At 41.3% G+C, this 121,896-nt stretch overlaps 1 protein-coding gene across 1 annotated transcript; it reads left to right on the plus strand.

The window, feature by feature from the left end:
* Positions 1-21,961: 21,961 nt before the first annotated feature.
* LOC145355353 (cAMP-dependent protein kinase type II-beta regulatory subunit-like) lies at positions 21,962-111,496 on the plus strand. The gene is made up of 11 exons (XM_080207331.1): positions 21,962-22,630; positions 49,601-49,636; positions 75,208-75,260; positions 77,852-77,935; positions 82,069-82,175; positions 89,996-90,149; positions 94,504-94,605; positions 95,673-95,747; positions 103,690-103,755; positions 106,836-106,968; positions 109,929-111,496. The coding sequence occupies exons 1-11, from the start codon at positions 22,348-22,350 to the stop codon at positions 110,060-110,062; spliced, it is 1,227 nt and encodes a 408-aa protein (XP_080063457.1). The 5' UTR covers positions 21,962-22,347; the 3' UTR covers positions 110,063-111,496.
* Positions 111,497-121,896: the final 10,400 nt, after the last annotated feature.

A 121,896-nucleotide genomic window follows, 5' to 3' on the forward strand; every position in this document is an offset into this window, starting at 1 on the left:
GTCCATTATGACTCTCACCAACTTCTACAGACGCACCATAGAAAGCAATCTTTCGGGATGCATCACAGCTTGGTATGACTCCTGCTTTGTCCAAGATAGCAAGAAACTACAAAGGGTCGCAAACATAGCCCAATCTATCATGCAAACCAGCTTCCCATCCATTAATTTGGGCTACACTTTCTGCTGCCTTGGAAAAGCGGCCAACATGATCAAGGACCCCACGCTCCCCAGACACACTCTCTTCCATTGGGAAAAGGATACAAAGGTCTGAGGTCAACCAACTCAAGAACAGTTTCTTCCTTGCTGCCATCAGACTTTTGAATTAATCTACCTCGTATTAAGTTGATCTCTCTCTACACCCTAGCTATGACAGTAACACTAAATTCTGCACCCTCTCTTTTCTTCCCTACGTCTGTAAAGCGCAAGAAACAATACCTTTTACTTCTACTAATACATGTGTTAATAATAAATCAAATCAATTCACTTGTTATTTGATGGTGCAGGTCATTATTAACGTAGAATCCTGTAGTCATCATCACTGCTACGAACAATGCTGTGCCAGCTAACGACCATGATTAGGAATCCTCTCGAGACTAATTACTGATATCTGTGATATCCTATTGTATGAGAACCAGCTGAGGAACACTTACCAAGAGAGCAAGTCAGCTAATTAAAGCAATTCAAATAAATATGGGGGGGATTATTATTTTTATCGTTTAACTGTTAAAAAATAATTCATAAGTTCAAATGGAATATAAATTTATGACATTCTAAGTCCATAAGATCCACATAAGCATGTAGGTCTGCCTATCATTGAAAGCTTGAATATGCACAATGGATCATTTCTCTGGTTGGAGAAAGGAGCTGTATTCAGTGCTCTTGTGGGTGTTTTACAATAAAACAGGGCAAGTAAACAAATCCAACAGCCAGGTACTGAATTTAATTGAGAAAATAATCAAGATTAATTTAAATTTAAAAATCAAGATTTTGTTTTGATCTTTTTCAGTTTTCATAGTTAAAATATAATTTTAATAATTCTGAATTTTGCAACAGCATAAAAATGTTGCTTACAATCACCAAAACATCTGTGAAACTAAATGAAAAATTATTAAGTGCGCACAAGTATTTATTCAAATGGTTGCCCCGCCTGTCTTGGAACAATGAAATCTGCTAGAATTACAGCTGCCTCTGCCTTTGCTGCCAACTGCTTTTGTTTGTGTGCCTGCTTCTGAATGCTTTGTTCCAGAGCCTTCATAGTTAAAATCAGGTGGAGTCAAATCTTCATTATCCCAGAAAGTACGACTAAATTTATTCAGACTTTGCTTTAATACGTGCAACGTGATGTTGGCAAGTGTTTTTGAGTGCAGTCAGCAACAAAACAATGTTAAGAACTGATTTGACATTAACATTTGATTTTAGGAGTATGTATAATTAATGGGAAGATAAGTGACAGAAGGTATACTACTGTCTCTTACTTCTGTTGCACTGGAATCAAAGGAAGAATGTATCAATTTATCTGCCTAAGACTGTACAAAAGCACAGGCTTGAATTTTAGTTATTTTGCAAATTTCCTTCCTAAAATACTTCTAAACTTTATGTCCCTGTTTCTGTTGATGCAAGTCAGACTGCTGTGGATGTTTACACAATAACCTGGAAATTTCTGTGAGTAATTTTTTTTGCGCACTTGTTGACTGTATTCTTATCAAATTCATCTGTCTGCAATTTTATAAAGCTTTAACCCATTAAAAATAAACCTACTGTGAGAGAAGAAGACCGAGCAGTGCAATATGAGGATGGTAAGATTAATAAGGTATTTTAGCTGACAGTAATCTTAAGGTTGGCTGGGTTAAAATTGATTCTATGGTACCTTCTTTATGTTAATCCATTCGCGTGCAATCATTGCATGCGGCACAGTGGTTAGCACTGCTACCTCACAGCACCAGGGACCTGGGTTTAATTCCAGCCTTGGGTGACTGTGTGGAGTTTGCATGTTCTCTCAGTGTCTGCATGGGTTTCCTCTGAGTGCTCCAGTTGCCTTCTACAGTCCAAACATATGCAGGTTAGGGTGATTGGTCTAATTTCCCCTTAGTGTCCCAAGATCTGTACATTAGGGGATTAGCAGGGTAAATGTGCAGGGTTACGGAGATCAGGCAGGGAATGGGCCTTGGTAGGATTCTCTGTCAGAGAGCTGGTGCAGATGCAGTAGGCAGAATGGCCTCCTTCTGCACTGTAGAGATTCTATGATTCTATGATTTGCATGGCTGCACCTTAACTAGAGCAGATTAATCTTACTTCCCCCCTTTCACTCCAAGCTTTCAGTGGAATTTAGGGCAGAATTAAAAGATAGGGCAAAAACAGTATATCCTGTCTAATTCCCAAATGCTCAAGTTCCAATTTCATCTGCTGTGTTTACACTCTCCCACACGTTAGCCTTTAAAAACAAAAGCTTAATTTCAATGCTGTCAAACATTTTGCAGGTTCGGACTGACCCAGTTTTGCCATACAGCTTCTCTGTTAGCTGAACAGCTAATGTAACAAACAGGCCACCTTGCCATTAGCAGCAGAATGCCTAGAAACTGAGTGCCCGCAAACATAAAATCAAACCCATTGCATGAACATATTCCAAACCAAAAGGAAATGAAGAATTATATCTCTTGTATAGTTTATCAATTATATTTGATCACCCAAATATTTCCAATTAAGTATGGAAACACCAGGTTAAAGTCTAGCAAGTTTATTTGGTAGCATAAGCCACTAGCTTTCGGAGTGCTGCCCCTTCATCAGGTGAGTGGGATTTTTTTCACAAACAGGGCGTATAAACTCAATTTACAAAATAATGGTTAAAATGCGAGTCTTTACAGGTAATCGAGTCTTAAATGTACAGACAATGAGTGGAGAGAGAGTTAAGCATGGTTTAAAGAGATATGTATTGTCTCCAGACAGGACAGTTAGTCAGATTTTGCAAGCCCAGGCAAGTCATAGGGGTTACAGATAGTGTGACATGAACCCAAAATCCCAGTTGAGGCTGTCCTCATGTGTGCGGAACTTGGCTATCAGTCTCTGCACAGCGACTCTGCGTTGTCATATATCATGAATGCCACCTTGGAGAACGCACACCCGAAGATCAGAAGCCGAATGCCCATAACCACTGAAGTGTTCCCCAACAAGTAGAGAACACTCTTGCCTGGTGATTGTCGAGCGGTGTTCATTCATCCATTGTTGTAGTGTCTGCATGGCCTCCCCAATGTATCATGCCTCGGGACATCCTTTCCTGCAGCGTATCAGATAGACAATGTTGGCCGAGTTGCAAGTGTATGCATCGTGTACCTGGTGGATGGTGTTCTCACGTGAGATGAAGGCATCCATGTCAATGATCCAGCACTTCTTGCAGAGTTTGCTGTGGCAGTGTTGTGTGGTGTCGTAGTCACTGTTCTCTTGAAGGCTGGGTAGTTTGCTGTGGACAATGGTCTGTTTGACATTGTGCAGTTGTTTGAAGGCAAGAAGTGGGGGTGTGTGGATGGCCTTGGTGAGATGTTCGTCTTCATCAATGACGTGCTGAAGACTCTGGAGATGATGTTGTAGCTTCCCCGCTCCGGAGAAGTACTGGACGATGCAGGGTGCTCTGTCCACCATGTCCCTTGTCTTCTGAGGATGTTGGTGCGGTTTTTTGCTGTAGCACGTCAGCACTGTTGATCGATGAGCCGAGTGCCATATCCTGTTCTTTCAGCAGTAGGAAGTATCTGTTGCGATCATCCTCATCTGAGTAGATCCTGTGTATACGGAGGCTTGTCCATAGGGGATGGCTTCTTTAACGTGTTTAGAGTGGAAGCTGGAGAAGTGGAGCATCATGAGGTTATCTGTGGGCTTGTGGTACAATGAAGTGTAAGGTGACTGTCCTTGATGGAAATGTGTGTGTTGAAGAATGCAACCGATTCCGGAGAGTAGTCCATGGTGAGTCTGATGGTGGGTTTGAACTTGTTGATGTCATCATATAGTTGTTTCAGTGATTGTTCACCATGAGTCCAAAGGAAGAAAATGTCATTGATTTATCCAGTGTATAGCATTGGTTGAAGGTCCTGTGCGGTGAAGAGGTCTTGTTCGAAACTGTGCTTGAAGATGTTGGCATATTGAGGTGCAAATTTGGTCCCCGTGGCTCTCCGTGTGTCTGGATGAAGAACTGATTGTTAAAGGTGAAGACGTTGTGGTCCAGGATGAAGCAGATGAGTTGTAAAATTGCAGCTGTCAGTTTTGAGTACTGAGGCTGTTGCAGCAATGCCATCATCGTGGGGGATGCTGGTATAGAGTGCCAAGACATCCATTGTGATGGGGAGTGCTCCTGGTTCAACTGCTCCAAGTGTGCTGAGTTTCTGTAGGAAGTCTGTAGTGTTGCAACAAAAGCTGGGGATTCTTTGTACAATGGGTTTCAGGATGCCCTCGACGTAGCCAGAGAGGTTCTCACACAGTGTCCCATATGATAGGACGGCCGGGTGTGTTTGCCTTGTGTATCTTTGGGAGGCAGTAGAGATCTCCAGTTGGGGTAGTATGTGGGATAAGTGCATGGAGGGTGCTCTGAAGGTCCAGATCAAAGGTCTTGATCAATCTGTTAAGTTGACTGGTGTGTTCTTTGGTTGGATCTGCAGGTAACTGTCCGTAGTGTTCCTCGTTGTTCAGTTGTCGGTATTCTACTTTGCAGTAACCCATTCTGTTCAGTATGATGATGGTCCCTCCTTTGATAACAATGTTGCGGTTGATCTTGAGAGTGCGATGGCGTTGCGTTGTGCTTGGGTGATGTTCAGGGCTGTCCTGTGAGTGCGGCTGATGAATCCGGCATTGACACACCTCCTGACGGTTTGGGCATACATGTCAAGTCGAGGGCAGTGGCCTTCTGGAGAAGTCCAATTCGACTCTTTTCTCTTCGGTTGCTGCACCTTGGATCTTTCTGTTGACTGTTGTGGTTCATTGGCTGTCTCATTGTGTTTGCTGTTGGCCTCTTGGGGTTTGTGGAAGAACTCTCACAGCCTCATTCACCTGATGAATTCCTATGTATCTACTGCAAGACTGATGGGGTCTATTTTAATGGTGGGGCAGAAATTGAGCCCTCGGATGAAACTTCAGTTTCATCTGGTTGAAGTAATTGAAGGGGTTGAAGAAACCCCAAGACGCCAATGGCGAACACAATGAGACATCTCAGCAGGTCTGGCGGCATCTGTAAGGAGAGAAAAGAGCTGACATTTCAAGTCCAGATGACCCTTTGTCAAAGCTACATACGATTTAAGCTGGCAAGATAAGGCATTTGCACCCCATCTTGGGCTTGACCTGACACTTGATCTTAGTCAAAAGACTGAAAATAATTAACAGTTAAGGAGTGTTTAAATCAGCAGTTGTAGGTTAATTGGTTAAGTACATCACTGCGTGTATATAAAAGGGAAATGGGCATGAAGGTGACAGAGTTTTACATCATTGGGAATAAAGCTGCAGCTGGAAGAAGTCATAACTTGGTTTCATCGTTACCAACAGGCCTTCAGAGTTTATTGTTCCTGCTGGCTTAAGTTTTCTCACCAAGAGCTGTTGTTCCAATCAAAGCCCTGACCACATTCCTTTATCTACTTTGAGTCACCAAAGTGCCTGATTTTTGTTCTTCAAAACATTTGTTCTGTTACTTTGTTTTTACACTTATTGTACAATAATTGGAATGTATTGGGCAGCAGCTGGTTAAGGGGCAAGTAGAGAAGCAATTGGGAGGTTAGAGAGAAAAAGGAGAATTTGGGGTGAGAGGGCAGAGACGCTTGTGGTGTAAGAAAAGAGGGGTACTGTATTTCAGGTCATAGGGTTTTATTTGTAGTTCACAGGTTAGGGAAGAAAATAGGTTAAGTGGAGATAAGAAATCCTGCATGAATAGGGGGAGGACTGGTGAAATAAAAACAAATGAAAAAAGAGATACAAACAGTATTGAAAGATAATTGTGGATTTGGGAAGGGGAAGGCTAACTGAGATAAATGCGTTGATCTGTTGTGTGGGGAGTAAGAAAGGCAGCAGAAGGGATAAGGTGAGTGCCAGGGGAACAGGCAGAACAATGGAGAGTGGGAAAAGGAAAAGAGAGTGAGAGAATCCTAGGATTTGAAAATCTAAAAGAGAGAGTAGCTGCTGACATGCAAATGACAGGAAGTGCCAGAATGGGGCCATTGGATATTATCTGCTCATCCTGTAATTTAGGTTAGGTTAATTGGCCATGTTAAAATTGCCCTCAGTTTCCTGAGATGTATAGGTTAGAGGGATGAGTGGGTAAATATGGAGGGATAAGCAGGTAGGGCCTGGGTGGGATTATGGTGAGTGCAGACTCGATGGGCCAAATGGCCCTGTCTGTGCTGTAGGGTTTCTAATGCTTTCTTTGATTCTATGTAATGTCATTATCCATCACCCCATGGCCAACTTACACTACTGGCTACCACTATCAGCCAACCCAATCTTCAGCGGAAACCTATCTAAACCTCTCACCAGATTCATTCCCCAGTGACTGCTTGTATTTCTCATTAACAGTCTCTGTATCTTTCAATAGAAAAAAAACAAAAGAATAAGGAGAACAAAGCAATGAAAGAAAGAATAAGACACCCATTCCAAAAGAAGGCAAAGAAAGTGGGACAAAAGAGGACACACATCCAAGCAGAGAGAACAGCAAGCAGAAAGTGGAAGACAGAACCACCAAACAAAAGAGAATCACAAGGAAACATGAAAGATGGATTCTGATTTGTTGTATGCAATGTTAAAGCAAGGCCACTGTATCTGGGGAAAAATATAACCTGATCCATTGTGTCTATTGATTAATCTTCTTAAAACAGTCTCTGTTCATTACAACTTTTTTCTTTTCTCCCTGAAAACTCAAATCCTTCCCTTATGAACATGTTCAAACTTGATGAGCAGGAATTTCCAACCGCGCTCATCCCAAAATCAGGAAGTCCCACCTGAAGTCAACAGATGTTTTGCATGGTCTGTCCCCACCTGCTACAATTCCCATGGCTGGTGAGATGGGAAAATTCCTCCTGATATCTTTCCCATTCCCTGTTTACCCCCACAACCTGTCTTCCAATTTACCCGAAGTGACACAATAGTTGATATGCCAGTGAAAATTGGTTTGGAAACTGTTCTATGCCTGAATTTGATCATGAACACAATGGCAAATAGGAGCCTCCACACCAAAACTGATCGCACTGGATCAGAAGGTTTACGAAGGGAAAGACCTTGTGTGCTGCCCTTGGACACCAACCACTATCAAGTATGAACCTGAAACAAATGTTAAGACCCTGATTTATGTTGGCAATGGGTGTAATACCTATTTCTGATGGCATCATTATCAACATGGCATGCAATGCACATCTGGTATAGAATGAACATGCCAAATCACATACTATATAGGGCGTAGAGGTGGTGACACTGGACTAGCAGTCCAGAGGCCCAAGCTGGTGTTTTGGGAACTAGGATTCAAATCCTATCATGGATTCATATCCTAGTGGAATTTAAATACAATTAACAGTCTGAAATTGAAAAGCTAGTCTCACTAATGGTAACCATGAAGCCATTGTTGATTGTTGTAAAAATCAATCTGGCTTACTAATGTACTTTAAGTAGGGAATCTACCATCCTTACCTGATCTACTTGTGAATTTTATTGCCATTATGTGTGGGATATACAATCTGAAAAAAGCATAATGGCGTTGCTTGCAAGTAGTTTCACTGGATGTTGGAGCCATGTGATACATTCCCGATGTAGGCTCTTAACTACCCAATGTTGTGGCATGCCACTCAGTTCAATGGCAATTTGGAAAGGCAACAAATGCTGACCTTGCCAGTGATGCCCACATCCCACGAATTTCAAAGCCATTTTTTTCACTCACAATTATTCAATGTTTTTTAACATTCATTTGACCAATGGCACATTCTTCATAACTACATTTAAATACTACCCAACTAGCTGGGTGCCAGATGTCTGCTTCCAATCCGAATCATTAATTAACTGAACAGATCTATGTGGGATTCCTTGAGTTACTGCAGCTAAGTTTGTGTAAGTATTATATAATCATCCCCTTTTCTTTTATCATGCCAATTTTGTGTTTAACTTTTAGCTTCTTCCTTGACCTCTTCCACTTTCATTCAAGCAATAAGTCTTTTGAAAGTAATCTTGCCAAATCTTTCTTCCAAACTTTTAATTCTTCAAAATTGCAACAAATTTAGACTTGACCTCTCTTTCATTTGTGTCAGTGATCCTAAGTAACCTCTTTTATAATAGTTTCCAGTACTTTTCCTGTTATCTAATCTAAAGCCCACAGTGATGTTTCTATCCTCCCTTGAATACTGGAAATATTTTGGCGTTTTCACAAACTTTCAACTTTGTTTCGTAAACTTTTTTGTTTGGAAAATGCAAAGCACCTTCTGTGGCATTGCTAAGATGTTAAGTTTTTGCAATGGGGTAATGCTGGCTTTGGGAGCAGAAGAGGTGAACATTTTCTTACTTAAAGGAACTGAAGAGAAACAACTGAGTGTTTTGTTCCTGAAAACAAAAAATGGAGATTGCAAACTTGCAGCTAAGGAGGAGCAGAGCAATATTTGAGATGGAGACCCTGTTTATCTCCTGGCATAAATTCCTGGGGTTGTGGTGCTCCAGTTCACTCAGTGAGTCCATGTTGCTTTACATGCAAATTGTCACCTGGAGCTTTATAATTATGATCTTGGAAGTACTAATGTTCTTTCTATCACATTGCTGATCAGGAATGTTCTGCTCTTACCTCCTGCCCTTGGCATTTGTAGGAAGAATTTGAAAATTGATAACCTGTTTGGCCACATTACCTTCCTTGTAAACCTTTAAACAGAACCTCTGGCTCAGAGGCAAAGATGCTATGCACTGCACTAGAAGACCTCCATAAATCCATAAAGATGAGTCTTTCACCTGTGTCACTATCAAATCTACCATGTCTTAGGATACGTTTTGGAAAATTGAATAAATATACCCTATTCAACCCAACAGAATTCTCAGCTGAGAGTTGATGAGTTCTGCTAAAATCATCATAAAGGCTGCAAAACATTCTGCAGGAAAAGGGAATCAGTTCCAGGGAGGATCGCATCAGCTTTGCAAACCATTGGATCCATGATCCTCTTAAGATCATTTGACTATTTTCACAGTCTTTCCTCTTTGATTTGGCTTGACATACTTGGTTAGACTGAACCTATGGCAGGTAGTGAGAGGACCAACAAAACATACTTCACCTGATCCTCACCAACCTGCCTACCACAGATGCATTTGTCCATAAAACGACCATCCTACACACAGTCCTTGTAGAGACAATTCCCACCTTCACATTGAGGACACTGTCCATCGTGTTGTTACATTACAATCGTGCTAATTGGGATAGATTTAGAACAGTTCAAACAACTCCAAGACTGCACAAATATGAGGTACTGTGGGCCAACTGCAATAGCAGAAATGTATTCAATCAGAATCTGTAATCTTATCGCCTAGTATATTACCACCAAGCCAGAGGACTAACCCTGGTCCAATGAAGTGAAGAGGAGTGCATACCAGGAGCAATGTCAGATGTCAACCTGGTGAAGCTACAATGCAGAACTATTTGCTAAACAGCATAAACAGCATTAATAGACAGAGCTAAGCAATTCTACAATCAATGAATCAGATCTAAGCTCTCAGATCTGCCACATCCAGCCATGAACGGTGGTGGATAATTAAACAGTTCACTGAAGGAGGATGCTCTATAAATATCCCCATTTAAATGATGGGGGAGCCCAACACATTTTGTAAAAATAAGGCAGAAGCATTAGCTATAATCTTCAGCCAGAAGTGCAGAGTTGGTGATCCGTCTGGGCCTCCTTCGGAGGTTCCCAACATCATAGATGTCAACCTTCAGCCCATTCAATTCACACCACATGATATAAGGAAACAGCTGAAGACACTGAATACTGCAAAGGCAATAGGCCCTAACAATATTCTACCAACAGTACTGAAGACTTGTGCTCTAAAAGTTGCCATGCCCCTAGATAAGATATTCCTGAACAGCCACAACACTGGCATTTACCCAGCTAGGTGGAAAATTGCCGAGGTATGTCCTGTACACAATACCCAGGCTTGGACTGATGAATGATAAGTAACATTTGTGCCACAGAAATTCCAGGCAATGACCATTTGCAGGAAGAGAGAGTTTAATCATTGCCCTTTAACATTCAGTGGTATTGCTGTTACTCAATCCCCTACCGTCAACATTCTGGGGGTTACCATTCACCAGAAACATAACTGGACTAGCCATATTGTGGCTACAAGAACAGGCCAGAGTTTAGGAATCTTGTGGCGAGTAACTCACCTCCTGACTCTTCAAAGCTTGTCCACAATCACACAATTCACACAAATACACAATTCAGGAACTCTGGATCAAAAGTCGTGGGGGCGATCTTATCTTCTTGTCCTGCCAGTTGATGGGCAGGGCGAGCTGATAACATTGCAAGAGAGACAAAAAATTGGGTTTGTGCTCGATTTTTCACGTATCACGATCTAAACAACCCTGGATATTTTGCAAGATCAATCTCACACCTGGGATGGAAGACTGATTATAATATTTAAATCAATGATAATATTGATTTAAATGTTATTAATAAGTCCAGGACAGACTCGTCTGGGCTCACTTGCCTTAGTAGCCTCACCGGTGAATGTCCTCACCAGCAAGAATCACGTATGGTCCCCATCAGCAGGGACCTGTCATGATGGCCTCGCCAGTAGGATGGGAGGACATTGAAACCCCCTGGGCAGTCAGGGACAGGGAGGAAGTGCCCTTTGAAATTTTTCTTAGAACCTCTTCTGCTTTCCAAAGATGTAGCTCAAATCAAAGTAGATAAGACCTAGGAGCAGGAGTAGACAATTTTGGTCCTTGAACCTCCTCTGCCATTTAATACGATCTCATCTGGTCCTCAACTCCAATTACTTGCCCATTCATCATAGCCCTTCAAATCCTTACTAATTAAAAGTCTGTCCACCTCTTCCTTCAATTTACTCAATGTCCCGACATCCACCACAACTGGCAAACAATCTCTGGGTATAAATTGAGATATAACATCAGAGAAAAAAATAATTAAACTGAGTGCTGAAATATTCTGTGATGCAAGAATGAAACTACCCAACTGGATGGAGAATGTGTTGAACAATGGTAAATACCCAACACACATTATCAGCAAATATCCATGTAAGGCACAGGAACCTTTGACAGGACTTAGGGACTGTAACCACTAGATGACACTATAAGATTCAGTATAACATAAATGCATGTCTTCAGGTTGAATAAAAATCACTTAATTTAAAATGAGACTTTTAAAAATCATGGTAATTGAGAACAAATATATTGAAGAATTTGATAAAAGTTTAAATCTAAATCTTTACCTGGAAACCTTTAAGAATATATTTTCTGCATCCTAATTCTGAAATACAATGACTAGCATTTCTGTCAATCATGAAAATCTGTCAATCATCGACACTTTCCTCGAATAAATGTTCCCCTCAGATAACACCCGATAGCTCATTGTTCAGATTATCATCAAGTATGATTGAAGAATTTGAAAGTTTGTAGTTCAAAAGTGAAACTTTACCATCTTCCATTTGATTATAAATAATTTAGGAGTGATAACCTCCAGGATTTACATAGGGAATCACTGATTGTCCTCCCTGTAGGACTCATAGAATATGAGTTCTTGGGTGCTTGGTAATTATCTGACTTGTATCCCAAACTCTTAATAAAGCAGGCCCCTGAATGGGTCCATTATTGTAATGTCCCATTTGGGACCTGTACGTTCACCACATGTTTGTGCTTTTGCTTTATTTTTACTTTGTGCAATGAAGCACAGTTCCTTTACAGCTGTCTCCTGAGTTTTCACATTAGGAAAGCGAACGGAACTTGAAAAACCTTATACAGCATTGGAAGAGAGAACTAAAGTTAAATATATGGATCAATTTTGCACTCTGCACTGTTCAGACTGTAGCAATGAGGTGAAGATGCCAGAGTTGGAGTGGGGTAAACACAGTAAGAAGTCTCACAACACCAGGTTAAAGTCCAACCAATTTATTTGATAGTAAACCCACAAGCTTTCAGGGTTTGCCCCTTCGTCAGGTGAGTGGAGAGTTCACCTGACAAAGGGGCAAACCGCAAAAGCTTGTGGGTTTACTATCAAATAAATTGGTTGGACTTTAACCTGGTGTTGTGAGACTTCAGACTGCAGCATCCAGGGTATCATGGTCTTTATGGGAAAATATCACAAGCACGTTTAGGCTTTTGCAAGAACTCCAAAATCCTGAAGCTCAGAGAGATAGATGTGGTCATGTTATAGTGAAATAGGAAACATTTCGATGCAGCTTTCAAATTCAACAATGCAACATTTCAATTTCAGCTTTGGCATATTCCAAAGTTGGTGGGAGGGCTGCAGGGGGAGGGGGTGGGGTCTAGGGGATGGCAAAGAAAGGGAAATGGTATATAGAATAAAATCTCAAAACCGACCTTGCATCGTTTGCAAATGAACAAAACAAATCAAGGTGCAATAACCTGGAACTGAGACCGAATTAACTTGGTAAATGCATCACAAGAAATTGCACAGTATAGTTGTGACATTGACATGAGATACTTGAAGTTCTTAAATCGTAATAGTGATCACATTTCAAAAGGTATTTCGCTGGCTTTGAAGTGCTTAGGAATGTCTGCTAGTAATGAAGATACTATGTAAATACAAATCTCTCTTTTGTATTTAGTGTACGTCAGGTACAATGTTTTTAAAGTGTTATAGTTACACAAATTTAAAGTGAAAAGATTTGTATGAAAATTTATTGCAAGTGAATGATTCAAAGACAATTGTGAACATGGGAACGTCACCACTTGGAAGTTCCCGTCCAAGCCACACACCATCCTGACTTGGAAATACATCACTGTTCCTTCACTGTTGCTGGGTCAAAATCCTGAACTCTCTTCCTAACAACAGTGTGGGTGTATCTAAACCACAGGGACTGCAGAAGGCAGCTTACCACCACTTTCTCAAGGGTAATTTGGAATGGGTAATGAATGCTGGCCAAGCCAGCAGTGTCCACATCCTGTAAATCAATTTAAACAAGTTTCTGTGAGATCTGATGAGTATTTGCAACTCTTTCTATTTCTAGTTCAGATTTCCAGCAAATGCTTTTGTACATGCTGTGGAGCTGAGAGTCTAGTGTTTATTTTCTACTGCTTATCAATTGCAGAGTTGTTTGCAACAGGCAGTTCCAATATGGTTTAAAAAAAAGTAATTTTATATCTTGCAATCCTACCTTCTTACCCAACACTAATGGAGCAGTAATGTACTGCTCAGAAGTTCATTGCTCCAATGTTCATTGCCCCATTGCCCCAGATAAACTAATTTGTGGTGCAAAAATGGTTTGCTGAAATTTCTGCACTCTCGCTCCACTGGTGGGTGTGCTATGGGGCTGGATTTTCAACCAACAGTTTGCCCCACCCATTATCCCACCTCAACCCCATTTCAATTCCTAGTAATGAGGTCATTCCATTAAGAGAACATGTGCCTGTATCAATGACCAATACTTTGGTCCTCTGGTTATTTGCATTGTTTTTTCTTTTTCTGTTTTTTCATTAAAGGTTTGGGTTGTTGAAGAGTGAATATGCATGTGAAGAGGGAATAGTCCCTCTGAAAAGCAGAGGGGTAAAAGAGAAGATTTTATCAATGGTAACATCAGGCAGAAATACTCAAAAAGGATTTTGCAGACATGGAAACTGATGGAAAGAGATGGTGAAAGGTGGGGATAGGATTAGTTGGGGACAGTCCTATCGTAGCTGTGAGTAGGGGGAAAAGTGAGGACAGAGGCAGGGGTACACTATTATTTGCATCTTGAGGCATTAAGGAGGCAGAAATAGAGTGTGTGAAGGTTTAGTTGTGTGCTTATTTTGTGTAAGAGAGGGAGGAAGAGGTCTGCAGAAAAGATAAAATTGGTAGCCATCTGTGAAATGGTGATTTGATGTTTAGTAACAGGGTTACTGGAGAGCCTCCAGACATGTGGTTCCTGGCTATTAAGATATCCTTGCACTGTGCCGGACAATAACATTTTACATAAGCAGATTTAAGGGTGATGTGAGGGTTTGATCTGAGAAAACAACACATTACCAGCTCAGTGGCAGATAGAATAGAGAAACTGAGATGACTGATATATTTATTGAGCCATAAGATTGCAATTTTCCAATTAGTACAACTGGATTTTCATCACCAGGGTGCAATATATGAATTAGCACATCTGGATTACCATCACAATGGTGCAATACATTAGCACATCTGGATTACCATCACTATGGTACAATACAGGAATGAATACATCTGGATTACCATCACCATGGCGCAATATAAGAATTGGTCCATCTGGATTACTATCAACATAGTGCAATACAAGAATTGGCACCTCTGGATTATAATCACCATGGTGCAATATAGGAATTAGCACATCTGGATTATCATCACCATGGTGCAATATAAAAATTAGCACATCTGGATTCCAATATTAATATTACAATACAAGAATGAAGAGCCTCATTTTCTGCTAGTTAAATGCTAAGTTGTGGTGTTCACTGTTGAATCCTGATTGGATACCTTGAATTTTCAGCAAGCCAGATTCATGCTGCTTCTGATTGGGACATCCAATACATTCCAGTGTGGGGGAGGGACGGTTGTCTGTTTGCCAACTAACTGCATGAGGAAGGGTTCTAGTGCCTGAATTTGGAAAATCATCTGTTGCACTCTATTACCGTCCCAATTAGCACCAGAATGCCATGTCAATTGTCATAAAATGTTAACTATGCCCATGAAAATTGTACTGCTGTTATGGTGCTTACATGGCAGATGTATTCATGAACGATTTTTGATTAGTTCTATTCTGCCAAGTTTACCTTTTTTATCTTTATTTAGTTCTTTGGTGGAAAATCAAAATAAACTTACAAGACATCACATCTTGCTGCTAAACTAAATCTGGTGCAATTGGAATGTTTCCTAAATGGGGTGAGTAGCTTCTGTGTTTATACTAATGACATGTGCATGAAAACCATCTTAAATGCTATCTTTCTTTCGAGTGAACCAAGCAGTGATATGAGCGGGGCCTAAAAAGGGGATCTCTCAGGGAGGTTAGGGACTTGATACCATGGAAAGCATTAAACAAATGTGATGCTGATGTATATATTATTTATTTCAGGCAGATACTTAATGAGTACTGCTTGGGGAAGAGGGATTGAGGGGCTCTTATTTGATGTAAAGGCTCAAAGTTATTTCTTAAGTACTTGTTCAATTTTACAGAGAGGTATAATTATTATAGCATTTAGATGGACATAAAATGCTAAGATTCTGATTAAAGAGCTACACAAATTGCTCCCACACTGTTTGATATCATTTTTTGACAGTGTTGTATTTTGGAAAAATTTTGAATATTCCAACATTAGGACAGCATACATTTTTTACTGTATTTTAATAACTAAATGCTGTATGACTTAATTCAAGGGAATAAAGAGAATAAAACATAAATTGGCAAGACACAATATACTGTGACAAATCTCAATAATTTCTACACTTATGTCATGTGCAATTCATTGCCTGAGTAACAAAAGTTTGGATAAAAAGTGATAGAGACTGGAAAATGATGCAGCTAATTTTAATTTTCGGGGCTTAAGTGTTGGATGTGGTTACCGGGTCAAGTAGGAACCTTGCATGATCCTGGCAGCGTATGGCCCAGCACACCTAAACTGTGACCCTGCAAATTTCGCAATGAGGTGAATAAGAGTGGACACAAGCCACCCAACTGCTAAACTGGTGTCTGCTTGGCCCATAAAGGCGGGCACAAACATTTGCTACCCTGTAGAGTATGGAATCGGCCATTTGACAGGGTCCTACTGTAGCCTAAATGCAGCAACCTTTGCACCCTTATATATAGCATGAGAAAATGTGTTGGACCAACATACCACAGGGCAATGTCAAAGTAAAGCTATTAGTTTTCTTACATTGAAACATACAAAGAAAATAGAATCAGGAGTAGGTCACTCTGTTGTTCAAGCCTGCTCCGCCATTCATTATGATCATGGCTGATCATAAGATTCAATATCCTGATCCTCATGTCCATTGATCCCTTTTGCCAAAGAGCTATACCTAATTCTTACAGACATCAAAGGGCTTCACAAGTATGTTTGTAATATTACTTATCTCACACTTTCTAAAATTTGCTTAAGATGCCATTTAACTTTGTTCACTCCTCCTAAAAATTATTTTTTATCCTATATCCTGGTCAATTAGCAATATTTGTCTGTACAATTTATTTATTGTTTTATTCCTCTTTTCTTGAAAACTCATTTTTCCTCAGTCATTTAGAAAAGACTTTTATCAGCTTTATTTTCCCAACTGGATTTCTGCTTCTTGCTGACTCTGTTAGCTTAGTTGGCTGGATGGTTGGTTTGTGTTGCAGAATCAATGCCAACAGTATGGGTTCAATTCCTGTACCTGCTTAGATTATTCATAAAGCTCCTGTCCTCTAAACCTTGCCTGAGGTGTGGTGATCCTCAGGTTAAGTCACCACCACAAAGGGAAGAGCAGCCTATGGTCATCTGGGACTATGATGACTATACTTTTTTTTGTGGAATTGTATTGGCCAGTTTTCTGGTAATTCTTTGTTTTTGAAAGATAGCTTTGAAAAAAAAGGAAAAATTTGATTTCTCAGTTTTCTGCAAGTATTTCCAATACTTTAGCTGCCTCTTTGAAAGAGCCAACTCTATAGCTCTTCAAACGCCCAGCACAGGCATGTCGGGCTGAATGGCCTCTTTGTGTCTCAGGTCATTCTATGATTTGAGTGACGGTGCCAACAGGGAAGAATTTAACTGCGGTTGGTGGGAAGTCAGGGCAGGAAAAACTTGATGCAGTGCAAAGGGATTTCAGCACTTAATGATAAAACTTAGCACACACACAACACTTCACCCTCTCATGTCTTCCTTGCACTTTGCAGTTTGTGTTTTATTGTAAGTGTACAAGAACAACAGTTCACACAGGAGAAATATTGATCGAAAAATATACACATGAAGAAGACTGCAGCTTCTTATTTTTCTCCCTCCCAGGAATTATCATTGGTTCACATGGCTTCAGCAATCTGGCTAAGGTCAGTATATTAATTGAACACCCTGCAGCAAGGTTAGCCAAAGCTGGAGCATGTCTCAGATATACTAAAGCAGAGAAAAGGGAGAACTATGCAAATTGATAGTAACCAACTATAAAATGTTATTTAGTTTTTAAAAAATCAGTGCAATTGCTTATTTTTAACCCACAATTTTCAAGAACTTGCCTTTAGCAGAAACATTGAAAGGGTAGAATTGTAAAGTTCAATCTCCCTCCAGTCCTCTACAGACCAGACGAGACTCAATTTTTCTTTCTCTGGTTTATTTCATCATAAGCAAGGGAGACTGCACTACAGACCATCTGATGTTTATACCCTGTGGCTATTTGCATTGTTTTTTCTTCTAGCTAAGAGGCATTGATGTCTCTATTCATTGTGGGTCTTTATTGTCTTTAGATATTATGATGCATTAACATTAAGATGGTTGTTTCAAATTAGATTTCATTTGGGAGGGGAAGGGTGGAAATTTCTTCAGGACTGTGTTGTGCACCACATTCTGAGCGCATGTCCCAACCGAGAGATTCAAAGCCATCCAGATCCTGAGCCTCAGACCTCTTTAATGTTACTTAGGAAGCGTTTGTGGTGCCTGTCTCAACTCCACATGCACCTCACCAATTTTTACAAAGATGAATATTGGTCCACATGCTTTGCTGGGGAGATGGTAGCGTAGTGACATTATCACTGGATTAGCAATCCATAAAACCAAGGTAAGGGTCTGGAGACCTGGGTTCAAATCCCACCATGGCTGATGATGAAATTTGAATTCAATAAAAATCTGGAATCAAGCATCTAATGATGACCATGAAACCATTGTCGATTATCATAAACACCCATCCGGTTTACTCATGTCCTTCAGGGAATGAAATCTGCCATCCTTACCTGGACTGGCTTACATGTGACTCCAGACCCACAGCAATGTGGTTGGCTCTGAAATGGATGATAGGTAGGGATAGACAATAAATGCTGGACCAGCCAGTAACTTCCACATCCTGTAAAAATAAATTTTAAAAAGTCCAAAAGTAGGTCTCAGGATGGGGGCTGGAGTGACAACAAGAGTGCCCATTCAGAAGTACTCTCCTAGCTCAGCAGGAATGACTTTTGAAAATATTAGAAAAAGAATAACAGTTGTCTTTTTTGATGGAGACTGTTGTTTAGGCCTTGGCAGCAACTGGAGAGTTTTGAGTGGAACTGGCCCAGATCATCGGTGTTCAATATCCCAGAGGAACCTAAAACATGTTGCCCAAAATGATTCTTGGAAAACAGGCGCAATGAAGGCCAATGCGCTTTCTATGGAATTGAAGTAAATTAAAATACAAAATAAGAACTTGGCCTTTCTAAAGAGAGGCTGCCTTTGCATCTCATTGGAATTTATTTTTCTGAAAAAGCTCAGAAATTAGTACACTGAAATATATCACAGGATAAGTATAATCGAGGAGACCATCTGACACCTTTTATTTCACCATCTTGGAGATCCTCAAATTCCTCTCCTTTGTCATCCAACTTATGTTTGAATGGTTTCAGAGTTTTTCGCTTTGCTATTCCATTTGAGAGTCCATAATATGCATTGATCATTCGATAATTTGAGAAAACTTGCAGATGTCAGTCTTACATTGTCCCTCTACCAGTTGGAAGCTAAAGACCTTTATTCTAACCTTGCATTTTAATTTTATGGATTTATCATTTCTCAGGCATTTGCAAACTTATACCTCAAAAAGATCAACCATCGGACCTTCTGAGGACACAGACTTCAGAAATTGGGGATCAGCTTTGTGCGGCTTCTTTACACTGTCTACAACACCTGAATGTTTTTGTTGTGACTCCATGCCCAGATTTCAATACCAAACTGAAGGTGTAGCCTGACCAAGTAATCTCCAGTTTTATAACTCCATTCTCTGACTGTCTTGACTATGTTGTAGTTTGATATTTTATTGTTTTTGTTGGTTCCAGTCCTGCATTGATTGACATGTAAGCACAAAGTCTACAAATATTTCAAATGATCGCTTCATCCTTTGCTATTTCAGTGCTATTAATAATGCATATGTTTTACTTTTTTTTACGTGCAGTACTTTAATTTTGTTCATATTAAACCATCATCTTCTTCTTTTCTTAGTTGCATATTTTGTCTATGTTCTGTAATTTCATGAGTTGCCTCTTCCAATTCAACTGTTCCTCAAGGTCTGGGTAGCATATGCAGATTTGGCCATTATGTATTGGGTATCTGAGTCATTGACCCATTCATTGACTAAAGACTCTCATCCTTACCTTCCATAGCTCTTTCTCCCTATCTCTGTAATCTCCTCTTGTATTACAACTAACAACAACAACTTGTATTCACATAGCACCAGTAAAGTAATAAAATGTCCTAAGTTGTTTTACAGGAAGATTATGGAAAATGTTTTGACATTAAGCCACATGAGGAGGTGTTAGGTCAAATGACCCAAAGCTTGGTACGAGAGGTAAGTTTTAAGGCTTATCTTAAAGGAAGAAAGACAGGCGAGAGACCGAGAAGTTTAGGAAGGGAATTGCAGATGTTTAGTGCCTTGATAGCTGAAAGTATGGCCATCAGTGGTGGACTGATTAAAATGGAGAATGTTCAAGAGGCCAGATGAGCGCAGATATCTTAGGGACGAAGGTGTGGGGGATTTGAAACAAAGACAAGAATTTTAAAGTCAAGTGTTGCTTCACTGGAAGCCAGTATGTTAGTGAACACAGGACTGGTAGGTGAACAGGATGAGTAAAGACTTGTACAGCAGAGTTTTAAATTACCTCAAGTTTATGGAGGAAAGGACATGGGAGGCCTGTCAGGAGTGTGTTAGAATAGTCAAATCCAGAGTTAATAAATGAATGGATTTCAGCAGCAGATGACTTGAGGCAGAGGCAGAGTTGAGCAATATTAATTAAGTGACAATAGATGGCCTTACTGATGGGGTGATAGTGGTTGGAAGCTCATATCGGGTCAGATGATACCAAGGTAGCGAACAGACTGGTTTAGCCTTGGGAAGAGGAATGGAATTGGTGGCTAGAGAAGAAAACTTGTGGTGGGGACCAAAGACAATGGGTGCAACCTTACCAGCTGTTCACACCCTGCTGCTAGTGAAAGTGGAGAATTTGGCACTCTGCCAAATCTCCGTTAACTGCAGTGGGATCAGAAAATCCTGCTGCACGAACAGCCATATAATTCCCACAGTCCCCCATGTCTTTGCCTTCCCAGTATTTAGCTGGAAGAAATTTCTGCACAGCCAAAATGGAAATCACACAAATATATCTGTGCTATTCCAATTCATGTCCCTTGTGTATACTCACCAGCCAAAGCCCTAAACTCTGTCATTTCCTCCAGGAGTTTTAAGATGTTCCTTAAAACTCAGTTCTTTGACCGAGTCTTTTGTCATATGATCCATAGCCCATGTGAAGTGCTTTGGGGCATTTAAGTATGTGAAAGCAGCTACATAAATAAAATCTGTTGCCATAAACATATCAACTCTCGTGGATTGATCATAAGAGATATAATTTCTCAGCAAAGCCTCAGAGGCTCTGAAATCTTGGGATTTTGTATCACGCAGGGTTCCAAGCTAGCGTCTGTGTCTTGGCCTGAAGTAGTGAGATATTAGTAAATTTTTTTAGTGGCCCAAGACAGGATGACATTGGACTCAATTCCTGACCTATGCTTAGTTTGTCGGGTCTAGCCTAGCAGTGCAAAGGGTTCCAGTTGGTCTTATTGCTCTTTGAGCATTGGAGAGGAAAGGTAGGACAGAGTTTTTGCTCCTGAATTGCTGTCTAGTGATCTTTTCTCGAAAGTGTACACAGGTATGGGTTTTTTTTGTGCTTGCATAACTGTATGTTACGTGCAGATATTGGGTACAAACAAAATTTTACTCATCTCTGATGCTCTTCTGGGCTGAACAGCTGATTGAAGGTCTACTTTGATGGGATATCAGTTGAACTATTAGCGAACAAGAGCTGGTGCCTAAAAGTGGAGGGTGTGGGGAAAAGGGAATTGGATAAGTAGAATCATTGAATCCCAACAGTGCAAAGGAGGCCATTCAGCCCATCAAGCCTGCAACAATAACAATTCCACCTAGGCCCTATCCTCATAATTCTACATATTTACCTGACACAAAGGGGCAATTTAGTATGGCCAGTCCACCTAAGCTGCATATTTTTGGAGTGTGGGAGGAAACTGGACCACCCAAAGGAAACCCATGCAGGCACAAGGAGAATGTGCAAACTCCACGTGGAAAGTGACCTGAGGCCAGAATTGAAATTGGATCCCTGGCACTGAGGTAGCAGTGCCACCATGCCATCCATAAATACTTGAGAAGGTTAAAAAAAAGAATTTCAGTATCTCTGAGGATAGATGGATTCAATAGCTCTGACATGAGCTGGCATAAGCACAATGGGCCGAATGGCCTTCCACTGTGGTGGTGGGAAGGGGGGAGGGAGCAAATCCTTTTTCTTATGTGCTGGGGTTACAAGTAGATTTAGAAAATGGAAAACACTTACGAATACAATGACATCGTTTTTGTAAAGTGCTCTGACAATGGTTGGGATTAAATACGCCACCAGCAAGGTTCAGAAAGCAGCTGTCAATCCATATTAGATTATGTTTCGGGGGAAAAAATAGCAATTCATGATTTTTATGCTAAGTGGCTTGAGTCGGTAGATGATGCGGGGGTTGGTATTATTGCTGCTGTTTCTCTTTTAACCACTCACACAGGAGCTGCATTGATTGACCAGCTCTCTTTACAGCAGACAGCTTTTACATAGAAACTGTTCTCTCTGCACTGTCCATTTTTTTTTGTTCTGAACCGACGTAAATTCCCGACCCTGGCAGTTTCCATGGTTTCTGGGATCACGTGTAAACTGGGAGTTCTCTTGCGAAAGATGCTGCGAATGTTATCCATTGGGAAGTGGCAGGGGATGGGAATGGGAAGTGCAGTGTGACACTTTCGCTCAGCCAAGCGGCGTCCCCTCCCAACTTCCCAATGCAGAGTATTAGGGTCAATTCCAGCTTTCACTGCGGTTTCCAGTTTGAGACTTAGTAAGTTACAATCACTGCCCCCCCCCCCCCCCCCAAACTCCATACATCCATTTGTATCCATTCTGCGAGAGCTCATTCCCTGAGCATCGCAGCATTTAGGAATGAGTATTAAAATCCCCGCTGGTCTGACTGACTTGCTGCAGAGCTTCACGGTGGAAGTGCTGAGGAAACAGCCGGCTGACCTGGTGGAGTTCGCCGTGCAGTACTTCAGCAAGCTGCAGGCGAGCCACAAGCTGCCGTTCAGCAATGAGAAGAGCGGCGGCGGTAGCAGCAGCGCCTTGCGGGCCGGTAAGGCGGTCAACTTCGCCGATGAACCCATGCAAACCGACTCGGAGAACGGCGGAGAAGAGGAGGAGGAAGAGGAGGAGGACGAAGAGTTTGAAGGTACAGATTTCCCTCTTTCTCTTTGTAAAGAAACTTTTATGCGCCCTCGGTTTTGAATAAATGAGATTTACTTTTAATTATGCGGGATTTTTTTTTCACAGAAACATCATAGTGTTGTCATTTAATGGTAAACTTGCTCAGTGCAAGAGGGAGAAAGGGCTGGGAAGTCTACAATATGGCACTTCAGGAGACCATTCGGCCCAGCTGGTCCTTTTTTTTAAAAGTTTATTTATTATTGTTAGCAGGTCAATTTAGTTACTGTGAAAATCCCCTAGTCGCCACACTCCGGCGCCTGTTTGGGTACACCGAGGGAGAATTTAATATGGCCATTTCACCTAACCAGCAAGTCTTTCGGACTGTGTGAGGAAACCAGAGCACCCGGAGGAAACCTATGCCAACCTCGTGCGAGCCTCCTCCAGTGATTAACCCTCTCAAATGTACAAGATGACCCGAATGGCCTCCTCCTGTGGTATGCCAGATTGGGTGATTAGTGGAAGGAAGCTCATATGCAGCTGCCAGTCGCTTGTTGGGCCGAATGGTCTGTTTTTCTGTGATGTGTGTAATTGGCTGTGTGGGCAGTCGGCCTCATTAATTGCAGCCCCACAGGACACGTCGTCTGATCTACACTTTAATCAAAATCCCCTGTAGCTTGTGTTTCTTTTTGTTGGAGTAAAAATATTAGTGTTGGATGTGGCAAGTGATGGTTACTGTTTTATCATTTTCGAATTGTTTCCAGTGTTAGTTGGACGCAGCGTTGGTTAATGCACAACTCACTGATAACACCCCAATGAGCCTGTGAGCAGAAATGCTGCCAACTTGACATGGTGCTTTTCTAGATGTGTAATATTTTTCAGAAAGGAATTTCTTTAATTTGGTTTCAGTATGAGAAACTAAACAGGAAGGCTGAAAAGCAATTGATTGCCATGCGACAACCGTGAGCGCAAAGTTTAATAACGTGTGCAGAGATCAGAGTTAACCCAGTCATTATACAGAGCTATTAGTTAACCTTACTTTGCTCTTACATGAAGTATTATTATAATTTGTAATGCTACAGTTTGTAATCCTATACATTATAACCAGTATCTCAGCACCTTGTTTGACATCATTAAAGTTTATTGCTCCTTTCTCTGCCCCTTCCCTCCATAAATCCATCTTGAATAACTCCATTCCTAAATCCCGAGGAGGGACCAGATTATGTCCCTTGTTACATTGAACTGTTTGCTGCTCTGCATAATTTAAAGTTGTAAATTTATTTATTGGTGTCACAAGCAGGCTGCAATTAACATTGCAATTAAGTTACTGTGAAAATTCCCTAATCGTCAGACTCTGGCTCCTGTTTGGGAACACCAAGGAGAATCTAGCATGGCCAATGAATCTAACCTGCACGTCTTTTGGAATGTGGGAGGAAACTGGAGCACCCAGAGGAATCCCATGCAAATGGAGGTAGAATGGGACAGTTACCCAAACCAGGAATTGAAGTTGTGACCCTGGCGCTGCGAGGCAACAGTCCTAACCGCTGTGCCAGTGTGTCACACCAGTATTGGCAGGTGTTGTGAAAATTGCATTATGACTTGTATCTGACAATATCTTCAGGCAAAGCATAAATAAAGACAGCTTTAATGCTGTGTCCAAGGTTTCTCAGTTGTCAATTGGAGAAATTGCAGAGGCAGCATAATCTTTAGTCGATGGAAGTTTCCATGAATTAAATGCTCACTGTTAGCAGTGATCCAGCATTTCAGGAGGGAAATCTGCTGCTTGTAAATGGAGTTTTGTGCCTCCTAAATTTAACCAGTAATCATAACTTGTGACTGATATGCAATTAGGGTTGAGTAAGGAACCTCAAACTATTCTGATCTCAAACTATGTTACAGCAAGTTAGCATTCCAATCAGTGGTGTGCAACAGGAAGCAAACACTGTGTCAGAACTGATCTGCCATAGCATTGCACAAGCAAAGTTGAGCCAAAGTGTTGTCTTTACATGGCCGGTTGTAATTTAAACTCATGAATCCTGGATGTTTTAATATCTCTCATAAGTTCTTACTAAATGTTGTCTCAGCAATGTTAGTCTTCTGCCATTGGAGAGTTTCTACTGGTGGAGAACTGTTTACAAAGGATGTTTTCATCTTCAATGTGGTTAGAAGAATTTATATAAGAAATTGACAGGTGTATTCACTTATGTACGCGTATGCTTGTTTCATGTGCAAAAGTTTCAAAAAGCTCACAGAAACATCCGGGGATTTTGTTGAATTGAATCGGAGAAGGAGCTAGCTGGAGAGATCATCAAAAAGTTTTTGCAAAGACAAGTTTTTTAAGGCAGATAATGAGGTGGAGGTGGAGGGGCTTTATCAGTGTTATAACATTATACCTCGGATCAGTAGAGCATTAGATGTACATTGTTTGTGTAATTTTAATGCTGTTTTTGGATATCTGACTGAGCTTGATTAAAAATAACAAAGCAGATGTCCGTAAAGTTCTCTGTAGTCAGTCGGATCAGCCTTTACCACACGTTGCACTCTTGTAATTCCAAATGTCATTTTGCCATCTGCTTCTCTTAGCATAATTTTCGGACACGTCCGTCTAGCTCTTCTAATTTTGGTTTCAGTATTTTACAGCTGATAACCATTATTCTGCTATTAGATTACCAAGATAATGAAGCTTTTCATTCTTGTTTTAAAATACAACTGAAATCATGGCAGTTAACCATAATACAAAATATTTCAATAATCTGGAAATGTAAAAACAACACTTTCACTACAGCTTTTGTAAATCACTTATTATAACATTTCTCTTGAACTTTGTGACCAATTTTTTTGTTCCTTAGCACATTTGATTTATTATTGTCACATGTATTACTATACAGTGAAAAGTATTGTTTCTTGCATGCTGTACAGACAAAGCATACCATACATAGAGAAGGAAAGGAGAAAGTACAGGATGTAGTGCTACAGTCATAGCTGAGGTGTAGAGAAAAATTGACTCAATGTGAGATAAGTCCATTCAAAAACCTGATGGCATCTTTCCCAGTACATCCAAAATCTAGAACTCTTCTTTAATTTTCCTGTAATCTAAACCATATTTTTGTTTTAGCATCTCTACTTGTTTTTTCCAGCCTTGATTGTGTCTTGATATACCAGCTTCTGACACTTGCCTGAATTTCTCCGTTTAGCTTAATAAAAAGGTTTTGTCATGTTAGCTGAACTAAGAGAATGAAGAGTGCAGGAGGGTACATTAGCGGCAGCACCAGTCATACCTAAAAATGAGGTGTCAACCTGGTGAAGCTACAACACTAGACTACCTGCATGTCAAACAGCATGAGCAGCAAGCGAAAGACAGAGCTAAGCCCTGCAATCCTGCCACATCCTGTCATGAATGATGGTGGACAATTAAACAACTGGAGGAGGAGAGTCCATAAATATCCCCATCCTCAAATGATGGTGGAGCTCAACACATCAGTGCAAATACGAGACTGAAGAATTCGCAACTATCCTCTGCCAAAAGTGCTGAGTGGATGATCCAACTCAGCCTCCATTGGAGGTCCCCAGCTTCACACGTCAGCCTGCAGCCAATTCTATTCACTAAGTAATATAAAGAAAGGGTTGAAGGTATTGCATAATAACAAAGACCATGGGCCCTGATAATATTCCAACAGTAGTTCTGAAGACTTGTGGTCCAGAACTTGCCATGCCCCTCACCAAACTGTTCAAATATGGTTACAACACTGGCATCTACCTGGCAATGTGGAAAACTGCCGAGGTTTGCCCTGAACACACAATAAGAAGTCTCACAACACCAGGTTAAAGTCCGACAGGTTTATTTGGTAGCAAAAGCCACTAGCTTTCGGACCTCTTGCTGCTCCTTCGTCAGGTGAGAGGGAACTCTGTTCACAAACAGGGCATATAAAGACACAAACTCAATTGACGAAATAATGGTGGAATTCCCCATGGATCCCCAGATGCTACGACAGTGGATAAATGAACAGTGCTCGACAATCACCAGGCAAGCGCATTCTATTCCTGTTGGGAAACACTCCAGCAATCACGGGTATTCGGCCTCTGATTTTTGGGTAAGCGTTCTCCAAGGCAGTCTTCATGACACACGACAGCGCAGAGTCGCTGAGCAGAGGCTGATAGCCAAGTTTCGCACACATGAGGACGGCCTCAACCGGGCTCTTGGGTTCATGTCACACTATCTGTAATCCCCACGACTTGCCTGGGCTTCCAAAATCTCACTAACTGTCCTGTCTGGAGACAATACACATCTCCTTAACCTGTACTTAATGCTTTCTTCGCTCACATTGTCTATACCTCTGAGACTTGATTACTTGTAAAAACTCAGATTCCACCATTATTTTGTAAATTGAGTTTGTGTCTTTATATGCTCTGTTTGTGAACAGAACTCCCCTTCACCTGACGAAGAAGCAGCAAGCATTCCGAAAGCCAGCGGCTTTTGCTACCAAATAAATCTGTTGGACTTTAACCTGGTGTTTTGAGGCTTTTTACTGTGTTTACCCCAGTCCAACGCCGGCATCTCCACATCCTGAATACACAAAACAGGACAAATCCAACCCTGTGAATTAGTGCTCTATCAGTCCATTCTCAATCATCAGTAAATGTTGGAAGAGGTTTTCAACAGTGCTGTCAAGTGGCACTAGCTTAGCAAAACCTCAGTGACATTCAGTTTGGGTTCTGCCGGGGCCACTCAGCTCCTGACCTCGTTACAGACCTGGTTCAAGCATGAAAAAAAGAGCTGAATGCCAGATGAGGTGAGAGTGACAACCCTTGACATCAGAGCAACATTTGACCAAATGTGGCATCAAGGAGCCTTTGCAAAACTAGTCAGTGTACAGTCTATTATCTCACTTCCCAGACATTACCCTGAAGAACTCCTGCAGGCCCAAACATCTTCAGTTGCTTGATCAAAGGCCTTCCTTTCATCGTAAGGACAGAAGTGAAGATGTTTTTTAATGATGTTCTCAATGAACCATTTCACAGCTCCTCATACTCAAACAGTCCATGTCCAAATGCAAGACCTGGATAATGTCCAGCTGACAAGTGGCAAGAACATTCACACCACACACAAGTGCCAGACATTCACCATCTGCAATAGGAGAGAATCTCACCATCAGCTCTTGATAGTCAGTGCCATTACCAGGCAAGCTCAACAGATTTCCATCCCTTAAGGATTGCTTTTTATGATCATTGACAATAGTTTCGTGGTTATCGTTAGACTTCTAATTCCAGATTTTTATTGAATATAAATTTCGCCATCTGCAGTGGTGGGATTTGAACTCTGTGTGCATTACCCTGGGTCTCTGGATTACAAGTCCAGCAACAAACTACTATGTCACCTCCTTCCCTGTGGCAAAGTCTCTCCACCATCTACAAGGCACAAGTCAGGAGTGTGATGGCATATTTTCCCCTTGCCTGGATGAGTGCAGCTCCAACAACACTCAGAAGCTTGACACCATCCAGGACAAAGCAGCCCACTTGATTGGCACCACATCCACAAACATTCACTCCCTCCACCATCCAGCACAGTAGCAACATTGTGTCCCATCACGAAGATGCTCTGTAAGAACTCTCCAAGATTCCTTAGACTGCACCTTTCAAACCAGTGATGGCTACCATCTTGAAGGACACAGACAACGGACATATGAAAACACCATCACTGGAGGTTCCCCTCCAAGCCAGTCATCATCCTGAGTTGGAAATTATCCTTCCACTGTGACTGGGTCAAAATGCATGAACTCCCTTCCTAACAACACTGTGTATACCTACACCATATTAACCGCATCTATTCAAGAAGGCAGCTCACCACAGTCTTCCCAAGGGCAATTGGGGATGAGTAATAAATGCTGGCCTTGGCTTTGATATCCACATCCCATGAATGAATTTTTAAAAACTGATTCATTGCCACAGAGACTTATTACCACTCCCTTTATTCCAGATCAGAATGCTGTTCAATCTTGTAGTTTCGTTTACCTAGAAACAACAAAGACTTCTTTGGGAAGTACTCTTAATATAATTTGTGGGGAATGGTTGCCTGATGGCAATGTAGCTGGATTAAGGTTCACGCTAATGCTCTGGGGTAGGTTCAAATTCCACCTTGGCAGCTGGTGGAATTTAAATTTAATTAATAAATCTGAAATATAAAGCTAGTCTCTGCATTGGTGACCATGACAATGATCATGGAATGTTGTGAAACCCATCTGATGCACAAATGTCATTCAGAGAGGCAAATCTGTGCTCCTTACGCAGTTTGGCCTACATTGACTCCAGACACACAGCAATGCAGTTCATTCTTAACTGTCTCTGAAGTGGCCTCGTAAGCTATTCACTTCAACGGCAATCAGATATAGGAATCAAATGCTGGCCTTGCCAGTGATGCCCACATCCCAGGAAAGATTTTAAAAAGTGCGTCAAGTGTTCTTTGTCTAATTCCAACCTTAATAAATCACTTTGTTTTTTTTTGCTTTCAAGGAATGTAGACATAACTGGCTTGGTCAGCATTTGTTGCACATCCTTAATTGTTCTTGCGAAGGCAGAGGTGACTTTCTTGAACCGCTGTAGTCCATATGATGTAGGTACATCCACAGTACTGTTAGGGAGGGAGTTCCAGAAATTGAATCCAGTGACAGTGAAGGAATGGTATTGATAGCTCCAAGTCAGGATGGTGTGTGGCTTAGAGGAGAACTTGCAGGTGGTGGTGTTCCAATTTCTTAGTTGCTCTCTTGTCTTTCTAAGTAGCAGAGATCACAGATTTGGAAAGTGCTATTGAAGGAGGCTTGATGAGTTGCTGCAGTGCATCTAGTAAATCTTATACACTGCTGGCACTGTTTGTCAGTGGTGGAGGGATGAATATTTAAGGTGATGGATGGCATGGCATTCAAGTAGGTGGTTTTGTCCTGGATGCTGTCAAGATTCTTGATTGTTGTTGAAATTGCACTCATCCAGGCAAGTAGGGACTACTCATCATACTCCTGACTTGTGCCTTGTAGATGGTGGATAGGCTTTGGGGAGTCAGGAGATAGTTACTTGCAGCTGTATTTCCACCTTCTTGTAGCCACAGTATTTATAATCCTGTCCAGAATATTTTTTTGGTCAGTGTTAACCCCCAGGATTTTGATAGTGGAGGGGTTAGGGAAGTTAATGCCAATTGAAGATTGTATTCTCTGTTGGAATGTTCATTGTCTGGCGTGACTGTTACTTGCCACTTATCGGCCCAAGCCTGGTTATTGTCAATAATTTGCTGCATTTGGACACAAACAGCTTCAGTATCTGAGGAGTTCTAACAGATGCTGAACGTTGTGCGAATATCCCTGTTTCTGAACTTGTGACGGAGGCAAAGTCATTGATGAAGCAGCTGAACTTAGTTGGGACTATGACACTACTCTGAGGAACTCCTGGTTTGATGTTCTAGGACTTGGGTGATTGACCACCATTGTCCTTCATGCCAGTATGGCTTCAACTAGGGTAGAGTTGTCCCCGTTTCCAATTGATTCCAGATTTACTAGGGCTTCTTGATGCCACACTTGGTCAAGTTCTGCCTTGATGTCAAGGGCAGTCACTCTCAACTCACCTCAGCATTCAGCTCTTTTGTCCATGTTTGAGCCAAGGCTGTAAAGAGATCTGGAGCCAACTGTGTTTATTATTGTGTGAGTGCCACTTGAGTAGCATTATTGTCAATACCTTCCATCACTTTACTAATGATTGACAGTAGACTGTTGGGGTGACGATTAGCTGGGTTGGATTTGTTGCTTTTTGTGGGTTGGACATTCCTAGGCATTTTGCTATATTATCGGGAGAATGCTAATGTAGCACAGGTTTTCAGCACTACCGGAATATTGTTGGGGCCCAACACTTTCACATCCACTGCCTTCAGCAATGTCTTGATTTCATGTGGAATAAATCAAATTGGTCGAAAACTGGCATCTATATGAATCTTGGAACTTACAGAGGAGGCTGAGATCAACCATCTGCTTGGCACTCCTGGCTAAATGTGATTGCAAATGTTTCAGCCTTGCCTCTTGCACTGATGGTGTACTGGGCTCCCCCATTATCGAGGATGGGGATAATTTGTGGAGCCAACTCCTCCAGTGAGTTGGATAACTGTCCGCTACTGTTCATGGCTGGATGTGACAGGACTGCTGATCTGGACTTTTCGTTGTAGGATTTCTTAGCCCGGTTGCATGCCATTCCTGCTGTTTGGCATACAGGTCCACCTATGTTGTAGCTTCACTAGGTTGGCACCTCATTTTTAATTCTGGTTTGTGCTGCTTCTGGCATGCTCTGCTGCTCACTTCATTCATGTTAAGCTGCTCAAGAAGTTTGTTACATCATATGGAGCCTGAATCTGGTATTTTATTCATCCACCGTGAACAGTTTTAACATTGGATAGTTTGCATGGGGCTGATGTGAAAAGCTCTGGGATTCAGAATTCTTTTGACCTCCTCAACCCAATTTTTCATGCATTGTATTTTACAGTTACCCAGGTGGACAGGTTTTTAAAATAACTAATTATTGCTAGTCACACATACTATTATGACAGAAAATCTTGTGTTCATAAGATTCTTTCCTGCACCTAACAACCAATGATGTACTTTTTGACCTATTGAACTTCCAAGTGATGCTGATTGACAGTTAAATTTTGCCCAGTTCTTTTTTGGGAACTCCCCATTCATCAAAGATGTGGGATATTTTTCTGCCTACCTGTAACGTTTAATGTCATCCAAAAGATTAAGCTGGCCTATTTGTGGCTGTTTAATTACGCAAAGATGATTCCATAATCCTCAAAAAAAATGCTGTTTCCTGATCTTCTGCGATTCATTTAGATTGTTGCTAACTGTTCATGAGATTGGTAATTTTGAAGCGATGTCCTTGAATCTAATCATCCCCTGTTGGTCAGATAATGGTGTTTGGTCCACTCTTCTACAAGTATGCACACACTTTTCAGAAATGTAATATGCTGGCTTTTTGCTAGCAGCCATTGCTTTTCTAACTGCTTTTACCTTCAATACCTTGAACAGAAGTCCCCCGCCAATAACTTTTGTGATTTCATTTTTTCTCTTTTGACAATATGAAGTCTTACTTGCATATGGATAACTTCCTTCCTTTGCCACTTTCATATTTGATGCATTCATGTTGCCATGTTATTATGCTATCTGGGAAATCATAATTATTACCAAATTTTAAGCCTCCCTATCAGGTTTGATACTGGTTGCCTTCAATTCAAGACTCTGACTTTAGATGGTATCAACACTTTTTATGTGCTTTTGAGGGTCTTGACATTGCCACGTTGATGCAGCAAGTTCCATGGTCAGTATCTTTTTGAGGTTTTTTTTGGTCAAGATATTTCTTTTACACATTAAATTAGCCTTTGCTTGCTATCCGTGTTGTTCTGCAGAATGAACCTGCTAAATAGAATGGCCACTGCAAAATGAATAAAATTTCTACTTTAAGCACACCAATTTGATTTTAAAAGCAAATAGTGGAATGGACAAATTGCTGGAATCTTGTTGACGTTAATATTTATACAATTTTACAGTAATACGTTGATTTCAGCTTTGTTGGATCTGGCGGCACAGTGATTCGCACTGCTGCCTTGCAGCACCAGGGACCCGGGTTTGATTCCTGGCTTGGATCACTGTCTGTGTGGAATTTGCATGTCCTCCCTGTGCTTGCATGGGTTCCTCTGGGTGCTCCAGTTTCCTCCCACAGTCTGAAAGACATGCTAGTTAGGTGCATTGGCCATGCTAAATTCCCTATCGGTGTGCCCAAACAGGCGCCAGAGTGTGGCGACTAGGGATTTCGCAGTAACTTCATTGCAATGTTAAGCCTACTTGTGACAGTCATAAATAAACTAATCTGTGGTGGTGTTTTTGAGAGGGTCTGCATTTAGTATTTATCTAAGATTTTGGCTTTTATTATTGATACTATTAATAAGTGTTAAAGTACAATCCATGGAAATTTACTTTGTGATTACCACTTTATATATTTTGCACCTTGGCAGAACATAAATTAACTTCTATACATCTAACTAACAAATTGGTACAACTACAAAGTAGGTAAAACTCGATAAAATAAGCAGCCTAACAATAACATGTCCTCATCATTGGTTTGCATCTGGTCACTGGAACATCGATACACCAAGGGCAACATGACATGTACCACTGACTATTGCTCTGATCTAATGTTTAATGTGCCACTGCATTTTACATTTAGTGCAACAAGTTGGTATTAGATCAATAAATTACATTTGAAAGCACTTAAAAATGTTCAACCCATAATAGAAACTTCTATAACATTATAAAGAAGCTGATAATGTCGACTAATATACTCCTTAAGGAGAGGAAATGTGTTATTCTCTGGTTAGGTGGCCTCCGTTTATCGAATTATATTTAATAATTTGTGCTATTATTGGTCATGTAAGCTTAATTGTATGAGTAGAAAGCAGAATAGACTTCATTGGACTTCCTGGTCCATGTGATTTGTTGAGTTTTTGCTCGTTGTTTTAGCACGATCTGGACAGAACTGGTTGAACCAATACAGAGGATTGGGGGATTTTAAGTGAGTGGCCAATTAGGCCAGAGAGCTGATGAATGGCAGATGGAGTTTAATTTTGATAAATGCGAGGTGATGCGTTTTGGTAGATTGAACTAGGACAGGCCTTACACGTGTTTTCTGTCAACTTTTATGGTTTGATTTATGATTGTCAGTGTCATCAAGATTACAGCATGGAAACAGGCATTTTGGCCCAACTTGGCCATGCCACCTTTTTTCTAAACTCTTAAGCTAGTCCTAATTGTCCACATTTGGCCCGTGTCCCTTTACACCCATTGTAACCATGTAACTGTCTAAATGCTTTTTAAAAGACAAAATTGTACCCCCTTTTACTGAACTTGTTGCAGACACTCATCACCCTTGGTGTGAAAAAGTTGCCCCTCTGGACCATTTTTGTATCTTTCCCCACTCACCTTAAACTTATGCCCTCTAGTTTTAGACTCCCCTACCTTTGGGAAACAATATTGACTATCCAGTTGATCTGTGTCCCTAATTATTTGATCGACCTCTATAAGATCACCTCTCAGCCTCCTATGCTCCAGAGAAAAAGTCCTAGTCTATCCAGCCTCTCCTTATAACTCAAACTGTCAAGTCCCAGGAGCATCTTAGTAAATCCCCTCTGCACTCTTTCTAGTTTAATAATATACTTTCTATAATAGGGTGACCAGAACTGTGCGCAGTATTCCAAGTGTGGCCTTACCAATATCTTGCACAACTTCAACAAGGTGTCCCAACTCCTGTATTCAATGTTCTGACCAATGAAACCAAGCATGCCGAATGCCTTTTTCACTACTCTGTCCACCTGTGATGTCACTTTCAAGGAGCTATGAGCCTGTATTCTTTGATCTGTAACTCTCCCCCATGCCCTACCGTTAACCGAGTAAGCCCTGCCCTGGTTCAGTCTATCAAAATGCATCACCTCATATTTATCAAAATTAAACTCCACCTGCCATTTGTCAGCCCAATTGATCAAGATCCTGTTGCAATTGGAGATAACCTTCTTCACTGTCCACTATGCCACCTGTATTGGTGTCATCTGCAAACTTAGTAACCATATCGCCTATATTCTCATCCAAATCATTAATATAAATACAAATAACAGTGGACCCAGCACCAAGGCACACCACTGACCACAGGCCTCCAGGTTGAAAAACAACCCTCTACAACCACCCTCTGGCTTCTGTCAAGAAGCCAATTTTGTATCCATTTAGCTACCTCACCTGGATCCTGTGAGATTTAATCTTATGCAACAATCTACCATGCGGTACTTTGTCAAAGGCCTTGCTAAAGTCCATGTAGACAACATCAGCTGCACAGCCCTGATCTACCCTCAAAAAGTTTTGAAGGGTTACCCCTTCAAAAAGCTCAATCAAATTTGTGAGACATGATTTTCCACTCACAAAGCCATGCTGACTGTCCCTAATTAGTCCTTGCGTCTCTAAATGCCTGTAGATTCTGTCTCTCAAAATACCTTCCAACAGCTTACCCACCACAGATGCGAGGCTCACCTGTAGTTCTCAGGCTTTTCCCTGCAGCCCTTTTTAAACAAAGGCGCAACATTTACCACCCTCCACTCTTCAGGCACTTCACCTGTGACTATCGATGATACAACTGTTTCTGCTAGGGGACTCGCAATTTTCTCCCTAGTCTCCCACCATGTCCAGGGATATGCTTTATCAGGTCCTGGAGATTTATTTACCTTGATGTGCTTTAAGACTTCCAGTACCACCTCCTCTGTTATATGTACACTCCTTAAGACATCATTATTTATTTCCCCAAGTTCCCTAACATCCATGCTTTTCTCAACAGTAAATACTGATGAGAAATATTCATTTAGGATCTCACCAGTCTCTTGTGGATCTGCATATAGATGACCTTGTTGATCCTTAAGAGACCCTACTCTCTCTCTAGTTACTCTTTTGCCCTTTATGTATTTGTAGAAACCCTTTGGATTTCTTGTACCAAATGGTTCGGCGCAGCCAAGAGGGGCCAAAAGGCCTGTTTCTGAGCTGTAATTTTCTATGGTTCTATGATTCTTCTTTGCCTTGTCTGCCAAAAGAATCTTGTGTCCCCTTTTTGCCCTCCTGATAACTCTACTCATATATCCCCTACACTACAATGGATTCACTTGATCCCTGCTGCCAATGCATGTCATGTATTGGGATACAGTGAAAATGATTTGTTTCTTGCATGTTATGCAGACAAACCATGCCTTTCGTACTGTACATTGGGGTGAAGGAAAGGAGAGGGTGAAGAATAGATGCTAAATCAGGCTTCATTCAAAAAAACTGGCCAGGCCCTTGATCAAATTTGCAAGATTCTGCCAGTTGCACTGGTTTAGGTAGGCTTTTCAAGTTGCCTTCATTTACTTAGGCATTCAGGTGCAGTGGCCCAGGTACCACTGAGCTGCATGGAAATGTGTCCCTGCAGCAGCCAGTAAGATACCAGATAAACTTGGTGGGAAATGCCGCATGTTCCTGACGTCTGGCTGCTCAAAGCAAGTAAGTTTCAAGAGAACTTTGTTTTCTCAAATCAAAATTATTTAATTCACTTAGAAGTTGACTAGTGTACACCAATGAAATATTTAAAATAGTTAAATATAGATTTACAAGTCATTTTCAGTGATTTTAAAAATCAGCACTCATAGATGGGGAACTAATCACCCTTATTTAAAAATGCTTAATTTTGGTGTAAACCCATTAATAAAATTGCAACATGTTTCCATCCTTAAATACATCAAGGAATAGTTTATAATAAGGGAAAAAAACCTATTCAGTTACATGGTGATATGCTTTCCAGTTGCTCTGGTTCGTGGAACATTTGACTTTTGGCTAAGCAGATAGATTTAATGGAAATTTGGAGTGTAACCTAACAAACGTGTTTTGGGTGCAAATTCTCGCTTGCAGCCAAAGCAGAAACTAAATCCAAGAGTCTTCAACATAGCAACAAGGCTTTGAGTGGATCACTGGGTCACCAAATAAGGTATGAAAGAGTTGGGGAAGGTAGCCAAAAATGTGATCAAATAGATGGAGTAAAGTAGGCCTTAGAAAATTCAAGCTGCATTATAGTAATGATGGAATGGATGTTAATCTTTTTCAATGATAACACAAAGTTGCTTCCAGATTCCGTCCCTCTTGAATGTTTTATTTTCAACAGACCTTTCCTCCAACATTAAACTATATACCTGTACTACAACTTTGGATGCCCTGTGTGCATGCAGTGAGAAGTCTCACAACACCAGGTTAAAGTCCAACAGGTTTATTTGGTGCCCCTTCGTCAGGTGAGTGGGTGTTCTGTTCACAAACAAGGCATATAAAGACAAACTCAATTTACAAAATAATGATTGGAATGCGAGGTAACCAAGTCTTAAAGATGCAGACAATGTGAGTGGAGAGAGCATTAAGCACAGGTTAATGAGATGTGTATTATCTCCAGACAGGACAGTTAGTGAGATTTTGCAAGCCCAGGCAAATCGTTATGAGGGTTACAGATAGTGTGACATGAACCCAAGATCCCGGTTGAGGCCGTCCTCATGTGTGTGGAACTTGGCTATCAGTCTCTGCTCAGCGGCTCCACACTGTCGTGTGTCATGAAGGCCGCCTTGGAGAACACTCACCCGAAGGTCAGAACTGAATGCAGTGACCGCTGAAGTGTTCCCCAACAGGAAGAGAACACTTTTGCCTGCTGATTGTCGAGCAGTATTCATTCATCCATTGCCGTAGTGTCTGCAAGGTCTCCCCAATGTATCATGCCTCGGGACATCCTTTCCTGCAGCATATCAGGTAGATGACGTTGGCCGAGTTGCAAGAGTATGTATCGTGTACCTGGCGGATGGTGTTCTCACGTGAGATGATGGCATCTGTGTCAACGATCTGGCACGTCTTGCAGAAGTTGCTGTGACAGGGTTGTGTGGTGTCGTGGTCACTGTTCTCCTGAAGGCTGGGTAGTTTGCCGTGGACACTCATCTGTTTGAGGTTGTGCGGATGTTTGAAGGCAAGAAGTGGGAGTGTGGGGATGACCTTGGCGAGATGTTCGTCTCCATCAATGACATGTTGAAGTTCCGCATACATGAGGACAGCCTCAAGCGGGATCTTGGGTTCATGTTGCACTGTCTGTAACCGTCGTAACAAATTGCCTGGGCTTGCAAAATCTTACTAACTGTCCTGTCTGGAGACAATACTCTTTAACTTGTACTTAACACTCTCTCCACTCATATTGCCTGTACCTTTAAAACTTGATTACCTGTAAAGACTTGCATTCCAATCATTATTTTATAAATTGAGTTTGTGTCTTTATATGCCCTGTTTGTGAATAGAGCTCCCACTCACCTGACAAAGGGCAGCAAGTGCTCCGAAAGCTAGTGGCTTTTGCTACCAAATAAACCTGTTGGATTTTAGCCTGGTGTTGTGAGACTTCTTACTGTGTTTACCCCAGTCCAACGCCAGCATTTCCACATCCTGGGTGCATGGGATGGGGGAACAAAATGTAATTACTTTGCAAACAGCAGATTAACAATTCAGTCTCTGTGTAGTTCAGTGCATCAAATTATTCATGGTTATGATTCAGAATGTGGTATTAATTAGTGGCTTGTGTGAAGTTGTTGGGGAAATATGTCTTTGATGTTTGTATCCATAGTGAAAAAGGCAGCAAATGCAGATTCATTAACATTAATTCATTGGGTTTCATGCTGTTAAATTGTATGTTGGAACTATTTGTTTTCACAACATACCTGAGTGATAAATTATTTAGGCTATGCAGAAGCTGAATGCTTAAAACAGGTATTTAAACATTTGTGTTATGAAAGAAAATGTATTAGTAATAAATTACAAATAAAGCTTTTCACCTTTTTTCTTCATGTCAGCTGATGCTATCTGACTGGGGTTAATGCCCTGTCTATCACTGTTCAATAAAAGAAACCAGCCCCTACAGCAACATGGAAAATTGGAGGTTAAACAAAGACTTGCTTTGAATAGTTGTTTTATACAGGTAATTCCGCGGATTAGAGTATACGTCAAAGTAAAAACTCATTGAAGAACTGAAATGATAGTTTGCACCACAAGAGTGAAGTTCAACTGGATTCTGACCTGTTAGTCATGCTGGACGTTAATCGGAAAGAGTGTGGTGCTTTGTATAAATTTTTATTTTTCTTTTGGGCAGTGGACTTGGGTTTTTGTAGTGGGGTGACTCATACAATGAGCTTTCAAATGTACCACGTGATTTAGTCTGAATAGGGACAGCTAGTTTGATTTTTACCTGCATGGACTTTGTAAAAGTTACTCTGTAAACCATCCACACTGTTGTTTGAGTGTCTCAGTTAATCTTGTAGTCTTGCATTATACTATCTGAGCAAACTAGCTGTGTATAATATTTAATCCATTTAGAGTTGATGCCCAGTATAGGGACACTATGCTTGTAAGGCATTACATTTATATAATGCTTTCACAGAAAATGGATTGCCAGATTAGTTGTATTCTGCTCAAGGGAACAGGAGATTGAAAAGGTGGCAGAAATTTTAAAAGGTCTTAATTTCATTGCTATATCTATTACTTTGCTACAAGTTAAGGACTGAAAGCTTGGTCCACTATTTGTATTTAACAGCACCCTCTCTGACGTAGAGTGAATTAACATAGGTTTGCGAGGAATTGTCTTTTGACATGCCTGGATGTTTTTATATCTGCCTTGGTATTTGCAGAAATACAACTGCTGAGTTATAGCAAGCCACCATGAGCTTCAAGATTTCCATAAAAGGATGGTAAACCCAAAGCACAAAAAAAACTGGGCAGAATCTCTCTTAATAATCCTGCGTGAGACTTGGCCAGTACTAAAACTGGCATTCCAGAATTCCCAAGCATATTGTTTTTGCTTGACAGTGTTAAAATAACGTAATTGTAACTGGCTGAGTAGGCTGAGATATTTACGACTTTATGAAATGTATATACTTTTGGGAGAAGTTTACATGACAGGAATATGGGTATTAATCTTTCACCTTCTGACCTAGAAACATTGACTGTTAGTGCCTCCAAGCCTTCCTGCAGAGCACCAAAGAGCGAATGCAGCTGTGAACTCCTGTGCTGATTAAGTTGACATTTCGACTGCACAGCAGATGCTGAAAATAATACTTTAAGGTTAATCCCCTTCTGCAGGTTATAAATTGTCACTGTTAATTGAAAGAACTTTACTGGGTTAAGAATTATCTGACGTTCCATCCAATGGCTTGTTAAAATTTCACTATTATTTCCTGATGACTTTGTTTAATGTCTTTTGCATGTTTTCTAAAAACACTTGACTTTTCAAAACCTATTCTTCTTCATTCTGTACTCTAACTTTACCTTATCATTAACTTTTCACTCTTCTGCCTTCTGGTCATTTAGGCTGTGCGCAGTATGCTTTTTAAAATTGTCCGTATGGAGGTTATCAAGAGTACAACCTTAGTTCCCCATTTTTAGCATTGTATGATCAATTCCCAATACTCCAAAACCACATGTTACATCAAAACAGTTTGTCATACACCTCCACCGCTGCCCATTCTATGCAAGTAATGGCTGTGCATCATGCCAGTTTATTTATGAATTGGTTGGCCATGGTGTCAAATGCTTCACCCAGATTTTGGTGTGGGCCAAATAATTAGAAATTCCTTTGAGTCATAAATAGCAGTTTTCCTGTCCTGTTAGTGGAATTTGTTAGTCGGGATAATTGGATACCATTTCTACCACAATGTTGCCTTCATGATTTATATTGGGCTGAATTTTAATCTCAGTGGCACATGATTGACACTAGACATTCATTGCACACTCACTCGTTCTCAGATCTTATAGGTGATTTTGCAATAGAATTTGCCATACTTACAACCATTTTGATGCAGCACCCTCTTAAGTGAACCTGGGATATATGCAAACAGCACCACTTAGATTGAAGGATCGTTGAGGAGTCTGAACCAGAATGTGTCAGATTATTAGATCAATGGTTATAGTACATTCCATGTGCTGTGCCTGTCTGAGCTATGCCTGGCCCCCTGAGGGAGCAATTCAATTAATGCCGCTCCCTTTTGTTTCTGTGGCCCTGCCACTTTTTTCCTTTTCAGATACTGATACATCCTTTTTTAAAAGCCTTAATTGATCCTGTACCCACCACCCTTCTGAATAGTGCATTCCAGTTCCTAATCACTTTCACTGCATGAGACAGTTTTTCCTCATGTTGTCATTGCTACAGCTAACTAAATCTGTGCCATCTGGTTCTAAATCCTTCCACCATTTCTCCCTCTTTACCCTGTCCAGACCCTTGATGATTTTGAATACCTCTATCAAATCTCACCTGAATCCTCTCCAAGGAACAGTAAGAAGTCTCACAACACCAGATTAAAGTTCAATAGGTTCATTTGGAATCACGTGCTTTCGAAGTGCTGCTCTTTCTTAAAATCTGGTGCCCAAAACTGATTGCAATACTCCAATTGCAGCTGAACCAGCGGTTTATGCAAATTTAACATAACTTTCTTGCTTTTCTACTCTCCAACCCTATTTAGAAACCCAAGGATGCTCCATGTTTTATTTGTGTACACATATTGTCCAATCCTTCCGCTTCTACACCCCATTTCGAATTGTATCCTTTCTTTTGTTTTGTCTCTACGTTCTTCCCACATTTATCGGCACTAAATTTCATCTGCCAATTATTTGCCTATTCCACCAACCTGTGTCCTTTTGAAGTTCTACACGACCCTCCTCATGGTTTGCAATGTTTCTGAAGTTTGTATCATCCACAAATTTTGAAATTATTGCTTGATTATACCTAGGTATAAGTCATTGATTTACATCAGGAAGAGAAATGTTGGAATCAGATGCAGCAAGCAAAATGAAGAGACAAAATAGTGAAATTGAGAGAGCTAAACAAATTTCAAGAAAAAGTAATCTTAAATGTGCCAAAATAGTTAAACATCTGAAGGAATGAAACTGCTCACTTGGAAACGCTAATTTTCAGAGCCAGTGAACTTGTTTGGCAGGAATGAAGACATATCGCTGGACAACCCTAGTGTTCTCTGGTGAGTTTAGTGGATATCTATCATGCAAATGCAGAAACCTCATGAAATTCAATGCCAGTTCTCTGAGATATCCAGTCTCTTGAATATGCAAGCTGTCAGCCCATACTTGACTGCGTATGTGTGCTGGTCCAAGGGTGCACAGCAATCTAATGACATCACAACTGTCAGGCTGGCGAGGTAATGTAACAAGGATCCAGGACCCACAACAACTTCAGAGAACCTAATTCCACCCCCAGCCCCACAGACACAAACCCCCCACCCCTTCCCTGGGAGAACACCCTCTGAGGTCTGGGGAAAGACTCTGGGAGAGCCTACAGCCAAGCAGCAGTGAGATTAGTGAAAAACAAAAGCAGGAAATTCTGGAAAAGCGCAGCAGGTTTATTTTATTTATTAATATTGCAAGTAGGCTTCCATTCACACATTGCAATGAAGTTACTGTGAAAATCCCTTAGTCGCTGTTCGAATACACTGAGGGAGAATTTAGCACGGCCAATGCGTCTAACCATCACTTTCAGCACACGGGGTGAATGTGCGAACTGCACACAGGCAGTGACCCAAGCCAGGAATTGAACCCTGATCCTTGGCACTGTGAGGCAACAATGCTAACCACTGTGTCAGCTTTCTGGAGAGAAGAACTGTTAGCAGTTCAAGTCCATGTGACTTCTTCAGAGCAATGGAATAATGTTGTGGCTGAAGAGAAAAGTATGGTCGGGGGACAGATCGAGGTTGGGTCGGGGTGAGAGTCTGCTCTACAGTCATTAGAATCAATCTCTTGTAAAATTTTCTGGGCTGCTTTGTGAAACATGATAAAGGCCAGAATTTTACTGTCCCACTCACCATGGGAATTGGAATGGGCAAGGGGTAGACAATGGTGCAAAGCTACCATATTTAAGGAATAATGACTGAACCCCTTCAATCTCAGAATCCCGCATAAAAGTTGACCTCGGTGGGATTGTATGTTTTTGAGACAAAAGAAGCCGTAAAATCCCGCACAAAAAGTCCACAAATGTAAAATCCGAATTTATTTAGCATTATACATTGAAGTTGAAACAATGGACTCTGTTAGGGTCACATTACAGGTTAACTTTCTTTTAATGCCCAATTTAATATTTCCATTTCCAAATTTTATACAAGAAAAAGTTTCACACTCAACAGATTGTTAAAGTAATCTGCACTCCCTGGTTTCACCTTGTACCATGCTCCTAAACTACACCCAGAGTAAAACACAAGAACAATGCGTGAGTGGTGTCAACAACAAAGGCAGCTCGAACTATCAGATATACCATGGCTTCTAAAGGAGCAGGGCAACTTTCTGACCTCCGCATTTAACTGTGCAAGCACAGTCCATGCAAGTTGCTGTTGGTCTGACCATTTATTTCAATAGTGAACTCCCATGGCTAATTAGTTACTTCTGTGCCATGGAGCGGATTCAAAAAATTTGATCACACCTGATTTTACATCCAGATTTACCCAGCCAGCTCCTACCTTGCAGCTCTTGTATGGGCAGTGCCTCTTTTCATTCTGTAAATTTGCCTAATAAACGCATTAATTTCATTTCTCACCTCACTCAAGATGAAGAATGACATTTTGGTTCAGCTCTTTGCAAGACCCTAAAGGTTTTTCTTATTTTAAGAAAATATCACCTTTTTTAAAAAAAACTGGATTATTGCAATGGGCCCTTATTTCTATTATGAGTAATTATGGTGCTTCTATCAGGTTTCACATCAGCCAGCTGTAGGATTTTGATAATTCTAGTGCAATAGGTGGGAAGTGCCCCACGATATGTGCTTGGTACCAGATGAGAAGCCCCAAGGTATGTTATGAAGCCAGGCTGGACCCCAACATTTTTTTTCTATTTTGGCATTAATGTGAGGATGGGATGTTTCATTCCAGGCATGATTGTACTGACAAAGTAGGAAACTTTCATCAAAACAAACTTCATGTAACAAGTAAGAAGTCTCACAACACCAGGTTTATTTGGAATCATGAGCTTTCAGAATGCCGCTCCTTCATCAGTTGAGTGGAGTAGGTTCACAAGCATGGCATATATAAGCAAAGATACAACTGCAAGATAATGGTTGGAATGCAATTCTTTACAGGTACAGACAGTACAAGTGGCGAGAGGGTTAATCACAGGTTAAAGAGGTGTGAATTGTCTCAAGCCAGGATAGTCAGTAGGATTTTGCAAGCCCAGGCCAAATGGTGGGGGTTGCATGCAGTGTAACATGAACCCAAGATCCCAGTTGAGGCTGCCTCATGTGTGCGGAACTTGGAGCTTTCAGACAGCCTCTGGAGAGAGAAAGAGACACTTCTTTCCTCTACCAGCTCCAGGCAGCAACTGCTCCTCACTTTAAAATGAAAAAGGAAACTATTCTTTCCTGCAAGTTTAGCCCCTCTCATTAAGTACATGCCTCTGTCCCTTTCAATCACCCTAATCAGAAACTCACATGACTCTGCATATTTAGTTTAAAATCCCAGGAGAAAATAAGTAAAAGATCCATTAACTTTACAAGGCAGTACATTCCTAGATGAAATCAGTTATTATTCTGCATCTACAGCATCTGAGCTGTATGTTTTCCCAGACAAATCGACTTTTGTAATAAAACGCTGCCTCTTAAAGCAGCCTCACCTTAAACGTAAATATATCAGAATAGGCAGTATCATCACATTTGGAAAGCTGAACATTCAGCACAAAGTATTCAAACTTGATTCAGTCCACCCAATTTAATTCTGTGAACAAATGCTTCCTGAAGCTTGGATGGTTGATTATATGGTCTTAAAGTTTACAAAGTTGAACTGCTACTGTGCCTAATTTTAAATTTCAGGGCTAATATGTGCAAGTAACATTCATGAATGTTTCTTGATGCAATGAAAAAAAATGCTTTGGTTAAATGTACTTCAGTGATATTCAAAGAGCTGGCACATCAGTCTTTGTTCGAAGAGGCTTTAGTACAACGTCAAGAGAAAGGGATTTGAGAAAGAAAACATCTGTCAGTATTGAGTGAGCCAAAATACGTGTGCAACCGACCTGATGGTTTATAGTTTTAAATCCTGGCTTTCCAACAGACTCTGAGTCTTTCTATTCTCTTAATACTGTCATGTAGATGAAGAAAAACATGTCTATTTTTAGCATAATTTTAAAAAAATTATAGTGATAATTTTCTTAGAATGCTGCAGAGACTGAGCGTGGTGTTGGTTTTGAATTCCAGTTACTTTATGCATTTTTCTCGAATGTTTTTCATAGTTCACTATAAACCCTAACAATGATAACGCACAGCACTGGGGAAACAACAGATATATAAAAATGAAATGGAATGAAATATTCCAAAATGTGTCAAATCTGCAGCACTGAGGGGCAAAGAGAATTCTATTTTGGTTGCTTTATGAAATGCCATTTTCTATTGACTTTTTTTTTAACCTGCAAGAATGGCCTGTTCATTGCTACAGTAAGTGATCCTAATTTTGTGCCAAACAAGAAGTCAATCTGCCTTCTATAGAGACATGGGGTTTTACAGCACTGAAGAAGGCAATTTTGGCTCATTGTATCTGCACTGGCCATCAAGCACCTATCTATCCATTTCCCAGCACTTGGTATGTAGCCTTATATGTCATTTCAAGTGCTCACCTAAATTCTTCTCAAATGTGAGGGTCCTTGCCTGGACACTCTTTTTCGGGCAGTGAGTTTCAGAAACCCACCACCCTCTGGGTAAAAAAGCTTTTCATCAAAAGCCCTCTAAATCCCCTGCCCCTTAGTGTAAATCTATGTCTCCTGGTTATTGACTCCTCTACTAAGGGGGAAAGTTTCTTCCTACCTATTCTATCTATGTCCCTCATAATTTTTTACACCTCAATCAGGTGTCCCTTTGTCTTCTGTTCTAAAAAAAACAGCCCCAATCTAACCAGCCTCTGTTCGTAGCTGGAATGTTCCAGCCCGGGCAACATCTTGGTGAATCTCCTTTACACCCTTTCGAGTTCAATCACTGCCTTGCTATAGTGTGACAACCAGAACTGCGCACACTATTCTAGCTGTGGCCCAGCAAGCAATCTGTACAGCTGCAATGTAACCTCCCTGTTCTTGTATTCTAGGCCTTGGCTAAAGTTTGTTTATTAGTCACAAGTAAGGCTTACATTAACATTGCAATGAAGTTATTGTGAAATTCCCCTAGTCGCCACTGTCCGGCGCCTGTTTGGGTCAGTGCACCTAACCAGCAAGTCTTCCATGATGTGGGAATAAACTAGAGCACCCGGAGGATACCCACACAGACACAGGGAGAACGTGTAAATTCCACACAGACAGTGACTCAAACCGGGAATTGAACCCAGGCCCCTGGCGCTGTGAAGCAGCAATGCTAACCACTGTGCTACCATGCCGCCCATAATGAGGGCAAGTATCCCATTGTTTTCCTAACCACTTGATCTACCTGTCTTGCTGCCTTCAGGGATCTTTAGGCATGCATCCTAAGATCCCTCTGTACTTCCTAGCATCCTGTTATTCATTGCATATTCCGTTGTCTTGTTAGTTCTCCCAAAATGAATCACCATGCACTTTTTTCAGGGTTAAATTCCATTTGCCACTGTTCTGTCCAAATATAATTAGGGGTAAAAATGTTTATGACTTCTACAGAAGAATTATCTGGACTTAAGATATTATCTCTGTTTCCCGCTGCACCAATGTTGCCAGACCTGCTGAGTTTATCCAGCATTTTCTGTTTTTACCACCTTATTTTCAATATTAGTGGATTTCTCATAGCATTGTACATGTATGTTGGGTGAGATGGGAGGTGGGAAGGGTAGACAGATAATTTTTTTGAAAACCGCGATCAGGTGGAAATAAAAGCTAACAGCTATATGTTTTGGAATTGGTGAGAGAAGGAACATGTTTGCGTAGTCTGGGCAAGGAATGTGGGAAGTTCAAGTGACTTCAAACTTTGAAGGATCTCGGCTAAATTTCAGCAATGAAGAAGATTCCAAGAATTGGGGCCAGCGATAGGATTAGGCTGGGATTAGGAGACTGCTGGTTGCATAGACTGCCAAATGTTGAACAATCACAGCTATAGGATTGGTCCAAAATGTGGGAGCATACAGCAGGTGTTTTCTAAAAAGGGTCAACAAGAAAGAAGCACCGAAGAAATATCGAAAATAGAAGCAGGAGTAGACCATTCGGCCCCTCGACCCTTCTCCACCATTTATTTTGATCATGGCTGATCATCAAAATCAGTATTCTGGTCCACCTTCCCCTCATATCACTTAACCCTTTAGCCCCAAGAGCTATATCTGAAGTTTTGAAGAGTCAAGGCTCAGTACAGAGAAGGAACATTTTTAATTTGGGTTGGGAAATCTGTTTGGGGTAGAGTTAAAATTTAGTGGAGAGTGGGACTGAATTGATCATGAAAGAGTAAGGGCGACAATGGGGAAGCAGAATCTTTTCTGGAGCCTGAGGCGAAATAGCTGAGAAACTGGCAAGCACAGGCTTAGGAATGCAAGTAGGGCTGGGCCTCTTGTGTTCTGAAGACATCCAGATTGCAGGCAGCCAGAAATAAAATTTAAAAAAGAACCAAAGCTTTTTAAGACTTGGGCAGGCAGCCAGAGGTACTCAGCAGTTGGTGGGAAGCGTGTAACCCCAACATGATGGGTAAATGTTTACATCAGACATTGCTGTTATAAATATTTTTGTAGGTAGTTAGATTAAGAGTTGCTCAAAATTATGGATCAGGGAGATCTTCTGATCCCACCAATGACAGCATCTCTCTCACTCTCTCTCACACACACACACACACACACACACACACACACACACACACACACACACACACACACACACACACACACAGCCACTCCCCTGCGCGGTGGAGGATGTGCGCCACATATTATGCTGTAACATTGGCGGGACCGGAAAATCGTGGCAGTGCCAATGTGTGTGTGCGCCAGAAAACCCCACCTATAGTTCCTGTTACTCACGTAATCTTCACATAAAGAATCTTGGTCACTGGAGACATAAGAAATAGGAGCAGGAGTAGGCCATCTAGCCCTTCGAGCCTGCCCCGCCATCCAATAAGACCATGGCTGATCTGAAGTGGATCAGTTCCACTTTCCCGCTTTCTCCCCATAACCCTTAATCCCCTTGTCTATCAGAAATCTATCTACCTGTGACTTAAATATACTCAGCAAGGTAGCCTCCACCACTTCAATGGGCGGAGAATTCCAGAGACTCACCACCCTTTTGAGTGAAGCAGTTCCCCCTTTCTGATCTAAACTGCTCCCTGACCCCCCCACCGCTTATTTTGAGGCTGTGCCCTCTAGTTCTGCTATCCTTTCTAAGCAGGAAGAATCTCTCTACCTCTACCCTATTTAGCCCCTTCATTATCTTGTAAGTCTCTAAAAAGATCCCCCCTCAGCCTTCTAAACTCTAACGAGTACAGACCCAGTCTATTCAATCTCTCCTCATATGCTAACCCCCTCATCTCTGGTATCAGCCTGGTGAACCTTCTCTGCACTCCCTTCAAGGCCAATATATCCTTTTGCAAATGTGGTGACCAAAACTGCACTGAGTACTCCAGCTGCGGCCTCACCAGTGCCCTGTACAGTTGCAGCAAGACCTCCCTGCTTTTATATTCTATCCCCCTCGCTATAAAGGCCAACATTCCATTCGCCTTCTTGATCACCTGCTGCACCTGCAGACTGGGTTTTTGCAATTTGTGCACAAGGACCCCCAGGTCCCTCTGCACTGTAGCATGCTGCAGCTTTTTGTCCTTTAAATAATAATCCCTTCTACTATTTTTTTTCTACCAAAGTGGATAACCTCACACTTGCTAACATTATACTCCATCTGCCAGGTCCTTGCCCACCCACTCAGCCTATCCAGATTTCTCTGCAGACTTTCCGAGCCTTCCATGCAATTTGCTTTTCCACTCATCTTCATGAGACTGAGGAAACCGAGGACTCCCTTTGCCGCACTTTTTATGTTTATCTGATTAAGATTTTGCTTTAGAAGAAAGAAAACCCAGTGTGTGATTTGAGTTTGGTATTGGTTTGGCTGTGGCGATGATTTTCCATTTTAAAATTTAGCATTGAAATAAATCAGTTGAAAATGTCTAGCTGACCGCACATTTTCCGGTACGGTGGTGAATGAGTACTTTATCGATTGGCAGGATATAAGTAGTAATCTACTCAAGGACTGTTTATTTCAATTTGTATTACTTGGACCTTGAGATGAGAGACAGAATAATTATGATTAAGCTGACTGATACCAAATTAGGGCAAGACAGGCTGTAAGGAAGAATTGATGAGAACACAGTGGCTGAGCAGGTATATGGATGTGTGCCAGATGCAATTCAATGCAAATAAATAAATAGAGTAGTATGTATGTGAGAAATTCATGAAAGGAAGTCCACAGTGTATGGCAGTATGTGAATAAAAATTGGGTTTATATACATGCAGCATTGAGTGCAAAAGCAAAGACTAAATGTATGCACTGGATGTTTGATAGGCTACTTTTGATCTGCTATACATAATTCTAGACATCCGATTGTTAAAAATTACAGTATAAAAGAAAACTTGATGTTGGGGCTCATAGGAATCGAGAAGGCGAGGGGCAAGTTGGACATTTTAAAATTTTGTGATTTTTGAGAGGATAAGTAGAAAGGACTGTTTTTCCTGATCAGTAATAAATGACAAACTCAAGATGTTCATAAAGAATGAAGGAGGAAGTTGTGACAATATTTTCAACAAAAAGTTATTAGAACATTAGAACCTTGTATATCGAAATTATTGAGGAAAATGTTCATAATATTCAGATGAAAATTGGATAAATAGTTCAAAAAGTTAGTGACAATGATACATGTGAATAAGACTCAAATAGTTGCAATTTCAATCAAGTATAGGTATGATGGACAAATTAGCTTCCTTGCGGTGATTCATGATCTTGTTATTTTATGGAGGTTTTGCTGTTCATCTGAATTTTATTTTAATCGAATGGATTTTTACACCTCTGCTTGCAAGTCAACATCACCTTGATCTTGCAGTGGTGATAGTTCCTGGTTTCACTATTGTTAATTTATTATCACAGTGACTTAGTATTTTTAATGGAAGGATTCAAAGATTTCATGTTGTAAGTGTGACAAACTTGTCATCAAGTTTAACTACCAGTTTCATGTTGATTACAATGCATGTATTTGATGTATTTTCTCTTTTCAGCTTTTAGAAAAAAATGTTTGTGAAATATATGTAAATCTTTGCAACGGTGACATTTATATTGGATTTTTAAAAATATAATTACTCTCAAAGGTTTTTTAATTAAAGCCAGTATGCTTTTGTCAGTGGTCTCAGTGAAATTTCCTAAATATTGAATAAAATACTGCATTCTTCCTTTTTGTTTTGCAGCTCCCGTATTAAACAGATTTACTCGACGAGTGTCTGGTAGGAACATATTATGCACTTAAGATTCTCCTTCATCATATGGATACTGGAATGATGATTGAAATGAATGCTATAGAATTTAATTCAAGTTGTGACAATTAACAGTCTGATTATTGCGCAGTATGCATGAAAACGTTATTGCATTCTTGTGCTTCACTGAACCAATGGACAATAATTCCACTGAATTCTGGAATAATGTAATGCAAAAATATAAGCTAAAAAGACAAGCATTTAATAGCTGGCATGACTGTAAAGTTATTTGAAATAGAGCATGGCCAGATTTTGATAGAGGGAGAACTTAAGGAAATGACTTTTCAATTTCTTTCATTTATTCGGATGGCTCGTGTGTATGCCTCTATCAATTATCACTCGCAGACTTGCCATTACCAGTCAACTGTTCTGTAAAATGTCTTGTCCCCATCATGTACACACTCAGAATTGTAAGATACTTGATTATGTGCATTGGATTAGGATTGATTTTAATCTGATGATTCCGGTTTTTGGGAATCCTCTAACTAGTTAGAGGACAAGCTAGACGTAATGAAATGGTTAAAAGTTATCCATTCCCAAGATGGTTTAATGTGTCAAGGTACAATTTGGCTGACTGTTGTTTAGCTTCTGCTGAAAGTGCAGGATGTGTGGTTCATGTCTTGTTCTATTTTTGTGACTGCTTTGTGAAACACAATAGCCAAGGTAGTCCTGAGGTAGGAAACGGAACAAGAGTTCAGGACGATTAGTTACATCTTAAATGCTAAACAAGTTGGTATCTGTTGTTTTTGGAGGAAATATCTCATTTCTGGCTGTCTTGTTCACAGTAACATTTGTCATGCCATAATGAATCAGCAGTGCCTGCCTTTGTGAGAGATGGCCCAGGAAGACCTTAAGATTTTTGTAACAATTTGGCAAGAGAGTCAGTATTAAAGATTACTTGTCTACTCAGGAGAATAAGTATTTATTTCCTTGTGTCCACTGCTCAAGGATATTGCCTGTATTTAGACTTGGTCTAAATCAATAAAAGACAGCTAGAAACAATATTCAGTGTCATTTTCCAACTTTCTTGTAATCCATCGCACGTATTCTTGATAAAATTTTAGCTTAAAATTATTTTTCTTATATGGCCATATAGTGTTCCTTTGGAAAGACTGAAATGTAAACTTGGCCAATATTCTGCTTGGTATTAATATGTCTAACATGTTTTAGTCGGTTGGTTTGACGATTTCATTAAAATTCAGTGGGTTGAGAAATCATTCAGGGTAAATACAAATCAGTTTTGCTTTTGAAGAGTTCTATGCAAGATCAAGAGTGGGATTTTCCAGCAGTGCTTGCCCCAAATCTGGAAAACCTGGTCTGAGGTCAACAGACCTTTGCATGGTCCGCCCCCTGTCCATTATGATTCCTGTGACGGGCAGATGAGAAAATCCTCCCCACACACACACATCTGTTATCAAATTTCTAAAAGGGACTGCAGTGTACTCAATTTAAAAAAAGCCTGTTAAAAGCCAGCTTATCTCCCATCACAGAAAAGCAAACTAGCAGTAATATCTACATGAAATAATGGTTGCACTTGTACAGAAATAAGAATAGCCTCTTACAGTAAACCACGCTTGCAGCTTCCTGTAACTTCACTGATACTATAATAAGTCATTATTGTAGCAGCATTAAATTTGAAGCCTATCAAATCTATTCTAGGATCATAGCAAAAATATCTCATGTACAATCTTTTTAATAGCTTTTTTTGTAAACTATTGCCCTTGTTTGCCATGTCTGACCCAACTGTTACGGACAGTTGTGGTGCTAAGAAAAAAGACCGGCTGTCTAAACAGCAAGTGGAACTATTTTCCAGTAAATATAGGAGATTTTCTTTTTCAAAAAAGCATTTCTATTCCAGAGGCCCGTGCTGCGACCTTGACTTTGCAGTTCCCCAGTCATTAGAAACTGCAGTGTTGCTACTGTGTTACAATCAGCTTGTGACCTTTTGTTCACCAATTTAACTTCCTTTAATCTTTGCCTCTGCGTGCTGCGTCATGCTGAGGTACAATATCACAGAGAGCCAGTCTGCCCTCCGCGATGTACCCAAGTGGCTTTTGTTCATGTCAGTCTTTGTGATGGGTATTTGCAGGCTGCTCAATGTGGAGACCATCAGTCAAACATCACCAATTCCAACCCTTGAAAGCCCTCTTTTTATTTTGCCTGCGGTAATTGTACGACATGTGTGATGACTTTGGCAGAAGTCAGTCAAGTTGGCACAAAGCAAAAAGATGAAACCTGGGAGTATCATGAACCTCGCAATTAGTCAGAGTCTTCAGAGAAACTCTGCTGTTTTAGTTTATTGAGGAGAATAATTCCTGAAGTTTATGTACCCTCCTTAAAATATGAAAGAGATTTATTTTTCCTTAGCATTGAGCCTATGAAGGATTCATGTCCAAAGTTTCCTGAAATAGGTAGAATAGGGCCTGCCCTTGCTGGAGGTACATACCAGAGAGCAACCTGGTTCCAAACCTTTTATCAGTTATGACACACCTTAATTCTGTAAAAGAATTTTGAGGCATACTTCCTACTTTCCCCAACTGAACTGCCCTCAAGCAAAAGCCTTTTATCTCCAGAACCTCCTAAAAATATGATAAGCCACCATTTAATACAATTTTCATTAATTTAAGAAATTTACAATGAAAGCCTTATCACCAGTTGCTTTCTTTTTTTTTATTGAACATGAACCCAGTTTTAAAGCATTTCCCATGAATGATTTTTCAATTGTTTTCTGCTTTTTCACATTTGCATTTCTCAATTTGAAAGTTCATTAATGAAGGAAATGCCCTGAGCAGCATGTTACTGATAACCTTAGTGTGGCACCTATTCTTGCTTCACTGTCACAAGAATGTACCCTTTTGTTTTTAACATTTGTAATCTAAACCATGTGCGTGCCAGCTGGAAGAGGGCCGCACATACGCAGTTTAGATGTTTTTCATTAGTCAGGCCCATGCCCAAGTTTCATCTGGACCATGGAGCTGATGATGAAGGTTCATTCTAGTTTATTTACAATAGTTTTCAATCGTTTTCAATATTATTTTGTGGCACATTTATGGGATCTTGATGGCACATTAATGTGTGCTGCGGCACGTCAGTTGGAAACCGCTGTGCTGGAGTATGAATTTACTTGTTAGGCCAAGATTGCTCCTGTGCTGGTCATAATGGAGATCAAGGATTTGTGCCTTCTTGTTTGGATTTGAAGGACGAGTTAGGTTTGTGGAACTCAGGAGGGAGAAGGAGAAGGAAGAAAAATGGTTCTGCATACCTGTGATAATGTTAGTTAGGATTCTCATCATTCATAGTCTGTGGATGGGATACTGAGATGGGAACTTTGTACTGAGGGAGACTGCAAGGCTGTTTCTGCAGGCAGAGGGGTTTGTGTTACTGAGATGGAGGGGTTTGTGTTTTTGTGTGTGTGCAGTGCCTACATCAGGTTTTAAAAGTTGCACTTGGGTGCATGGAAAGATTGTTGCCAATCCAGGAAGAGTAGGTAACTGAAAGCTGGTGAGAAGTAGGTTGAGGAAGCCTCTCCAGGTCAGAGAAAGATGATAATTTTCAACTTAAGGCAGGCTCTAGGAGCTCCCATTGCACAAGACTGGGGAGAAGATTAGCAGACCTGTAGGAATCTTCAGGAAGGTTAAGACCTTAAAGTAGGCAGAAAGGATTGTGCCAGAGTATTTCTAACTTTTTATTTCACCTTTTCTCTTCTCAAAGAATGGAAGAACCTTGAACCCTGTGGGAGGCTGGCCTGGAGACTGGTCTTCATTCCTAGCCATCAGTTCACGGGCGGCATGATGGCACAGTGCTTAGCATTGCTGCCTCACCGCGCCAGGGACCCGGGTTCAATTCCAGTCTCGGGTGTCTGTGTCTGGCGTTTTCATGTTCTCTCTGTATCTGCATGGGTTTCCTCCCACAGCCCAAAGATGTGTGGTAAGGTTGATTGGCCATGGTAACTTGCCACATAGTGTCAGGAGGAATAGTAGGGTAAATGCATGAGGTTTGGGTGATAGGACCTGGTTGGGATGTGGTTAGTGCAGCCTCGATGGGCTGAATGGTCTTCTACACTGTAGAGATTCTATGATTTTTACTGGGCACCAGGCTATGATCTTGGGTTTAGGTTGTCCAAAGGAATTATGCAACATTTTGAAGATTTGAGTCCCTCCCCACTCTTTCTCATTTCAAGAGCTGAAAACACATTCAGCTTTCCAGTGCCCACTTTCTGGAATTCCCTGTCCTGATCTTTGCACCTCTGCACCCATTTCTTTTCTGACAGTCTTCTTAGTGAAGTATAGAAAACCTCAACTGAATTACCATCACTAACTCCAACTGATACTCACAGGTTAAGTTTGGGTATTGAGCATTTGGCTGTGCCTGTTACTGAGAAATGCAATGAGATAGGGTAATTTATGAATTGGCACATTTTCAGAAACTTCCCAAGACTTTTCAACTAACCGTAAAAGAAGCATTGATGCATATAGGGCCATGGTCTATTTGTAAGCTATTGGTAAAAGAGGGGAGTAAACTGACTGAGGTATATTTTATGAATGAGTATAGTGTAAAAAGGCAGCAATAACTAAAATGGTAAATTGTACTTTTTATTTCTGGGAATTCAGTAGTTTCTCTGGAATTCATAATGCTCTTTGATGTGAGTAATTAAAATGTACATGTGGTGTCAGAATTCACTTGAAGCATCTAAACACTGAGACATTCTGAGTCACAGTGGAAGGGTTGAGACGTTCTGGTTTCAACACATGGAAACAATTTCAAATAAATTAACAATTGGTTGATGTTCAAGTTTTATCTTAAAATGTTTTCATCAAGATCTGAAGGGATGTGGTCAGATTTACCACTTAGTTGAAAATATAAATAATTAATGTTCCTCACTTTTTGATCAGATACAATGCTAGTTTTGTTTTGCGACCAGGACATTAAAACGCCGGATTACAGCTTTATGAAACTTGTAGGAAGTACCCTTACACATGGATATAACTCTCAGGCAAAGATCATCTGTTCTATAATAATTATTTGCTTGTTTTAGTTTCATTATTCATCCAAGTTGTCATGTCCTTTGGTTCAAAGAGTGGCGACATGGTGAAAAGTTGGACATATGATGGGGTCTTTTATATGATGGCCAATACAAATTTCAATTTAGGGCATGCAGTCTATTTGGGAACTGTTTAGCAATGGCTTGGATTGTTGAAACCAAATGTTGATGTGCTTTGTGACAAGTATCTGAATGAAGAGCCTTCCTGCCATTTGATTACCTCACATTAATGAAATTGGAAATTCATTGTGTTTGAGCTATTGATTTTTCATTTTTGGATCAGCTAGTAGTTATAACTGCACATTCTCCAACGTCACAGCTCCCCCCCACCCCCCGTGTCAATTCTTGTGTTAACTTCAACAACTTAGATGCATGTTTTTTTTAAAATCTTGATTACAAAGAAAGCTTTGATGTACTCTAACCCAGTAACATTCCTTTAACTTATGACCTTCTACTGAACAGCTGAGGACCTCTCTCCCACTGAGAGAGTGGGAATTAAACTGCTGATTGATGTTAAACAAAAGATAAATGGCATGAATAGTTGAATACTCCACTGGTTTAGATGGCACCCTGAGGGCAGAGCATAGTGGGGAAGATGGAACTGATAGGGAGTAAAGGCAGAATCTTTGCTTACAAGTATTTAAGAAGTATAGTCATTCCAGATTAGCGAAACTGTTATTTTGCTTTCAGTAATGGACTGAAATTTAAAGCAAATTTTATTGTACTTTAAATTCATTATTTTTTTTGTTGACAGATTTGATTTTAATTGTTTTTTATAAATTGAATGCTGAAAATATCAGGAATGCAGAGGGAACTGAGTTGAAAGGATTTGCCAGGATGAGATGACGTTTTTAGTTCATAATTAAAGGATTGTGTTCAGTTTTGGTTGCCCTTTTAAAGAGGTGACACAAAAGAGAGTGTATATTTTTCATATTCATTCATGGGATGCAGATGTAGTGAGTAAAGCTAGCATTTATTGCTCGTCCCTAATTGCCCTTGAGAAGTTAATAAAGAGCCACCACGTTGAACTACTGCAGCTCACTGAGTGTAGGTGTACCCACAGTGCTGTTTGGGAGGTTGGTCCCTGATTTTGATCCAGTAACATGAAGGAATGATCAAATAGTTCCAAGTCATGGTGCTTTGAGACTTGGAGGGAAACTTGCAGGTGAATGTGTTCCCATATATCTATCTATGTTGTTCTGGGAGGCATATGGAAGGACTGAATGTTGAAGGTGGTGAATAGAGTGCCACTCGAGCAGGATGCTTTGTCTTGGATGGAATCTAATTTGTTAAGCAACTCATCCAAGCAATTGGATTGCATTTCATCAACTCATGACTTGTGCCTTGTAAGTAGATGGGTGACAGGTTTTGGGGAGTCAGAAGTTGAGTTTTTCAGTCTAGAATTCCGGGTCTATGATTACTCTAGTAGCCACGTTATCGTATGACAAGTCTCGATAGATTTTTGATAAATACCAAGCCCCAGGATGTTGGTAAAGAATTCAGTGATGATAATGCCACTGAACATCAAAGGGAGATGGTCAGATTCTGCCACTTCAGTGGTGTGGATGTTATTTGTTAGGCCCAAGCCTGAATGTTGTCCAGGTCTTTCTGTATATGGACACGGATTATGTTTATAAGATGCGAATGGTATTGGACTGTGCAATCATCAGCCAAACATCCCCACTGCTGGCCTTATTTTGGTGGGAAGGACAGTGAAGCGGCAATGTCATGGATGCCCAATTTTGAACTGTTGGGACTGTTCTGAATCTTTTCCATTTATAGAGTGGTGATGCCACGCAACATGATGGAGGAGTCCTCAATGTGAAGAGAGCACTTGGTCTCCAACCTTTGGTGGCCACGCCTACCAGTACTTTGACAGATGTATTTGCAGTGAATAGGCTGGCAAGAGTGAGATCAAGTAGGCTTTCCTCCTTGCTGGTTCACTCACCACCTGCCGCAGACAGAGCCTGGCACATTTTTCTTTCAAGACTTGGCCAGTTCTATTATTACTGGTGCTACCAAGCCACACCTGGTGATGGACATGATGCTCTCAGTCCAAAGTCTGTTCTGGTGCCATTGTTATTGTCAGTGTTTGGTCTAAGTGGTGTTGAACATGGAGGAGCACAGATTCAGAAGTTGAAGGATGGGCTGGATGGTGATCACCAGGAGGTTCCCTTGCCCATAAGAAGCCATAAGACTTCCTGGGATCCTGAGTGAATTTTGAGGACTCCAACATCCTTCCTGACTGTATATACTTTGTCACTAAGGGGCAAGGCCATGTGTACAAAAGTATTATGGTCTTACTGATCAGTGAAAAGACTATCAATATTTTGTCACAGAATTTGTGTTCATTGACCTAAATCAATGTTTTTGTATGTGTGAGGTTATTGTATGTTCTTCACTCTTGTCTCAGTAGTTCCAGCAGCAAGCAGTTGTGAATTTAAAAATAAAGAAGATTATGCATTATCACGCTCTTCCTCTGGAGGTTTAATGTGTTGTCTCACACTCAAATAGAAGCAGATTAGGAAAAGGAACCCAATGCAATTGAAATGATTTTAGTCTCTTTTGTAGCAGGCCTGTAGGTTCTGAACTGAATTAGTGATGTAGCTGGAATGGGGTTGGGTAGAAGCAGAGGATCTTCACCAAGTTGCATTGCCAGGAGGTCTGCTTTCAAGTGAACTTAAAGCTGGAACAGGGTTTGTGGAGGGAGGGAAGAGCTTGCACTTTCCAGGTATAACTGTTTTACCTTGGCTGTGTTGTTTTGCAGCTGGTTCTATGGCTTTTCAGGTGGTCTTTCAGATGGAATCTCTCATGTTTTCTCTCTGATCCAAACACTTTTTGCTGTAACAGTTAAAAGCAATTTCCAACATGGCTTCCTTAATAATAATGCGACCTATGCAAAGCCAAAGATCTTCACCAAATAGATCATAGAACCCTACAGTGCAGAAAGAGGCCCTTCGGCTCATCGAGTCTGCACCGAACACAATCCCACCCAGGCCCTACCCCCATATGGCTATATATTATACCCACTCAGCCCTCTAACCTAAGCATCCCTGGATACTAAGGGGCAATTTCTTAGCATAGCCAATCAACCTAACCTGTATATCTTTGGACTGTGGGGGGAAACCGGAGTACCCGGAGGAAACCCACACAGACACGAGGAGAATGTGCAGACTCTACACAGACAGTGACCTGAGCCGGGAATCGAACCAGGATCCTGGAGCTGGGAAGTAGCAGTGCTAACCACTGTGCTACCGTGCCGCCCACATAAGGTTCTGCATGGGGCTGAAGCACACTAAGGAAAAAGCAAAATACTGCGGATGCTGGAATCTGGAAGGAAAACAGAAAATGGTGCAAAATCTCAGCGGGTCTGACAGTATCTGTGGAAAGAGAATAGAACCAACGTTTCAAGTCTTTCTCCAGAGCTAAGAGCGAAGATGAAGCAGAAGAGGATACTATGAGGATGGGAGAGGGGGCTATAATTTTTACCTTCTACCAGTAGCACAGTACATGCTGTGCCTCCTTCGTTACTCATTAGTGGTGTGGTCGCAACCACAGTCATTAGTCCAGCTGCTGCCTGATTATGCACAGGTCAGCATTCTCCTCTTGTGTGTTCTAGGCTAATAGGTTCAAAAGGAAGGTTTCTGTTGAAAAACAAAATACTGCAGATGCTGAAAGATAAAGAAAGTGCTGAAAATATTCTCTGGTTAGACAGCATTTGTGCCTGGAGAGAGAACCAGATAACGTTTTCAGTCACTGACCTTTTGCAGCAGAAGCCTGCACAGTGCACATTTGTTGCATTTCCTTTATCATGGCCCATGATCTCATCAGAGTCCTGTGAGGTTATTGAAGGATGAAGACTGAACATTTTCTGCTTTATTCCTGTTTCATTTTGAAAAGGGGTTACACTGTCAATTTTAAGTTTATTTATTAGTGTCACAAGTAGGCTTACATTAACACTGCGTTGAAGTTACTGTGAAAATCCCCGAGTTGCCACACTCCAGCGCCTGTTCAGGTACACGGAAGGAGAATTTATCATGGCCAATGCACCTAACCAGCACATAGAATCATCATAGAACCCTACAGTGCAGAAAGAGGCCCTTCGGCCCATCGAGTCTGCACCAAACACAATCCCACCCAGGCCCTACCCCAATATCCCTACATATTATACCCACTAATCCCTCTAACCTACACATCCCTAGACACTTAAGGAGCAATTTCTTAGCATGGCCAATCAATCTAACCTGTACATCTTTGGACTGTGGGAGGAAACCCACACAGACACGAGGAGAACTTGCAGACTCACCAGGCAGGCCTCTGATAAATTTCTTTATACAAAGCTTTGAATTGTTTCTGTTTCTGTTTCTTCTTTAATTTTCTTTGGCATCCTTGGATGTGAACATTCTGGTCCATCTAGTTTAGTTATCTTAACTATTTTTATTCGCTCATGGGATATGGGCATCACTGGCTGGGCTAGCATTTATTAATTTCCCTTGAGCAGAGTTGTTTGCTTGGCCATTTCACTGGGTATTTTAAGAGTCAACCACATTACTGTGAATTTGGAATCATACGTAGACCAGACCAGATTTTCTTCCTTTAAAAGACCTTAGTGAACCAGATAGATTTTTATGGAAAAATCAATGGTTTCATGGTCATCATTAGACTTGAATTCCAGACTTTATATTGAATTCGAATTTCACCATCTGCTATGGTGGGATATGAACCCAGATTCCCAAAGCATTGCCCTGTATGTCTGGATTCCCAGCTTGGGTCACTGTCTTTGTGGAGTCTGCACATTGTCTTGGGTCTAGATGGATTTCCACCAGCTGCTCTGGTTTCCTCCCACAGTCTAAAAGATGTGCTGGTTAAGTGCATTGGCCATGCTAAATTCTCCCTCAGTGTACCTGAACAGGCACCGGAGTGTGGCGACAAGATGATTTTCACCGTAACTTCATTATAGCGTTAATATAAGCATACTTGTGACACTAATAAATAAACTTTAAAACGTCTCGTGATCTTTACCATCACAATCTCTACCACCTTTTCTGACAGCTTTCCTCTTTGATTTAACCATCTTATTCTTACCTTTAATTTCTTCTTGCTATGAATGTGCCCATAGGAAACCTCTGAACTTGCTCGGACTTTCTAATGACCTTTCTGTAGCTTTTTTAAATTTAAGTATTTATCTCTTGGGAAATGTCTTTGAAAGGATACCTGTTGATTCAAGTACATGATCACAGTAAGAAAGTCATGAAAAACAGATGGAAATCAGATCCTCTTGATGGAACTCTAAGTTATAGTGCAAATGCCTCATTTTTCTGTAAAAACCCTAGCTTATTTCTTTTACGTGGATTTTCATGCTGACTCATCAAATGTTGTTTTCCTTTATAACCTAATAGCTTTCTGCACAATTTTGAGGTAAAAACATAATTTTGAAATATAAATCAGATTTCAAGCCTCAAATGTGTTGATCAACTTTAATAGTAAATCAGTGTCGACCCTGTTAAATTGCTTTGTGTTCAACAGGCATCATTTCTTCAAGGTCAGCATTTTGTTATCTTTGTGTCTATTTGCATGGCACAAGAAATATTAACTTGCATAGTCTCTCTATCTTTGGCTATTAGAACAGACAGAAAAAAAGACCAGAATCTGTAAATCAGTTCAAGGATGGATTGGAGGCAGGAAAGCATGGCGGCACAGTTGCTAGCTCTCCTTCCTCAGTGCCAGAGAACTGGGTTCAATTCCAGCCTTGAGTGACTGTGTGGAGTTTGCACGTTCTCCCCGTGTCTGTGTGGGTTTCCTCTGATTTCCTCCCACAGTCCAAAGATGTAGAGGTTAGGTAGATTGGCCATGCTAAATTGCCACTTAGTGTCCTAGGATGTGTAAGTTAGATGGATTTGCAGGGTAAATGTTTGGGATAATGGGGATAAGAAGGGGGAAGGGCCTGAGTAAGGTCCCTCTGCACTCTTGGGATTCCATGAAGTATGCCATTTGGCGCCTCTGTGTCAGTTTGTTGCCACAATCTTGACTCTAAGCCATTTTTGGCCACTTCTTCTCAGTGGGCAGTTAATTCAAGTCAATTGTTGGTCATTTTGGAGCCTATTCAATCCTGCAATCAGCAATGCAGGCAGACCACATCGGTCGAAACCATATATCTAGGCCAATAGGGTTAACCCAAGGCAGAAGCTAAGGTGGGATGGACATGATGGATTACATGTGGTCTCTGATTAAACAGTGAACTCACTTTTGACCTTTAGTTGACCACAACTTCGAAACTCAGAATGGGCTTGATTGAAACCGGGAACTAGTTCCTGTGTCAGGTGCCCAACACCTGAGTGAAAATCCAGCCCAAGGTGCATGTAAGATTGGGATGGCAAAAGATAAGTGTCTAGTTGGTACAATCAAATTTACGCGATTGCAGTGAGGGATGTGTGATGTGGGGGAGGAGGATGTCAAATATTAACGTGTCTTTTTCTATACCCATGGATACAATTTATTGAATAATATATTAAAATCTTCATTTTTCAGCCTATGCACAGAAATAAATCAGGATTTAATTAATTGTTTAGTACCTTGCATCTGGATGATTTACTTAAGTTTGACATTGGATGGTCATTTTCCAACAAAGCGTTCTTCAGGTTGATAGCCGCACAATGAAATGTTGAACTTATCAGGCATATTACTTATGCGCTCATTTTAATGGAGGTAAAATTAAAACTCTTTAGGAGCTGTGGTGACATTGAGTCCAAAAAAAATGACATGGCATAAAAATGCAAATAGGCATATTTCATAAAAAAGATCTTGAAGGTCAGAGTCAGATATCTTACTTGCATCTCAAAATAGACGTCAAGCTGATGTAGTTGAAATTGGATGCAAGTTTTCTTCTCACTGGGAAATGTCCAATGGAAGTATTGTACAGAATTTCATATAGTATGTTGGACCTTATGTGTTGTTAACTAATGGGATACATCTTTCTTATTCCTGTAACTGTTTGAAAAAAAAATTTTTGTAAGCTTGTTTATTCTTGTTTGAAGGGACTTGCCAAATTACCTTTCACATTATTTAAACTATTTTCTCACCTTTAAGGAAATGTATGCAATTTGCATTGAGACTTTTATTTACATCAGGTTCAACAATAATCAAAAAATATTTTTACTAACATTGGAAACTGCAATTGAAATATTGAAATTCAAATATTGAAATATTTGTAGTATTCTGTGTTGAAAAATTTCTTGCTTTTTTTTTGATCAAAATAAATGTTGTTGGCATTGAGGAATTAAATACTTTGGATGTTTTGTAACCACCACCCAACACAGATGACAAATTGTGGGATATGCTGAAGGTAGCTTCTGGGATTTTCAGACTTTCCTATAAATGGAGCATGAAACAGAATCTATCAGTTTATCTTCAATATCCAGTAGCCAGTCATACAATGGCCCAAGGCTTTGTAACAATTAAAAAACCTTCCACTGGATTAGCTGGATACTCTGATATTACATGTGCATCTACATGTGATTTTCCTGCCTTTAGAAGGGCCAATTGATTCAACACATTTCAGTGAAACAAGGCCACATGTAAATTAGGAACTGGTTGATTTTTGCAACTATGACATGAGCAGAATATCTGCACATTCTCTGGCACATTGGTTAGCACTGCTGCCTTACAGTGCAAGGAATGCAGGTTCAATTCTAGCCTTGGGTCATTGTCTGTGTGGAGTTTGCATGTTCTCCTTGTGTGGGTTTCTTCCGGGTGTCCCAGTTTCCTCCCACAATCTAAAGATGTGCGAATTAGGTTGATTGGCCATGCTAAATTGCTTGTTAGCGTTAGGACGATTAGCGGGATAAATACATGAGGTTTCAGGGATAGGGCATGGGTGGAATTGTTGTGGGTGCAGGCTCAATGGGTTGAATGGCCTCCTTGTACTGTAGGGATTCTATGTGCCATCTTAAATCTCGTAGTTTTTCAACGCATTTTGTTATAATGTATGAAAGTAAAATTAATTACATGCACCACTTTCTCCCTTTTGGGTCGGAGGACCTTCAGCACCTTTCCATTTGTCCCAATTGGTTGAATTGAAAAAGGATCCACTTGCTCGATCTGGAACTGTTCTTGGATTCTACCAAATTTTCATATTCTCTGTCAGTGAACCTGCAAGTATCCTCTTGTTAACTGTGTGCTTCTGTTCTTTTGTTTCTTGGCTTGACAAGAAACCAGCAACTTAACCTTTCACTGATTCCCTGTCAGGGAGTTAGCTGGTAAGGCTGCCAATTAAATCAGTTACTGCCTCCTTCGGTGGTCTACATAGAGATATCTCCTCTGCTCAGAACACAACAGCTTTGATCCTGAACTAATGAGTCTCCATAACTCTCACCAAGGTCCAAACACCCTCTGTTATCTCGCACTAGCAACACTGATTTGTCTGGCTCAAATTAGGGTAGACAGGCGATGGCAGGCGAATTTGTCTTCAACAACCCCTTAAAAGCTGTGAAAGTTAAGTCACGAAGACAGCCAACGAAAGAAAACGTGTCCCTGTGCGAGGGAGAGACCGAACCTGTGAAGAGCTGCTCCTCCAGTCACAGATTCTGTCTCTATTGTGCCATTGCTCCAGCTCCTCCAACATTAGTGACGATTGGACTAGTAATTCAGTGACCCAGGGCAAGATCTGAGTGGCCAATCAATGTAAACTCTGTATCTTTAGATTGTGGTTGGAAACGGGGACACCTGGAAGAAACCCACGCAGACACATGGCAGATGATGAAATTCAAATTCAACAAATATCTGGAATTAAAAGTCTAATAATGACCATGTCGATTGTTGTAAAAAAAAACCCTTCTGGTTCACTAATGTCCGGCAGGGAAGGAAATCTGCAGCCCTTACTTGATCTGGTCTACATGTGACTCCAGACCCATAGCAACGTGATTTAATCTCAAATCCCTTCTGAAATGGATGGCAGTTAGGGATGGGCAATAAATGCTGGCCCAGCCAATGATGCTCATGTCCTGTAAATGAAGGAAATAAAGGTTCCCCCTCTCCTGATCTCTGAGACAGATGTTGAAAATCTCTGTTCTCGTTGGTGACTGGGATTTTCTGGTTCCACTGAAGTGAATGGCGTCTTGGCTGAAATGCCAAATTCTCGGTCTTTCTTGCAGCGGGGCAGGCAAGGACGAGATCGGAGATTCTGGGCAGCCTTCTATGACTGGAGCAACAGAAAGGGCAGAAGACTCAGGAACCTGGAGGTGCCAGTGAGAAGCAGAGTGCAGTTGAGATCGTTACTGAAAACGCAAGTGTGCAGATGAGAAATGGGTCAATCCACTGTTACAATAACACTCTCTGACTCCCTCCAGTAGCAATCAGCCCTTTCACTCGGAAAAGAACCACCCCCCCCCCCGCCCCCCCCCGGAAAAAATATCAGACTGATGAGGTTGGGCTGTGGGGGGTTCTCGGACACAGTCTTAGAATCGGGGCAAGCTATTTAGGTCTGAGATGAGGAGGAATTTCTTCACTTGGACGTTAGTGATTCTTGGGAATTCTCTCCCTCGAGAGCTGTGACAGCTTAGTCAGTGAGTATGTTTAAGACAAAAACCAATCAACATCTAGTTATTAATGCCATCAAGCAATATGGGATTAGCATGGAAAAATGGCATTGAGGTAGATGATCAGCCATTTGGAAGGTGGAGCGGGCTTGAGAGGCTGAACAGCTTGCTTTTGCTCTTGAGTTCCAATGACTGATGTTATACAAGGCTGCCCTGCAGTCGTAATGCATCCTGGGTGCCTTAAGGTGGGACCTCTGCCCCTCATTGTGCTGCTAAAAGTCTCAGCATATTCCAGTGTGGGTGCTGCTAGGACTGCAAGTAGATCCCACGATGGAGACGACACGGATCCCGGGGAGTAATAAGCTGAGCATATTGCACAGGGGGAGGGTTCAAGGAACAGAAGAAAAGGTGGTGAGTTGGATTGGGGCTGGGTTTTGGTGGCCACAGAGTGTGACACAGTGGAAAGGGGAAGGGAGTGGGGAGTTGAACTTGATCAGCAGAGAGCATCCCTGAAAGACATAATTTCCTTCCTTCCTGCCTATTAACCAGCTGGGTTAAAAATTCCTTCCCACTCCAACTGTATTATGGCATTAGCAGCGTAATATTTGGGTCAGTTGGCAGATTAACAAGTTCAATTGCTTGTTCTGTTGACTGTTATTTTTAAAATGGTTGGCAGGATGCCAATTTTGACACCTACCCAGTTACCATTTTTTTGGCGAATGGGTTCTGCTTGGTAGGGAAGGTGGCATGCTGTTGCCCCTGTTATATTTTACGTGGGGACAGTTGGAAAACCCAGCCCATAGAGTGCAGTGCCCCAGATACTTATACAAGAGTTTCCTGCCCTACACAAATAACTGGATTGAGTTTTAGTGCTAGCGAACTTGGTTTGAATACAGGAGAGCAGAAATAGTCAGAAGGCATTTAAAGTCTTATAGGGCAACAGTGACATTTAAAACTGGGTAAATGAATTCCACTGGAGCAAATTAAATTTATCTAACACCTTTAACATGATGAAACTGTCCAAAAGGCTTCACAGGAGCAAGATAAAGTGGAATATGACACTTAGTCACATTAGGTCATGGTAGGTTGAATGACCAAAAGAGGTGGGTTTTAATATATGTTAAAGGAGGAACATGAGGAAGAGAAGCTATAGGGATGGTATTCCAGAACTTAGGGTCTCAGCAACTGCAGGTATGGCCACCAGTGGTGGAACGATTGACATTAGGGTTGCACAGGAAACCAGAACTAGACATCTTGGGCAATTGTGGAGCTAAAAGATTGTAGAGACAGGTGTGACCACAGAGCGATTTGAAAATATAAAGGAGGATTTTAAAATCAATATGTTGCTTGATTGGGAGTCAGTGTAAGTCAGCCACACAAGAGTGGTAGGAGAATGGAACTTACTGTTCGTTAAGACACAGGCACCACTGTTTTAGGTGACCTCAAAATTGAGGAGAGTATAGTATGGAATACCAACAAAAATTGAATGGAAGTACAGAAGGTAATGAAGATACATGACTGCATTACCTAATAAATGGAGTCATTGAGAAAGAGAAAGGAGACCCTGAAAGCCAAAAAAAACCCCTTAAAAACACAAGGTAACCCTTGCAAAAATCTCAACAGCTGATCCCCCACCCCAAAACAAATTTGACCCCAGACTCAAATACAAATTTCTTAGATCTCCTGCCAGAGAATTAAATTCATGTAACAAACTGTGCAGCACAGGAAGCAATGATACAAAAGCAAAATAACTGAGAATGTCAGAAAGCAGTTAATGCTGGATAAACAATAAGGAGATTGGGCAACTTTACAAGAGAGAGGAACAAGAGTTGACCTTTTAGGTCGATGATCTTTCATCAGGAGCAGGATCTGATTGTGGACTGAACTGGATGTACACTGCTGGTGAAACATTCCTTCATCTGAATATTTCCCATCTCCCTTAAGATGGCGAAACACTTTGTGAGATGAGGCTAGGTGTGAATTGTGGTGTGCTGCTGGTGTAACAGTCAAAATAAATTCTTGTTGGTTCATCATCCTTTGTGTTCAGAAAACATAGGTTGGGAAGGAAATTGGCCAGGTGCTAATCCCCTTCATACTTTTGCAATTGCGTTTTTATCCTGGCATCTTTTTTTAATTGCAAAAGTTGCCATGTGACTTCCAATCCCTAGTTGAGGATTATTTGTCACAGTTTATTCAAAAGTACACATGGTCCCTGCTGCACCACCTGAACTTGGGTATTTCCTCCTTTTTTAACTATTATGATGCTACTGTGCCTTTAAGTGATGTATTTTTTAATTATGTTCTTCGTAGTTATAAACACTGGCTGCCTGATTAGATGCCCTTTTATTGCTGCTTAAATGGTTTATATAGGGTTTTGTTTATTTTTACTTTGGGCCTAATGCACTTTCTGGGAGTTTATGACCTTTTGAATTATTGTGCGAAGAATAACTGAGATTTCAGGTGGGACAGTTTTTTTTTCTCTCCCTAGAGTTCTTACTTTCAGTTTTGGTTGCTGGTTAGTTAGAAGGTGTTTGGACTTCAGGCTAAGTGCAGTGTTCTGTCCCTCTTTCCCTGGTGTTTTGAGAAGCTGCTCTGAGTTCGTGTGTGTCTGGGTGTCTGTCAAGAAAGCTGCAGAATCCAACAACAAAATGTGAGCATAAGAGCTTCTTGTGCTAATCCCAAATAGAATGTTTGAGGGGCTTATTTGGCTGGAACACTCTGTTTAGTTGCTAAGGATTATACAATGGCATTTTTTTTTCCTTGCTTGTAATTGGTAAAAGTTATTGCTAATTTTCTTTCTATGTGTTAATGTATTTGTAAATAAACTTTGTTTGATAAAAGCTCTCCAGTGGGTCATTTGAATTATACCTGAAGCAAAACATTGTATGTTTACCCACGTCAAATTCAAAGTGCAACTTATGATCAAGTCTGACTTCATAAAATACCTTGGCGTTTCTGACGTGGATTATAACACCACGCCCTTGGGAGGCTGAGGTGTAATGTTTGACATTTTGTTCATCAAGTGGCACCAAGTCCTGACAACCAAAATGACAACTGCCTGTGCTGAAAGTATATTCTCAGCAAATGATACAGAGAAAGGATGAGAGAGAGAGAATGGAAGGATCTGAACCATAAAATGGCTGAAGCTGCACCTGTTACCAGGATAACCTGTAGAAAATGAGAATGCAGTTCTGGAATTATGCAGATTGCAGTCTGCTTCAAAGAAATACTGTTGAGATGGGGCGGCACAGTGGTTACCACTGCTCACAATGCCAGGGACCTGGGTTTGATTCCCGGCTTGGGTCACTGACTGTGTGGAATTTGCACATTCTCCCTGTGTCTGCTTGGGCTTCCTCTGGGTGCTCCGGTTTCCTTCTAGAGACCAAAAGATGTGCTCATTAGGTGGGCTGGCCATGATAAATTCTCCCTTGGTGTACCTGAACAGGTGCCAGAGTGTGGCGACTAAGAGATTTTTGCAGTGAGTTAATCAGAGTGTAACCCTACTTGTGACATTAATAAATAAACTTAAACTTCAAAACTACATCCAACCTCTCGAGACAACCCAGTGAATGGACACACTAGGTTGTGTTTGCCTATCATCTTAGTAGGTTGCTCATTGATTTTGATTTGATTTATTATTGTTACAAGTGTTAGTATACAGTGAAAAGCATTGTTTCTTGCATGCTATACGGACAAAGCGTACTGTTGATAGAGAAGGAAAGGGGAGAGTGCAGAATGTAGTGTTACAGTCATACCTAGAGTATAGTGAAAGATCAGCTTAGTGCATTCAGAAGTCTGATGGCAGCAGGGAAGAAGTTGTTCTTGAGTTGGTAGGAACATGTCCTCAGACTTTTGTATCTTTTCCCTGATGGAAGAAGGTGGAAGAGAGAATGTCCGGGGTGCGTGTAGTCCTTAATTATGCTGACTGCGTTTCCAAGGCAGTGGAAAGTGCCAATGGATGGGAGGCTGGTTTGTGTGATGGATTGGGCTTAATTCACGATCCTTTGTAGTTCCTTGCGGTATTGGGCAGAGCAGAAGCTATACCAAGCTTTGACACAACCAGAAAGAATGCTTTTTATGGTGCATCTGTAAAAGTTGCTGCCTTTTAAGGGAAACTTGATTTTTTTGAAAACGAATGATTGTACTGATGATTGAAGCTTTTAAGAAATGCCAGGAAGCTGCATTTTGGAAATGATGCCAAGGTCTCAAATTTTCTTCACTTCCTCCTTTAATCTTTCGTGCATTTTGGATACAATTTCATGTGCCTTTTTTTTCACCCATGTAACTTTGTTCATTCGTTTGTGGAATGTGGGTGTTGCTGGCAACGTCATTATTTATTGTCCATCCCTAATTGCTTTTCAGAAGGTGGTGGGAAGCCTCCTTGAACCACTACCATCCGCAAGGTAAAGGAACCTTCATGGTGCTGCTCAGTGAGTTCTACAACTTCAGCTTTGCTGAAGCAGCAGTGACATATTTTGAGATCAGGATAGTGTGTGACCTGGAAGTGAATTTGGAGGTGGTTGTGTTCCCATGTGACTGCTGCCCTTCTCCTCCCTGGTGGGTAGGGGTCACAGGTTTGGAAAGTGCTGTTGAAAGCTGCAGTGCATCTTGTCCGGTCTGAAGTAGCCAGCATCTGACTTTTTCTGGCAGCCATAGTACAGGCAGTCCTCAGATTTACAACTCAATTGGTTCTTGAAAACCAAGTCTTAAGTCAAATGTCATAACTCGAACTGATTTTCCCATAAACAATGTTAAAAAGGGGAGAGTAGATCCTGAACCACAGCCCGATACACTATTTTCAGCAAAGTAGCCCAGAATTTTGTACTCCCATCAGTTAAGTAAGATATTAAAGTTATGAATATGTCAGAAATGTACAGATACATGCAGTATTGAACAGTCCATTACCCACAAATTATATAAAAAGCATCGACAAACTTTTAAAGCCTTCTGGTAATTTGTCATCTCCACTCCTGAATGCATGGATGGGTTTGACTGGTTCAGGTTTTCAAGGGATGGATTTCTTTGAGATGACTTTGCCAGACTTTGGTTGGAGCTTTTGAAGGGTCATTGGCTGAAGTTGTCTTAGGAGCCTTGGCTTCAAGTTTCTCTGGAGTATTCTCTGCTTCCTTAAACAAAATGTCCAAGGAAGTTTGGACAAACGTTCTCCTCATAAATTTCCCTGTCACAGCTGGACATGTTGTAGATGCCCTTATTCACTGGCACACTGCATTTAGTGTGAGGGTCATGTCTCTCAAACAGGGACATGGCAACTTCCAAATGTTGAAATGTTTCAACCAGCACTTGTACTATTAAGACTTTACAAGGAGAAATCTCTTCAACAGTGGGCGCATTGTCACCTTCCTCTTCCCCCCTGTCGCTGTTTCAATTCAATGAGGTCCTCATTAGTTAATTTTTCAGAATGTGATGCCAACAACTCCACAACATTCTTGGCAACGTTTTCTGGTCATCTTTTCAGCAGTGTCCATAAAGCCTCGGAAATTACACACAAACTCAGGACACAATATTCTCCAAACATCTTGCAAATTTGATCATGTGACTTCATTCCATGCCTCCCCTATGGTTATGTTCTTAACTGCATGGTAATAGTTAATAACCTTCCAGAGTTGTTTGAAAGTTAGTCCTCCTCCTTTCTCGGTTGCCCTATTGGCCTGGGTAAATGTGCGCCTAACGTAGCTGGCTTTAAAGGCTGCAATTATTTCTGCTGCAATAACCCCTGACACTTGGCACAAAATGATTGTTGAACCAACCCTCAAAAGGTATTCCTATTGACCCAAGCCTGAGGACTGGAATTCCATAGCAATGGAGAAAAAAGCCTTGGAATGTCCCTTGAAAGTCCTGGGGTTTTCCCAAATGGTACACGAGCAAAAGGTATCAGTTGAAAGTCACCCTCAGCATTGACAGTGAGCAGAAGAATGAGCCTATCTTTAGCAGCCTTGTAACCTGGGAAGGATTTGGCAATGAGAATTTTCAGCATTTACTTCTCAAAAGGCCCAGTTTCATCAGCATTAAAAACTGACCGAGTACAATATCCACCCTCTTCAATGATCTCAGTAATATCTCATCATCGGCACAGGCAGCTTCACCCAAGATCTTGATGTTGTGTAAATTGGGCCTGGCTTTATACAGCATAGACCACCCCCTACTCTGAGTAAAAGGCTCAGCGTTAGAATTCTTCCCCCTGTTGCTTCTTTAGATTGTCGTAAAGACTCCTAGCCTTTTCCTGATTTAAACTCAAAGCACTAGTCCTCTAGCCATACTAGTTTCTCAACCTGAGCAATAGATTTAACCCACTGTTCATCACAGTTGACTGCATAGGAGCCAAACCCATAACATGTTGCTGAATTGTCTTTCAGGGTGGTCACAGTGATCTTTTGGGGAATATCCAAAACTCTCCCAATTTCAGTGTGAATCTTGCCTTTTCCAGACTTTTATTTGTTTCCATAATAATTGCTGTATGTTTCTCAGAAGAAGAAACATCACTTGCACCAGATTTACACTTTTCTGCCATTATCATGGGCAAAGAAAGCCTAAATTTTAAGAAAATGTTTGGAAAAACTCCAAGTACCGCAAAAATGCGTCAGACAGCAACTGAACATCGATGCATGTGTACGAATGCCACTGAGCTGGCGTTGTGAGGTTGAAACCGATGTGGAAAGTCAAAATAGTTAATTTCTGTTAATTCCTAAGCATTGTAACTGCTGCTTGTCATAACTTGAACATTGTAAAGTCAAGGACTGTCTATTATTATCGCTCGTTTCGGTTGAGTTCCTGGTCAGTAACGCTTCCAGGATGTTGAAGATGGGAGTCTGAAGCTCCATAGCAATCAGCTCAAGAACAGCTTCTTCCCTGCTGCTATTAGACTTTTGAATGGACCTACTACATATTAAGCTGATCTTTCACTACATCCTAGTTATGACTGTAACACCTGTATTCTGCACCCTCTCCTCTCCTTTTCCCCTATGTACTCTATGAACGGTATGCTTTGTATGGCATGGAACCAACAATACTTTTCAATCCCAATACATGTGACAACAATAAAACAAAGGAAGAGTGGGAAGAGTCATAAGCCCAGTACTTTAGTGGCATGAACATTACTTGCCAGTGCTAATTATTCCCCTAGAGGGTATGAACTTTCTGCATCTTTTTTCTTTCCTTTTAGTGTAAAATTTCCAGCATCTGCAGTTGCTGCCTTTTGCGACGTATTGGACTGATTAGAAAAATATTTATCTTAATTTAGAACCACACCCGCAAAACAAGACTGGATTTATGGATCAGTTCAACAATACAATTCTCAGCTGTAGCTCTAACCGTGCAGAGCACAGTATTCCAGCATTTACCTGTGTGCAGTGTAGACTCTTTCAGGATTTTCCACAGCTGGTTCAGGTCTTGGGAGAAACAACATGTGAAAGTCTTCAACATTTCATGATGATACATTCCTGGCATTGGGAAACTCTTGAATTTTAAAAGCTCTATTTGCCAAGTGAAAAGAGATTTGTTTGTGCTATAGTAATAAGACAATCATTTCACGCCCATAAACTGACATTTTTCTTTGCTTTATTTTCAACAGTTCTACTGAAGCACCAGAGAATTCTCTGTTTATAATCCATTTAATAGTCAAGCCTCCATTTATAGGTGGAACTCTAAACGTTAGCAACCTCTGTTGTTAAGATCCATCATAAGGACCTGAAAGATTTAGCCTTTTGTTTTAACCAATGTGCAGACAAAGGATTTGAAAAGTCGCTTGGAAATGGATTACAAATAGTATGATGCCGGCACATGTAGATTAATTGTTTCTTGGATTCATAGACATTTACAGCACAGAAGGAGGCTATTTGGCCCATTGTGTTCCCCCAGTCAACAAAGATCTGATTACACTAATCCCATTTTCCAGCGTTGGCCCATAACCCTGGGGATTATGGCAGCACAAGTGAATATCTAAATCCTTCTTAAATGTTGTGAGTGTTTCTGACTCGATCTTCCTTTCAGGCAGTGAGTTCCACAAAAAATAAAGTCAGCGTCTTAAAGTAATACTGCTGTCCTTAATTAGCGACTCATCGAGCCAAATTGATTGAGACTACTACATCAGATTCATTAATGTCTGTGTTTGAACCACATAGGAGATTAGATACAGTTTCCATGTAGTTGGTAACAGTGCCAGCATTCTTTCAGTCCTTGCATTCTTGAGAACTTGAACGTGAAATGTATTGCACTGAGAACTTCTGAACCTTGCACATTGCCTCAATAAACTGAAAAGATTTGCCTAATTTAGTGACTGATTTGGATCATTTGGCAAATAAAATTTTTGGCCCCAGTTACCAAGTGATATTTCCATTACGGAAAATGTCTTTTTTTGTCATGAAGTGACAACTTTTAGATCAAATGAACACACAGTTTCCCAGTTAAATGGTTATATTTGGACCGATGTCAAAGGGTGTGGGTTCCATTTGTCAAACGGCTGCTAATCTTCATTTCCTGGCTGAATATTGTTTTCTGAATTCTTAAAGATTCTCTTTAAGACAGATCTCAGCGTTAACTTTTAGCTAAGCTGCTGGTCCCAGGCCCCAACTTGTTGTACAAATGGAAGTATGGTGGATGGGTGTTCAGAGAGGTTCTGTGAATACATATGTAGGAACTTTTCAGAGAGCTAAATATTATGCTGATTTTATGCAGGAGGTTTATCTTTATTAATACTGCTCAGCAAATACAAAGAACTCATTGGACACAGTAGTTTCTGGTTGAAGACGTATTTTATTGACCTAGGCCTGGTTTCCACTGTGGAGGGAGACTGACTTAAGACAGCTCAACTCAATCTGATTACTTTATCATGGCATTCTGTAATTATACTTCTTCAGAAATCATCTGTCCACCTACTCTGTCCATCTTAATACGATGGACCAATCGTGTGACTATGGATTATTTACATTGGCCAGTTACATCCTGTTCTATGGCAACATGAGAATTCATTGGTTCGTATAATCTGGAAGCTGTCACCTGCTTGTCTCTTAGCAACTTCTATTACGTAAGTAATAGAGTTCAAAGGTAACTTTCTCACAGACTCTCCATAGAGTTCATGAGTTGCTGTTTCCATTATCTGCTCAGCATTCCTTATCAGCACTAAATGTATTGTTCTATTCATTTAGCGCCTGGGAACTATAGTGATAAAAACTGTGCTCCTGTGGCCATACTGTCATTAAAGAATGTGGTTCATCTCACTTAGCTTTCATCCCATTATGCCTTGGGGCAGTCTGTATTTGACCATGATGTACAGAATTCTTCCAGAAATACATACTTAAAATCTCTACAGTGGTCATATGTGTTTCTATACATCTGTCCCTTTGTAATTCCAAGCACGTCATACCTTTTCTGTACTATAATAATTTCTAAATTAGTCTAGCCTGATGTTAGTCTTTAGTATCAGACTATTCTTATTTCCTCTAACAACATATTTCTCTCTTAACCCCTTTTCCGAATTGTTATGATCACTAGTTTGGGATGTGTGCACTTGCTTATGTTATTATGGCTTTAATTTATGTCACTGCAGTTGGAAACGACCACTCCAGGGTGGAGTTGAGGGTGGATTTGTTATTTTGCAGGGACAGGTTGGAGGGAGAAAAATCACATTTTCTTTAAATGTATATTTGAGAATAATCTCTATCTCTTTGGTGGCTGGGGATTTGGTTGATTGATGGCATCATTCTCACAGTACATAGAATATTGATACTTGCTTAAAGGAAGAGACCCTGTTACACCAAAGTTTTCCAATTGATTTAACCCTGTTACTGAATGTGTGACACTGACTGATAGATATGAAGCTAAATTATGTTCAGCGTGATCCATTGCAGCTCAACACCTGATATGCATGCAGAGAATAATGGACAGTCATATCACTGAAATACTGTAGAACTCCTTTTGTCCTCTGCTCACAACAGAGCTTGAGACCTACAGGAATTAGACACCTTTCTTTTCTGCAAAAGCCTCTTGTTTTCTTCTTCAACTGTGAGATGAGAGCATTGAAGAGGCGCTTCAGAGACATTATGTTATTGTAAGCAACTACGTAATGGTACTACTTATAAAAAAAACGTTCTTTCATGGCAAGGGCAGCTTTTGTTGCCCGTTATATGTAGGCCAGAGCAGACGACAAAGGGAGATTCTCTAAAAGACTGCAGTGAATCAGATGGACTTTTTGTGACAATTGATGGTCGTTTCATAGTCCTCTTTATCACTGAGACTTGCTTCCTCTTCGAGATTTATTCATTGAATTTAAATTCCACCAACTGCCATGATGGGATTTGAAACCAAAAGAGAAAATTGCTGGAAAATCTCAGCAAGTCTGGCAGCATCTGTAAGGAGAGAAAAGAGCTGACGTTTTGACATTTCCAGGTGATCCTTTGTCAAAGTCTGTTGAAACGTCAGCTCTTCCTCTCCTTACAGATGCTGCCAGACCTGCTGAGATTTTCCAGCATTTTCCCTTTTGGTTTCAGATTCCAGCATCTGCGTAATTTGCTTTTATGGTGGGATTTGAACTTGGGTCCCTAGAGAATTAACCTGGGCCTCTGGATGCCCAGCCAGTGACATTGCCACCACTCCACTGCTTCCTGTCCTTATCTACATTGAAACCTAACACGTCTGAAAAATCATCCACTCAAATTAATTGAATTGTTCATGTGAATATCTGTCACGTCATCATTAAGTTTGTGATTATTTATTTGCAATACCTCTATATCTGAAGCTATCGGAATGCTCACATATTTAAAAAAAAAACTAATCTGCAATGTAACTAGAATGCCTGTTTTATGAAAGGTGGGCCTTTTAATTTAATATAAAATGTTAATCATGCTTAAAAAAATTTGCACTGAAGGTATCATATTTTATAATTGTATCTTTTGGTGTGAATCAGGAAACCATGCAGTCCTTTCTATATTATTAATGTTAGTATCTCTTTTTAGTATGTGCAGAAGCTTTCAATCCTGATGAGGAAGAGGAGGACACGGAGCCTCGGGTAAGCAACATTAAGTGGATGAAAGCAATAAAATCTATTAGTTTGAGTGGAAAATAAGTAGCTTCTTCCCACCCATCAACCCACCCCCATAATCTTCCCCATTGGTGGCATTGTTTAAAGTTTAATTATTAGTGTCACAAGTAGGCTTACATTAACGCTACAATGAAGTTACTATGAAAATGCCCTAGTTGCCACACTCCAGCGCCTGTTTGGGAGAATTTAGCACGGCCAGTGCACCTTGTTTTTGATAGGCAAGGTGATTAAGGGTTATGGGGAGAGGGAGGGAATGTGGAACTGAGACACGACAGATCAGCCATGATCTTATTGAATGGCGGGGCAGGCTCGAGGGGCTAGATGGCCTACTCCTGCTCACATTTCTTATGTTATGTTCTAAGCAGCACATTTTTCAGACTGTGGGAGGAAACCCAAGCAGACATGGGGAGAATGTGCGGACTCTGCACAGACAGTGACCCAAGCTGGGAATTGAACCCAGATCTAGTGCTGTGAGGCAGCAGTGCTATTCACTTTGTCACCAACAGAGACTTTGTTGCACACTGTCCAAATATCTTTTGTTTCTTTTTTTCCGAAAAAAGGATAATATTTGGTTTGGAAGAGAGTTATGCACTGATCATGGAATCCCTACAGTGCAGTATAAGGCCATTTGGCCCATTGAGCCTGCACTGACAGCAATCCCACCCAGCCCCTATCCTGTAACCTCACATATTTACCCTGCTAGTCCTCCTGACACGAAGGGGCAATTTAGCATGGCCAATCCGCCTAACCTGCACATCTTTGGAGTGTGGGAGGAAACTGAAGCACTCTGAGGAAACCCACGAAGACATAAGAGGAACATGCAAACTCCACAGAAACTGTTTCTCAAGGCTGGAACTTAACCTGGCTCCCTGGCGCTGAGAGGCAGCAATGCTAATCACTGTGCCACCCACTTTAACAGTGAGCAGCAGACTTGGAATAGGGAGTGTATGGAGGAATAGTGTAGCAGAGGTCCTGAAGATATAAACCACTCACCTCCCTGTTGTAGCAGTGCAGCAGCAAATATCTGACAGTCAGACATAGAGATACAAAGACACAAACTCTCTCACACACTGTTTTGAAAAAGGAAAGTAAGGCAATTCAAAAAATTCAAACCAAATCATGAAAATGTGCAACAAAAACAGAAAATGCTGGAAAATTGCAGCAGGTTTGACGGCATCTATGGAGAGAGAAAGAGCCAATGATTCGAGTCTGGATGAACCTTCGTCAGAGATGCTGTCAGACTCGCAGAGATTTTCCAGCATTTTCTGTTTTTGTTTCAGATTCCAGCATCTGCAGAAATTTGCCTTTTATCTTAATGAAAATGTTCAAACAGGAGGAACCATTTTGTAAATTAAAGTTACAAACATTTGGGTGTTTTAAATGATGAGTACCTTTTTTATCGTAATATTACTTGATAACTGCAGTTTTGGCTGCAGTCACTGACTTAAATTTGCATTGTGAAATCAAAGCTTAAGAAAGCTCTGGCCACGTGAATATGAGAGAGAACAGCAGAGGGCAGTAGCTGTCCAGTGAACAGGGCTTTGGTCATGTGGTGCTGGGAGGCCTGGGGAGACTGAAATGTGTTGTGCAATGCAACGTATAAAAAGTAACACGAGAGTGATAGCAAGTAACAGTAAAAAAATGAATTTGACCAGTTCTGAAAGTACATTAAAGAAAGTCTATTAATTGTGCCATGTCCCAACTTTTTACTGTATTGTACACAAGGGAATAAGCAAACTGGCTTCGTATTATGCTGAATGATTCTCCTAATTTGCATGTTATCAGACTATTAAACTTTACTGCATAAATAGCCTAAATGCTAAGATTTAATGCTAGTACTTTGAGTTAACAGTCTTAAACTACTATTTCTCTCTGTGATATAATGAAGCCTGACATTCTAATGCAGGTAATTATTTTAAAACTTCAATTTTCTTCCATGCCTGAAGCTCTATTTTTTTTTCCATCCCTTCCTCTATTCAGAGAGCAATTGGTAACTTTTTTTTTGTTCAGAGATTGTGGGCATCACTGGTTGGGCCATTCCTGAGGGCATTTGAGAGTCAACCATATTGCTGTGGGTCTGGAGTCACATATCAGCCATACCAGGATGACAGATTTCCTTCCCCAAAGGATGTTTGTGAAGATGGATTTTTACAACAATCCACACACAATAGTTCCATGGTCATTAGACTTTGAATTCCAGATTTTTATTGAATTCAAATTTTTCCACCTGTCACGGTGGGAATTGAACCCAGATCTCCTGAGCATTACCCTAGACCTCTGAATTACTTGACTAGCGACAATACCACTGCACTACTGTCTCCCCCATTTGATTCCTAGGCTCTGCTTGCACTAATCATGAGAGATGGGAATTCCAAACTATTTTTCCTTGCCCCGGCAGCTGCTTGGCAGTTCCCCATGATGGCAATGGTGAGACCCCGTACTAATGTGTTAATGTCTTGGTACAAACCTGCAGCTTATGTACTTGCCTGATGAACAGGCACTGTTAAATAGTATGAATTTGTAGACTTGTACACAGTGATATCCTTTCTGCATTTTAGGTTGTGCATCCCAAAACAGATGAGCAAAGGAGAAGATTGCAAGATGCTTGTAAAGACATTCTTCTCTTTAAGAATCTAGACCAGGTATGACCTTGTCATTAAGCTTTAGACTATAACAGAAATAAGCAGAAGTTACGAAAGAATTGTGAAGAAATCAAAACTGTTCCAGCTATTTGAAAGATTCTAGCTTCTCATTTATATTGCAAAATAAAATGTTGCCCCTGTATCTAATTTGAATTCTATCTTTTCGCTCTGGGGGAAATCAAGATCTAACATGACATGGACTGGGTTTTGGAACCAGGAAAGGGCATTATGCCAAATGAGCCCATCTCTCTCTTCTTTCCGTTCCCATTCATCAACCCTACTTTTGACCATTTCTCGTTCAATTGTGTCATTGTTTCCGTGATCATTCATCCTCGGGAATCTGCTTTATGACTCAATGATCAAGGGTTTGTTTATTGTTTGGAGATGTCAGTCACATCACCTTAAGTCTTGCCTTGTGAAAGTAAACTGTGGAAATGAGGAATGAATAATTAAGTTCATAAGGAGTCACAGTCTGAGGATTCAGGCTCGACCATTTCGGACAGAGGTGAGGAGACATTTCTTCTCCCACAGAGTGGTGAGCTTGTGGAATTGACTACCACAGGATGTAGTTGACGCCAATACATTGAATGTATTCAAGAGGCGGCTGGATATAGCACCTGGGGTGAATGGGATCATAGGTTATGGGGAAAAAGTAGAATTAGGCTATTGAGTTGGATGATCAGCCATGATGGTAGTAAATGGTGGAGCAGGCTCGAAGGGCCGAATGTCTTCCTCCTGCTCCTGTTGTCTATGTTTCTCTGTAAATGTAGTCTTGCCTGGATTGTTTGTATTTCAAAAAAGTTCATTACAAATGGAAAGGGAAAAGGTTGAGTATAAATGGATTTGGAGCACCACTCCTCCTACTGTCAGTAAAACTCCTTAGTGTTGTATCTCACTTGGAACTAATAACTGTACCATTTATATAACTGAAAACAAAGTGTATGTGATGACATTTTTGTACCTAATGTACACCTTTTGGTACGTACTGTATAATGAGCCATAACTTAATGCATAGACATTTATTAGTAGCCCTCACACACGTGATCTTTCTTGTATCAGCCATTCTAGCTTTCATTAATTGTGATTGTTTTGATGGCACAATCAATCACAAGTTGCCCTTTAATACCTGAAGGGACTTGTGATAACATAACCCCTCTCCAGGAGATGATCACCGAGAGCCGTAAGATTAGGCTGGACGCTAAGGAGAAGCAGCACAGGAAGCCAAGCCAATTGGTGCAAGGGCATGCGTGCAGGGCTGGGGAGTGTAGTGGGGTCATTGAGGTGACCAGTACTATCAAGAAATCTCAGACAATACAAGACTCACAAAGACACTGTTTCTCTATATAAAGACATAACTTCAGTAAACCTTGGGATCATCAAAAGGTTAAGCAGCTCTGGTATAAAGCAACAGAACCTCTTTGATTAAATCTAACAACACAATCAAAAAACAGATCAATTAGATTTTTCTTATCTATCATTCCTGCCTCACAATAACTTTAAATCAGTCATCTTCAAGATGCACGAATCAACAATGATACCTGTCAAATACTCTGGCCAATTGCATTCCACTCCTCAACATAAAGGTGTTTTACTAGTTCGTGAAACCCAGAAGCTAACTCCTGTCTTGGCTGACTCCTTCACCATGGTTGCCTAGAAACCTAAGACGCTTACCCAAAGTTCAAATTCATGTTCTCATAAGTTCTTTTGAAGTTCACTGTCCAACCAGACAAACTCACGAGACAATACCTGGGCAACAATCCATCTTTCCTGGCCTGTGAATAAGCCCTATTCTTCATACGTGATAGTGTTCTACTGTTCTCCCATCTGAAACTTTAGCTGATAAATCTTGCACATTTTCAGGGTTCAAATATTCTTTTGAAATATGGCCTCGCCCTAATGACTTTTGTCATGATGCTTTTGACCAAAGTGAACAATATTCCTTAAAATCAATAATAATGCATTTAAAATATCAGCATTTGTGTTTTACAATCATAATCACTAATTTGAATCAATCACTGCATCTCATATGTGTAAATTGCTTTTTGTTAGCTCATTTTAAAGTCATTCAACTGAATATTGCTAGTTCTGTCAGTGCCTTAATGAGTACTGTTTCAAAATGCCTCACTAATCTTGTTACACCACTTCAGGGAGGAACCTCAGCTGGAGCCAGGGAGGAGTAGAAAGTAGATGTGTTGCAGCTCTGTCAGAACATAACATAAGAACATAAGAACATAAGAAATAGGAGCAGGAGTAGGCCATCTAGCCCTTCGAGCCTGCCCCGCCATTCAATAAGATCATGGCTGATCTGTCGTGGCTCAGTTCCACTTTCCCGCCCTCTCCTCCCCATAACCCTTAATCCCCTCTCTTATCAAGATCCCATCAACCCGCTTCTTCAAAATATTTAGCGAGGCAGCCTCCACCACTTCAACGGGCAGAGAATTCCAGAGATTCACCACCCTTTGAGTGAAGAAGTTCCTCCTCAACTCCGTTCTAAACCGCCTCCCCTTTATCTTGAGGCTGTGCCCCCTAGTCCTACTGTCTTTTTTGAGCGGGAAGAGTCTCTCCACCTCTATCCTATCCATCCCATTCATCATCTTATACGTCTCAATGAGATCTCCCCTCATTCTTCTAAACTCTAACGAGTACAAGCCTAGTTTATTCAGCCTCTCCTCATAGCTCATAGACCCTTGTTTGTATATAAATATAAATAGTTTTGACAGTAAACTCGTTATTTCTTGAAGCCACAACAAGTTGTCTTCTAAGTGATTACGGTACTGTTAACTGAACCATTTTAAAAAGATACCTAAGGGGTGATTTTGAAGCTGCGAGTAGGTGGATCACATTGCTGAGGGTGCTCGCTTGCTTATATCACACTCTTTCCACAGTCATCTGACGAAAAGAAAACAACCTGAAAGGTTAACTTTGTTTCTCTCTCCACAAATGCTGCCTGATGTTCTGAGTATTTCCAGCATTTTCTAGTTAGAACTTTACCTTCGAAAATACTTCTTCAATTTCTGTCATGTTTTGTAAATGTGAAGTCATTAGCATGTGCAAAAACTACAGTTGCTTGTCAAAAAGGCAGCTTCTGAAGCATCCCCTTTGATGTTTAGCAAGAGATTCAATTTCTGTTCAGATGAATTGTGTTCTTGTTATAGTTCAGAAATGTATTGCAGAATAGGATACTTTTTCACTTTGGCTACCTAAGGGGCAATTTTGACTTCTCTTGCCATTGGAAAGCAGGCAGGCAGTTAACATTGCCAAGGGGACTTAGCTGCAGTCTTTGATTTTATTCTGAGCAGGTCAAAGGGACACAGAAGGAATCCGACTTTAAAATGAGCAGATTGATCTGGAGAGGGACGTGGAGCCTATGACATGAAGAGTATGTTGGAAGAGTGGCAAATTCACAGGATCCATATTTTTAAAACCTATCTCTGTTTATATTCTCACTCTTCCTGTCTTTACCAGCCCTGTGACAGTCTATGGTTGAAATTTAATGCTGCTTTGAAGATGGGGTGATGGGTGGTGGGGGAGAAAGGAAAGGGGGCATAAAATTGGGTTTTGTGCTGCTTGCCTGCCCCATTGGGTATTTTGTCTCAGATGTCAGGATACCTCCCTGCTGGTTGTGCCCCTTCAGGGCTCAATTCATGGCCACAAAGGACCTCCTTTTACATCCGAAAGCAGAATTGAGAAATTAATTGAATTACCACAGGGGAGATTCTCCCGGCTCTCTGCAGACTTGAATGGAGGTCATTTAGCGGGCTTCCTGCTGGGCCCACGGCCTCTGCATGCCTCCAGCCACTGCATTTCCAGCATCGTCAGCTCCACGTGATTTAAATATTAAAATGAGTATTTACATTTCAGTAGTGGGGCCAGGGCTCTCGTGCCCTCATCCCTGGTATTCTCGGTATTGCCAGCCTGACAGTTAGAGCTGCTTCTTTCAGTGTGGATCTTGCACCACCGTTCAGTTTTAACAAAGAGTGTGTTATAAAATTGGAGCTGTGTCCAGCTGCTGCCTCGCTTGGCTACCAAGTTACAAATGTAGAAATGTGCAGTTTTTCAATTTGCTGAGTCATTTGCAAACGTGGAATACCATGTTAGTGCTTGCAGTAGCTGATGCCCGCTGTCTTTTACAGGAACAAATGTTTCAGCTGTTGGATGCCATGTTTGAAATGCACGTCAAAGTTGGTGAACATGTCATTGATCAAGGGGATGATGGGGATAACTTCTATGTGATTGAAAGGTAAGAATCTCTCTCAATTCCATTTCATTTTCTGACCAGTTTCCGTATTGCATTGTGATGTTTTAGGATTATTAACTGAGACAATCTGGCTTGGGATTTGACTGCAGAGGAAGATGGAGGCACTACAAATTTTCTCAGCTGCAATTTAGTCTACACAATATCTCACTGAATGACTGCTCGAGTAGACAGCCACAAATGACCCATTTTGTGTACTGGATGCTCTGATCTCTTGCATGCTGTCACATGCCACCTTCTGTCTTGCTGAAGACTCAGAAAAGCAGCCAGTGTAATTAAGAACCCCACGCACCCCAGACATACTCTCTTCCGTGGTGAAGGTGAAGTAATCTGAAGTCATGAGGCACGATTGCAGCCCTGATCTATTTTACTTGAAATATTTGAATCGATGGAAAACACATTTTTCTTGTCACTCATAGTATGAGGCAGGCATGATTTGTAGGCTAACAGCCCTAACTAGAAATACTTTTAAGCACCAAGGTCACATGGGTTCATTGTCATTCTTTAGCCTATTTCTGGCTGACTCTCCCTATCAGTATTTGTCTATGTCCACCTGGTCCAGAGTGGTCGAAAATAAACACAGGATTTGATTTGATTTATTATTGCCACGTGTATTGGTATATAGTGAAAAGTATTGTTTCTTGCGTGCTGTACAGACAAAGCATACCATACATAGAGAAGGAGAGAGTACAGAATGTAGTGTTACAATCATAGCTAGGGTGTAGAGAAAGATCAACTTAATACAAGCTAAGTCCATTCAGAAGTTTGACGTCAGCAGGGAAGAAGTTGTTCTTGAGTCGGTTGGTATGTATCCTCAGATTTTTGTATCTTTTTCCTGATGAAAGAAGGTGGGAGAGAGTATGTCCGGGGTGTGTGAGGTTCTTAATTATACTGGCTGCTTTTCTGAGTCTACATATAATGAGTCTGCATCATTCTAACACCGAAATGCAAATACTTGGGAATGCATTCAATATCATATCCTATTGTCTCAAATACAGCATACTTTGTAAAAATGCAGTTTCATGACTATTCCTGTCTGGCTTCCATCCAGAAAATATCTTAACATTCCCCAAATCAGTTGTGTATCATAAAACCATAAAATCCCTACCGTGCAGGAAGAGGCCTTTCGGCCCATCGAGTCTACTCTGATTCTCCGAGAGAGACTGGTGGCAATTCAGAGGAGGTTCACTCAATTGAATCCAGAGATGAGGGGTTTGTCATATGAAGAGATTGAACAGTTTAGGCCTAAACTCTGTGGAATTTAGGAGTGAGGCGAGATGAAATTGAGGTATACGACATGATAAAAGGTATGGATAAAGTAGACGTGGAGCGGATACTTCCTCTTGTGGTGCATTCTAGGATAAGAGGTCATAATCTTAGGAAAGGGGGTAGCAAATTTAAAACCGAGCTGAGGAGAAACTACTACTCCCAAAGGGTCGTGGATCTGTGGAATTCAGTACCCTAAAGTGCAGTGGATGCTGGACAGTGAGTAAAGTTGAGGACAGATTTTTAATTGGTGATGAGTTGAAGAGTTATGGGGCGAAGGCAGAAAGTTGGTGATGAGGAGCATATCGGCCGTGATTGAGTCCATTCCACCACTCAATCACGGCTGATACGCTCCTCATCACCATTTTCCTGCCTTCGCCCCATAACTCTTCAACTCATCACCAATTAAAAATCTGTCCTCAACTTTACTCACTGTCCAGCATCCACTGCACTTTAGGGTACTGAATTCCACAGATTCACAACCCACAAAAATGGGGAGAACATGCAAACTCCACACAGTCACCTGAGCCCAGAATTGAACCCAGGTCCGTGGTGCTGTGAAGTAGCAGTGCCAACCACTGTGCCACCATAATCACCCAAAAATCCTTGAGAGTTAAAGCTGGATGGCATCTTGGACCAGTAGCCTAATTTTAAAAAGCGCCCAGACCGTAAGTAAACGTCCCAAATGTTATCATTTTCTTGTTAATGCTAACCTTGTAGCATTAACCGAGCATCAATTTCAGTGTCAATACCTGTAAGTGCAGACTCCCATCTGAGGAAGGAAGCTTGCATTATTTTCGTGACAACGAGCTAACCTTGGGCTCCCAGTGACTTGCGACTGGGGAATGTGATCATGAACCTGAGCATTTTTCTGATGCTGTCTTCTTGTGTTTCCTTCCTGTTGTCTATCATGATATAAATCAGTTGAGTTATAATTCTGACACCCAGCTTAAATTTCAGAGAACTGATGCAGGTTCTGGTGGCAGCTAAAGCTAAATAATATAATGGCCATGAAACTCCCGAGTGGGTCAATATAAATATCCACATTCCCTTGAGTATTGCTGCAACCCCCAAACCGGGTTATTAATTGATAACTGCCATGATTATTTACTTAAATGGTGCTGTAAATACCTAATGCACTTTTACTCTTGCTACAATTCACTTCAATGTGTGAAATGAATTTTTACTTTCAAAAATACCTGTCTTCACTATTTTTCAGGGAATATGAGAGAAATTAAATATGTGGCCGCCTAATAATCTTCCCTGTTTGTGAGAGTTTGCACTTCCTAACATCAACAAACGTTTTGGCTCTACAATATTACAATATTAATTTCTTCTGGCAAAAAGGTTGTTGCGTTAACAATGGCATTCATTAGACAGCACCATTGCTTTTAATTGTTGTATTTTTAATCCTCTTGGGCCATTTTTAATAGTATTGAACAAAGGATTTACTCATTTTGCTGAACTTCTAAGGCTGAGATTTTGTGCCAGTGTTCACTACGGGTGAAATTAGCGACGCTCATGGATAATCCTGTGAGACGGCGGGAATGAGAATCTCAGCATCAAGATCTTGTTCTCAGATTTTCCCTGCCCCTTCCTGGTGGTGTAATGAGGTTCCCACCCAAAAAAAAGGCAGGAGCCTCATTTAAACATCTCAGCAAAGTTTACTATAGGCATTTAGAAACATTAAGCAGTTGAGGGGAACCTGCTGTGGGCGCAGAAGTAAGTATAGCCACGGTGGGGGGGGACTGCCACCCAGGCAGGGTAGCAGTGCCAGGCGCAGGCCCTCTGGGGAGCTCCAATTGGAGAGGGGTATGGGGGGTGGGGTATGCCCCAGTGCTTGTGTTGTGGAGGTGAGGGGGGGGTCCCTTTTTTAAAAGAGCACCCAAGCCCTGTGGAGCCAGCTTTGCCAGCTCTGCCTTGCCAATGTGATGGTGCACACCATGATGCCAGATTTTCTATGCACAGAGTGCCAGGGAGTTTGGAGAGAAAAGTCTTTTCCGGCCATAGTCCTGACTTTTCATTCTCAAGATGGGTACTGGAAATGGACGAAATGCCTGGTCTGACCTGCTTCTGAGAAAACCGTCTGCAGAGACCAGATCGTCATTGCCGGAAGCAGCTGTGAGCGTGAGCCAACCAAGGAAGAGATTTGGAGGCAGCCACAGGGCCTGTAAGGTGCAGCCTACCTTGATGCAGTGGGACTTGGTCCCATTTAAAATAAAAATACTATAGCCCTCCTGCTGTCACCTCGCCTACCACCAATTCTTACAAAAGGACTATACTGTGATACATTTTCCATGCCTGTTAGGACTGAGGGGAGCAGAAATTTCTTCACCCAGAGGGTGGTGAATGCGTGGAATTCATTATCACAGAATGTGGCTGAGGCCAAAACATGGTGAGATTTCAAGAAGAAATTAGACAGCTCTTGGGGCTGAAGACATCAAGGGATATGGGGGGAGGAGGGGGAGAATCAGAATATTGAATTTGATGATCAAAGTGAAGGGTGGAGCAGGCTCGAAGGGTGGAATGGCCTCCTCCTACTTCTGTTTTCTATGTTTCTATTGTAACTGCAGAGCTAAATGAACAAGTAAGTGAGTTGTCGAAAAACTTTTATAACTGTGATTATTTGTTTTGTCTGAAGATTGTGAGATGTGATAGGTGAAAGGAAATGAGGTTCAGGGACACTACCACTCTCTGTTTTAATAGTGACACTGTAGGAAATGTAACTATACCTAGTGTCCATGTAACATTGTTCAAATAATTGTGCATGGTACAAAATAGGTCCATCTACGCCATTGATACAGTGCACATTGCTGCCATCCAGTGGAGCTTGAGGCCACTGGATTTATGCAAATTCTTCCTTTTATTCTTTTACTCCTGGTGATTTGTTCGGCAAGCTGGTTTTCCAGTAGTTCTGCGGAGTGCGGTGCTGTCTGTCCCTCTCTCCTTCGTGCTGATCGCTCTGTAAAGACTGTCTGGCAATGCAATTCATTTTGATGCATGGTAAAGAAATGAACAAGTTAGAATGTGTGGACAGATCCACAGATGTGAGCAAGAGTTTCTTTTGGAGCTCTTGTGTTACCTTCGCTTTAAGTTGCTCAGAGCTGTGGAATGTAATCTGTTGTGGAAATCAATGAGACCAGATAAGACTGTATACATTCAGTGCTGAAGTTAGTCATTGCTCCAGCTCCTCCAATCACAACTTCCCTCTCCCAGTCTTGTCACTCCTCCAGAGACAGAATCTATGATTGGAGGATCAGTCTGGATGGGAGACAGGGAACCTGTGAAAGGAGGAGCCAAAGCTGTTATACTGGCCATTCCCACTGGCCATCATACCAGAGTCTGTGAGCTGCACTGAACAATTCGTGATAACATCTTGCTTTTGATTTGATCTACTATTGTCACATTATTAACACGTTGTGAAAAGTTTGTTTCTTGCACATTATACAGACAAAGCATACTGCACATAGAGAAGGAAAGGAGAGAGTGCAGAATGTAGTGTTACACTCATAGCTGGAGTGTAGAGAAAGATCAATTTAGTGCGAGGTAGGTCCATTCAGAATTCTGGTGGCAGCAGGGAAAAAGCTGTTCTTGAGTCGGTTGGTATGTGACCTCAGATTTTTGTATCTTTTTCCCGACGGAAGAAGGTGGAAGAGAGAATGTCCGGGGTGCGTGGTGTCCTTAATTATGCTGATCGTTTTGCTGAGGCAGCAGGAAGTGTAGACAGAGTCAGTGGATGGGAGGCTGGTTTGTGTGATGGACTGGGCTACATTCACGATACTTTGTAGTTTCTTGTGGTCTTGAGCAGAGCAGGAGCCATGCCAAGTTGTGAAACACCCAGAAAGTATGCTTTCTTTGGTGCATCTGTAAAAGTTTTCAGAGGTGATGAGAAATAGCAGCTGGAGCAGACCCAGGGATGTTGCTACTCAGCTTTGGAATAGGCTGGACCTGGCTGTCATCCACATCTGCGCACAAGCTACTTTGAGAGAACAGGAACTTCATTTCTAGTGATGCAGACTTGACTTGAGCAAGGTGAGTGAATGCTGTGTCAGTGTGTCCAGCGGCGGAGGAGGGAGCTTAGGCAGCAGTAAATGAATGGGGCTGCCCCCCTCACTCACTCACTCCAGCTCCCCTTTCCTTCTACAACTCTCCAGCAATAAGAGCTGTGGCATGCAGATGGTTTTTCTGTTCTTTTTGCAACAGGTAGTCAAAATATATAAAACACAAGCTGAAAGGGTTCCTTGCAATCTGGATTGCAGTTATTGGAACTGTCCCCCAAATATGAGTTTGCTGTAGATGTGTACGGAGGTTCAAATGCACAGATCGAAGCTGAAACAATCACCAAAGTCAGTGTCATAAATAATGGGGATGTTCTCCTGTCACAGTAACAATAGTGCACAATTCTATTAAAATGAAATTTGTACTCTCGGGCTTGTTTAATAGTTGCAGTGAGAGGATGCACACTGATACTGCATTACACTGATACTGTTGCTGCTCTCAATATTAATAACCCATACTGTGCATATATTGGGCAATATTTGTAACCAACAATGAGTGATCAATTTACTTTACATTGGGATACCTTTGAAAGTGTATAATATTTGAAATGATACTTGAAACTTGTACATGTGATGTGCTATGTGTAATTTTACAATATGTAAATTCTAAATTTAAGTTCAATTTACTAGGATCTTCCTGTGTGTGTTTAGCGAATCTTGAAAAGGGAAAAATATGTCATATTTGATTGAGGGTGGGTGTGAAAGGAGAGGAGAACAAAACAGGCAGCACCTCGGTCTGTGATTTCTCTTCCTGGCCCTGCTCCCTTCCTAATAGCACTGTGGGTGTACCTACACCACATGGACTGCAGTTGTTTAAAAATGATGTGCAGATGCTAGCATTGGACTGGGGTAAACACAGTAAGAAGTTTCACAACACCAGGTTAAAGTCTAACAGGTTTATTTGGTAGCAAAAGTCACCTAGCTTTCGGAGCACTTGCTGCCCTTCTGTCAGGTGAGTGGGAGTTCTAGTCACAAACAGGGCATATAAAGACACAAACTCAATTTACAAAATAATGATTGGAATGCGAGTCTTTACAGCTAATCAAGTTTTAAAGGTACAGACAATGTGAGTGGAGAGAACGTTAAGCAATGTGAGTGGAGAGAACGTTAAGCGATGTGAGTGGAGAGAACGTTAAGCGATGTGAGTGGAGAGAACGTTAAGCACATTGTCTGTACCTTTAAAACTTGATTAGCTGTAAAGACTCGCATTCCAATCATTATTTTGTAGTTTGTGTCTTTATATGCCCTGCTTGTGAATAGAGCTCCCACTCACCTGACGGAGGGGCAACAAACGCTCTGAAAGCTAGTGGCTTTTGCTACAAAATAAATCTGTTGGACTTTAACCTGGTGTTGTGAGACTACTTACCATGGTTTACAAAGGCAGTTCACCACCACCACCTCGAACACGATCAGGGTTGGGGAATAAATGCTGGCCCAGCCAATAATGCTGTAAAAAAGACAAATTTTGAATTCTCAGACCGGGACCATTTCCAGGTCCCCTGCACCGCGATTGCTGAGTGTGCGCCCACTGGCGTGATCCTGTCAGAGAGAACCTCCTAATTGTCTGCTTCTGCCATCAAATTAAGGATGGTGGCCAGGTTCCTGAGACTGTCAGCCCATTCAGAGGAAGCTTTGAAAGGAGTTAGACTAAGCTGAGTGCTGTTGCTACAAGTTTTGGGACTGTGAAGGCAGCTCCATCTTGAGGCCCGTCTGAAGAACTGGTCCCCCCCCCCCCCAGTGCCGACACTATAGTTAAGAAAGCCCACAATGCCTCTTCTTTCTCAGGAGACTAAGCAAATTTGGTTGTCCACTACAACTGTCATCAACTCCTACAGAAGCACCATAGAAAGCATTCTTTCTGTTGTATCACAGTTTGGTTCCTGTTCTGCCCAAGACCACAAGAAACCACAAAGGGCTGTGAACGAAACCCAATCCATCACTCAAACCCACCTCCCATCCATTCACAGTGTCCACGCTTCCCACTGCCTCGGCAAAGCATCCAGCATATTCAAGGACATTCTCTCTTCCACCTTTTTCCATGGGGAAAAGAACAAATGTCTGTGGTCACGTACCAACCGACTCACAAACAGCTTCTTCCTTGCTGCCAGCAGACTTTTGGATGGATCTATTTTGCATTAAGTTGATTTTTCTCAACACCCTAGCTATGACTGAACACTACATTCTGCAGTCTCTCCTTTCCTACTCGACATACAGTACGCTTTGTATAGTGTGCAAGAAACAATACTTTTCACTGTATACTTGTACATGTGACAAATCAGATCAAAGGACTCTGGATTTTTTAAAAACTGTGTCAGTCCTTCCAGGCCCAGTTTGATGCACTGTTCGCAATTCGGAGCCAACGTTAATCTTACATTCTTAATTCCAAACGCCGATTGGATTTAAATTGAAGGTTAGTAGGGTTGCTTATTCATAAAGTATGAGGATATTTTTCTTTAAATAATGAATGTTTATCTTTTACAGGGGGACGTATGATATATTTGTCACTTTGGATGGATTGCAAAGGTGCGTTGGGGCCTATGATAATCGCGGTAGCTTTGGTGAGCTGGCGTTGATGTACAATACTCCCAGAGCAGCTACCATCGTTGCGACCTCTAATGGAGCACTGTGGGGTCTGGTAAGTGTTGGGGGAACTTGGATATTATAAATGAATACGTTATATGTTGTCCAGTCAGTGCAGTTGAAATGAGAAACTAATGCATGAGACATTGAAAATCCCAAATGGTTTTTAATAGTCACTTATCTGAAAACACTTACCTGAAATTTGTGGAATTGAAATTTAGGCCCAACTGTCTTCAGCTGCTTCAATTTCCCTCCACCGTAAGGTCAGAAGTGGGGAGGTTCACTGATGACTACATGATATTCACAACGACTCAGATACTGAAGCAGTTCATGTCCCAATGCAGCAAGACCTGGACAACATTCAGGCTTGGACTGGTAAATGACAAGTAACATTCATGCTACAGAAGTGCCATGCAATGACTATCTCCATCAAGGGAGACCCTAACCATCACCCCATGACTTTCAATGGTATTAGTCCCATTATCAACATCCTGGGGTTTATCATTGACCAGAAACTGAACAGGACCAACCATATAAATACTGTGGCTACAAGAACAAGTTGGAGGCTGGGAATCCTGCAGAGAGTAACTCACCCCCGACTCCCCAAAGCCTGTCCGCCATCTAGAAGGCACAAGTCAGGAGTGTGATGGAATACTCATCTGGATGAGTGCAGCTTCAACACTCAAAAATCTTGACACCATGCTGAATAAAGCAACCCACTTGATTGGCACAGCATCTACAAATATTCACTCCCTCCACCACTGTGTCTCAGTGGCAGCAATGTATACCATCTACAAGATGCACTGCAGCAACTCACCAAAGCGCCTTCAACATCACCTTCCAAACCCCTGACCTTTGCCACCTAGAAGAAGAGAAGCAGATGCATGGGAACACCTGGAGGTTCCTCTCCAAACCACACACCATCCTAACATGGAACTATGTTGCCTTTCCTCCACTGTTGCTGGGTCAAAATTCTGGAACTACCTTCATATCAGCATTCAGAGTGTATCTGTATATAGTTCAAGGAGATTGCTCAATTTCTCTTGGGCAATTAGGGATGAACAATATATATTGACCTAGCCAACTATGCCCACATCACAAAAATGAATATTAAAAAAAAAGCCCAGTGGAATAGGATGACTATTGAAAGATTTTGCAGAAATATTCTCATAATGACTTTACTGGCCCTAAAATGCTCAATATATTTTACAACACTCTCCCATGCATCTTACATCCTGAACACTGAAATTCTGACTAAGCTGTAACTTGGTGTAAGGTGAGTAATCTGACAGTTTTGATGTGGCTATAGAATAGTGTTACTTCTCCCCCCGTGAATATGGTTAACCTTAGAAAGTCACATGTTTTGACCATCTCTGGTGGACTCCTATAACCACTTAACTATTTAGCCTAATGTTGCTTCCAGAATGATGTTCGGTTGGGACGTAACAATTTTGAGCCAGTGACAATGACAATATGTCCCGTCAAAGAGGTGTGTGACTTCCAGACCAAGCTAGAGGCGATAATGAAGCGGATAGATGGTCAAACATGAAAAAGATTATGCATATGATAATATCTCCATGAGCAGCAACATAGAATCTCTACAATACAGAAGGCGGCCATTCAGCCCATCAATTCTGCACCAATCACAGTCCCACTAGACCCTATTCCTGTAAAGCACACATTTTACCCTGCAAAACCCCCACACGCTAGGGTCAATGTACCATAGCCATTCAACCTAATCTGCACGTCTATGGACTATCGGAGGAAACCGGAGCACCCGGCAGAAACCCCATAGACGTTGGGAAGAACATGCAAACTCCAGACAGACAGCGATCAAGGCTGGAATTGACCTGGGTCCCTGGTGCTGTGAGGCAGCAGAGCTAATCACTGTGCCGCCCAACATGTTAAATGAACCAAATGTCAGGGCCGTAGGCCTCAGTGAGTGTGACTGGGTTGGAGGGGAAACCATTTTTAGAGATATGCTACTGTCACTGGACGTAAACCAAACTTAGCCAGGCCCTCGAAGTGAGAATGTGGAGTATGAGGGAATGGGCAGTTGTGACAACAAAAAGCCAAGACATTCAGGACAAGGAAAGATAACGACTATAGTTACAGTTAATTTTCATAGAAACTTCAACTAATATCATCTTGCTGCTATGAGCACTTGGTGCTCATGTCACAGGGCTTAAAAGATCAAATTTTGAGGTGGCTACCTTTGTGGCAATGATATCTATTCAATATTGCATTTACTTTCAGCCATGATGTGGCGATGCCAGCATTGGACTGGGGTAAGCACAGTATCACAAGACCAGGTTAAAGTCCAACAGGTTTATTTGGTAGCACAAGCCACAAGCACTGCCCCTTCATCAGGTGAATAGGAATTGTGTTCACAAACAGGGCATGTACAGACACAAACTCAATTTACAAGATAATGGTTGGAATTTGAGTCTTTACATGTAATCAAGTCTTAAGGCTGCAGACAATGTGAGTGGAGAGAGGGCCAAGCACAGGTTAAAAATGTGTCTATTGTCTCCAGCCAGGACAGGTAGCGAGATTTTGCAAGCCCAGACAAGTTGGGGGGGTTACAGATAGTGTGACATGACACAAGATCCCGGTTGAGGTCATCCTCACGTGTGCGGGATTTGGCTATCAGTCTCTGCTCAGTGATTCTGTGCTGTCGTGTGTCGTGAAGGCTGCCTTGGAGAATTCTTACCCGAAGATCAGAAGTTGAATGCCCATGACTGCTGAAGTCTTCCCCAACAGGAGGAGAACACTCCTGCCTGGTGATTGTTGAGCAGTGTTCATTCATCCATTGTTGTAGCATCTGCATGGTCTCCCCACCGTACCATGCCTCATGTCATCCTTTCCTGCATCAAGGACGGTCATCTCAATGTACCGCAAGCCCATGGATAACCTTTCCATGCTCCACCTCTCCAGCTTCCACCCTAAACATATTAAAGGAGCCATCCCCTACAGACAAGCCGTCCATATACACAGGATCTGCTCAGATGAGGAGGATCGCAACAGACACTTCCAAATGCTGAAAGATGCCCTCATGAGAACAGGGTATGGCACTCGACTCATCAATTGATATTTCCAATGTGCCACAGTGAAAAACCACACCAACCTCCTCAGAAGACAAAAACGGGACACAGTGGACAGAGTACCCTTCGTCGTCCAGTACTTCCCTGGAGTGGAGAAGCTACGACATCTTCTCCCAGAGCCTTCAACATGTCATTGATGAAGACGAACATCTCGCCAAGGCCATCCCCACACCCCCACTTCTTGCCTTCAAACAAGCGCACAACCTCACACAGACCATTGTTCGCAGCAAACTACCCAGCCTTCAGGAGAACAGTGACCACAATACCACACAACCCTGCCACAGCAACCTCTGCAAGATGTGCCAGATCATCGACACAGATGCCATCATCTCACGTAAGAACATTACCCACCAGGTACACGATACATATTCTTGCAACTTGGCCAACGTTGTCTACCTGACATGCTGCAGGAAAGGACGACATGAGACATGGTACATTGGGGAGACCATGCGGACGTTCCAACAACAGATGAATGAACACCGCTCGACAATCAACAGGCAAGAGTGTTCTCTTCCTGTTGGGGAACACTTCAGCAGTCATGGGCATTCAGCCTCTAATCTTCAGGTAAGCGTTCTCCAAGGTGACTTTCACAGAATCACTGAGCAGAAGCTGATAGCCAAGTTCTGTACACATGAGGACGGCCTCAACCGGGATCTTGGGTTCATGTCACACTATCTGTAACCCCCACAACTTGCCTGGGCTTGCTCATCTCACTAACTGTCCTGACTGGAGACGATACACATCTGTTTAACCTGTGCTTAATGCTCTCTCCACTCACATTGTCTGTACCTTTAAGACTTGATGACCTGTAAAGATTCGCATTCCAACTATTATCTTGTAAATTGAGTTTGTGCCTTTTATATGGCCTGTTTGTGAACACAACTCGCACTTACCTGATGAAGGGGCAGTGCTTCGAAAGCTTGTGGCTTGTGCTACCAAATAAACCTGGTGGACTTTAACCTGGTGTTGTGAGACTTCTTACTTTACTCTCAGCAACAGGGACTTTGACTCTCTTTGACTTGGACGGACAAGAGCAGTAGGCTACTGTTGTGCACCATCTTGTGGCTAAACTTAGGCATTGCTGACAGATGTTTGGGAAGACCTGGGAAAGGGGATTGAATAGGGTAAAGGTATTAATCCATCGTTGTATCACTGACTGGTGCGTTAGTACGTTGCAAGAATATACTTTCTAGTGAAATTGATCAAAGCATTACAAGCAGTCAAATATACAAATTAATAAAACTGAAAAAATAATTCTGCAATTTAACTTGATTCTATGAATTAACTAGCTCCCTATTTTTCTAGGACAGGGCAACTTTTCGTAGAATTATTGTCAAAAACAACGCCAAAAAAAGGAAATTGTATGAAGAATTTGTCAAGTCGCTGCCACTTCTAAAGTCACTCGAAGTAAGTAGGGTTTCCGTGATTCTGTGTTGCCTGGGCTTGAAAATGCAGCTATGAGGAGAGATTGGACACACTGGTGGCTTTTTTTCTTTAAAACAGAGGAAGCTGAGAGGTGAACTAATTAAAGTGCAAAAATATGAGGAGCCTTGATAAGATAGACAGGCAAGACCTGTTTCCCTGCCCGGAAGGTCACTTACCAGGGGGCATAGATTTAAGATAATGGAAGAAGGATCAGAGGGGACATAAGGGAAATCTTTTTCATCCTAGGGCGATGGGCATCTGGAATTCCCTGCCAGAATTGGTGTTTGAGGCTGAAAAGATACCAGGATCTGAAGTATTGTCATCTCCAAGGTTACGGACCAGGTGTTGAAAAGTGGCATTGAAATGAGTGGCTACTTTCCTTTTTAGGCCAGCGCAGACGCAATGGGCTGAATGGCCTCTCTATGCTGTAATTTTACCATTGTCGTTGGATGCTACATTGAACCTACAATTCTGCCCTTGCAAGCTTAAAATTGTGTTAAGGGTGTAAATATATTATTTAATAATGTGTACAAATTGATAGAGCTAAGAAATTTGGAATTCCCATAAATTTTAATGTGAATAAATGATTAACAGCAAATCACAGCAATAATTAGACAATCTGACACATTCTATCCATTATTTTTGTTTCCATTACGTAACTAAGTACTTCGAGCCGATTTTCGGAATAAATGCTTTGGACATTTACCCACAAACTCGATGGATATTACAACTTGCAAATCTATTGAGAATTTAGGCCAAGCCTTTTCATAAGCAAAAAGAGAAAATGCTGGAAGTACTCATCAGGTTTGGCAGTGTTGGGAGACACAAACAGAATTAACATTTCAGGCCTGTGATTTTTTTTTTCCCCCCCAGTTGTGATGAAGGGTCACAAGCCTGAAATGTTTCTGATGCTGCCGTAACCAGCTGATTTATTTTCAGCCTCTTCCCTTTTCAGATTCCCAGCATCCGCAATACTCTGCTTTTCAGACTAGCTGTATGTTTGTGTGACACATTGCTACCAATAACAGGAAATTCTTTCAAATCTCAAGCTAGGGGAACGGATGAAGGTCGTTGATGTGTTTGGAACTAAAACGTACAAAGATGAAGAACAAATCATTGCTCAGGTACAGCATCATTTTTTCTTCTTCTGTTGCATAGGGTACGATTCCAAAAGCTGTTCACAGTGGGTTCAAAACATGGAAAAACTCAAACCATTGGCATAATAAAGCTTTTTTTTAAAACAGGGCATTGACTTAAATAATTGTCGTTCTTGGTTTTGAATTTTGAGAAGTTGAAGTATTTTGACCAAGGATTAAGATTTTTGAATGGTTGTGAAGAATGAATACTAGTATAACAGTCACCGTCTGTGTGGAGTTTGCATGTTTTCCCTCTATCTGCGTGGGTTTTCTCCGGGTGCTCCGGTTTACTCCCACAGTCCAAAAATGTGTGGGTAAGGTGGATTGGCTGTGCTGAACTGACCCGAGTGTCGGGGGTTAGCAAGGGTAAATGTGTGGGGTTGCAGGGTGGGATTGTGGTCAGTGGAGATTTGATGGGCTGAATGGCCTCCTTCTGCACTGTCAGGATTCTATGACAAATTAAATTTATCTCTGTGAAGTGATGGATTTTGCTAATAAGGAAAGGTTTAATGAAATAAACAGTACAGTTTTCTTTTAAAGTGGATATATATATCCCCAAGTCATTGAAAGTGACAGAATAAATCGAGAAGACTGGAAGAAATCAAATCTAAAGGATCCTTGGTTTTATTACTGGAGGAATAGAGTATAAAAGCGAGAATGTTATACAAAACCTTTATAAAAGATGGGTTAGGCCTCTGCTGGAGCAAGATGCTTTAGGGAGGATGTCAAGGCCTTAAAGAGGGACTAGAAGACATTTATTAGCATGGTACCAGGAATGAGGATTTAAAAAAAAAATTCATAGGATTTGAGTATCACTGGCTAGGTTTGTATTTATTGCCATTCCTTAATTTCAGTTGAGAAGGGCAGTCAGTTATGTAGCTAAACCGGAGCTGAGAAGGTTAAAAGCAGATTTGATTAAGTTGTTCAATGTCATAAATGGTTCTGGTAAAATAAATACCAAGAAATTGTTTGCAGATGGAGCAGTAACGAGAGGGCACAGAGTTAAGGTGATTGGCAAAAGAGCCAGAGGTGACATTTGTAAAACATGCAAATGTGAATTTTTTTTTTTACACAGCAAGTCACTGTGTTCTAAAATTAAAATGCACTGTCTGAATGGGCACTGGAAACAGATTTAATAGTAACTTTTAGAAAGTGAATTGGAAAACCAATTAAAGCAAAAAGAATCACAAGGCTATGAAGAACAAGCAGGAGAGTGGAATTAATTGGGTAAGATGCTTTAGAGGGATATGGGCCAAATGCGGGCAATTTGGACTAGCTTAGTGGTTTTAAAAAAAGGGGGGTTGGCATGGACATGTTGGGCCAAAGGGCCTGTTTCCATGCTATAAACCTCTATGACTCTGACTCTATAACTGTATCAAAGAGTTAGCATAGGAATGATAGGCCATATGGCAGCCTTCTATTTGTACAATTCTATGATTTTAAACAATATGGTGAATGCAAGAAATTTGTGGCCCATGGTTAAAATGACCAGTCAAGCTTTGCAGGCTCAATTTCAGAGAAATTTAGTTTATTCATGTTGGGTCCTGTGTGATTGAAGCCATCAATATACATGACTACAGTTAGTACAGAGTTGGACAATGCTCTCACTCTGCCACCTCAGAATTCTCCTTTCCCTCCTTCCATTGCTTTTTTTTTCTTTCCCCCTGTCATTGTTCGATGTTGTTTTCCTCTTCTGTTTGATTCGAATGGGGAACAGGAAGAGGCAACACAACTGGAACTCAGGCAGGTGTCTGTGCGACAGTCAGCAGCATCAAGGCTCAGATGGCTAATCCAAAGTCTAGCATCAGAGTTGAGTAAAGGGATAGGTTAGAAGCAGCCACATTATGGGAGTCCGCTTGGTAAGTGGTGTTGTGACTCAGCTGATTGGCGAGATACAAGAAACAACATTGATATTAGTATGGTGTGTCTGGAAGCTGGAGACACTCATGTATGTTCGGAACAGAGACAGTGTTTCCTGGTTAAGTAGCTGTCATGGGGTCTGTTTGGAGGATGGTGACTCAACCTTTCTGACTCCAGGTCAGTCTGTTGTTCCAGTGTGAAGTATTCCCCTTTCCTGTTGCAGGACAGAGCTGCAGATTGGAGTAGTAAGTGCCGTTAATGACGAATCAATTCTGCAAAAACTCTGCCAGTGGGGCAGAACTGTACAAAAATCAGAGCAGCTGACCACCTATTGTCTTAACGTCAGATTGGCGTGCAAGTGTTGCTCCTTCCGACTCGGGCCTTGTCCAGGGGATCCACAATTCTGTGGGTCTCAACCGATGGAGGAGAGTGGTGTTGCTGGAATGGATGGGGAAGGGATGCATCATCTCTGTGGACTTAATGCTGAGAAACCTGTCAGCATTGTTGCGTCAGCTTTTCAGGATTGTGAGAGTGGAAGATCAGTTACTCCTCTCAGCAGGAGACCTGAAGGCTGATCTTTGAGTCGGGCAGTATTGCTAGATGAGTGGGAAGTTGGACATGCTGTGTTTCGTCTGTGCCACAATACAGCATTGGATTTCATTCATTCTCTCAACTGCCTCCTCCTGTGGCTCCATATATCAGTGTCCTCTTGTATCTTTATTCATTCCACAGCCAACGCTTTGTCATCACAGGGAACCACTTCTTCCCACGAACCCTTGATCTTCTATTCCAGCTGTTTACATAGCCACATCAAATACGATTTAAAATAGAGGAGCGGCCGTTTAAGAGCTGCTAATCTCTTGACTCCTCAGCCCCTTCCATTCTTAGTAAGCAATCTGCGGGTTTCTGAAAATGTGAAGTGAGCACATGATTACTATTTAAACAAGCTGACCTTGTAGAATCCAGTGGAGTTAGATTCGACTTTCCCATGAACAAGTCAGGCTGATGCAACCTAACCTGGCCGATTTATTCCCCAGAATAATCAGCTCGGTAGTGCTTTATCATTCTGAAATCTTGCACAACTTGACACCACAAATCCACCTTCTAAGCTGACTGAAGGTAGCACAACCATATAGTGATAGCAATAACAGTGTATTTATATAATACCTTTAATGTAATGGAACATCATAGAATAGAAGCCCTACAGAGCAGATGGAGGCCATTCAGTCCACCAAGCCTAACAGCACCAACAACAATCCCATTCAGGGCATATCCCTGTAACCCAACATATTTACCCAGCTAATCTCCCTGACACTATGGGGCAATTCAGCATAGCCAATCAACTTAACCTGCACATCTTTGGACTGTGGGAGGAACCTGGAGAACCCAGAGGAAACACATGCAAACACAGAAAGCACATGCAAACTCCGTGCACACACAGTCACCCAAGGCCAGAATTGAACCCATGTCCTTGGTGCTGTGCCCCTAAATGCTAAGCTGCTTCATAGCAACATTATAAAATGAAGTACGGCTTCAAGTAAAGAGATATTAGGTCAGATGATCAAAAGCTTGGTCAAAAAGGCAGTTTTAAGGAGTGTCTTCAAGGTAGGCTAAAAGATTAACGAGGGAAAAGACTAAAAGTCTGAGAAAAAGCTAGCTGGAAACAAAAGGACAGATAGTAAATGTTTCTGTATCTTTTTTTAAAAAAGAGTTAACAACGTGAGTGGTGATTCTATAGAAATTGAGTCTGGGGAATTAATAATGGAAAATAAGGAAATGGCAGATGAATTGATCAGGTATTTTGCATCAGAATACAAGTAACATCCCAGAAGTAGCTGTGAATCAGGAATTGGGAGACAAGAACTCGGGGAAAATAGCAATCAGCAGGGAAGTGATACTGAACAAATTCTTGGAGCTGCAGGCTGACAATCCCCATGACCTGGTAGATGTCATCCTAGGGTCTGAAAAGAAGTAGCTAGTGAGATAGTGAATGTGTTGGTTTTAATTTTCCAAAATTCCCTAGATCCGGAGAAAGTTCCGTTTGCCTGGATTTGCCGGGTATGCCAATGGCAATATGGGTACAACATCCCCTGCTTACGTATATGGGACGTCCCTTCCAAATGGAGCTCTCTAGTGGGCTCCTCCAGCACTGCTGTTGGACCAGCGAGGGGGAAGTGGGAGAGACCCTAATGTGAGGGAACATATGGTAACACAGTGATTAACACTGCTGCCTCACAGCGCCAGGGTCCCAAGGTGGATTCCAGCTTTGAGTGACCAACTCTGGAATTTGCATGTTCTCCTCGTGTCTGCATGGTTTCTTCGGGTGCTCTGGTTCCTTCCCACAGTCCAACACGTGTGGGCAAGGTACACACTGGCCACACAAATTTGCCCCTTAGTGTCCCAGGATGCATAGGTTAGACGCATTAATGGGGTAAATCTGTGATATTACGGGGATAGGCCCTGGGTGGGATTGTGGTTTCGTTCGAATGGGCCGAATGTCCGCCTCCTACACTGTAGGGATTCTGTGATCCCGTGAAAGTCAAAGTGAGAATCTCGCTGGCAAGATCTTGGGTGGAATTTTCCTTTTCCAACTGCCACGGGAATCGTAGGGGGAAGGACATACGGCAGGGAAAATTTGGCAGATGATTTAAAGGTCTGTTGAACTTGGGTGTAAATTTCCAGTCTTGGGCTCGTGCAGCTGGAAAATAGCGCCAATAGTTTTCAGATTTTCCCCATACCTGCCTGCCAGTGACAAAACAACTTCATTTAAATAAATTATAATGTTATTAAAGGGCTTCCCTGCCATATGTTCCCCCTACATTGGGGCCTCCCCCCTCCTGCTGACCCGACAGCAGTGCCTTCTGGGAAGCTGTATTGGGGAGGGGCATCCCATGTACGTGAGTGGGAGCTTGCTTGTGTACACGGGTGGAGGGGGTTCAAATTTATTTGGATGTATGTGTGGAAAGTGCGATAGATGGGTGTCAAGAACTATAATCAACCTCAACTCTGTCAACCTCCTTTTCAGGGGCAAGTTTATATTGTGCAATGCAGCTGTTGGTAAATAATAAATGATGCATCGCGCAATATAACCTTCCTTCTGAGCTGCTGTGTTAGATAACCTTCATAACTGCAGCAGTGTCTACTGAAGAGTAAAGCATGTTCCTGGATACTGTGTCAATATTCATGTACAGCAGTCTGTGCTTTACCACCCATCTTTTCTTGGTTTGCTGTTGGAATCTGAATTTCAGGATTGTCGCGAAGAAATGGCCAAGTGTAAACGAAATTTAATAATCTGTTCACACGTGCGTATGTTCCTTTGAGAAGATGAAGGGAACCTTGTGCTTTGGAGAGAGCAGCAAACTCAGAAACAGAGTTGCAGCTGCAAGTTTGGAGGAGATCACTTTGGAACCTTTTAAAAATGGCTGCCAACTGTGCCGCCCATGCTGATAATGTGGTAGCAGCTCCATTATCAGGAAACTCCAATTGTTATGAGAGAGGCTAGTGTGCAGTTTAACTGGGGTGATGTCATTAGCCCCAGTGGTATTTCATGACAAGGTGGCAACCAGCTCCGATCAAAACAATCTGCTGTCTCCTCACCAGGCTGTTGCTGGCCCTTTTTGAGGGAAAGAGAATATGTGTCACCTGGAAGAGTGGCACTATTAGAATTGTGCTTTATTCCGTGCTGTGTATTTGAAATTCTGCAGTCTTCTCTACCTTCCTTGCATTGCATTAGTTAGAGCAGTTAGTGGCAAATTCATAGTCACCTCTCTGCTTTCAGACCCACTTGAAGTCTTCATTCATTCCCCCTCCTTTTCTCTCGCCATACTCAAACTCATATGGCACCACATCTAACATAACTCATTGCTCATTAATGGACCAGTCCCTTCTCTGATCCGGTATAACTACCGCGATGTTGAAAGAAAGTGTGAGTGGTCCTTTCTGGCTAGCTTTGCTGGTGAGTAGGGTAGTGAGGGGGGGGGGGTGGATAAGAGGGATATACACATCAATGCCCCCCCTTATCCAACCCCCCACTACCCAGACCGATTGCCATTCCTGACCCCCTTTCCCCCTACTGATCACCCGCAGAGTGGCAGCGGACCCCCATGCCCACACCCCCACCAGAGATCCATGTGCTGTCCCCCAGCCCATCAGAGATTCACCTGCCCCCTCGCGCGCCGCCCCCCCCCACAAACCGGGAAGGGTCTGGCCTCACTCCCCCTTCCCACCACCAGACAATGATCCGCCCTCACCCCTCCGCCAAAGATACATCTGAGCCACCTCCCCCCCCCCCCCCGCCCCCTCACCACCACCACCACCACCACCCCCAATCAGACAATGATCTGATCTCATTCCCCTTCTCCCCCGCCTCCAACCAGAGAATGATCTGACCCACCCCCACCCCCATCACTGATCTGAGTCAGAGAGCCATTGCAAACACTGAATGCGCTCTTCAGAGGCTGGAGCACCTGAGTCAGACTTTTATTCAGCAAGTCCCTAAAAGCGCGGTTCCGGATTGGCGAACACGGTGGTAAAGGGGGAAATGCTGATAGAGTTAGGCGGGCAGTTCATTAATTCAATTTAAATGCATGCGGATCTTGGTAAAGTGACGATCTGCGCGGACACGGATGCAGATCACGATAAAGGCCTCACACCCGACTTTACCACGATTTCGCACCCGAAAATGGTAAAATCGGGCTCAATGGGTGGGATTCTCTCTCAAAAAAAATCCTGTGTCGAATTCATGTAAAAAACAGGAATAAATCACGCTGGTTTTTTCCAGCATGATTTTTCAAAATGAATCTCCCACACACTGTGCATCAGTTAGAACTGTAGCATAAATCACAGTGAAAATCAGTGGGCAGGACCTATTCCCACCAGAGAGGCTGGCAGCATAGTGCTAAGCAGACCACAGTGCATGCGCTGACCTGTCAACTGCAGTAGCCCCGTTTTACCAGCCTCCTGATCACTGGCCTTCCAGACGTGTCTCAGCCAGCCCCGACCCTCCCTGCACCTCAATGGTTAGTGCCAATCGCTGGCCTCCCTCTGTCACCCCCCCTCTTTGGCACTGCTTGATACTTGGTGAAAAGGGCCAAGGTGCCCCCTGGGCATTGCCACTTTGCCCCATGGGCACTGCTGGGGGCAAAGCTGGCAATGCCAGGGAGCAACCCCCCCCTTACACCCCGACCTCCTGGTGAGCCTCCATGGCACCACCCCCCCTTCACTCCGGCAGGGTCAGGCCATCGGTTGCCCGCTAATGAGGTTTAAATGCTCATAAAAATAATTTATTCAGTTCTGTGCTGATTTCTGTCATTAAGCTGATCCCACCTGAAATCTGGCAGCCACAGCACCCAGCGGGAAGCCTGCCACGCTGCCTCTGCTTATGTCTCCCGGCCCGCTGCGCTGCTGGGAGAATCGCCCCCAGTTTCTTTTGGAGTTAAACTCCAAATGTCTTTTTGTGTGAATACTCCAAAGATCGTTAGACTAACACTAACTCCATGTCAGGATAACATTCCTGTGGACAAGTTACTTGCACCATATAATTTACCAGAAAAATTCCAGGGAATTTAATTACAAGGGTAGACTGGAGAAACTAGGATTGTTTTTCTTGGAGCAAAGAGATTTGAGGAGAGATCTGATCAACGTGTGCAAGATTATTGTATTTAATAAGGTAGGCAAAGCAAAGCTGTGCTGCTTAGCAATGGCAGAAGATCCAGGGGCCAGAGTCAAAGTTTTGGATAAGTGATACTGAGGGAATGTGAGGAAGAATATCTTAATGCAGCAACTGGTAATGACCTGAAACTGGCTGCCCATCAGGGTAATGGGAATGAAGATGATCAATGATTATTGAAGGAAATTGGACAGTTTCCTGAGAGAAGTTAACTTGCAGGACTAAGGGGACAGAATTGGGGAAGAGTTCCAGCGTGAATTTGATAGATCAAATGACCACCACCTGTGCTGTAAAGATTCCATGTGGTAATGATTCTAACACTCCAATTTCCAACTCTTTTTAAATGTAAATAAAACTTACCTTCGTTGTTCATAAATTTAACTAGCTGTTTTTATTCCTCAGGGAGAGAAAGCTGATTGTTTTTATATTGTAGAATCTGGAGAGGTTCGGATAACAATGAAACACAAGGTAAACACAACCACTCAGTCTTTTCGAAAGATGAGTTAAATTACTAATTGTATTTGTAAATTACACAGATTGTGTAATGCCTCATTGAAAATCTTTGCATCTTTGTGGCGGCACATTGGCACAGTGGTTAGCACTGCAGACTCGCAGTGCCAGGGACCCAGATTCGACTCCTAGCTTGGGTGACTGCCCATGTGGAGTCGGCACATTCTCCCCCTGTCTGTGTGGGTTTCCTCCAAGTGCTCCAGTTTCCTCCCACAATCCAAAAATGTGTGGGTTAGGTTGATTGGCCATGCTAAATTGCTCCATAGTGTTAGGGAGATTATTAGTGTAAATATTTGGGGTTATGGGGCTAGGGCCTGGTTGGAATTGTTGTTGATGATGGCTCAATGGGCCAAATGGCCTCCTTCTGCACTGTAGGTAGTCTATGATTCCACAATGTTCCATTGTTAATCCTATCCGGGTATAAAATGAGAAACTGGATGATAGGACAAATTAAACAGAGGACCGCTTTCTGCATCCATGTTCTTGTTTTTCCCACTTCACACTTATTCAGTCAATGATTTCTGTTTGGTCATGAGCTGGTTGACATTTCCACTTGAAAGCCTGCATTTCTTCAACTTTCTCCCCTTTCCTACAGCCTCCCTGCCCTCAAGAAAAGAAAGGCTATTTTAAGAATTTTACAGATTTTACTGATATTTAATATTTATGAATGTATATGAGTAAGAGGCATCTATTGGACAGAAGAGTTCACTTGAGCAAGCTGACCTTAAGACATTTTCATATTTATAATTTAATACAATTCTGTAATATTTTGCATGGAGCTGCCTTCATTATCCCATTGCAAAATACCCTGTTTTAACTCTGACAATTGCAGCCGAGATGTTCATTCCAGATGCTTGTAAAGCAACTGACTAGATGACTCTAGTTGGCCAGCTTGAATTCCATCCATTTTTGAATTGAATTTAGGTGGTGACAAGACATTCATTTTAACTTTTCTATATTAAGCTGCACACTTACATAAGATAATATGAAATGGGATATTATTTTTCTTTTGTGGTAATTTTCATTAGCATCACAAGTAGGCTTACATTAACAACGCAATGAAATTACTGTCACCACACTTCAGAGCCTGTTCAGGTACACTGAAGGAGAACTTAGCATGATCAATGCAAACAACCAACAAGTCTTTTGGACTGTGAGAGGAAACCGCCGTGCATGGAGGAAACCCACGCAGACATGGGCAGACTCCGTATAGACAGTGACCCAAGTCGGAAATCGAACCCAGGTCCCTGGTGCTGTGAGGCAGCAGTGCTAACCGTTGTACCACCGTACTGCCCATTAAGATCTGATCAAGTACAGCACATAAAACTTACATATATATAAGATTTATTTATTGGGGATGATTTATTTGTAAGAATTTGTCTGTACTGATTATATAATCTGGGGATGAGTTTCCCGTCTGCAAATTCTTCCCTCCTCGTATCATGTAAAAGGAGTTCCAAAAATCAACACTGTAAATTCAGCACACTTCTGTGAAATCAGAGGGGGCATGACAACCTCAAAATACTTTCAAACTTGATCAATTGAAACACCAAAATAACAACCTGTGGATTTTAAAATTTAATTTCTAATCATAGGCAAAATTATATAGAGGTTTTTAATTCTACAATTACTATTTTTAACAAGGTGCTTTTAAAACCCATGATAATTCCAAAGTTGCAACTGTTCTAATCTGCTGCTCAATAAGCATGCAGTGCAAAACAAGAACTGGATCAATTAGACTGAACAATAGTGGAATGTAGCTACACTTCAGAAAGTCTCTTGGATTACTATACTGGCATAAGCACTACATTTCAATTCAACAGAATTGAGAGCTTCAGGATTAGCACTTAAAATGGATGGAAGAAATTATTTACAACAGCAAAGAGTGATTTAGGACTGTTCCTGATCTTAGCGAACAAATATTTAAAGCATGGCTATGATAGTTTTTGTCTGCTGTTTTAATAAGAGGTAGCTATAATAAACTGCTTTAATGCCTGTATTAAAATAGCAGGCATAAGATTATTATGCCCAGATTTTAGGTAATAAGGCTGTAATACAACAAGACTTTTTTTAGCTACACTATTCTGTTCTGAACCAGATTAATTGCTCTTCAGAAGTATAAAATACAGATGTTGAAGAACTGGACATTATACTTGTATAATGCCTTTAGTGTAAGAAAATGTCCCACGGAGCATTATGAAATGAAATGTGACAATATGCCACATAAGATGTTGGGTCAGACAGCCAAAAGCTTAATAAGTGGTAGATCTTAAACACTATCTTAAAAGGAGGAAAACAATGTGGGAGGTGCAATTCCAAAGCCTAGGGGCCTAGTCAGCTGTAAACACGGTCATCTGTGGTGACGCAATTAAAATCAGGGATGCTGAAGAGGCCAGAATTAGATGAGTGCAGATATTGCAGATGGTTCTGGGACTGGAGGGGATTACAGAGATGGGGAATGACAAGGCCACAGAAGGATTTGAAAAGGATGATAAGAATATTAAAATCAAAATGTCCCTTGACTGGGAGCCCATGTAGGTTAGTGAGCACAGAGGTGATAGATGAATAGAACTTGAGAGTTAAGGCATGGGCAGTAGAGTTCTGGATACCCTCCAGTTTATAGAGGATAGAATGTGGGAGGCTAGCTAGAGTGCAATGGAATAATATAGTCTAGCAGTAATAAAAGTATGAATGAGAGTTTGAGCAGCAGTTGAGTTGTAGTAGGTAAAGCTGGGTAATGTTCTGGTGGTGGGAATAGGCGGTCTTAGTGATGGTGTGAATCTGTGATTGGAAGCTCATCTCCAAAATAAAAAGTTAGGCAGTGTCTGTGGAGAGAACAGAATGGAGCCATTTAAGTTTGGGCATGAACGCTTTGTCAGAATTCAACTCTTATTCTATGTCCTCTGTTCTCTCCGCAGCTGCTTCCTGATCTGCTGAGTGTTGCCACCGTTTTCTATTTCTGTTTCTTCAAACTTTATTTACACACGGGACCAATGCATTGAAAGATCATTTTCTTTTTTTGGTTCATTTTAATATAGACCAAATCTGATGCAGATGGTGGAGTGGAAATAGCTCGCTGTTCAAGAGGGCAGTATTTTGGAGAACTTGCTTTGGTTGCGAATCAGCCCCGTGCAGCTTCTGCCTTTGCTGTAGGAAATGTGAAATGTTTAGGTAAATCTTCTACAATTCGTGGGCCATTTTAAAAAAAAAATAGCCGGGAAGGTGGAGGGGTGGGGGGGCAAAATCTCATTAATAGTTTCCAGGTAATTTCTTTAAGATTTTTTTTCTATTCAATTGCTTCAAAACAAGTGAATGTTGTTCACAGAATTTTCAGAGGCTAGAAATTTCATGGACTAAATGTAACCCAGATGTATTGCTTTAGAAGAATAAAACTTCAAGCAAAGCTGGGGAGCCAGAAAGTGCCACCACCAGGAACAGCTGGAAAATGCTGCTCATGGTTAAACATATATTGGTTAGACCAGACTTGGAATGATGCGTCTAACTCTGGCTTCTGTGTTACAGAATGGATTTGGACATACTGAAGAAAATGAAAAAATTCATAAAGATGAAACGAGAACTGGGTAGCTATAATGATCTGGAAAGGCTAAGCAGATTGGGGCTATTTTCTCCAGAAAACAGCAGGCTGAGGAATGATATAATTAGAGGTCTTGAAAATAGACGCAGATGCATTCACTTGTGGGAGTTCAAAACTGTGGGCAATAAATATAAGATGGTCACTAATAAAGTGAATGAAGAATTCAGGAGAGCTTTGATCGCCCAGAGTATGGTTGGAATGTGAAACTTGCTGTCAAATGGAGTAGTTGAGATGAATAGCATAAATGTATTCAGGACCAAGTTAGATATGTGAATGAGGGAAAAGGAAATAGAATGACGTGCATGTTGGGTTAGACAAGCAGGGCGGGAGGAGGTTTGGATGATGGGACCAAATTTGTAGCAGCTGAATTTGCTGATGACACAAAGATAGAAAGAAAGTTGTCAAGAGGACATAACCTACCTAAGTCCCTTTTGTAGATAGCTTAAGTGAGTGGGCAGCTGTTTGGCAGATGGCGGATAATGTGGGAATTGTGAAGTTGTCCAATTTGGCACAAAGAATTAAAAAAAGTATACTATTAAGATAGAGAGAAACGGTTAGAACTCTAGGGCACAGAGTGTGTCCTGCTGTACTAATTTACTGTATACTATTTTTCCTGACGAAACCAGATGACAGAGTTATATCTCAGTAGATGTGGTAACTAATCTTGATGCCACTGATTCTAAAATTGTGAATTAGGTTTACTTCTGTGTGCTCCTTAGAAAATACGATACACACGTTGAAAAAAAGACATTTCTGTCTTGCACTCATCAGAACACTTTGCAAGAATACCGGCATTAAGGGAAAAACAACAATTTATACTGAATGAGAGGAGAATGGCGAGTGGACTCCGATTGGTTAGAGCTATTGGAGAATGCACCAGTTGGTGGTGCTTGACAGATAACTGCCCAGCTTTGTTATACACCATAGCTTAACCCTGACTGGTCAAGGCATTGCCTAATATGAAATGGACCATGTGGACCAGGAAATTTACAGTTTAATTTTTGGTCTTTGCAGAGTTCGCTGTTCATCTAATAATGGTTGAGGCATTACAAATGCATTATTGCAAATTGATGCAGATAGCAGTACCTGACAACCTCTTAAGTGTGACCCCACACCAATAAAGCTGACATGTACGACCTCCGATATTTAAGTCAAGCGATAGGGTAGTTCAATATAGGTTCCTGTCATGTTCAAGAGCAGGCATTATTTCTGACATTTTAATGGTTTATGTAATCTGTCTTCCAAATCAAAAATAAATCCTGCCAGGGTCAAGTATATTTCAATTATGAAAATTACGTAGTTATAAAGATTGCAATACAGTTTTACAGGTCCTAGCTCCTTTCATTGGAAATTGAAACTCCTTGGACAGAATTTTCCCATTCTGCCTGCCACCGGAATCATAGCAGGCAGGACAGAAAATTCGGCAGTCAGTGCAAATGTCTGTTGACCTCAGTTGGGAGTTTCTGGTCTTGAGGCATGTGCAGCTGAAACATCCTGCCCGTTATCCCAACTTTCCCTATCCTGGATCCCATCGTAATGCAGAGAGAAGTGTAAGATTGGCAGGTTTGTGTGTTTGCTGATTTAGCCATCGTGAATTCATTTTGGAAGTGAAGACAGTTAGCAAATAATATCAAAAGCAAAATCTTAAAACTGAGTTCTTAGGAAGGGCGATACTGAAACGTCATCCATCATTGGATGCACCTCTCCTTAAAACCTTAAAACATGTATTGCTCCCTTGTTCCTGCCAAAATATTTTTTTAAAATTGGAAATCAACTATCACGTGAAAAGTGCATTAAGAAGTGGTGATTGAAAGGTCCATACAGGTATTTATGCATTTACCAACTTAGTTATATCTAGTTTGTAGATCACTGCTACAACTGCAATTGGCAAGCAATGCTAATTCAGTTAATAACTAATTTAATGCAAAATGGATGCATAATGTGGTGTCGCTTCCAGTTTCTAGTCGTAAGTCCCGAATTGATCTGATTAGTTATGAAATCATCCAGTCGAAAGAAAATGATTTCCCATGTCCTCCCCATGAGGAGTGCTGAAAGTCACAATGAAAAGCTTACAGTTGGTGTGTATACCCAATGTTGCTGATTCTATGTTAGATGGGAAAATAACCAGCCAGGCTTTCTGTTGTTGATTTATATGCAGTAGTCATGCTGCAAAGTACATGGCTATGTGGATGTCAGATGAGGAAAGGATGGGGTTCAATTGAGATGCCTGCTGTTGCTAAACAGCCTGCCAACACTCAACTGTCTGGGCTCACTTGGGAAATGAGCACCAGGCAGGACATTAGAGATCTACCAGAACCTATGGAACCATACACGGTGGGAATTTGCTTTGAGAAGGAGGAAACAATAAATGCAATCCTTCCTTCATCAGTGCAAGGTTCCTTGCTTTCTACAATCCATAAATTAAATGTATATTTGGGTGTTATGGGGCCAGGACAGATAGTGAATGTCAGCAGCAAAGCCTTTTCAATTTAGAATAATGTCTTGTTTTTGTGTTTGGCTATTTATTTTTTCACAGTTATGGATGTGCAAGCGTTTGAGCGACTGCTTGGTCCTTGTATGGACATTATGAAGAGAAACATTGCAAATTATGAGGAGCAACTAGTGGACCTTTTTGGAACAAATATGGATCTCACTGATCCAGGCATATGAACAAGCAATTCAAGGATACCATCATGATACATCACTGTGGAAAAAAGTGGATTCCCCACTGAAAAGTGCATTTGAATTGTATAGAAGGGAAGCATTTTTGTAGCTGTTCTGTTTACTTATTTTCTAACCAAAAAACAGAATTAACACATTGCAGTATAGAGATAACCTAGAACCTAGCTTTTATGTATTGATTTTCTGAAACAAACCGGTAACTAAATAATAGATATTTGACTAAAAATGTTACATGTGAGTCAGTATCCGAAATTCAATAAAATATTTGCTCAGCAAATATCTGCAGTGACTAAGAAAGGATAAGAATTTTTGACTTTATAGATTGTTGATCCTGCACATTTTAACTTGAATACAAGTTAGTTAACAAACCTTATTTGACTGTTTGTGACCTGGTTATGTTGAGATATCCCAGTAAATATACAGGAAATGTATAGCAGATTTAAGAGAATTTCTGTGTTTGACATGGAATTCTGTATCTTTGTCATCCTATGAGTTTAATTTTCATGCTGAAGTATTTGAATATTTTGTGAATAAGATTTATTTATAAATTTTGTTTTCATTTTGTCATGGATGATCATAGAGTGAAAATTCAGAAATGACGACTATTGGAATGTGTTTCACCAAAGAAAAATGTGTATGGGGAGGTATAATTAAAAACAGTATTTATTTCGAAACTTAATTTCATAGAAAAGTCTGTTAACAGATTCACTTTTTCCCCCTACTTTGTGAAGATTCTCTTGCCTTTGCATGCTGGAACAATAACTAAATAGAGCAATGTGATGTGCTTTGAATCTGATTATGTGACTAAAAAGTACACTGAGGTAGGAGGTGATAATTGAATAATTAATTTCTTTCTGGTGTTGCACATGAAAGTATTTACCATTACAGTAGACCCATTTGATCTGTGGTTTTTGAGTTTTATAATCAGCCCTTGCCATTGCATGGAAAAGAATTTCTTAATTCTAAAGTCTTTCACCATCATGTTATGCACAATGTGACCCTCTCATTGTAGTCCAAAGTAGAAGCCACATTTAGTCCAATTAATTCAAGTCATGTTTTAGAAACATAGAAACCAGAAATTCAGCCCTTCGAGCCTGTTCCGGAGAATCTCTGTAGGGACCATCTACATGGGCCTTTACTTTTTACCTTTTTAGGTAAGTTGATCGCAAACTAGCCATTTTTCTAGAATATGTTTTGTCAGATTTAACACTGATTACAAAATCACACAGTTAAAAGTAGCTAGGTGCTCGAGACTATTTACTGGGGCTAGCTATTTGATTGAGCTACATGTAAGAGTGTTGTACTGTACTGGATTATAGTCTGATTTTTAAAAGACCCTTTGGCACTCTGATTATGTTGAGTACAACTAGGCATTTTTAGACATTTATGCATCTAATAAAATATGGACTTATTTTAAAAAAACACTTGTGGATTTTTATTGAATGATAGTGGACAGCATCAGAATTAAATAAAAGGGTTTATCTGTTGCAGATTTATCATTCTAAAGATATTACGATCTTTTCATAAACTTTAAATTATCTTCAATTATGTCATTGCTCATTATGAGCCTTATGAGAGATGTAGACATCAGTAAAATCATTGTATAGTTACTAAAAAAAAGTAAATTACCTAATTTAGAGTTACTATGAAGGAAAGAAAGTTTACAAGATACACAATAGATTCTTGTTGTGCTCATGTGTAGCCTTAGGTCAGAACTGCCAATTTAGGCAGAGACACCACTCATGAATAAACCACTCAGCTTTTTCACTTACTATAAGCGACTGGGACCCCTGAATTGCTGGGCCATTCTGGCAGGCTCCTCTTCTAACTCCAGCGCCGGACTTTTGGAACAGATGCAATTTCAGTCAAAACCTTGACACACCTGCTCCCAGACTTATAATGGAGCTGTTGCCTTGTATATCAGTGGACTCTCCACCCACCCCAAAAAGGCCACTTCTGTGGAGGGGCTTAACACATGAACATCCTACTTTGAGCTCTTGCTTCCCTGTAACCTAATGTAAGTTTGAAGGCTAGTATGTTCAGTGAGATGTGGTACTCTAGCCTCCTTCTTAAGAGAGGTAGGGCATCCAAATTTAGATCATGGCCTAGATCATGCAAGATTGGTGGAAGTCAGGAGACTTATAAAAATATACATTGTTAATACAGGACCAGTAAGGCAACTAATCTTCGGTGAGGTTTCTGCAGATATTTCCTTCAGGATACTAAAACCTTACTCCTGGAAGTTTCTCTCCTGAGTTTCAGCAGGGTCAGAACCAATCCCAGGCCTGTGCATCCTATATTTCAGGAGATAGGATTTAATAGCACTGGCTACATAAGGTGAGATTTTTACACAATACCAAGTTGAATTGTTTGTATCTTTGGGTGTGTTTCCATTATAATGCTGGCAATGTTATAATGCCAAAGATGTACTGTAAATGGGGGGAGCATTATGAGATTCCTTAAAGAAAAGGTCTTCCAGTGCTTCTGTTTGTCCCATGTTTGATGTAGCTACTTGCATTATCCAAACATGTATCTTCTGGAAGAGGAATTCTGCAAATGTATGTAAACCTTTGTAAATAACAGAATTGTACTTTTCAGTGCAAGAGGGGTGCTGCTTGGCAGGTGCAGGAACTCAGACTGTTGGCTGCAATCTGTATGTACTCCATCCTTCTTCAGTCAATATTTCTGTAATGGTGCTTGATGTGACTCGGTGATTTAAGATGTTTAAAACAAAACTGTTTGTCACCACCTCATTCCAAATCTGGATAATGGTTACACCTTCCAGAATTTGCTAATATTTTATCCCTTTCTTGATTAATTAAGAACGGGAAAAAAAAATGGTGTAATCAATAGTTTACAGTACAAAACGTACCTCCTCTGAATCATTGCAATTTCCCTGCTCAGTGACTTTACTCCTTGGGATTTAAGTTCCTGTGTTTGCAGAAGATCATCCAGTGATACAGTTTTTGCTTTTAGCAATTGTTGCTTTACATGTTCTTTTTATTTTATACAACATTTTACACAACACAACCAAATTTATAAAAAACTTTGCCCTTTAGCTCAGAGTCCTAAGTCCTGTGTACAGTTGAGAATGTTACTTACAGTCTGCTATGGCACTCTGCATTTGTATACAATTCAAAATAAGGCAATGCTGGAAACTGTACCTGACATCCTTGATTTTTTTTCAGTTAGCTGGACACGCAATGTTCAGGCTTCTCACACTGCAAAGGCCTCCTGCACAAGGTGGCACAGCAGTTAACACTGCTGTCCCACAGCACCAGAGACTTGGGTTCAATTCCCGACTTGGATCACCGTTTGTGCAGAGTTTGCACATTGTCCCCTTGTCTGCGTAGGTTTCCTCCAGATGCTCCTGTTTTCTCCCACAGTCCAAGAGCCGTGCTGGTTAGATGCACTGGCCAGGCTAAATTCTCTCCGTGTACCTAGACAGGTGCTGGAGTGTGGCAATTAGGGGATTTTCATAGTAACTTCATTGCAGTGTTCCAACTCAGAATCATAGAACCCTACAGTGCAGAAAGAGGCCCTTCGGTCCATCGAGTCTGCACCAAACACAATCCCACCCAGGCCCTAACCCCATATCCCTGCATATTATACCCACTAATCCCTCTAATCTCCACAATCCTGGACACTAAGGGGCAATTTCTTAGTGTGGCCAATCAACCTAACCCACACATTTTTGGACTGTGGGAGGAAACAGGAGGAAGCCCACGCAGACACGAGGCGAATGTGCAAACTCCACATAGTGACCCGAGCTGAGAATCGAACCCAGGACCCTGGCGCTGTGAAGCAGCAGTGCTACCATGCCACCCATAAGCTTGTAACATTAACAAAATAAATAAATTCCATTGTGAGAAAGATACCTTGAGTGCAACATGCTATTATGCACAAGAAATCTTCACCTTTTGTATTAAGTTCTCAGCTTAGACTTTAAGCAAAATTGAGACTGAAAGGGTCTTCATTACAAGGTGTGGACCAGTTTAATTTGTTTGCAACATTTTATTGCCAGATTGTGCTAATTGTTCATTGGTTGTTAGTATAGATTCTTTGTAATTTACCACTTGGACATTGTGTATTCACTTGACCATCGTGTCATCGTTACTGGCTTCATGCTAAGGCTGCTGACTGGTCCAATTTTCCTACTTTCTCCCTAAAGCGTTTTTAATACCTTTCTTTTCATCTCTCATAAACATTGCTTACATTCTTGTTTCTGGTCTGAATTAGCACTGGATAGTTATGACTTTATTGGGAGGGGAGGAAGAGGAACTTCCTTCTTACTATTAGGGAGAGTGTGTTCCTAGCCATTTCCTAAAATCACCCTGTACTTGCAGTGACAGTTAGACCAGCTACTGGTATTCCTGTGCACTACTGAGGGTATGCTATTCAGTTGGATATGCCATCTTTCAGATGAAATGCTGAACTGAGTCTGCATTTGCCCTCACCATTGGGTATGGAAGATCCCATAGCTCTATTCAAAGATCATTGGAATTCTCCTGTTCTCAAATGTTTATCTTTCAAAGACTTATGGGGTGGCTTGGTGGTTAGCACTGCTGCCTCACAGCGCCAGGGATCCTGGTTCAATTTCTGACTTGGGTCACCGTCTGTGCAGCATCTGCACATTCTCCCCATGTCTGCGTGAGTTTCCTTCAGGTGCTCTGGTTTCTTCCCGCAGTCCAAAGATGTGCAGGTTAGGTGCATTGGCCATGCTAAATTTTCCCTCGTGTACTCGAATGGGTGCCAGGATGTGGCGATTAGGGGATAACTTCACTGCAGTGTTAATGTAGGCCTACTTGTGACAATAATAAATAAATGTGCTCATTTATTTCATTGCCATTTGTGGGACCTTGTGAGCAAAATAGCTGTCATATGTACCACATTTAAAATACTTAGTTGCCTGTAAAGCACTCTGGCGTGTCTGAGGCACTGTATAATGTCAAATTAATTTGCTACTACAGATGTCACAAGCTGCACCGATCTTGAAATGCTACAAATCAGTAACTGGCATGTTTCGATTTGCCCATCCAACAAAACCTGAGTATGTGATGTAAAAACTGTTACAAACGCATCTATTATATTTCACCAAGGCCCTAGGCTGCTATTTGTTTCTTGCCTTTACAGCTATCCGGATCCCGACTAAACACTGCACTTCTGGCCATCGGACACGGTTTGCCACACTCCTGGGCTACGAATATCTCAGATTGGACTACCCCACCTTCAGACGTTGCACATCACAATGGTATGACAGCTCTGACTTGCCATATACAATGCAATGGAACAGCTGCTGGAAATAGAAATATTTCGTTATACTTCCAGTATTGCATGAAAGTTTCATGAGCAGGTCAAATTTCTGTTGTCCATGTGGTATAGGTACACCCCGGTACTATAAGGAAGATAGTTCCAGCATTTTAACCTTCTGATAGTGAAGGAGCGGCAATATATTGAATGGTGAGTAACTTGGAGGGGAATTTGCAGGTGGTAGTGTTCCTATGCATCTGCTGCCCTTGTCCTAGCTGGTGAAGGGTGTGGGTTTGGAAGGTGCTGTTGAAGGACCCTTAATGAATTGCTGCATTGCATCTTGTAGATGCCTCATTTTGGAGGGGCCTACCCCTCTCCTTGACACTCCTGTTGGCTAACCTTCTCCTTGCTGCCTGACCTTCTCTCTTGCCACCTCTGCAGTTTCTGGCTTATTTCTGCAAGCTGAAGTTTTTTCACTCCAAAGCTGCTCTTCCTGCCACTCGTGAGTTACCTCCTGAGCGCACAGCCCAGCATAGGTTTGGGTGATGGAAATGAAGTTCAGCCGGCAGGAAGGTCCAAACGCACAATGTGAGCAGGAGGTTTAATGAGCATGATCGATGGTGACTGGCAGGGATGAAGAACAGAAAAGCAATGAGGAAGAAAATTGGCAAGTGGGAGTGGCAGCAAAAGGGAGGTAAGTAGAAAGAGTTAGCATGTTTCTTTTTTTTTGGTTTATTTTACATAGTTATTTGGTAGTACAGATATGAGTATTGCTTAAAAAAATTGTCAAAGCTTTTCAACTTGCACCCATCAGGACAATTCACAAGAATGTCAATGTAAGGGAAAACAACATATATTGTATAAGAAGAAAGCACTGGTTGGTAAGTGAACTGTGGTAGAAATGTTGTCATGGAGAATGTACCAGTTGATGATGACAGACAGTAACCTGCCAAGTATTGTTTGAAATTTAAACTAAGTAGCTTGACTCTGGTCAAGGCATTTGTCTGAGAAATGAACTAGCAAACACTTATCTAGCTGAAATAGGTGCATTGTGTTCTGTCTGCCTGCAAAGAACAGGGCTCCGAGTGTTAATATATGTAGCTTCCAGCACGTGCAAATGCACCACACTGCAAGTCCATCTGGACTACCTTAAATTGGTGGTTAGCATAATTCTTAGCATACTGGGGATTACTTTGCAAATGTTATCCAATCGCAGAATCACATCTGATGTTGGATGCTGTGCTTTGGGTTTTGCGAGCAGTCTGGTTAAATATGGTCTGTACCTTTCCCATTGTGAACAGCCAAACAGACATGCTGCTTGATATGATCTGCCTGTCTTTGGGACATACAGCCTACTTACCTAGCATCACAGTGATGCTGAAATTCATATACCACTACTGATTAGTGCAATGGGCAGAATGTCTTTTTAGCTTGATGGCAGCATCCTGTTAGTGGGCAATACAGCTCACATTGATTACTATGGAGTAGAGTAGCAATGTGAAATGACAAGCTTCATCTATTGCTCAATTGTTTGAGATACCTAACTTGAGATAGATAGATTTTTCAGCTGCAAAGGGCTTTAGGCCTGTTCATGACTTTGCACAAAATGATCTGTTCAGGGTAGCCATTATCCCATAGGATGGTTTTGATGCACCCTGTTTCAGCATCAAGCTTTCATGGTGAGCAAGTGGCTCAGAGGTTGCTGATGTGGCTGATCTTACACCGCATGACGAATCCCAATGTGTATATAGTATAAAGTTGAGTTTTGTCTGACATTGGTATACTTTTGATTGTCTTGATTTAATACAAAACAAAAAGCTCCTCTTTCACATTATTTTAAATGTAATTTCATTTCTGAATATAGAAATTTATCAACGTACATATTTCAACTTAGAAAAATTAATTTAAACATACTTTATAACAAAGGTCAAACAGAACTTAATGATTTGCTTAGTGCCATTTCACTTAAAGTTGCACTTTTCAGGAAATAACTACAATATGCATGGGCTTGCATGTAACTAGCTTGTATTTAAGGTTACTAGTTTTGAATTCTCACAAGTGGAAACATTTCACATCTATCCTGTCCAAGCCACTTGTAATTTTAAAGACCTCTATCAAGTCTTCTCCAAGTTTTTTTTTCTCAGAAAGGGTCAAGAACGAAGCCCAGTCGTGAACAAAGCCCAGTCCATCACTCAAACCAGCCTCCCATCCATTGATTATGTCTACATTTCTTGCTGCCTCAAAAAAGCAGCCAGCAAGGACTCCCCACACCCTGGATATGTACTCTTCCGCCTTCTTCCGTTGGGAAAAAGCTACAAAAGTCTGAGGTCACGTACCAACTGACTCAAGAACAGCTTCTTCCCTACTGCCATCAGATTTTTGAATGGACCTACCTCATAATGTTGATCTTTCTCTACACCCTATCTATGACTGTAACACCACATTCTGCACCCTCTCTTTTCCTTCTCTCTGTACAGTATGCTTTATCTGTATAGCATGCAAAAAACAATACTTTTTCACTGTGTTCCAATACAGGTGACCGGAATAAATAAAATCAAATCAATCACCACCTATACGTGTCTGGCATCCTTTTCATCTGGCACAACAGGCAACTTTCTTACATACTTTCCACCTATTATCATGCAGAACAACTTGACTCATAACAAGAGAGATCGATCCTAGACCGCTGGTGCAATGCCCAAACTTTAGGTCCTGACGCGCTTTGAGAGTAACACCATCCAGCTGGTTAGTAAGGACACGGACTGCTGCTGTGCTGACGGTGACGACTGCAGTGCTGAATCAAATGAGCATCCCTCACTATAACATCCATCAGACAACCAAACTGTGGTGATGTTGTTAGCTTCGCAACCTCCTGCCATGCAGTAATGATCCCTCCTTCTTTTCACAGGCACATTGGGACAACATCAGAGGCCATCCGTGAGCCAAGCTCCCGACTCGGCCTGAAGACACTTCGGAAGATTAACCTCACGTATAAAGACCAGTCACAGCACTCGCCCACAACGCAACCTGTACAGAGACACCCATTTTGGTGTGACCTAGTTCTAGAGTAGCCTCGGAGTCACAATCTGATGAGCACAGCAAACTGTCTGATCCACTACAGGTTGAAGTGGGGATATTCCAGGTGCCGGACACCTGGAGGCCAGGAATCATCTGAGTTCGAGTCTGATAATGAGCTTTTGGATTTGGCTATACCTCAACTACTGGAATTACAAAGTCAAGCCTGGGAACATCAGAAAGGGTTGGTTGCTACATTCCTCAGATTACAAGACACATTGGAGGAGTCTGTGAGCCTTCCAGTCTGAGGTGATCCTACTGACATGCCATTGCATTGAGGCCAACACTGGTAGGATCGTGGTCACGATGGAGATGTGGGTCAAGGACATTGGCCCTGTAGGTTTTTCAGCTGTACTGGTTCACTGGCCACCTTCTGCAGGCCTAGTATAGCAAGTATGTCTTCAGATAGGCAACTGGGGAAAATCTCACAAATTTGGTCATCAAAATATATTGGAAATTATTCTCAAGATACAAGATGTATGAGGTGGCAGATAGGTTTAAAATTTGTGCTGGTTTTATATTCTTAGAAATTTATTTAAATATCATAGAAAATAAACTGAACAGTTATGGGCACAGAACAAATCCTAAAACAGTAGCTTGCTGATTCATTCATGGCTGCAGATATACTTAATTTCTTATTCCCATTTGTTATTTTGTACCATGTCCCATGCCTGCTTCACCTCTCTGTACAAATTTACAAACTTTTCTCTCCTGGTCCCACTACCTTCTCTCTGAAAATTGCAAATATCCCTTACAAGTAACTCCTCTTGTGCCAGCAGAGCTAATGGTGAACGCGTCTCATGCTCTACCCTTAGTCCCCTATTAATCATCTGTATCCTATTCTTTGGGATTATCATCAACAGAAGAAGCTTTTACATGAATGCTGTTTGAACCCAATGCTAGTGAACTGAGTCCATGATTAATTCACACCATGTCAAAATTTCCTCTAAGTCGCCAGCAAGGATGAGTTCCTTCTTTCAGCATTTGCATGCTACTGAGATTGCACTATCCCATCATTGGAAATTTGGGAGCATAGTTTTTTTTTAACTGGACTATTAAGCCAGAGGTCTGAAGTAGTGATCCGGTGACAGTAGTTCAAATCCAATCACAGAAGCTGGGGCATATAAATTGAATTAATTAAGAAAAGGCTGTCTTTGCTGCCAACACGGTACAATGCACAGTTGTAATGTTTACTCCGTGAAACTATTGGCAGTGATGGAATAACCAACAGCAGGACAGAAATAAAGGGGAATAGGGAGGGAGTGGGTAGGAAGGAAGTGGAGGAGTGGATCAACCTAATGAGGGCTTCCACGCAATCAACAAAGGGCAGCCCCCAAAGAGCAAGAATTCCCCCCCCCCGCCACCCCCACATTCCTTGTCGCCCTCTAAACATTTAAGTTTAAAAATCGGGTTTCCCACTCCCACCCTGTTGGTCATGCCAAACATTTTATGACATGTCAGTGTTATTATGTGGGTCAACAAGTTAGGTAACAAGTTAATCAACCCTTAACTCAATTAAATAGGGTGGGCAAGCTGTAGTGTTGCTTTTGGTGCCCATCTGCTTCCTTGTGTTATGAGGGTTAGCAGGGAAGATGGGAACTGCATTCATCCCATTTTACATGCCCCTTCCCACCCTGCTTGCAGGAAACATGCCTGCGGGGAAGTGGGGGGGTGACCTAAACTTTAGCCCACAGTGTTAAATAAATCTGGAATAAAAACAGCAATTATGTTGACTATGAAAAGTGCCAGACAGCTACTAACAAGTCGTCTAGTTCACTAATGTCCTTTGATGGATGAGCATTACATGGACTGGCTTCAGAACCACTTAACAATGTGGCTGACTCATAACCAAACTCAGGAATGTTTGAGCAAGCCACTCAATTATCTTCAAGATGGCAGCTGGCCACCACCTTGGCTGTAATTGGCATTGAGCAGTGATGGCCACATCCAAATAAATTAACAAACAAAAAAAATCCTCCGAAGATGCCTGCTATGAGTAGACTACCATCAATGTCTGCATGATTTTGATAATGTGCATCTCCTGCATCCATACCTCCAATGTCACACCCTCTCCACCCTTTACAGACGCAAATTAATCAAATTCTGGATACAAACAGCCTCAGGTATTAAATTTTGAATGTCTATTAATCCTATTCTTATCAAGCTCACCCAATTTCAAGTCTTCCAGTCCACTAATTTCCAATTCATACCTTTGCCCAATCCTAATAACATCTTCCAACTACTTTGACAAAGATGTCAGAATTTCTGTTTCCTGTCAATACAAAACTGCATGAGATGATGGTTTCTACCCTCTAAGGAAGGGCACTTAACGATCCAGACCTTGACTTTATACCCTTATCTGAGGAAGGATGGCCTTGCCAAAGCAGGAATGTAGCAAAAGTTTGCCAACTAATTCTTAGGTTGGCAGGTATGTCAAATAAGTCGGTTAGGATTATATTCATTGGCGTTTGGAAGAGTGAATGGTGATCTCAGAGACATATAAGATTCTAATGGGTTTAGATAGGGTGATTTTGGAAAGAAATTTCATGATGGTGGTGAAGTCCAGAACTAGGGGGGTCATAGTTTAAGGATAAGGGGTAAACCTTTTGGGAGTGAGGTGAAGAGAAACTTCTTAACCCAGAGAATGTTGAATTTGTAGTTGAGGCGAAAATGTTGTGTGATTTCAAGAGATTAAATATAGCTCTTGGGGCTAGAGGGATCAAGGGATATGGAAGGAAGACATATTGAATTTGATGATCAGTCATGATCAAAATGAAGGCCGGAACAGGCTTGAAGGACTGAGTGGCCTACTCCTGTTTCTATTTTCTATGTTTTAATTCTGTCTGAGCACATATTCTCTTCTGGATATTGGCTTCCTGCTTGATCTTCACTTCTCCTGTTCCACCACCAGTGGGCAATCCTTTGATCACCACAATCTCCCTAATCTATATTTCACTTCCTGCAAAAACATCTTTTTTTTAAAAAAAAACTCACCTGGCTACATTTTTGGTGTATCTTTTATTTACCTCCTTCCTGTGTGTCCTCCTTCCCTTCTTTGTTAAGCATTTTGATTTTCTGACATGGTATTAAACAAGTAAACAATTTTTATTGCCAAAAGCATGATGGAAAAATGCCTGGTCCAGAAAACTGAATGAAAAAAAACAGGAGAAATTCTCAAGTCTGAATCCCTGTCTTGGGTCACTGCCAGTGTATCTGCATAACTGCAATACCTTTGGAGGAGATGGTGGCGTAGGGGTAACGTAGAAGTGGATTATAATTCCAGCCTCAAATATAGACAATCCTAGATCAGGAACATTCCTCAACAAATACCCTCACCTGAATTCAAGGCAGCAATTTCACATAGACACTCACTTTGGATCTGAGAAAGTGAATCACATCTCACCCAAAAAAAGCAAGTATTAAGAGATATTACTTTTTCTTGGAAATCCTGATAAACAATTTGTCGGCCATGTTATAATTAGCCAGGTATTATAAGA

The sequence above is a fragment of the Carcharhinus amblyrhynchos genome, chromosome 19 (genome assembly GCF_965287045.1).
Source record: "Carcharhinus amblyrhynchos chromosome 19, sCarAmb.v2.hapA, whole genome shotgun sequence".
NCBI lineage: Eukaryota > Metazoa > Chordata > Chondrichthyes > Carcharhiniformes > Carcharhinidae > Carcharhinus > Carcharhinus amblyrhynchos.

Coding starts and splice junctions, on each gene's coding strand:
- LOC145355353 (XM_080207331.1), top strand. CDS start 22,348: ATGAGTATTAAAATCCCCGCTGGTCTGACTGACTTGCTGCAGAGCTTC. Junction 77,936..82,068: donor TCTTTAAGAATCTAGACCAG/GTATGACCTTGT, acceptor TGTCTTTTACAG/GAACAAATGTTTCAGCTGTT. Junction 106,969..109,928: donor AGGAAATGTGAAATGTTTAG/GTAAATCTTCTA, acceptor ATTTTTTCACAG/TTATGGATGTGCAAGCGTTT.